Genomic DNA, 118,629 nt, shown 5'->3' with positions numbered 1-118,629 from the left:
ACAGGTTTCCCCTTCCCCCAGCCTCCACCCGGCCCTGGAAGACGCCGGGCAGCGTCAAACACCCATGTGCAACACGGTCCCGGCCGCGTCCTGGTGGCCTTGCGTTTGGACATCCACCCCCCCACACACACCCATACCCAGGACAGGACTCCCGTGTCCCCAGGCTCTTCTCCGAATCCCTCCCTATCCTGGGCACCAGGTCCCGGTCCTCCGGGAGGGGCGCTTGGGCCTCAGTTCCCAGCCTGCCCAAGAGGCGTGGCGCGGGGCACGGGCTCCTCTGCACCTCCGAGCCCCAGCGAGAAGCTGAGTTAGAGCCAAGCCCAGGGCGAAAGGTCGCCGCGGAGAGGGCGCCCCTCCACCTGCGTCCCCCAACTCCCAGATCTTTCTCCCACTCCCCGCCAGGTTCGGTGTCTTATTTCTTTGTCCTCGGGATTGCCCTCATCCCGACCTTCCCCCCCCCCCACTCTCCCTCTCAGCCCTTCACGGGGAATGCATCTGGAAGGAAGGAGCTCCTTCCCGGCCCCCCACCCCCACCCCACCCCGCCACCTTCGACTCCTGGCTGTGACCTCCCAGGCGAGGCAATGTGGAGGGGGCTGGAATTCCGAAGCGAGGCGAGCAGGCCAAAGCCTCAGGGCAAGGAAGGCCTAGGGCCCAGATGGCAGATTGCAGCCCTGGTAAACACGGTATTTTTATGGGCATGCCTGTTGCCCAGTGAAGCATTCCCAAGGCCCTCTGCTCAGCCTGCCAACACCCCCCAAATGGAGGGTCCTGCTCCGAAGGGCCCACATGAAAGCCGCTCTGACATCCTGGCCTGCATCCCCTCCCACGTTGGACCACATTGCCCTGGAAGGAGAGGCTCTGGTGGTCCCACTTGCCTTCTCTGATGGTCTGGATGTGATGTTCCTAGGGGTCTTTAGGAGAATGGATGGCTAGGCACCTGAGTGAGATGGAGAGCTAGGTAGAGACAAAGGAGTTCGGTGGCCCACCACTTGGCTCCCTTAGACCCAGGGTGGAGCTGCTAGCAAGGCTTTTGAAGTGCCACTGCTCCAGCGTCTTTGGGAGACAGCACCAAGAAGCTGAGCCTGCCTGGGTCATGCATGAGGCCAGGGGCAGAGAGGGGTGTTTTCCATGAGACACGGAGCTGAGGTCAGCTTCCTGCCTGCTCTGATCTGCACTCAGATAGGCTTGGGAAAGGCTGACCTCGGACCTCTCCTCCCCAGCTGCTGCCTCCACTCAGCCTGGCATCCCCAGCCCTCACCCAAGCCCCAACTTCTGCAAATCCCTCACCAGGTCTGGGGTTTGATGCTGATCTCTAGGCTGACATTGAAACGGGTAACACCGGCTACTGCATAATGCTGGGCGCTATCTCCATTAATTACAAATGTTAATTATTAGCACATTTAGTAAGCATTACCATGACCCTACATGTTTCGTGTATTACCAGGTTTATTTTACACACTAGCCCAATGGAGTCCATCCAAGGATGGGTCCCATGTTATAGATGAGGACACTGGAACCCCAAAACTCAAGGAATGTGTTCACTGAGCTCCACTGAAAGAGTCTATTTTCTCTCCACTAGTTCAATGCATCTGCACCAACCCCATGATGAAGGTCCTGTTACCATCCAGGACCCAGGGGCCACAGAGGCAGTCATATAGCCAAGGAGGCGCTGTACAGAGCACCCCATCTGCATCCTGCACTCATCTCCTCAGCCCCTCGCTATGAAGTAGCCACTGCTAGTGCCATTTCTCAGATGAGGAACCTGAGGCTCAGAGGTGTCAAGTAACTTATCCAAGATCACCCAGAACGAAAATGGCAGACCTGGGATTGCTTGACTGCAGTGCCCATCTTCCCATTTCCCATTCTGAGGTAGAAGTGCCAATGGGAAGAGAAAAACCCATATATATATATATATATAGGGGGCTTTGGGGGTTCTGTGGTTTGAACTCAGGACCTTGCACTTGCTAGGAAGGTGCTCTGCCACTTGAGCCACGCCTCAGCCCCCCTTTTTTCTGGGACTGGAGTTTGAACTTAGGGCTTCACCCTTGCAAACCAGGCACTCTGCCTCTTGAGCCACACCTCCAGTCCATTTTGCTGTGGTTATTTTGGAGATGGGGTCTCACAAACTATTTGTCTGGACTGGCCTCAAGCCTCGATTCTCCTCATATTAGCCTAGGATTATAGGTGTGAGCCACCAGTGCCCACTAGCCACCCTTTTTCAAGACATGATTTTGCTATATAGTTCAGGCTGGCCTTGAACTCAAGATCCTCCTGCCTCAGTCTCTGTGTGCTGGGATTACAGATATGTACCCCCATATTCAACTCAGTTTGATGAGTTTTTTTGGTTTTTTTGCCGTGCTAGGATTTAAACTCAGGGCTTATGCCTTGAGCCACTCTACCAGCTCTTTTTTGTGATGGGTTTTTTTTTTGAGATAGAGTCTTGTGAACTATCTTCCTGGACTGGCTTTGAACTGCCATCCTTCTGATCTCTGCCTCCTGAGTAGCTAGGATTACAGGCATGAGCCACAATGAGTTTTGACAAATGTTATGTTGCCACAACCAAAATCAAGCTGTAGAATAATTGCATTATTTCCCCGAATTGTCTCATGCACCCTTGCAGCCATTCACTCCCTTCACGCCCTGGCCCCTGATTCCTGTGGTTCTGCTTTCTGTCTTTTGTAGAATTTATTACAAGTAGACTCATACAATGTGTATTCTTTTGTCTAGCTTCATTCATGCAGCATAGTTTTTGAGATTCGTCCATGTTTGTTTGTTTGTGTGGGTAAGTGTGTGTGTCTGTGTGTGTCCCTTTCCATTCCCAAGTAGTATTCCAGTGTTTGAATGTATCACGGTGTGTTTAGCCATTTACCTGTTGATAAATGTATGGGTTGCTTACAGCTTTTGTCATTTATGAATGGAGCTACTTTAAACATCCATGTGCAGGATTTTGTGTAAACACAGATTTTTTTTTTTTCAGTGGTACTGGGGTTTGAACTCATGGCTTCACAGTGCTAGGCAGGCGTTCTACCACTTGAGTTTTCCATTAGCCCTTTTTTGTTTTTTTGTTTTTTGGTGGTACTGGGAGTTGAACTCAGGGCTTTGCACTTGCAAAGCAAGCACTCTTGAACTACTTGAACCACACCTCCAGTTCATTTTGCTCTGGTTATTTTGGAGATGGGGGTCTCTCAAACTATTTGCCCAGACTGGTCTTGAACTACAATCCTTCTGATCTCTGCCTCTCAAGTAGCTAGGATTACAGGTGTGAGCCACAGGTGCCCAGCAAACATGCATTCTTAACAAAGTCTAAATTACAAGCTGGTGGAGTGGCTCAAGTGGTAGAGCACCTGCCTAACAAGTGTGAGGCCCTGAATTCAAACCCCAGTACCTCTAAATAAATAAATAAAATGAACAGACGAGTTCTAGATTAATAGACTATATTAACAGGCTGGACTGTAGCTCAGTGGTAGAGCACTTGCCTGACATCTGCAAGGCCTCGAGTTCGATCCCCAGGACTGAAAAAAAAAAAAAGACAATAGTAAAGGTAATCAATATACCCACGCTGGTGGTTATAACATAGGTTCACAAATTCCTTGATACTCCTCCCTTAAAGTGGTGGTACCCAAGCCGGGTGCCGGTGGCTCATACTTGTTATCCTAGCAACTCAGGAGGCAGAGATCAGGAGGATCGTGTTTTGAAGCCAGCCCAGACAGATAGATCATAAGACCCTATCTAAAAAAAAAATCACAAAAAAGGGCTGATGGAGTGGCTCAAGGAGTAGGCCTTGAGTTCAAACCCCTGTACCACATACACACACACAAACCACCCAGCTAAGCTACCCCAGAATCCTAACCTAGAGAAATTGTGAGATAATAAATAGCTAGTCAGCGGGGCACCGGTGGCTTATGCCTATAATCCTAGCTACTTGGGAAGCTAAGATCAGGAGGATCCTCAGTTTGAGGCCAGCCCAGGCAAAAATGTCCTGAGACTCACCCCTCATCTTCAAAACAACCAGAGCAAAATGGACTGAAGATGTGATTCAAGTGGTGGAGCACCTGCTTTGTAAATGCAAAGCCCTGAGTTCAAACCCCAGTCCCACCAATTAATAAACAAACAGTGTCACTTTAAATCATTGTGTTTTGGAGTGATATACTGCATGGCAGTAGAACATGACTACATCTTCGCTCTTCCTAAACAGTACAGGGTCTTAGATCCCAGGACACACTTGCCACACGAGATAGATGCTATCATTGGCTCCAGTTTTGCAGAGGAGGAAACTGAGGCACAAGAGAAGTACTTGCCTATGAGCCCTGTGGTCAAACTCTGCCCTGATGAACTAGGTTTCACTGTGTTGTAGACTCTGGGATTTCTTCAATTTTACACTTGTTCAGCAAAACATCTCAAAATAATGGTTTTGCTGCAGGAGAAGGTGGTGTGCACCTGTAGTTCCAGCTTTCTGGAGGCTGAAGCAGGAAGATTGCTTGAATCCAGGAGTTCATAGGAAACAAAGTGAGACCTTGTCTCAAAAATGCGCACACACACACACCTTATGCATCTTTATAGATCAGTTTTGTGTGTGGGTGTGAGGAAGGCATTGTGGGTTTCTAATTTGTTGTGCAGCCAGAAATCTAGGACAATCACACAGTGCTGGCCACTACCTCATATACCTTAGAATTCCCATTCCCACCTCAGAGGTGACAGGGTCATCTTTGGTCACTGCCCAAAGTGTGTACCACGTGGTCTCTGTCTTGTCCTCTCCACCTTGGGTTTGCTTTTGTCCTCCTGCTGCTGCCTTCCACTGGAGACCTCTCCACAAAGTTATCTCCGTGTGCTGCACAGTTGGCAGGTTGAACCTCTTCTTTGGAGGTCAAGTGAAGCCTGAAGCCACCCACTATCTTTATAGCCTCTCCAGGGCCAGGACTCCCTCCCTCTGGGGCAGGAGGCAATCTTCTTCTGCCATTTTGTGCCATAACCAACTCAGGTGCCAATGGCTCACTCTCTTACCAGACAAGATCCCAACTTCTGTTTCCTGACCTTTTCATCTCCCAAGACCTGTCTGTTGTCTCTCTCGCTCTCTCGCGTTAGTGTATGTTAATTGTACAAAAGGGTTCCATTGAGATATTTCCGTAAGTGTTTTCATGAGACGGTCACACTATGTTCAGGCCACACTTGAACATGCTCTGCAGCCCAGACTGGCTTGGAACTCTTGATCCTTTGGCTTCACCCTCCCCAATACCAGGATTACAGGTACACGCCACCACACCCAACTTCCCAAGGCTTTTTTTTTTTTTCAGTACTGGAGCTTCAGCTTAGAGCCCGGAGCTTGCTAGGCAGGTGCTCTGTCACTTGAGCCCCATCCGCAGCCCCTAAGACCTTCATGACTTCACTTCCCCGTCTTCCTACAATTGCTCTGACTCGTTAATTTCCAAATGCCACTTGTCTGGACACAGCCTCACTCTGCTCTGCCCTGTTCTCTGACTCCTTCCCTCCCACCACCCCTGTGTTTGGATCAGAGCCCTGCACCCAGTCTTTCAGTTCCCACTGGGCTTTTGTCTCTTGCGCATCCTGCCTTGGCCCCACGGTTTCTCCATGTACGAGAGGAATCCCATGGGAGTGACAAATGCAGTAAGTCAGACGTGGACAAGAGCCAAGATCAGAGGCTTTTAAGCAGCTGGAGGGCCCAAGTTGTCTCATCCACACCCCAACCCACCATCCCTGATCTGCTGTTATGGCGACTCATGGCTACCAACCAACTATTTTCTCCTCTCTGTGGCCATGCAGACTGGCTGCTCTTGGCCAGGCACCAACTCCTGGTACAAACAGTTGAGGCCAAGGTTGGCATAAGCCACTGTGACACGCTGTATGATAGCCTTCCATTATAGACAGAATATTGTGCTCCCTAACCCCTTAGTGTGGCAATATTTGCGAATGGCGTCTCTAAAGAGGTAAGATTAAATGAGATTATAAGGGCAGGGCTTTAATTCCCATAGGATTTGTGTCCTTGTAAGAAACACCAGAGTGCTCACTCCTCACCACTACCATGTGAGGACTCAGTGAAAGGAGGCCGTGTGCAAACCTGGAAGAAAGCCCCCACCAGAAACACCTTACTGGACCTTGATCTGGGATTTCTGACCTCCCGAACTAGGAGAAAATAAGTGTCTGTGTTTTAAGCCACCCTGTCTGTGTAAGTCACCGGCTGCTGCAACAGGAGTTGTGTCTTTTGGTAGGCGACTTGCTCAGCCTGTCTCATCTAGACACTTTGATGTCATCTATTCCCTTTCCTCACTCGACACTCAGTCTACAAAGCCCATTTGACTTCTCTGCCCCCCTCGAAGCTAGAGAAAGACATAGAGTCGTGGGCTCCAAGCAAGCTGTTTCACAAAACCTACAATCCTCTACCGGTCCTACAGTTCCTGCCTTTTCACTCAGTGCATCTTCCAGGCTTTCTTCATCTACTGTGAACTCAGAAGGGAAGGGGAAAGTAAGTATATACGTTTACTTTCTTTTCCTCATTGAAGCCCACTAAAATGACAGTGAATGACCTTAAGAAAAAGAAAAATTTCAGTTGGGCATCCGTGGCTCATGCCTGTAATCCTAGCTACTCAGGAGACAGAGATCAAGAGGGTCAAGGTTGGGGGCCAGCTTGGGGAAATAGTTCTCAAGACCCTATCTGGAAAATACCCAGCCATTGCCATTAGAAAGGCTTGCTTGCAAAGCTGGCCCTTGGCTAGCACGTGATGGTGGAAGAATTGAGCCTGTCTTGTGTGACTCCACTAGGAGTGGACTCGGTGAACCTTGTGCCTGGTTTCCTCCAAACTTCCTCCACTGTGTCTTCTCCCTTTGCTATTTTTCCTTGTGTTCTTTGGCTGTAATAAATCTTAACCATGTGTATAGCTGGTTGCTTTGTTTTGTTTCTTGGTAATACTGGAGTTTGAACTCAGGACTTCAATCTTACTAGGCAGGTGCTCTATCTTGAGCCACACTTCCACCCCTTTTTTTGTTGGTTATTTCAGAGATAGGGTCTTACCTTTTTTGGCCCAGGCCAGCCTACATTGCGATTCTCCTATGCCTTCCCACCATGACTGGGATGACAGCTATTGGTTGAGATGGTGTTTTGCAAACTCTTTGCCTAGGCTGGCCTCAAGCCATGATCCTCCTGATCTCAGCCATTCGAATAGCTAGGATTATAGGCTTGAGCCACCAACACCCAACTTTATTTTTTATTTTTATTTTTTGTCTGAACTGGTGTTTGAGCTGAGGGCCTCATTGCCCACTAGGCAGGTGCTCTACCACTTGAGCCGATTATGTGTATAACTGTTTAAAGAGCAAGTGAAAATGCTACAAATGGAAAATTTGATATCACAGATAAATTGCCTTCATGTGCTTATCAGGAGACTGGACATGACAGAGGAATGAATCAATGAACTTGAAGACAGGTCAGTAGAAATTACCTAAACTAAAACAGAAACGAGTAGGGAGAAACAGCACAGAGCAGAGCATCTGAGATGTGTTCAGCTACACCAGATCGTTGGATGTATGTGCAGAAAGAGCATGTGGCAGAGGAAATTGGTGAAGACATGACCAAAATTTTTCCAAAATTGATGAAAGACATTATCAATCCACCAAAAATTTTAGTGAGATTTAGCCAGATAAATATAAAGAAAACCTCCTTTAGGTACTTTGTCGTCAAACTACTGAAAAACAAAAGTATAGGGAAAATCTTGAAAGCAGGCAGAGAAAAAAACGACATGCAATTACGGGGAACAATGAGATTGACAGTTTATTCCTCACCTGACACAACAGAGGCCAGAAGGTAATGGAACATTTTCAAATGCTAGAAGAAAAAGAAAAATTGTCAACCTGGAATTCTAGACCTACTGAAAATATTGTACAAAAATTGTGGCAGAAAAAATTTCATCCCCATATGAGAATTTTAAGAAATTCATCTCCAAATAGACATGCAATAAAATAAATGCATTAAGTAGACGAGAAATGACACCAAAGTGAATGAAGGAATGAAAAACGTCAGAAGAGACAAATATTTGTTGATTTTTTTACTGCTTCAAGGAAAAATAACAAGGGCTGGCCAGGTGCCTAAAATGGTACAGCACCTACCTAGCAAGCATGAGGCCCCAAGTTCAAACCCAAGTACCACCAAAAAAAATTTAAAAAGTAAAAGTAAGCATAATTTGGACTTACCTCTTTGTATATTGTATACAAAAGTAAAATATATAACAATAAAAACTCAAAAGGTCAGGCTGGAGGTGTGGCTCAAGTGGTAGAGTGCCTTTCTAGCAAGCATGAGGCCCCAAACCCCAGTGCCACCAAAAAAAGAAAAGAGAAAGAACACAAAAGATGTGACTATAGCAATCGGTATATTTCTATAGCACTCTCACATTGTTGAGAAAAGAGACTTTTTTTTTTTCAGCTGTGACTTCAGACAGGATGAAACAAGAGTTTTACCAGCTCTTTTGTGGGTTTTATAGAAATTTCCTTTACCCTTCTGTATTAGCCTCCTGAGGCATAGGCTATTGTTTTGAAGGTAGATTGTGCTCAATTAATAAAATAAATAACTTCTCCAGAAACAGCTAAAATCATTAAAAAAGATAACTAAAAAATCATGGCCGGCAGAGTGGCTCAAGTGGTAGAACGCCTGCCTGGCCTGCACGTGGCAGTGGGTTCAATCTCCAGCACCACTAAACAAGTAAATAAATAACTAAATAAATGTCAATAAAGATGAGGAGGGCACCGGTGGCTCATGTCTGTAATCCTAGCTACTTGGGAAGCTGAGATTGGGAGGACCCCAGTTCGAGGGCAGCCAGGGCAAATACTTCTCAGACTCCATCCCCAGAATAACCAGAGCAAAAATGAACTGGAGATTTGGCTCCAGAGGTAGAGCGCCTGCTCTGCAAGCATGAAGCCGAGTTCAAACTCGAAAGAAAGAGAGAAATAGGTAGTGATGATGGTTGTATAACATTGCGAATGTAATTAAGGGCACTCAACTGTACGTTTTCTTTCTTTGTGGTACTGGGGTTTGAACTCAGGGCCTATACCTCAGACCACTTCGTCAGTCCTTTTCTTGTGATGGCGAGATAGTCTCATGAACTATTTGCCCGGGCTGGCATCGACCTGGGATCCTCCTAATCTCTGCCTCGTGAGTAGCTAGGATTACAGGTGTGAGCCACCTCGCCCAGCTCAGACAGATAAAGATGTAAGACAAGGTTTTAAAGGCACTTGGAAAGGGCTCCCTGAGCAGATAAGTAGAAATTATCTAAACTTTAACACAAAGAGAAACAAGAGTGAGGAGAAACAGAACGAAGCAGAGCATCCGAGATGTGTGCAATTAAACAATATTAATTTGTTCAACCTACGTGCAGAAAGAGGATATGGCAGAGGAAATATTTCAAGAGATATGTGGCCAAAATGTTCCACAATTGCCGAAAGTCATAATCAAGCCACAAGTTCAGGTTGTTTCAAGTGCTTGCTGTGAGGCAGTGGCTGAAGATGGAGCAAGCTCAAGCTCACTGGGCCTCCCTCCTTCACATTGCCTCTGAGCCCTTCTGGTGTCCTCAGCGTGATCACTGCTTTGAGCGGCCTCATGGGACGGTGCGGAGTCAGACTGCTCACAAGGTCTTGACCAGTGAAGCTCTCTGCTAATAGCACAGAAATTACATTGCCTTTTCTGACCCAGCCTAGAAATCAAGCAGCACAAGGAAGTCACAAGCTTACTCGGATGATGGGGGAGGGTTAAGCTCCACCTCTTGATGGGGAGGTGGCAAGGTTCCAGGTGAGCATGTGGCATGGAAGATGTTGGGGCTACCTTTGAAAAACACAATCTGCTGCACACCAGTTAAAAGGCAGAGACTGTCAGGCTTAGACAAATAGCTAGATATTATTTAAAAGAAGCGCACTTTCCGCATAAAGACTCAGACATGATAAACATGAAAGTATGGAAAAAGATATTCCAAGCAAATACTGACCAGATAATATCAGATAGAGTCAAATTCAAGATGGAGTATTACCAGACATAAAGAGGAGCATTTCACAATGAAGAAGGGACAAATAATAAAAAAAGATACGAGCATTTCAAATGTGTAAGTACCTAATGACCCATCTTCCAAATACATGAAACAAAGGGTTTTAGACATAGAAAAATCTCCAAACATCCCTCTCTCAGTAACAGATTAAAACAATGGGCTGAGGGCTCAAGTGGTGGAGCACATGAAAAAACAAACAGGAAAACAATCGATCAAAATATGGATTTGAACAACACTATCAACCAAATTGACCTAATTGATACTTACAGAGCCCTGCATCCAAAAACAGCGGACTACGTATTTTCTTCACGTGCCAATGGAACATCCACCATCAGACAGCATTCCGGGCGACCGAACTAGTCTCCGAAATTACAAAGGATAAGACTTATGTGACACATGACCACAAGGATGTTGAATTAGAACTCAGCAACGAAGGATCTAGGAGTTTCTAAACATTTGGAAATAAAAAAGAACTACAGATTCCACAAACGTTAAAAAGATAGAGACTGGAAGTAGCTCAGGGGTAGTTATAGACTCTTGCCTGGCAAGCTCAAGGCCCTGAGTTCCGTCCCCAGCACTGAAAAAAAAAGAGAGAGAGAGAAATGAGATACTGTCAAAAACTGATGCCAATACATCCAATAACTTAGATGAAATGGACAAATTCTTTGAGAGATACAAAACTATCAAAGCTCGTTCAGAGCCTGGCGCAGGGGCTCACACCTGTAATCCCAGCAGTTGGAAGGCTGAGGCAGGAGGATCACAAATTGGAAGCCAACCTGGGTTGCGCAGCAAGACTCTGTCTCAAACAAACAAATAAAATAAACTATTTAGAAAGAATTAGGTAATCTGAATTGCCCTGCATCTATGAAAGGAATTGAATTTGTAACTAAATAGTCTCATAAAGAAAATTCCAGGCTTTCCTGATGACTCCTAGCAAATATTAGGGAAGCAATAATACCAATTCTACACAAACTCTTCCCAAAAATAGAAAAGGAAGGAACACTTCTGAGCTCATTTGACAAGATCAGCATTCTACTTATTCCAACCCCAAAGACCCCCTCAGAAAGAGAAAACTATAGACCACTATCCCTCGTGACCACATATGCAAAAATGCTAAATAAAATTTTAATAAATCAAATCTAGCAATACATAAACGACAATACATCGTGTTCCTCTTAGGACTGCAAGGTTACTTCAACATTTGACAATCAGTCATGTAGTTAACCATATTAACAGAATAATAACAAAAAGAAAAAACACATGATCATCCAGACGCCAAAAAAATTATCAAAATTCAACTATACTCACTTGTGATTAAAAGCCTTCAGTAAAACTAGAACTAGCAGGAAACCGCTTCAGCTCATTCAAGGGCATCTTTGCAAAAGCCACAGGTGACATGAAATCTAGTGATGGCAGACTGACTGCCTCTGCTTTATGATCTGGCACAAGGAAGGTGTCCACTCTTACCACTCTTGCCACTAGTCCTAGCTAGTGCACAAAGGAAGAAAATGGAGTAGAAGGCATACAGAATAGAAAGGACAAAAGTAACCCAGCACAGCAACAAAAACAAACAAACAAACAAACAAACAAAAAACCCATCTTTACTCAGAGATGACATGACTGTCTGTGGAAAACAAAATCCTTAGGAATCACAAAACACAGCAGAATAAGACATGAACTCGGCGATGCTGCAGGGTAAAGTGAGGACACAATGCAGAAATCCACAGGATGTCTACGGGAACATTCAAGAGCACCACTTACAAGGGCTGCAGGTGTGGCTCCTTTTGCAGCTGGGGGTAAAGCACAAAGCCTGTCATCAGCAGCCAGGGGCTGAGGCTGGAGGAATAAGAGTTCCAGGCCAGCCTGGACTACACAGTGAAACATTGTCTCAAAAAAAAAAAAAAATTAGGGCTGGCAGAGTGGCTCAAGGGTAAAGCACCTGCCTAGCAAGTGTGAGGACCTGAGTTCAGTCCCCAAAGAGTCCAGAAACAGACCTACACACATACGATCTATGTGAGCTCTTCGGCAAAGGTGCCAAGAGGGGCACCTTTCAGCAGGGGAATTCAACAGCGGAATGTCAGTCTTTTGAAGACATGGCATCGGAACAACTGCATTCAAGCTAAACAATGAGCCTTGACTTTATGCCACTGTGAACAAACTTTAACTTGAAATGAATGAGGCCTAAATGTACGAGCTACAGATGTAATGCTTCTAGAAGACATCATAGGCAATATCTTTGTGACATTGGACTAGGCAAAGACATTCAGACAGGACACAAAAAACACAAACCACTGAAGAAAAACAAATTAATAAATTAGATGTCATCAAAACCAAAACATGTACTATTTAAAAGAAAGCAAAAGCTAGGTGCCAGTGTCTCATGCCTGTAATCCTAGCTATTCGGGAGGCTGAGATTAGGAGGATTATGTCTCGAGGCCAGCCTGAGCAAACAGTTCACAAGACCCTGTCTCCAAAATAACCAGAGCAAAATGGACTGGGGGCATGCTCAAGTAGTAGAGAGCCTGCTTTGCAAGTATAAGGCCCTGAGTTCAAACTTCAGTCCCACCAAAGAAAAAAAAAGAAAAAGAAAAAAGAAAGTGAGCCAGGTGCCAGTGGCTCACACCTGTAATCCTAGCTACTCAGGAGGCCGAGATCAGGAGGATGGCAGTTCAAAGCCAGCCCAGGCAGATAGTTCTCAAGATCCTATCTCAAAAAATGCATCACAAAAAAAAAAGGGCTAGAGGAGTGGCTCAAAGTGTAGACCCTGAGTTCAAACCCCAGTACCCCCCCCAAAAAAAGTGAAAGACAGATAATATGCAGAACCTGCAAAGACCCGGAGCAAGTGCAGCTCTCACACAGTGCTAGTGGGCGTGCAAAATGGCGCAATGAGTTTGGGAAACAATTGGGCCTTTTCTTACAAACTTAAGCATGCATTTATCATAATGACCCAGCAATCCCATGCGTTAGGTACTGAGAAAAATTAAAGCGTACACAAAAAGGCTTACTGGAAACAACACACGTGTCCATCAACCGGCAATAAAACGAACGAGCTGGTTCAGCTACAGGCTGAACACTACTTAGCCCTAAAAAGCAACAAACAGCCAGGCACCGGTGCTTCACGCCTGTAATCCTAGCTACGTGGGAGGCTGAGAGCAGGAAGATCGGGGTTCAAAGGAACAAATTCTGACATGTACAATACAGATGAACCTGAAGAAGCTGAACTCAAACTACTACATACTCTGTGGTTCTATTTATATACAATTCTTTTTATTTCTTGCAGTGCTAGGGATCAAACACAGGGCCTTCTGCATGCTAGCAAGTGTTGTACCACTGAGCTACACACCAGCCTTATATAAAATTCTAGAAAAGGCAAAGCTGTAGTGACAGATTAATGCTTGCCAGTCTCCAAAGACGGTGGTGAAGGTGACTGACTGCAAAGGACCATGACAGAGCTTTCTGGAACAATGCAACTGTTCTTATACATTATGATTGTAGTGGTGGTTACACAACTGTAAAAATTTGTCAAATCTCATCAGGCAGCACAATTATTAGTGAACTAGGCAGGCACAGTGGCTCATGTCTGTCATCCCAGTTACTCAGGAGGCAGAGATTGAGAAAATCAAAGTTTGAGGCCAGCCAGACAAAAAAGTTAGGGTGACCCCATCTCAACCAATAGCTGGGTGTGGTGGCATGTGTCTGTGGTCCCAGCTACGAAGGAAGCATAAATAGGAGAATGGAGATCCATGCCAGCTGTGGACACTCTCACAAAAAAAAAAACCAAAAACTAAAGATTGCTAGCCTGTGGCTCACGCCTGCAATCCTAGCTTCTCGGGAAGCAGAGACCAGGACGATCATGGTTCAAAGCCAGACACGGCAAAAAGTTTGTGAGACCCTATCTCAAAAATACCCATCACAAAAAAAGGGCTGGTGGAGTGACTCAAGCAGTAGAGTACCTGCCTAGCAAGCGTGAGGACTTAAGTTCAAATCCCACTGCTGCCCCCCCAAAAAAAAACTAAAGAAAGAAAGGGCTGGGGGCTATGGTCAAATGGTAGAGCACCCGCCTAGTAAGTGCAAGGTCAAGTTCAAACCCCAGTACCACCAAAAAAAAAAAAAAAATCAGTGAACTTTATTTATGCTAATAATACCTCAGTAGAGCTGATCTTATTGTTTTATGTTTTGTGCACACCAGGCAAGTGCTTTACAATGAAGCTGCTTTGAAGTCTCCCAGAGAAGGAGCTGCTGTAGACAGCGATAATGGAGAGAGAAGCGCTCTGATCATGCGCAGTCGGTGGTACAGGAGGCAGGTCAAGCTGGGGTCCTCCGGCTCGGTTCCTCCTCTGGTCCCCTGGGGCCTAGGGTGATCCATGTTACCCCCACCCTCACCACCAGGTGTCTCCTCGCCCCTTATGCTCCTCCCCTTGGGCTGGGGGAGGTCAGGGGTCACACCACACCTTGGCCACCCACGGAGCTCTTTCTGCAAGTCCTATGGGGACCAGAGGGGGCAGGCAGAGGATCTGCGCTGGGAGAAAGGAGGCCGGGTAGATGCCCTGGTCCTGGTTACCAGGGCCCCGAGGGCAGGGGCTTCTGGCAGCCCAGTGCTGTCAGCGCTGTCTGCTGACTCAGGTGGCCCTGGGGGTGAGTACGCCCCAACAGCCCTTCTTCCTGTGGTAACTGCTGCCGAGCTGAGCCCCATCTTCCTGGTCTACTGTCTGGTGGCTGGGGCAGGGGCCTGCCTAGGGCCTCTCACTTCTGATGGGTTCCATGCCACAGATGGTGGGACTCAGCCCAGCTGGGCCTCTCACCTGGCATAGCACCAGGCAGCGCCTGCAGGTGTGCACCCACAGTTTCCGAATCTTCAGGGACCCTTGGCTGTGGAGTCAAACTTTCTGGCACATCCTCTTGCCTAGGTGGGTCTCAGCTCATCCTGGAGGTCTCTGGGCACCTGTCCTGGCTGAGCAGGGGAGCCGAGTCTCAGCCTTGATATAGACATGAGCTCCACCCTACACCTTGCTTCTCGGAGCCCAGAGAGACCCCTTCCCCAAGACTTTGCCCTGGTTTGGCAAAAGGAAATGAGTCCAGGCAGCAGAGCTGACCTCAGGCCTGGTCACCTGACTGAGGGGTCCCAGGCCATCCGTGGGATCCGGCCCTCCATGGCCACATTCAGGAAGAGCAATTGATAAGGAACAAGTTGCCTGCTTATTCCAAGAGTCTGTCTCCCTTCCGGAACTGGTCCAGCTTGGCTCCACGTGGAAGGAGAGGCATTTTTATGGCCCTTTCTGCTCTAGGTCTTTCTTTGCCTATCCTTCAGTCATAAATTCCCATTTCAGGGAAGGGAAAGCTGAGGTCACACAGATGAACAGCAGTGAAGCAGGACTCTTCACTTCTCTGCCAATTGAAAGGTATCCTTGAATGACAAGGAAATTTTTGTCCACTGTGGGCCAGCACATGGGGGTGGGCATGAGGAAAGGCAGAAAGGACAGCTGGGACTGTCCCCCAGTGACTCTCCCTGGAATACTGCTAATCTGGATGACATCAGAAAGTTGGCTTGATGCTCCTAGGTCACTAAAAATCTTTGTGTGGTCCTGGGGCAGGATGCGAAGATGTGCTTGCTCAGAGGAGTTGTGGCTGCAGTGTCTATGCCTGGGATGTCAGCGTTCTGCAACCCACTTCCAAAGGATTGGGAAACGATAAACACACATGTGGGACGTGTGGTCTGGGTATGTGTGGCGTGTGGATGTCTGAGCTGCATGGTACGTGCCCGGGTACCACACACCTGTGCTGCACGCATGCGTGGTGATCTACAGTGGGGGTGATAGGGTGTGCATCTCTGCCTCTGTGGAACGCACCCACCTCCATGTCGCCTTTACCCTGTTGGGGCTGCGAAGGGCTGGGGCACCACCACGCTCTCTGAGCAGGAAAAGGAGGCCTCCGCTGTTGTTCAGGTCCCTTGGCCTGGGCCTAGTCTACGCAAGGGCCGTTTTGGTCTCTAGCCTTGCAGGTCAATGGAGAAGACAGACAAACAGGAAAAAGGGAGCTTGGCCCTGGAGGGTGAGCAGGCTGCAGCCTGGGGCTGGGCTGGACTAGGCTGATGTAGGAAGAAGGGGAGCAGATTGGGCTGCAGCTGGGTGCAGAGGGCAAGAGGGAAGGCCCTGAAGACTGGCGGAAGTGCCTCTCTCAGCCCCTCCACGTGGAAATTTGCACTCCATTGCCTGTCATGTGCACAAATGTGTAGAGTCTGTGTCGAGGAGTCTTATGTGTGTGTGGCTGTCTCACACATGTGTGTGTGTGAGGATGAGAGAGAGAGAGAGAGAGAGAGAGAGAGAGGAAGAGGGAGAGGGGGAGAGAGAGAGAGAGAGGGAGATTCTCAGAGACTGAGAAACAGGTAAGCACAGAGAGGTCAGGCCGGAAGCCCCTCCTCCTAGGTAGCTGCAGGTGGGGGAGGAGGAAGAGGATGGGGACAGAGGTGTTCCTGGCTCCCACAGGCCTCCAGGGAGGAAGTTGGATCTTACAGGGGTACATTAAGCCCTGGCTTGGCCCCTGCCCCCATCCCCACCCTTCCTGTCCCTCATCTCCGGCCAGCAGGCCCTCATTGAGGAGGAGGGGCCTGCATGGGCCTGGGAGGGGCCCTCCCTCTGTGTAGTGGGAACTCTCCAGGCTTTTTACCCCTTCCTTGCCTGGGCTCAAAGAGGAACAGAAGTGAGGCCTGGGAAAGGGGAGTAAGGCTTTGCCAAGAAAAAGCTGTGTGATACTTGGCCAGGTCTAGCCATTTCCAGGCTCAGTTTCCCCAGTCAGGAGATGAGATCCAGGACTAAATGACTGCCCACAGTGCTGCCAGACCAGTTGTTCTGGAAAGGTGGTCCCTGTGGGGTGTGGGCAAGCCAGATGAAGTCGAGGCTGCTGCTGGGCCAGGCTAGTGCAGGGAAATAGTCCCGGGGCCAGATCAGGGAAGCCCGGTGGGGGAGGGGAAGGGAAACAGGAGGCTAGGAACCTACTTCCTGGTGGACGGAGGCAGGCAGGAGGCCAGGGGAGGTGAGTGGGGGGAGCGGGAGGGGAGGAAGTCCCCTCGTGTGCAGGTCACTCCCGGAGGCTGGGTTGGGGCGGGGCGGAGGATGGAGAGCAGAGCTGATCTTAGAGCCACCTTCATGCTGCCACCCAGCTGCCCAGCTGCCCGGGAGACTGGACAGGTAAGGGGTGTAAGGGGGCCCTGGGAACACACTTGGCCCCTTCTGCCCGGTCCCTAGTCTTCCAACAGCGTCCTCTCCAGGCCTCTATCAGGGCTGGGGGAGCCATGTGTCTGTCTCAGACGCCTGTTCCCCAGTCTGGATCTTCTGAGCTGTCTGGGTGGGTCCTGGGTTTTGTATGTTTGCCTGACTATCTCTCTCCATCGCCCCTGCCCAGGACTGGGCACAGGCCGATCCCTAGTCCCGCACACACACACACACTGACAAGCACCTGCCACCGTGGCACCTCTTTAAGGGCTTCTGTGCAGTGGCCCTGGACAACAGGGCTGCCCCTGGAGTGGAAGCTGCGTTCGCTCCTGTCTCCAGGCGCTCAGAACACCGGCATCAGCCCCACCATGTTCCTGGCATCCACCATCTCCGGTAAGGCTCCAGCCAGAGGGCTCCTGCCCACCCCCACCGGGGTGAGCTAGGGGGCTGGGTGGGTTTGATGAAGCCCAGAAGCCCTTTTCTAAAGATGAAACAAGTAGGGAAGTAAGTGCCTCTCCAGGCTGTGGATCAGAGCTGAGGGCGCCCTTCCCTCCAGACATGTGTGCGACTGCCCACAGATGTGGCTTCCTTAGAGGGGTGCTGGGAGCCAGGAAGTGGGCAGAGGGGGAGACAGAAGCCTCAAGGTGCCAAGATGCCCCGTCACTGGCTCAGGTACCCTGCACAGCACCCTCACTAACTTAGCCCTCATTCCCCACCCTTGCCCAGCCGTGCCCGGGCCCCTTTCTCTACCTAGCCATCCTAGCAACAGCAGCCAGGAGGATGCCCGAGACCCACTGCTAGCCCAGGCGGAACTGGCCTTGCTTTCCACAGTCTTTGTGGCCGTGGCCTTGAGCAATGGCCTGGTGCTGGGGGCCCTAGTACGGCGAGGCCGGCGTGGCCGCTGGGCACCCATGCACGTCTTCATTGGCCACTTGTGCCTAGCTGACCTGGCTGTGGCTCTGTTTCAAGTGCTGCCCCAGCTGGCCTGGGATGCCACTGACCGCTTCCGTGGGCCTGATGCCCTGTGTCGGGTCGTCAAGTACTTGCAGATGGTGGGTATGTACGCCTCCTCCTACATGATCGTGGCCATGACGCTAGACCGCCACCGTGCCATCTGTCGGCCCATGCTGGCGCACCGCCATGGAGGTGGGGCTCGCTGGAACCGGCCAGTTCTGGTGGCCTGGGCCTTCTCGCTTCTTCTCAGCCTGCCCCAGCTCTTCATCTTCGCTCAGCGTGATGTGGGAGATGGCAGCGGGGTCTTCGACTGCTGGGCCCACTTTGCAGAGCCCTGGGGACTTCGTGCCTATGTCACCTGGATTGCCCTGATGGTGTTTGTAGCACCTGCCCTGGGTATCGCCGCCTGCCAGGTTCTGATCTTCCGTGAGATTCATGCCAGCCTGGTGCCAGGGCCATCAGAGAGGGCTGGGGGGCGCCGCAGAGGGCACCGAACAGGTAGTCCCAGCGAGGGAGCCCAGGTGTCAGCAGCCATGGCCAAGACCGTGAGGATGACGCTGGTAATTGTGATTGTCTACGTGCTGTGCTGGGCGCCCTTCTTCCTTGTGCAGCTATGGGCAGCGTGGGATCCAGAGGCACCTCTGGAAGGTGGGTGTGGCAGTGGCTAGGGTTGTGGGGTACCCACTATCCCACCCCCCGGCAGCGGGCCCAAAGACATGTGCTCACATGGACTGCCCGCTAGCATCACACCCCTCCCCAGACACCCTGACCCCCAGCCTGGGCTCCTTCTTCTTCACAGGGCCTCCCTTTGTGCTGCTTATGCTGCTAGCCAGCCTCAACAGCTGCACCAACCCCTGGATCTACGCTTTCTTTAGCAGCAGTCTCTCCTCAGAGCTGCGCAGCTTGTTCTGCTGTGCTAGGAGGCGTACCCCACCCAACCTGGGGTCCCAAGATGACTCCTGTGCCACTGCCAGCTCCTCTCTGACCAAGGATACCTCCTCCTGAGCAGTCTGGGTTTCTTCCTTCCAAAGCTTCCCTGTAGTTGCCTATCTGGGGCTGGCCCTGGAGCCACTGGGAGAGGGGGCCCACAGAGAATCGGCCAGAGCTTGGGGCTGGCTGTACTGTGTGGCCCTAAGCAGGGCCCCCTCCAGGCCTCGCTGTCCCTAGGTGTATAAAGTAGACTTCCGGCTCCAGCACTAGGAGGGGCCCCTCTGGTTAGCTCCTTTGTACCAGGCATGGGGAGAGACTGGGCAGAGGGCCTCAGGGTCTGGGGGTGACAGGCAACATGAATGCATGTGCTTCCACCCTGACAAGTACCCCGCAGAGGTCCCAGAGAACCAAAGAGAAAGGACCAGCCTGTGCCAGGGAACCCTCCTGTCTATGTGTGCATCTCTGGTCCCTCGCTCCTCACTCGCTCCATAATAAAAGTTGCTGTTCCACATGATAAAAGCGAGAGCACACAAGGGAGGGGTGAGGATAGGTAAGACACCTAAAAAATTAGCTAGCATTTGTTGCCCTCAACGCAGAGAAACTAAAGCAGATATCTTAAAAGCAACTGAGGCCAATAGGAAAAGGGGACCAGGAACTAGAGAAAAGGTTAGATCAAAAAGAATTAACGTAGAAGGTAACACACACGCACAGGAAATCAATGTGAGTCAATGCCCTGTATAGCTATCCTTATCTCAACCAGCAAAAACCCTTGTTCCTTCCTATTATTGCTTATACTCTCTCTACAACAAAATTAGAAATAAGGGCAAAATAGTTTCTGCTGGGTATTGGGGGGGGGAGAGGGAGGGGGTGGACTGGGTGGTAAGGGAGGGGGTGGGGGCAGGGGGGAGAAATGAACCAAGCCTTGTATGCACATATGAATAATAAAAGAAAAAGGAAAAAATAAATAAATAAATAAATAAAAAGGAGGGGGGAAAAAAAAGTTCCGCATGGTGAGGCGTCTCCCTGGACTAGGGTAATGGTGGGAGCAGAGTGGGGGATGTGACATGGAAGATCTGTAGACATACAAAGACGCCCCCCAACCCACAGACGTATGCGTGGCTTTGGAAACCATGATGTAGGCAACCAAACCTGCACCTTTGGGTACAGGTCCCCCAAGTGCCACAGCCCCCCCAAAGGACAGCTCCATGCCAGGGGACCCCCAGCAGAAGCTATTCCAATCCCCTAACCTGCTGCCTTGGCATCAGACCTCTGGCACTACTGGGGGCTTGCCCTATACCCACCTGCCCAGCCCCCAAGACAGAGTTCTGACTGACATCAATGACAGGTTTTATGAACGGCCACCACTCCGCTCCACCCACAGCAAAGCTGCAGATGGACTGCCCCCAGCCTCCTTCCCTTGCAGCTTTCCGAGGGGTCCTAAGCCAGGGCTGAGGACAAGCAAAGGGCCTAGGGAGAATGGTGGACTTGCTGGTGGCTGCCTGGCACAGTGCCTGTACCAACTATGCCAGAGCATCTCAGTGTGGTTTGAGGGCCAAGTCTGGACCCTGCGGATGGGAGGTCGAGGGGGAAACTGGGGCCCCAGGTCCACGGGAGAAGCCTTTGTTCCTGCCTAGGCGGCTGCGGGTCCCAGAACTGGGCGAGGCAGTAGCTGTTGGCCCAAGGCCCTGGCGGACAGCGGTCTTTCCCAAGAGCTCCTTAAACACAGAGTCCATGTTCTGCGCCACAGCCTGGTGGAGAGGAAAGATGGGGACAGTGTCCAGAGAGAGCTCCTCCCACTCCCCAAACCAAGGCCTTGGCTGCCACCCTGTTGCCAGGCCACGCCCCTCCTCTCCATGGGCTAGTGTGACAGCCCAGCTGGTTGAGCTTCCAGGCCACCTCCCCCACTCCACACCAATTTCCCTCCTGCCACTTTTTGATTTTTTGGCAGTACTGGGATCTGAACTCAGGGCCTCACACTTGTTAGGCAGGCACTCTACCATTTGAGGCATGCCCCCAATCCTTTTTTTTTTTTTTTTTTGCTTTACTTCATCTTTCAGATAGGATCTTGCTTCATGCCCAGGCAGACCTGGACTGAGATCTTCCTATTTGTGCTTCCCCAAGTTACTGTGCCCAATTGAGATGGGGAGTGTGGGGGGAGGTCTCGAACTTTTTGCCTGGGCTGGCCTTGAACTCTAACCCTCTGAATCTCCACCTCCCAAGTAGCTAGGATTACAGGCTTGAGCCACTGAGCCAGGTCACCCTCCTGTCACTTTTGGTATCTTTGTTACAGTCTCCTCTGCTGAGCACAATTCCTTGGTCTGGCCCATCTGGCTCAGCCCCAGGTTCCCCCTCTTCTTCTCACCCCCACGATCTTCTTGGCTGACATCACAACCTCTGTTCATGGCTTCTGGGGCCACTGACATGCCGGGTACTTGCAGGTCAATGTCCTTCCCTTGGAGACTGCCCTACCTTGGCTCCAGCCTCCAGCTGCCAGAACCTAGCGCCTCCTGCATGTGGACTGCCTGGCCCAGGCTTCCTAGGCCTGGGAGCTGAGCCACACCTGGAACACCTGCACACTTTTATACTCTCTCCTACTTGGGTTCCCAGAGCTTCCATGCTTTCCCTGCTCAGTCCATGGGGGTCATAGGGCCCACTGTACAGAGCAGGAGAGGGGAGTCCTCAGGTTGTGTCACTCGCCAGGGCCTTGTCCCAGTCCCCTCTACTTCTGGCAGAAGCCTTCCTGCCTCCCAGCCATCTGTCTCCTTCATCCTCTCTGGTGTGCCAAGCACCTGCCATGTCACCTAGCCTGGCTCTAGAAGCCAGCCTTGAAACCTGCCCTGGAGTCCCTTACCCCACACCAGCCTAGCCTGGGTTCCCACCTGCTCAAGAATGTGTGTGTGATACACGCCTGTAATCCCGGCACTCAGGAGGCTGAGACAGTAGGACTGAGTTTGAGGCCAGCCTGGGCTACATGGTGAGTTCAAGATTAGCCTGGGCTGCCTTGTCTCAAAAAAAAGAAGGAACTGGAGGAGTAGCTCAAATGGTAGAGCACCTGCCTAGCAAGCATAAGGCCCTGAGTTCAAACCCCAGTACCACCAAAAAAAAAAGGGAGCACCCTCTCTTGGGATACCTCCCCCAACTCTGAGGGCTCTACTCTCCTACTTTATTCACCAAAAAAAAAAAAAAAAAACCGCAAACGAGCATATGTGAGGCCCACGCTCTGTCTAGGCTGAGGATCTTCTGTCCCCTTCATCCCTGCCTCTGTGTCCATGTCCTGCTCACCCTCACTTCTTTCCTCTCTCCCTTGTCCTTCCTGCCCCTTGGGCCTCCTGCTCCTCCTGCCCCATGGGCTCTGTCTTGGGCCTGCTTATTTGGTGGAAAGTACCACCAAACTGAAGCCAAGGAGAGCTGAGATGGAACCTCACCTTGGTGGGGGGTGGGGGAGGGGGGAGGGAAGAGCTGGGCTTATAAGGGGAGGCACACACCCTGCAGGAGAGGTCTTCCCCCCAAACCTGCCACATAGCCAGTCCTGGCTCTCACCTTTTCCACCTCCACGTGTTGCTCCGGGGAGGCTGGGACCAAGCACTGCCGTCTGTGTCCAGGGGGACCCATGGCCTCAGGTGGAGTGCCTGGCTCTGGCCTGCAGGGCACAGACAAGGAGCCTGGTAAGGGTCCTGGGAAGTCCCTGAGCTAAGCCGGCAGTGAACGTCCTGGGTGTGGCCAAGGAAAGAGGCTAGCCTCTGTGGTCCCCAAGCTCATCTTGGCTTGTCACAGCCAAGCTGGCCCCATTCTACCACCATGTTTGCTGGCTAGGACAGCATGTGCAGGGCAAGTGCGGCCCTCAGAGGGGTCTTCCCAAGAGCCTGTCTTCTCCTTGCTCAGGGATGGATGAACTCCAAGGCCAGGAAGCCCTCTAGACAGCTCACAGGCTCCACCATGGCCTACAGCCCTGGGCCTGCTGCCTGCTTCTCATCCCTGGACAGGGAAAAGACTGGCCTGTTTCCAGCTCTCTCCTAGCTGGGGCCTAGGGCCCAGCAGCCTCAGCGCCAGTGAAAAGTGGTGAGAAATGCTCATTCCAGGCCCAGCCTAGAGTCATGGAATGTGGCTTGGGGTCGGGAAGGACAGCAACTTGGACCTGAACAAGTCCAGTTTGAGCATCTCGGGGTGACAGCGGCTACTTCCAGAGAGAGCTGGATAAAGAGGTAGGTTTGGAGACTCGGCGCACAGGATGGGCTGAAGGACGGCTGTAAGCCCTGAGGGCCGAGGCCACAGTTCACTCACCCCTCAGGCAGTGCGATGTACTTGTGTGGAATGAGTCCTCGCACGCCGGCATGCTCCCCACGCCACCAGTCACTCGATGCCCGAGCATGCAGCCGCAGCACGTCCCCTCGCTGGAATGTCAGCTCCTGGGCTGTGCGGCCAGTGTAGGCAAAGCAGGCCACAGCCTCCACGACCCCCCCATCCAGATCTGCGGAGAAGAGAGGTCAGACTGGCAATGCAGTGGGCACCCAGAGAGGGTACAAGGTAGAGCCTCTCCAGCACCTCACCATCCTCATGAGCGGTGCTCCCAGCTTCCAGCTCTGGCTCATTCTCCCCTGCAAGGCTCTCCAGCTGCGTGTCCCTGATGTTCAGAGCAGAGTGAGGCAGTGAGGGGGATTCCCCTCCACTGGACCCCCCAGGCAGCACCAAGAGCATACCCCAGACAGCTGGCGGAAGGTGGTGCCATGCACTTCTCATAGACAGGGCCTGGCAGTGCAGCTAGGGATGGGAAAACCCGTATCGGCTGCAGGATGAGCGTCTGCACCAGCTGGTTCACCCGGCCCTGCAAGGCCACGGGGTCCTGCCCAGCAGGCACAGGCAGCAACGTCGGCCCGAAGCACACGGCCAAGTTGTAGGGGTCCATCATGTTCTCGTCACTGTACTGGGCCAGGCTGGGGGGACATGGGGGTCACATGAGGGTCACAGCTATAGCGCTGCTGTCCCCTCCACCCCCCACTGCCAGCTTGTCTCCCAGAAGCACTCACTGGTTGAGGAAGGCAAAAAGGTAGCGCAGGACCACCAGCACCGGTCCAGGCAGTCGGGTCAGCAGCTGGCTCACAGGTTCCACCCGTTCCACCACAGCCTCCAGCTCTGTGGCCAAAGCCATCCCCAAGAGAGCAGAGTGACTTAAGCCAAAGAGTGGCCTTCCCACCCACCCAGCCACAGGTCCTGGCCTCACCTGCAGAAGCCAGCAGTTCATTAAACAGGTCTGGGGGGAAGAGTGGGGGTTCCAGGCTCCGGAAGTAGAGCTTCAGCACGCCAGCCACTGAGTCGAGGTCGTGGGCGGTGCAGCCCTCCACCAGAGGGTCCTCCCCTGCGGGCAGTCAGGTGAGCAACATGGCGGGGTGAGGAGGCCAACTGTGTCTGCAGAGCCCCAACAGCCACCCCCACCTGCCTGTCCCCACCTCTCTCGAAGGCATCTCGGATCTCTGAGATTCGGGGCTGGGCACCTGATATACGGAAGATGCCCTCATGCTGCAGGCCTGCAGAAGACAAGGAGCTGGCAGGCAGTGTCCCCTCCCTCCCAGGACTGGCCACCTGCACCAGGTGCCTGGTGCCAGGTGCCAGGGCAGCAGGAGCTGGGCTGTGCTTACCGTTGAGGTTAATGAAGCGGATACAGCTCTCCACCACCAGGGGCACAGGTTGGCCTGAGCTCTGGGGACAGAGATGGCATTTACTCGGACATAGCAGTCTCCCTTGTCATTCATGGCTTTTCTCTTAAGAGTGTGCTACTGAATTTGTTAGAGTCACCTCTAAGTGTCTGATATTGCTGGTGCTATTTTAGGAAGTGCTGTACATTGAATTTGCAAATTGTGGCTGGAATGTAAAAATGCAATCAAAACCTGGATATCGACCTTGACTCAAGCAACACTGCGAAACTCAAATTTGTTCATCAAATAGTTGGATTCTTTTGAATGTTCTATGTGCATAATCACATAATTGCAAATGACAGTTATTTCTCCTTTTCAGATCTCTCTTGCTTGTCTTATTTCACTATCTAGGACTGCCAGGCCCACACTGGCCGGAAGTGGGGTCTGTGGGAGATTTGTGTGATCCCAGTCACAGGGGAAAATGCCCCTAAAAATGCTGCTGCCCCAGGTTTTCTGTATTCCTTAACAATTCTCTTCCATCAATGGAGGCCACGGGGAAACCCAGGGAGAGCCCAGCAGAGGCCCGGAAAAGGCTCGCCCACGAAGGCACAGTTGACTTCCACCCTTAAGGTCAGGAATAGAGGACACTGGGATCAGGCAGCCACTCTGGCCATAGAGGTGGTCCAGGGCTGGAGAAAGATAAGAAGGGGTAGAGATGGCCTGCAATCAATCGCTGTGTGGGACAAATCAAGTACCTGAATAAACTTCTCCAGGTCTCCTCCAAAGAGTCTCTGGTTGTACTGAGAACTGGGGCGGGGCTGACGACTCTTCTGCAATTTTCTCTGTGTGTACTGCGTCCTGCAGTAAATGAGATGCGGCTCTGAGGGGAGCAGGCATGGAGAAAAGGAAGCCCCACCCCCAGCCCAGCCAAACTGGGCCCTGGACCTTCCAAGTTATTCCAGAATCCATTGGACAAAATGGGATGTTGAGGACACAGGGGACTGGGTGGCAGAGCTGGGCACTGAGGACAGAGAGGATGAGGGACTTCCGAACAAGCCAGCACATCGTGAAGGACTCACCAAGACATCTCCTGCTCCTCCTTGTCACCTGTACAGGAGAAAATGTTGGCCTGCCTTCAGGCGAGGGGGTGGGTCTTCAATGAACCCCAAAGAGGGGAGGTGTGGCTCAAATGCCCGGGGCCAAGGGCAGGAGAAAGGCCGAGACTCTTGTTAGATTAGTTCCTTCATGTCAAACAACCTCTCTGGCAGGGGGAACACGGGCCAGGTCAGAGTCTGGGCCAGGCAGAGGAGGGCAGGTGCAGAGCCTGGCCCTAGGAGAGGAAAGAAGGGGCAGGGCCAGGACTAGGACCCACCTCTTTGTATGGCCTCCTGCAGCATCTCATGCTTAGCCTGCAGCTTGGCAAGGATGCTCCGGCCGCTCAGATATTCCTGGAGCTTCTGGGAAGCCGAGAGAAGAGCCCAAACTTTTAGACCTGGCTGGGCACCTTCTGCCCCCTCCTGCCCTGTGGGGCCCTCCCCCACCCGCCTGGCCACACCGTGATGTAGAAGGTCTCCGTTTCCTGCTGCTGGCCCCGTCTCCGGCCTGCCTGCCGGGTGCCTGGGTCTGAGCTAGTGGACTTGAGGGACTCAGTGGAGGGGCTGGCCTGGAAAGAGTCCAGCATGTCTACATCGTCGGATGTCACCACCTCCAACAGAGCCTGCAGTGTTGCCTTCAGCGTCTTGTTCACCTGAGGAGGGGACAGCACCAGGGCGGTAAGAAGTAGGTGATAATGTAGGGGACAGGAAGTCTAAAGCAGCTAGGAGGGGAGTAGTAGGGCAGCTGAACCTGAGAGAGGGCTCCAGGCCCCTGTCCCCCTCCCCACCAGGCCAAGTCACTCATACCTCCTCTGTCTCAATGGTCTGCCGGTCCAGACGACTCTGGATATTTTGGGCTCTGGGCAAAATCTCATCGCGAAGCTCCATCTCAACCCGGATCTCAGCCACCTGCAGAGGGCAGTACCAGGGGCTAAGGGCTGGGCCTGGCACAGAGATCAGGTGTGACAGTGAGGACGGACCTGAGGGAAATCTCTAGAGCCTGCTGCGTGGTGGCTGACCTTAACACTGCCAGACCTTAACTCTTCAACTGGAGGCTTGAAGTATCTCCCCAAGAGAAATGAATACATCCAGCCACACCAAGACTTGCCCATACATGTACATGGCAGCATTATTCATAAAAGTCCATAGGTGACTGGGCACTGGTGGCTCACGCCTGTAATCCTAGCTTCTTGGGAGGAAGAGACCAGGAGGACCACAGTTTGAAGCCAGCCTGGGCAAACAGTTTGTGAGACTCTATTTCAAAAATACCCAACACAAAAAAAGTGCTAGCAGAGTGGCTCAAGTAGTAGAGTGCCTGCCTAGCAAGTGTGAGGCCCTGAGTTCAAATCCCAGTGCCCTCCTCAAGAAAAGTCCAAAGGTGGAAGTAATCCAGGTGTCCACCGAGTAATGAAAAAGAAGTGGTTCATCCATACTGTGGTATGTTATTCAACCACAAAAGGAGTGAAGTACTGATCCATGCTCCAACAAAGAAAGACCTAGAAAACACTATGCTGAGTGACAGAATGACACAAAAGGCCACGTATCATATGAATTCATATGCCTAAAATAGCCAGACAGGCAACTACAAAGACAGAAAAGCACAGTGGGTGTTGGAGAGGGGAAGGAGGAGTGATTGCTCACAGGTATGCTTTCTATTCAGGTCTGATAAAAATGGTGTGAACGGGGTGAGGGAAATGGTGAGAAATTAAATAGTGCTGATGGTTGCATAGGCTGTGGATATACTAAAACCACTGAATTGCACACTGGTTTGTTTTTTTTTTTGTCTTTTCTTTTTTGGTGCTGAGATCGAACCATATGCTAGCCAAGCGCTCTACCACTGAGCTACACCCCCAACCCTGAATTGCATACTTTTAATGGGTGAATTAGACCAAAGACTGGTCAGAAGGGCTGTGGCCTGAGACAGAAGAGGGAGAGGCCAGATAAACCCCTCCTAGGGAAAGGAGAGGCCAGAAAAGTCAGTTACTCTAATTGGACAGACCGATCAGGCCACTGCCTGGGCACACAGGAAGAGGGGGTGCTGAAAGAAAAAAGCTTTAGGAAGGGAGGAATTTCTCTCTTGTAAACACATTGGGGGTGGGATGCAGCTCTGTTGGTACAGCACATGCTTAGCATGCATGAGGCCCTGGGTTCGATACCCAACACCCCCAAAAAACACATGAAGAAAAATAAATATGTAAACATCCAGAAAACTCTGGCATTGAAGTTAGAGTTGGGTTAAAAGTGAGAGTGAGAGCCGGGTGCCCGGTGGTTCACACTTGTAATCCTAGCTACTCAGGAGGCAGAGTTCAGGACTGCGGGTTCGAAGCCAGCCCAGGCAAATAGTTCGAGAGATCCTATCTCGAAAAACCCTTCACAAAAATAGGGATGGTGGAGTGGCTCAAGGTGAAGGCCCTGAGTTCAAGCCTCAGTATCAAAAAAAAAAAAAAAAGAATTGAGAGTGAAGATAGAGTTTATCTGCATCGAGCTGAGCACTCACCCTGCTCTCTGCTCTCAAGCCCACCATAAAGGGGTGTGCAAGACATAAGTCACAGGAGAAAAAGGAACGGAATTCTGTCACCTGCTACAATGAGGATGACTCTTGAGGAGTGAAATGAGCCAACCGCGAAGGACAAACACGGTATGATTCCGCTTGCATAAGCAGTTTGGAGGATGGGGTGATGGTCGCACGACAATGTGAATGTGTGCACTTGAAAACTGTTCATGTAGTAAATTCTGTCTTGTGTGTATTTGACCATGATTTTTAAAAAGGTCTACCTAAGCCCCAGCAGAAAACTACACATTTACTCTCTGGGAAGGATAAGCCAGGAATTTTGGACTCAGGGAAACTAGTCACAGCTGACAAAGGGGATGGAAGTGCACACTGATGAGAGTACAGCAGCCCTGCCATCTGGGATTGGGCTGGTCCTGTTCACTCTACTCTGCCTTGGTGTTGTCCTGTAGAACACAGGCAATGTCACAGAGCACCCACATCAGGCCATCTGTGGCCATAAGGAGTGAAGAGGGAAACAAGCCCACTTTGTAATCACATCTGAGCACAGATGAAAGCAAGAACTTTATCCAAGCCACTCACCATCCTAGCTAAGGTGAGTGACTGCTGCTTTCTCACAAGGCAGCTTTAGCCTCCCTTCACTGTCAACTTCTAGATAAGATTTATCAAGCCATCCAATCACAGAGTCACCCCTGCTCTCTGACAGCATGCACTACACAGCCAATCCCACTGCTCCAGAGCCCTCCAGTGCCTTAACAAAAGCCCCAGAGCCATAAATCCTTTCTATACCTCTCCCTGAGCCACCTCTCACAGCAAGAAGCAAGATGCCCAAAGGAGCCACTACAGGGTTGTTCCCGGTGGGCTTTGGTTGGGGGTGAGGAACTGCAGTCAGTTCAATGGAAGGCCTCAGAGGGCAAAGGCCAAAAGAACTCCTGCTGGGGGAGCTGGTCAGTCCAAAAGAAGACCCACAGACTCCCAATATTTGGGGGGGTCCCACCAACAAAAAAGCTGAGTCTCTGCCCAGTTACACAGGGAGATACCCGCTGCTGACAAGGTCTGCCCACACACAACACATGGACTTTGGCCCTCAGTGCCTCTTAATAGGAACTGATGGCCAAAAATCGCCAGATGTCTTCAGGAAGCTCTAAAATGGGAGTACAGGCTAGCAGAGTGGTTCAAGTGGTAGAGGGCCTGTCTAGCAAGAAAAGGCCCTGCGTTCAAACCTCAGTACTGCCAAAAGAAAAAAAAGAAGAAAGAGATCAAAGCAAACTTTTTTAAAACCTGCAGGAAAACAGGGCAAATTCAGGGAACAGAGGAAAATGTGGAGAAAACAGAAATGACCAGTTTAGAGAGACTCAAGAAGATACGGGAGTGGGGGCATGGCTCGAGTGCTTACCTAGCATATGCAAGAACCTGGGTTCAATCCCCAGTACCACACAAAAAAGAGGAGATAGCGTATCGATGAAGTAAGAATAAAGAGTTACAACACTTGGGAGTCAGAGAAGGATGGAAAGCTCAAGGTCAGTCTGCACTGCATAGCAAGTTCAAGGCTAGCATGAGCTTCCTAGTGAAGCTAGAACCAAGGGCTGGGGATGTAGCTCGGTGTTAGAGCACTTGCCTAGCATGCAGGGCCTTCCCTGGGTTCCGTCTCCAGCATTGCAAATAAACAAACAAACAAATAAACAAATGGTCATTTTAAACAGGAATTCACAGAACTCCTGAAAATAAAACAATAAAAATAAAAAGGAGCCAGGCGCAGTAGTGTGTGCCTGTAGTCCCAGCACTTGGGCGAGGCAGAAGGACCACTTGAGTGCATGTCCATGAATCTGAGACAAGCCTAGGCAACATAACAAGACCTCCATCTTAATTATTAATTAATTAATATGTTAAAAATATGATAGTAAAATTTGTTTTTAATTCAACAAGGGTTGGAAGAGATTCTTAAAGAAATATCTAAGAGGGCTGGAGGTGTGGCTCAAGTGGTAGAGTGTCTGGCTAGCAAGCATGAAGCCCTGAGTTCAAACCCCAGTACCACCAAACAAACAAAAAAACCTTCAAACTACAAATGAAGTCCCAAAAGAACACTGAACAAATGAAAAGACAGATATTCTATGATTTTGAATAGGAAGACTCACTAGCACAGAGGTTGAGTCAATAAAAAAGACATAGCCAAGTGCTGGTGGCTACTTATGAGGCTGAGATTGGGAGGATCATGGTTTGAAACCAGCCTGGGCAAACAGTTTGTGTAGATTCCCCACCATCTTCAAAATAACCAGAGCAAAATGGGCTGCTTTGCAAGCACAAATCCCTAAATTCAAACCCCAGCACCACCAAAATAAATACATAAAAAATAAATTTAAAAATAGACAAAGATGATTTTTAAAAAAGAAAGTGAAATTTAAAGGCAAAGAAATGGGAAAGAGAAGAGAATGAAATAGACTCAACCTGTGAGGCCCAATGTCCAATAACGGGGGGCTCCCAAAAGAAAGAAAAGGAAATTAAGGGGAGGAAGCTATCAAAGGAATCCTAAAAGCCCCAAAGCTCAGACCACTACTTTCCAGACACACAGGGCCCCCTGGTTGCCCAGCACCAGGAGGAAAAAAGGGTCCCCAAGGTGGAGCATCATGGGATTTTACATAAAGAGGAGAGGGACTATCCTAAAAGCCCATGGGATGAGTACAAAGATGTCAAATTAAAAATTGCCATTGTATGCTTTATTTCCTCCCAAGTTTGTGTCATGAAAAAATTTAAACATACGGTGTATGGACAGCCGCCTACTACCAGGTGACAATTGCGGTGCCGTGGTGTGTTTTGGGGCTGCCCCGAGTTAGCTGCTACAAGCAGAAGCAGGAAACTTCCAAGGGACTGCATTTGCCCTGAGGCTGTGGACTGAGGGGCTGAGAAGTAAGGACCGTCAGCTTCAGGAGTTTTTCCTTCAAACACTGTGAGTCATGCGACAGCCCTGCGTTAGAGGGAAGACCAGAGAGAGCTTGGAGCACCAAGGGCAGTGGGACGCGACTCTCACCTCATCGCCGTCGTGGGGCTGGTAGTCAAAACGCTGCGGGGGACAGAAGGCCATTGCGTGCACCTCCAGCACCTTGGCTTTGTCCCCTGGAGGATCCAGGGCCTCCAGCGCCTCTTCCAGACTGCCCAGGCCCTGCAACTGGGACGCCTGGGTGCGGCTTTCGGCAGCTGTGTAGCTGCGGAGGGCCTGCCCCAGGGCCAAGTGGAAACCTGTGTCACAGCACTGGGGAGAAGCAAACAGACACTCAGTGAGCGCGGAGCTGTGGCCTCCAAGCCCCAGGGCACAGGGCCCCACGCATCCGCTTGGGCAGGACTCACATCCATGAGGTCCAAGACATCACGTACGTAGTAGTTGCTAACGGCGGCGTTGACACTGGCCAGGCTGAGCAGGTACTCATTGCGTGCCTTGGTGCACTTGAGTTTGTGCTCCAAGAACTTGGCCTGACGCTGCTCAAGACAACAAAACACACTAGGGTCACCCACTTGGTGGCATGCCCCCATCTCTGCTCTTCTACATAATCCCTGTCCCTTCTTTCCGTCTGTGAAAAACCCAATGTCCCACAGGCTCCTCGAACTCAGTGTGGACTGAACTCCTGCTGTCTCCCCTCCTCACCTTGCCACACACCAACCCTTGGCGGACCTTCAGTGCTTGGCCCCACAGTTCATAGAGCTCCAACCAATGCCCCGGAGGCCAACTTAACTCCCCAGCTCTTCACTGGCCACTTCTAGACCATTGACAAAGGCTGGTCCTCCCACCAGCTGTCTTTCCCTCTGCACACCTACCCTAATGTGCCTCACTGTCATTCCTCAAGGAAAGAGGGGAGGGACGGAACTCCTAATAAGTAAACGCACACATGCCCACACCCCGTGATGGAGGCGGGGGCTAGGGCAGGGACCTGGAGGATGCACAAGAAACTCTGCTTGGACTCAACAGGTGGACAGTCACCCTCAGTCCCACCCAGCTTGGTGCCTCCATGTGGCATTTTTGCACCTTCCCATTCCCTTTGGGGTCACCTGGAACGCCCCTTCTTCTTGCATGTCACTCAATCACCTCACAGCAAAGTCCCTCAGTCTTGGGATGCCAAAGCATGCTGTGCTTTGCTTGAGGGGCTGTGGGGACCAGCTGGAAGCACAGAGCAAGTGAACTGGGCTGTCCTGGGCCCTGGCTGTCCTTCCCCGTCTCTCGGGTCCATTGAGCTTTCTGTATACAATCCCTGTAACCAGGTGGCCCTGTCCTTCCATTACTGCCCCTAGCTTGAAGAAACGTCCAGAGCTAGCAAGGCTAACCAGGCTACAGTCTTGTCCTTGCAGGAGAGAAGAAACTTGTGGGGGGCCTGTGGCTCCCCACCTTCCCAGCCCTGCCCTCCTCCTGCCACACAGCAGGCCCCAGGAAGATCCAAGGACTGGCAGGGACAGAGCCTTCACAACGGAATGGAGAAATGATCCATAGCCTGCCAGGCCCACCTTCTCCACCAAACGCCCTCCCTTCTTGAGGGAGCTCTTGCGGAGGAGGGGCCCCGACTCGGTGGCGGCAGCGGTGGTGGCGGCAGCAGCGACAGCAGTGGCCGTGATGGTAGGCAGGGCACTCCGGCCTGCCCGCTTCTCCTCCTGCCGCTCAGCTTCCCGGAGCTTGGCCTCAGCATTCACGCTCTCCACGTGGTACGCCTGGTATGTCTTCCTGGCCTGCAGGAAGTCCCAAGGTAAGGCAGCCCCGCTGAGAGCCATGGCCAGCCACCGCACCCCCAGTCCTGCCACCCACCTGGGACTCAGCTCTGAGAGTCGGGCATCCCACATGAGCACCTAATCTAACTGTTCTGTTCCATTTGCCTACAGTTTCCCAAATCCAGGTCCCCAGGGCACCTGATGCTCCTTGAGCCTGGCCTGGGGAAATATGGTGGCTTGGGGCTGATCTCGCCGTCCTCTGGTTGGCATGTCTCCCTGCACCGCTGGGCTGGGCTCGTCCCCATCCCTGCCCTGTCCTTCCTTACCGTCTGGAGCTCTGAGACCACCTCCAGGAGCTCATCCTGCAGCTGCTGCACCAGGTCCTTACTCTGGAGGTGGAAGGGGGAGTGTGACCACAGCATGCCCCAGTGCAGCACCTGCCACCATCCTGGGATGATCCCACCTCACCTCAGCTTGGTACAAGCCCAGGTGGGCGGCACAGGTCTCCTCTGCCCGAAGCCCACCTGGCCTCCTATCCCTCCCAGCCAGAATGGACCCCTGTGGGTTGCCCTTGCTAGATCCTGAGGCCCTCCACACCTTGCATGGCTCCGGACACGAGCCCTACCTTCCTGACGACACGCCCCACATCCTCTGCGATGTGACTCAAGCGCTGTGCCAGGGGCCCCGCCAGCACCTCGCTGAGGGCTGCACTATCCCGGCTCTGCTGCCGTGTCTGCTCCAGCAACACAGCCCAGCAGTGCAAGGGCGACAGAAGGGACGGCTCCTTCCTGAGGGCAGAGGAGCACTCAGGCCAGGGATCCTGGGCCTCAGGCCCTGCCGCAGCATTGCTGCCAGTGTGGTACCTACCGGAAGCTTTGCTGCTCCCGGCTGCTGCCCCCCAGGCGGCCTCCGCGGCTGGCAAAGCGCTCGGCCAGCTTTTCCAGGCCCCGGGAGTACTCCAGCTCCACCTCAGCCCGGCGCCGCATGAACTCAGCCAACTCCTGCAGCAGCTCCCGCCGCAGCTCGCCCTGTAGCTCCAGGCAGCGCAGCTGCTCGCTCAGCTGCCAGCGCATCTCTGCAAGGGGACCAGGGCTCAGGCCAGGCTGGCGAGTGCTGCCTGGGCAGCCAGGCCAGCTAAGCCAGTGTCAGGTGGTGGGAGAGGCAGAGACCCACAGACAGCTTCTTCATGCCTGGCCTAGGCTAAGAGTTGGAGCCAAGAGTTGTGGCCCTGGAGGAAGGAGAGCTGGGCTTAGCTGTCCAGCTGGCCCAGGGAAGGCTCCTGGATAGGGAGCTCTGAGCTGAAGCTAAAGGGAAATGGGCAGGCCCAACTAGTCGGAGAGGAAAGGGAAGGACATAACAGTGAGCGGGGAGAGCCATGCACACCAGGAGAGAAGAGAGTGTGGCAGCTCTGGGAAGGCTGAAACCGCTCACAACAGGGAGGACACAGGGCCACCCCAGGCCCATCTTGCTGTTTTGCCAATCAGGTGCCTTTCACTTCGGCTTCTCATCTGTCCTCAGTTTCTGGAAAGCCTCCAGGGGCTATTCATGCCACTTCCTTCCCCTCAGGCACCCAGGACCCCAAGCACTGCAGCCTGTCCTGCACAGATACACAGAGCTGCTCAGGGCTGAGGCTGCCATGGGCACTCTGCCAAGCCTGCAGTGAATCTGTGGCCTCCGTGGCCAGTGAAGCCTGCCCTCAGGCCCCAGGGGAAAGGCAGTCCCACAGTGAGGGCTGTGACCAGGTGAGCTGACCAGGGCTGGTAAGTGAAGGAACAGAGGGGGTTGACCCACATCTTCCGTGTGCAGTATGAAGTTTCCACTCGTAGGCATCCACTCAAGGGCTTTCCCTCCACCCCAAAGGAGAGCCACACCCAGGGCCCCACAGCCCGGCCTCTTGACACCTTATCGCTAGCTTGATTTGGCAATGCTGCTTCCGTCACAGAGAGCCGGAGCAAAAAGCTGCCTGTCCAGCAAGCTTAAACAACCTGCTGAAAGCACTTTTTGCCCATGAGCTTCCAAGGTGGCACTGGGGGGACCCGAGTAAATAAGACACTCTTGGCTTCTGGCAAGCAGGCCCCAGGGTGGGCCACAAAGTGATTTCTTCAGTCAGCAGAATGTTAATGGCACACCCACTCTGGGGCAGGCACATTCTAGGTGCAGTGTTGGCCCTCCTGAGCCGGAATGGGAGTCGGGGGACAGAAAGCAAGTGGGGAAGACACATACCAGAATGTTCAGGAACAATGAGTGCTAAGAAGATGAACACACAGGGACAGGGAAAAGGCAAGGTAGGGGGAAGCCTGGGAGGAGGGCGAGGCAGATGACCCAGCACCCACGGTCCCCCCAGGCTGAATGCAGAAGTGGGGAGCCATCCTGTGGAGCCATGTGGGCCTGCTTCATTTTCAGAGCCCCTCTGGCTGCCATGTGGAGCCCGGGGGCAGCTGCTGCCCTAGTCCAGCAAAAGACGACAGGGGCTGGGACCAGGGAGCCAGCTTGGAAGGTAGGACCTGACCATGGTGGCTGTTCCAAAGGACCCCATTGTCAACAGTTTGTTATGAGTATATTTCTTTCTTTCCTGCCTGTAACTTCCCAGGGGCTGTGGGGCAAGGAGCCTCCATGGGTTTCTCCTATCCAGGCACCCCTGTCTCCTCCTCTGATTGCCTCTTGCACAATGTCCCCCCCCATTTTCGGCCCCCAGTTTTGGGTGAGATTGGCCTCTTTCTCCCTGAAACAGGCTGCAAGCATTACCTACCCCCCAGCCCTCCACCCCACCCCACTGGACCAACTTGGGGATGAGCCCAAGGGCCACGACCCTACCCAGGTCACTAGAATTACTGAAGAGGGGTCAAGCTGGACAAATGGAAGCCTGGGAGGGGGGTGGTGAGCGTCTTCCCGACAGTGAAGCCAACACAGAGCAGGGCAGAGCCTACGATGCCAAGCAAGAAATGAAAGGAGACTCCTTAACCATCCCGGCCACCTCCTATGGCTGATGTGTGCTCTGTGGGCTGGGCAGAGTGCGTGCTAATGTCACTGATTTTAATCAGGGGTGTCTTCATTGAATCAGCATAACCTTTTTTTTTGAATAATGGAAATTTCGTGTCATTCCAAGCAAGGTCTTAAGACCACCTGGCTGGCTTTTCCTTCCCTTTGGTATCTGTCTTGCCCTCCATGAGGAATAGGTTTTCTGGGAACCTATTACAACTGAACAGTGCTGACTGGACCAGGAGACCACAGCATTGTTTATTCTTTACTGCCAGCAACAAATGTTCCGACATGATGTGGATATGTGCACTGGCTGGCGTCAAGTGGCTGTAAAATGCACTTGAGGTCCACAGAGGGCAGGGTCCTGGTGCCTGGCCCCCAGCCTCTAGGTTGTGCCACGGCAGAGCTTTCCGATCTGAGCTCAGATAACCCTGTCTTGACTTCCCCCTAGCCAGGTCTGCCCTCATCCCATCCGGGTACCTTGCACTTTCCTATCACACTTGAAATTCATTGTGTAATGGGTTGTCTCCCCCACCAGACCTGTGAACCATATGAGGGCAGGGACTGGTTCTCTCTTATACAGCAATGTATTCTCAGAGCCTGAGACAAGAGAGATGTATAAACAAAACATCTGCTGGGTTGGAGTAATGGCTCAAGCAGTAGAGCACCTGACACAAATGCAAAGCCCGGAGTTCAAACCCCAGCATCGCCTCCCTCTCCAAAAAAAGATTCAAAAAAAATCTGCCAAAAGGATAGAATCCCCGTATGTTTGAATTGCAAAGCTAGACCTCAGGCCCACCAGGACTTCCTGCAAGCAAGGCATTCGCTCTCACTTCTGCTGACAAACAAAACAGAAGGAAAGATGGCCTCCAAACTACGCCAGTGCTGACCTTTCAGAATGTACGGTGTCAAGATCGTGACCCTGTTTTTCCAGCATAGTTGAAAGACCTTTGGAGAGGTGGGATGGGAAAGATAGGCCACAAATGTTGGAGACCCAGATGTTCAGCAAAGAACATCTTAAAGACAGTCTTGCTCAAAACTCCAATTTTTCAGTGTGAATTAACTGACGCATATTTGCTGATTGAAGAATTTTCAAAGTCCTGGAGCTTCACAACATTTTGAGGAAGTAGGATGGAAGCACTGTCTCCGTCTGAGAAATGATGAAGGCCAGACTTGCAAAGCTGGGTTGCCCTCTGCAATTACCTCAAGGCTCTGAACATCAGGCAGCCTCTCCCAGATGGGGAGGACACACTTTGGGAATAAACTGCTTGCACTAAGTAACTACATTGGATTGGGACCTGCACCTACAGGTTAGAAAGCACTCCAAGGGTAATTTCATTTGACTGCGTAGGAGCTGTTGTGCTGTGTGACCACAGAAAAGTCACTGTATCTCTCTGAGCTTGTTTCCACAATAGGTAAAATGGAGCAACTGAGAGTGATAAGCGGGTGAGACATCTGGAGGCAACAGGGAACTGATGGCCCTTACAAACTGCTTTCTTTCCTTTGCAAGAGTTACCATACCCTGGATAAAAGAAGTTGTCACCTAAGAATTTGCAAAGCTCATTTGCATGTGATTTGCACATGGGGTGTTTATCAGAACCCAAAGAGGTCTAACTGCAGAAAGCTGCAAAGCCAGCTCCTGTTGCATGTCTCAAGCCAAGAGTCATTCCACACCAGCCAGCTGCCATTACCTGTAAGCCCCCTCAGTGACAAAGGCAGGTGAAGGTGCCAGGGCTCCAGGGACTCACTCCAGTGCTGTTAGGGTGAGGTGGCCACCAATCCAACCAAGCTACTCACCCCCACTCCCTTACCTGAGCCCACCCTCCAACCCATGGTACTCCAGCTAGAACGAACCTTTCCAGTCCACCCTTCCCTCTGGCCACCAGGGTCTTCTCTGCTCCCTGGGTGAGGAGCAGCAGACCCAAGATGGGCAGAGAAGCCAAAGGACGGAGGAAAGAAGGGGGGCTAGCTGGCGGCTGAGCCCTAAGAGGAACCAAGAAGCATGGGGCTCCGGCTTCCTCCTCCACCCCTCTCCCCGGAGGTCGCTGGGGACCAGCAGCGGATGCTTCGGGCTCCCCGCCACGACCTTCCGGGTCTCCGCAGGGAATTGGGCCAGGAGCGCCCGGTACCCTCTCACCTTTGACTTGCGCCTCATACTCGGCCTGCAGCCCCCGCTCCCGCCGCAGCTTCCCGTGCGCCGCCATGGCGGCCGGGTGGCCGCGCCGTCGAGCCCCGATGCTCCCACGCGGCACCGAGTGGCCAGGCGCTGGGACCGGGGGCGCCACGGCCAGTACCCTGCACCGGCTCCGCCCCGCTCCGCCCCACCCCCAGCGCGGTCCCCGGTGGGGCGGGGCAGCCCAGGCCTGGCAAGGCCCCGTAGGGGCTCCCAGGGGAAGGGCGCCCCCTCCCAGCCTCACTACACTCCGGGATGGCTGCCTCCTCCCACTGGGCGCACACCTCGACCACCCTGTGCCCAAAGCCTGGCTGCCAAGCAGCCAGTTCAAGAGTGAGAGCCCCAAGGTGCCTGGCAAGCTGGCACCACCTGCTGCCGTCCTCCACCACCTCTATCTTTGGTCACCACTACCGGATGGCACCTCCCATAGCCACTGGCTCTTAATATCAGTGAACAGTGGCACCATAACTGCTCTAGGCCTAGGACTCCCCCTGGGGTGCCTGCTTATCCCCAGCCTCCCAGGACAACAGATGGAGCCCTCGATTCCTGAGTCAAAGCCCCGAGAGAGGCCTAAGAGCTGGAGTAGAATGTTCTGCAGCTGGCCTATGTCCCCTCCAGGCCCCCTTGGAGGGTAGGGAGCAGGGTTCAGCTATGGTTCCCCTTCTGCTCAACCCCAAAGGGAAGAACAAGCCTCATTTCCCCATAGGTGGTTACCACTTCCTGCTGCCGGAAGACACTCTTCTGCCTCCTTTCCCCTGCAGCTTGCACCTGCCCTGTTCTAGGCCTGGGGGAGGGGGACAGCCCCTTCAGAGCAAGATCTTAGCCAGTCTGGCGGCAAGTCTTGGAGCCTCCCTCATGCATTGATGGCAGAGTTTCCCCCTACCCCTGCTAACTCTAAGCCACAGAGCAAGTTTTTTTTTTTTCTCTTGTAAATTGGGAAAGCAAGAGACAGGTGACAGGTGACAAGCCAGACTAGATAACTGTTGTTTTGGTTTTGGTTTTTTTGGTAGGAGAGAAATCCCTGGGGTATAATAGATGGTGGAAAACAGGCAAAGCAGTTAAGCACTGTGTGCCCAGGGAGATGGGCTTGCAGGCACTAGTACAAGGAGTCCAATCATGTACACACATGGGTGTCAACGTGCACACGTGAACACATACAACCTTGGCCTGCAGATCAGGAGGTCAGTGGAGTGGAGGCTGTGTAGGTACTTCTGGTCTCTCAACTATAATTATTTCTGTTGACCATATGGATAAAACACTCCCCCCACCACCACCACCTTTTACACCCAGTACAAAAGCCTTCCTCTAAGATGCTCCCATGTGCCCACCAGGCCTTGAAGAAGAGATCTGGGACTTAGCCAGACCCTTTCAGGCCCAGGACCTGGACTTCCAGCAGCTGGTCTGAGAAATACCAATACTGGAGTCCTCTAACAAGGCACTTGAGCCTGTACCCGTTCCCACAGTGCGTGCATGCTCAGTCACAGGTGAACCTGCTCCTTGTGTCAGGAGAGACTCACATATCCCACCTCTGGCTCATGCTAAGGGGAACCAGACATCCATGGTCCCCCTTGTTAGCTAAGCCCGTGTGTCCTACCTGCCTCCTACCCTTATCTGAGCACGGTCCCCAGAAGTCCCTCATCCACCTAGCAGAGCTAGGCACAGGATTCCAGCATGCAGGAAATGGCTGCTGAACTATCTGGCTTTCAAATGCTCAGTTCAGTCCTTTTCTGACTCCAGAAATATTCACCTGGTGCCCCACTTCAGCCCCTGCTTTGAACTAACTGAAAGGCAAAAACACAAAACAAACAAAAACCTTGAGTGATTAAACTTGGCTCTTAGGACTCTTGTTTGGCATTTAAGGTGCTAAATGAAATTGTGCCCTATTGCCTGCTCTGTCCTGAGTTCCACTGTTCGCCTTTAAAGACTCTAAAAGCATTAAGGCAAGGACCAGATCTGCAGGACCTTTCTAAACCTGTTGAGGAGTGTACACTTGGTCCTGAGAGATGATTGTCGGGTTGATGTGGTCTGGTCCGCCACGTGGAAGGTGGACCAGAGGGAGATGAGATCAACTGTCAGACATGTTGCCACCGTCCATGTGGGAGAAAAAGAGAAAATAAATTAATGAATCAGGCGGTGGGCGTTTATCTCCTGGGGAACGTTCTGGAGCCCACCCCCAGCACATAGGGAGGAGGCAGAGGAGCCTGCTTCTCTCCCCTCTGCCTTCCAGCCTCAGCACACTGGCATAGAAGCAGCCGCTCCTAGCAGGCGGATGCTGCAGAGGCAGGGGAAGTGCTGGGCCCCTAGAGGCCAGGAGAGCCTGCGGTTTCCCCTCCTCCCCAGCTCCCACCTCCGCCCAGGAAACTTAACCGCCTGGGGGCGGAGAGGGTGGCCGAGCGTCAACAGGCTGCCAGGGTCGCGGAGCACCGAGGGCTTGGGACGGGCCGGCGGGGGAGGAAAAGGCTCTGTACGGAGCCTTAAGAGCCTCCCCAAGCTCCCTCCCACTAGAGCCGGGGCGCGGCCGAGGAAAACGCGCATGACTGCCCGCCCAGTCGCGCAGAGTCCGTCCCGGAGCCGTCGGACCAATCAGAGCCTGGGAACTAAGCTTGCGAACCGGAAGAGGCTGACGCCAGGCGCGGTGGGCGGGACGAAGCTCATCCGCGACCGATAAGAAGGAAAGCCCGCGACTTTAGCCAATCAGAACGCAGTCTCGCTGGCGGGCAAGCGGAGCAGCGATGCGCAGGCGCACCGTTTCTGACTCTCTAGTCCCTGCTTTTCTGTTCGCGCCTGGCGCCAGCTAGAAAACAGCTGCGGGCCCCAGTGGCGATTTATTCAACCTAGTGAAGGAGCAGTGTCTCAAGTGCAGCAGCAGGGGCATTAGTATAGTGACAGCTCAGGGACGCTGAGCTCCTCTAGGAGGCGAGCAGCCCAGAAAGAGCCCGCCCCGGGACTAGGAGCAACCGAGTGATGGCGTTGCTGCTAGAGCTAAGGGCAGGAAGGAAAGGCACAGGAGCAGAAGTTAGGATAAAGCCGGCGCCGGTGGCTCACGCTTGTAGTCCTAGCTACTCAGGAAGCAGAAATCAGGAGGATCTCGGTTCGAAGCCAGCACAGGCAAATAGTTTGCGAGACCCTATCTTGAAAATATAAAAAAGGGCTGGTGGAGTAGCTCAAGTTGTAGGCCCTGAGTTCAAACACCAGTAACGCAAAAAAAAAAAAAAAAAAAAGGGGGCAAAAGCGAGGCCATGAAAACCTGAGGATTCAGAGATGGGGGAGGACTTATTCTTTTTATTTTAGTATTTGTTTTTTATAACATTTTTTTATTAGGACATACTCATTATGGGGAAGGGAAGATTCATAATGACAATTCCGATTAGGCTTATACTGTACATTGGTTAGATCACCTCAATCTCCACTCCTCCTCACCCCCCCCCCCACTTAAAGCAATTCCAGGGCACGCCTGTAATCCTAGCTACTCAGGAGGCAGAGATCAGGAGGATCGAGGTTCAAAGCCAGCCCAGGCAAATGGTTCATGAGACCCTATCTCGAAAAACCCTTCACAAAAATAGGGCTGGTGGAGTGGCTCAAGGAGAAGGCCCTGAGTTCAAGCCCCAGTGGCGCAAAAAAAAAAAAAAAAAAAAAAGCAATTGCAAGAGATTTCTTTGTTCCATTTCATGTAAGTATATGAGGTCCACCAACCATACACCCTCATCTTAATCTTTATTCACTCTCCCTCCCACTAGTACCCCCCCACACACACTATTATTCCGTACATTCTGTATTCTGTACACTGTATTATTAGACAAATGGCCAAAAGCTCAAAAAAAAGAGGGGAGGGGGGCTGGAGGTGATTCAAGTGGTAAAGCACCTGCTCTGCAAGCTCGAAGCCTGAGTTCAAACCCCAGTCACACACACACTCCCATGCACCATAATAGATATGACTATGTATTTGTCAAAACTTATAGAAACTTATGGGCTGGTGGAATGGTTCAAGCGGTAAGAGTGCCTGCCTAGCAAGCATGAGGCCCTGAGTTCAAATCCCAGTGCCACAAAAAAAAAAACCTTACCAAAACTAAATAATGCAAAGGGGGAACCCTAATGCAAGCCATGGACTATGGCTGATAATAATGTGCAGAACTGGCTCATCAACAGTAACAAATAGCTGAAATAGCTGGTGGGGTGGTTCAAGTGGTAGAGCGCCTGCCTTAGCAAGTGTGAGGCCCTGAGTTCAAACACCAGTGTTGCCCGGAAAAAAAAAAAAAAAGCAGTAACAAATACACCTAATATAAAATGTTAATAATGGGGAAGCTGGGCATGATGGTGAATCCCTGTAATCCCAGCACTTGGGGAAGCTGAGGCTAGAGGATCTCAAGTTGTAGGCCAGCGTGGGTGACACAGTGAGACACTGTCTGAAAGAAACAAAAAGAAAAGGAAGGGGGGAACGGGGAAAGGAGGGAGAGGTACCATCTGATCAAGCTATCTGTAACTCTAAAGCTGAACTAAAAATAAACTAGTATTTTCAAATGAAGGCTCAGGTTAGGGAGCAGATTCAACAGCATTATGGTGGCTGAACACACAAGACTTGCTGACCATTGGATAGTAGGGGAGGGAGGAGAGGGAAAATTGACAGGGCTTGAGCAACTGAGTGGCTGTCAGACCATTATCCAGACAGGATGTCTGCAGAAAGGCCCAACGAGCAGTTGGACAAAGGCATTTGGAGTCCAGGAGGTACAAGCTGGAGCTTCGGTAGCTGAAAACAAGTATGATTATGGAAAGGCCTGAAGGTGGGACACAGCAGATAAGGGTAAAGCAGAGGCAACGAAGGAAACCAATGACAGCTAGAAGCCCCCAACAAATCATCTAGTTCAGCCTTGGAAGGTTAACGAGGATGCAGAGGCCCAGCAAGTGAGAGGCACACCCCTTCAAATATGCACACGTACACACACAAATTCCCCACGGCCACGGGATAAGGTTTATTGTGAAAGCTCATGGGGTAAGGCTGGGATGGGACAGGCTCTAGGAGGCCGAGTCAGAGGCCTCTGAGCTGTCCTTGACGTCCGTGCTCTCTGTGGTCTCGCTGACCTCGCTGAGGTCCTTGCTGTCCCCACCACTATCCTCAGCAGCCAGGCCCTTCTCTTCACGACAGGCCTCTCCAGAGCTTGGAAGTGCATTGCCTTTGCTCTCCACCTTGTTCTCAATAGCACCCAGCACCATGTGCCTGCCCTTCTCCTTCAGCTCGAGGTGCCTCCTCAGCTGTCGCCAGGAGCCCAGGGAGAAGTAGATAGAAAGAGACAGGGCCTAAGTTTCCAGACAACAGGGGCAAAGGGGAGCCAGGCCCTATGGTTGGCTGGAGGAAGGGGCATAGTGAGAGGTAGCTGGGCCAGGGGAGGAAATAGGACTGGATGGGGAGACCTGGTTTGTATCCTGGCTCTGCCCCTCTCCAGGCCTGTTTCCTCACCTATAAAATGAGAGTGATTGTGCCCCCCCCCAAAACAGGCTGCTAAGAAGCCCCCAAGACAGAGCAATGCCCTTTGAATATCCTGCTCCCTAATCTTGGCTAGGACCCACTCTTTGGTCCTACCCCTGAGCAGGCAGGCAACAGCTGTCCTCTGTCTGTTCTACTCCCTGTCTAGAAAGTCTCCTCTCTTGCCTCTCATATCCCTCCTATAGGCTTCATTCTCAGAAAACAGAGTCTTGGGCAGATGGCCTCCCCTAAAGCCAGGCAAGGCCCATTTCTCCACTTGCCAATTTAGGAAGATGAAGTGAAGAGGACCATGACTCCCAGCACTATAGCTGCAAGAGCTGGCACCCAAAGAGGGTCTCGCCTCCAGCCTCCTGTCTAAGGGCTACGGAGTAGCCACCTTCCCGAGTTGGGCGTACCCTTCATTGCTGGGACTGCTGCCCCGTCCAGCAATGGACGTACCTCATCGGCCATCTGGGTGAGGTCCCGCTTCATCGCATACGCATCTTCCCCATCTGCATAGTATTTGGGTTCCACTTCACTGATCCTGAAGGTAGGAAGAAGAACCAAACCTGGGGCAAATTCTGTGGTATCCCGGTTTCATATGCTAATTGAGTGGGTGTCATTTTCCCCTGAAGGACCCTTTTGGAGGCCTCAAGCCCATACTGAAGGAACTGTTTCCCAGAAGGCACATTTCTGAATAGCTTTCTCACTGCTCTCTCCAGCAAAGCCTAGCAGTAAGCAGCACCCATTACACTACCCGCCCTCAGGCCTGCTGCTGCTCCATCCCTAGCCTGACTAGCAAGAATCTGTTTCTGTGGTACCTTGTGAGATGAAGCACTGAATTCAGCCTTCTCCTTCCCTTAGCCCCCCCACCCCGACCCCAACATCATTTACTGAGCAAGTCAGTTCCTCTGCCCAGCAATAGCAATGAGAAAGAACCAGGACAGAGGGTGCTGCACCTGGGTGAGGGCAGTCATCCCCAGGCAGCAACTGAGGAGCAGCGTCCACACTGGGAGACGTGTGTGCATACTTGGGTGGCCCTGCCACTGGAAGAAGAGCTGGGCTCAATGACCTAAAAGACCCTGCCAGTCAAAGACATGGGAACTGTTGACTGAGCATTGGAAGCAATTCCCACTAGAGGTATTTTTAAATGTGTTAAAGCTCCGTTCCTGGATCTAGGTGTTAAACCCAGTCTGGAGGCCACTTGTCCTGCCCAACAGTCTCTTCTCTTCACCTCCCTCCTTAAACTGAAACCGAGTGAGTCCCACTGGGCCCTCCGGGGGCAGCCCACCCCAGCTTCATTTTCAAGTAGCTTTTTGCCACCATCTATTGGGCACTGCCAGGTTCTCTCTCCCCACTAGGCACAAGAGACATCATGTCCTGAGCAGACCTGCCCTCACTCCCCAGGATAGCCAGAGCTCTAGGTATCTTTCTGCTCTTGCTGGTGTCCCTCCTTCCCTGCATCCTCCTTTCTTTGCCCTCAACCTGGATGCCTCTAGGCGCCTAGTCACCTAGAGTCATGCTTCTCAGCCTCTGCTCATGCCCCAGGCCCACTTCTCTTGACTTCCAAACTTGCACTAAGAAGCCTGAGCCAGCACCAAGCTATCCATCCCTCACCCAGCAAGACAGGCCAGACCCCACTTGTACAACAGGCAGCGAGCAGATCTCAGCAGGCAGGTGCCTTCTCCACAGCAGCTTAACAATCAACAGCCACCGTGAATGGAGAAGGCCTCCTGGCAATGTCTGGAGTCCACAGCTTCCTCCCCCTCGCTGTGCCCCCATTTCTGCCTGGAAGGTGGCTCAGCCCACCTCAGTCAACCGGATGAGGCAGACTTAGGATCAGCACTGTGAGCCTTAGAAAAATCTAGATGTACTTACTGAAAGTTGAGGGTGTTGGAATAGAGGTGCAGGGCGGCCCGGTTACTGCAGGAGAATAAGGCACTGCTGAGCTGCACCAACCTGGCCATGTCCAGGTCCTGCCCCTCCTCCTGGCCCCTCCCACTAATCCTACTTCCCAGGTCTTCTCCAAAAGGCAGAGTACCCCGGAACCCCTGTCAAGATGGTATCTCCTCCTCCCCCTCCCCCACATGGCCCCTTGGCTCAGCTTGGCTTCCACCTCTTCCTGACATGCAGGGAGACGTATTTGGCATTGAAGTTCTCTATCATGGCTCGAGAGGCCTGGTCCATCAGCTTCTGAGCCAGGCCAAGGCGCCGGTGGGAACGCTTCACAGCCTGGTAGGAAAAGGATGGGTGGGAATGGGACCTTGCATGGCTGCCCCCAATCACCCCCCGACTTCCACCTCTGCCACAGCCTCAGTGAGGTCCACTCACCAGTGAGGTGATGTGACCATGGGGCACGTCATCTGGGTCTTCTTCCCTACAGGAGAAAGGAGAGAGCTAGAAAGGAACCTGGTACAGGCATACCCCGGGCACCCATGCACAGGAGCCGCACAAACTCCTTCAGGCTGGGTCTACAGCACCACAGACCCAGGCTGGGAAAGAGCTGGAAACCTCTCGGATCAGATCAGCCAATCCCTCCCCCCTCAAAACCCCATCCTGCACCCACGGATATGTGCAGTGTCAACACAATATTGCTCTGTGACTTAAGAAAGACAGAGCTGTCAAGCTACATTTCAGGGAGGAACCTTAAACATGTATCACTAAGTGAAGGAAGCCAGTCTGAAAAAGCTACAGACTATGTGATTCCAAGTATATAACATTCTGGAAAAGGCAAAACTTTGGAGATGGTAAAAAGATCAGTGGTTATCCAGTTAGTAGGGAGGGATGGATGTGATAAGGGTAAACACTCTTCAATTGTCCAAACCCAGAGAACTAAAGTAAACAAGGGAATTTGTGTGTGTGTGTGGCAGGACTGGGGTTTGGACTCAGGACCTCATGCTTGCTAGGCAGGCACTCTACCACTTGAGCCACTCCTCCAGCCCTAAACAAGGGAATTCAATTAATAAAATACCAATGTTGGCTCCTCACTTGTAAGAAACTAATGTAACTTGTTCAAAATGTAACATCACACTAATGTTAACATGTATGTAGTACAGGAAATTCCAGAGTAGCAGTTATATGGAAACTGTATCTTCTGTAAACTTCAAACTGTTCTAAAAACAAATCTGTTGATTTTTACAAAAAAATCTACAGCAGCATCCACCAGACATGGGCGGTGGGGTCCACCCCGTCCAAAGTTTGCCTCCCACATCCCCTGTGCTTAGGCTTCTCTCTTCCTCCTTGTTGACTCACATTTTGGCCAGGACATACCCCACAATCTTCCCATTCTCATCCTCAGCAATGTAAGAGAGCTGGTGATAGAAGAAAAGGAAGTCAGAAAACAACCTCACGTCAGAGCAAGCTGGAGGAACTCACTGCAGGCCTCCTGCTGTGTGCCTGACAACCGGAAGCTGCTCAAGTGGTGAATTCTATGACAGCTCGTGACCTCCTGGTCAAGTGGTTCGGTTTCCCCCACACCACATTGTGCCCTGTCCTTGACCTAGAAGAGGGCAGACACAAGGTGGGAATCCTGTCCCTACTCTGCCCCTATTCTACACTCCCTTCAGCCACCTTCTCTGCATTTGCCCCTGCTCCCCATCAACTGAAAACACCTGGGGCCTCGCGGGACCATACGATCCCCCTGGAGTCTTATGGCCTTGCCCATTCCTCTTTAGCCCACTCGGTTTGTATTTTCCTCGGCCCGATGTTTCCCCCCCCCCCCTCCCAAATCCAAAAGCTGCCCACCTGGGGCCAGGAGAGGCCATGGTAAAAATAGTATTTCATCTGATAGTTCTCCGGCAGGCAGAGGAGATTGCAGTGCTGCATGTTCATCAGGTCCTCAGGCTGCAGGGGAGGACAGCGGGACGCGGTCAGTCCAGGGCTGCAAGTGACTAAGTAGGCCTCAGTCGGGGAGAACCCTGCTGCTCCCTGTCTGTCGCCTCGCCTCGCCTCGCCTCCCCGGGGGCTGGGCAGGGCTGGGAGCATCCATCTGACTCTACGCCAGGCCTGTCCCGCAGTCGCTGGGCAACACGCGTCAGCGAGAGAGCTAGGAGGTTCTCGGAGCCCACCCCAGGGAGCCCTGCCATCAGGCAAACGAGAGATCTGCAGTCCCGGCTCCGCGCACCAGGTCGCCTGGGCAGGCTGCTTCAGCTTTACAGGTCCCGCGGCCGCCGGCGCGCAGGGCCACCGGGCCGGGTCCCTCGGGAGCATGCGCACGCGGCCAGCCAGCCCGGCGCCCACGCGGCGCGGACAGCCTCCCGCCCCGGTCCCTCACCCTTGCATTGCGGATGTTCATAACGGCGGCGGGGCTCGCGGGTCCCAGCGGGTCGTGAACGCGCAGTCAAGCTGCCACGGCGCTCCGAAGCAACGCAGGGGTGGCGGGGACCGGGACGGGGACTAGGGACGGGCTCGCGGGGGCGGCGGCGGAAGAGGCGGTGCACTCCGAGCCGGCCACCGGCCGGAAGTGCACGGCCGCCGGGCCCGCCCTCCCGGCAGCACCGCCAATATTCGAGGGTGGTCCTGCGCGCGGGGCGGGCTTGCCCACGAGGCGGGGCTAAAGCGCACACGAGCCAATGAGCGTGCAGTCCAGCGCGCTGCACGGACATGGGGGTGGGGCGAGGCGCTGGCCCGGCGCGCTAGTGCCCGCCCCGGCGCGGTTCGGTGGCCGCCCCTCTCCCGCGGGCCCACAGACGTGCGCACGTTGGCAGATGGAACAGCCTCAGCTTTATTTCGCGTCTCGGGGGGTGGGGACAACAGGCGGGGAGCTGGTGGGGTCAGAGTCTGGAGGGAGGCGGCTCAGCAGGGCGTCCAGCATCTCCTCGCACATGGCTAGGCACCGCGGCACGTGGAAGCAGCCTGCGGGGGAAAGGCGAGCGTGCGGGTTGGGAGACAGCAGTGGGAGCCGAATGCCACGAGCCCTGGCGGTCCCGCTCAGTTCCCCACTCACCTTTGAAAGGACCTCCCTTGATGGTGAGGGCGACCTTCCCCTCTCGATTCAGATAGCCAAACCACTCCCCGTACTCGGGATCACGAAACTGTAAGGAGACAGTAAGAGCTGGCGCTTGCAGGACCGACTCATCCAGATGCCATGCGTGGCCTGAGAAAAGGCGCTGGCTGCACCGCTACAGGAGGTCAAGCGGGAGTTGACCTAACGCTGTGTAACCGACTGGGGAAAGGGTTGCAGTCAGAGGGGTGAAATACTGTGAGATGGAATAAAAAAGAACCCTGCTCTGGAGCCGTAGGCCCTACCCTTACATTCTGTATCTGGATTGTACTGGGGATTACGCAGGTGTGCACCTTGTATAACTCTTTGAAGTGAATAGTTAAAATGGATACATTTAGTTTATGTAAATTGTTCTTATGCAATAGATTTAAAGAAAGAAACAAAAGAACCCTGATGGAGGCTTGATATACCAGGAAACTTTGTAACAAGTGATTCCGCTGGAGTTCTTGGTCTCAGCTTCACAAGCCTGTGGTCCAGCAGATAACTTTGTGCACGTGCCACCTTGAAGATCTGACTCCTGCCATTGCTTGCCTTGGGTTGCAAAGGCATCTCACCCTTCCTCTGCCCCGGTCCTGTCCAGTGCCCTGCTGCTTCGGCTGGCTGGGCTGACGCATTCTGCATTCCTTCCTTCTCTCCTGCCTGCACCACATCCACTACTGGTTCCACGGAGGCTTGTCAGTTCTCCCACACTCTCCAGGATGTACCAGAGGATGCTGGTCTAGGCCCTTCTCTTTCCTCCCCGGTAAGAAAGTTAAGTGTAGCCCATTCTCAGGATCAAACAAACTGTTGCATTAAAGTTCTCTATGAAAATGTCTCTTTAAATTGTGACTGGTATATTCTTCATGGGAGGTAAAACTAGTTTTGTATGCATTCATTCAAACTTTTGAGTAACACTTCCCATGCTCTTACTTTGAACTACTTGATCTGATACAGGAAGATAACGACTGACCCAGCACCAAGGAGGAAGAGGAGGAGTTGGAAGGAAGGAAGGAAAGAGGGACAAAAGGAAGAAAAGAGAAAAAGAAAGAAGAAGGAGGAAGAACGAAGAAGAAGAAGAAAAGAAAAAAAAAAAAAGAAGTAAAACCTTCCCATGTTGTTTTCCTGTCCAGCTTTTCTTTGGTTGTCTGAATTTTTGCTTCCTTTATTTATTTTTTTGGTTTAGTGGTACTGGGGTTTGAACTCAGGGCTTACATGCTTGCTAGGCAGGTGCTCTTACTGCTTGAACCACTCCACCAGCCCTTTGATTATTATGTTGCTCAGTGCATAATGATTTCGCTGTCGGTTGTAACACTTGTAATTTTTTGGTTCGTTTTGGTTTGAGACAGGGTCTCACTCTGTAGCCCAGGCTGATTCACACTCACCATCCTCAGTCTCCAGGGTGCTGCTGGGATTACAAGCATTTGCCACCACACCCAGCTCCTGTAAGTATTTGTCATCGCTATTGTGTTCAAATGTAGGTCTCATTTCAGTTTATACTTAAAGCTGGTGGCCTTTGATCCACATCCTTTGTGAAGATATTCGGTATTAAGACAGAAATGCAGGCCGCATGTTTGAAAGTAGCGGTGAGCACGTGAGATAGCTGAAGCTGCCTTTCTAACTGCACTGTATAGAAACACAGCTGGAATTTTGTTGCCTTCAGTCACAGTGGAAACTTCTAGATTTCAGTTACAAGTGAGTGCAAATGAAGCCCCAAGCCCCTGCTATAGTCCCAGGATTGCCACTAGAGGTAGTGGCAATGGAGACACACCACCAGTCTTCTTTTGTTCTCCTCTTGTGGGCCCCTGGCTTGGTTTCCTTCCTACTTCATGACTGATTCTTACCTCCACTGGCCTCTCCCATCTCCTTTTCTCTTCTGTACTCAAAACCTTAGTTTGTGTCATGCCTCAGGCCAGCCCAGACTTTTCCCTCTGAACTAGAGACTCAGAAATCCAACTGCTGCCCTAATACCCTCACTGCCAAGGCTTACCAGCCTCCTTCTCCCAAACCTATGAGGCTTGGTGGGCTCTAGCAGGTCAGACATGCTCCTGCCATGCCATGTGCCCTGCCCTGGCTGGGTCCAGTCTAGATTCTCTTCCCTCAGACACAAAGCCCTGCTGTGCTCTCCATTGCCTCAGATCCCTGCTCAGTGTCCCCACCCTGCTCACAGATCTTCCTAGCCCCCTCCACAGGAAAGAGCCCTCCCACTCCACTTTTCTGGCTTTATTCTTTTCCCTGGTTCTCATTACCATTTGCTTGCTTGTACTTCATTAAAGGCTGCCCCCCACAGAAATGTGAGCTCCAGGAGCTAGGGCTTCTGGGTTGACTGAACAAAGGGCACTCCTGGAACTCTCAGAGAGCTAAGGGACCACACCTGATGAGGGGGCTAGGAGGGGCTGGGGGAAGAGCCTCCAGGAGCCCAACCAGTACAGCCCCCATGCCTACCCTGCACACCTCTGCAGAGCCCCCTTCCCTGCTGCCTGCCATCTCCTCTACACTCCCCCTGGGCCTTGAGGGGACAAGGAGACAGCACTCACCTGGCGGAAGGTGTACTCAGCCACCTGGTAGAAGAGGTGCAGCAAGGCAGGGTCTCCACTGTCACTGTAACCCATGAGGAAGGCAATCATGGCTTCACTGTGTGGCCACCAGAGCTTCATGTCCCACTCCAGCTGAGAACAGAGCAGAGCAGAGTCAGGTAGATGAGAGCCCTGGGCCCCTGCAGCACCCTCGTCCTTTGGTCCCTCCTCAGTCTCCATCTCACTCAAGCACCGGAGCTTAATCATGAGGCATGGGCGGGGGCGGGGGGAGTCCTGAATAGCTTACTGATCTGGATATACCCCCTGCCCCCTGACAAGCCCCTTAAAAGGACAAGTTAGGGGGATGGGCTCTTCTTTACCCCTTGAAACTCAGTCTTGTCATTCTGTCTTTTAAGTCCCTTGGACACTGCTCCCACCATGGCCAGCACAGCCACCCTCTGCAGATCTCTGGTAGGATTAGGGCACAACCAATCAGAGGACTCATGGAAAGCAATTCTACTCCTGACTGCTGCCAAGTGAGGACCACCAAGAGCCTTTCAAAGACACAGGACTGCAGATGAAGGGGACATCAGCATTTGCACAGGCTCCCTAATGGCCTCTCTGCGACATGGGTTTGAGTGCTGGGCTCTAGGTTCAACTCCAGTCCCAGATTCCTATTCTATAAGGCTGATGACAGGGAAGAAAGCCTTAGAGCAGGGCTAGATTCCAAGGCCCTGGGCACTCCCACCTGGGCAGGGCAGAGATCATCAGCATCTTGGAAGTAGAACAGGCCTCCATGCTCAGGGTCCCATCCAGAGTGAAAAGGCAACAATAGAAACTTGTCAATAATGTGAGCTCGAAGTTTGGGGTCACCTTTCCTTCTGGCATGACAGAGCAGGAACCAGCCAGCTTCCAGTGCATGACCTGGTGAAGGGTCAGGGTAAGGCAGAACCAGATCCTCCCCCAGGCGTAGGGGTGTTCAAGCCCCTGGCACCTCCCTTTCCTCCCTCCCTAATGGTAAGAGCTGCTCTGGACTCCTCTCCCCCACAGGTTGTCCCCCTACACCCTGGCCTTCCATTCTTTCAGCTCTGCCTGGGCCCTGCTCCCCAGCCTTGGGAGGCCTATCTGCTCTCTTTGCCTGCTTCTTAGTGAAGGGTGGTGGGAAAGAGGCAGCTCCTCACAGCTGAAGCCCCAAGTTCAAGGCTGAGGCTCTTTCTCTGGGATGGGTCAAACCCACTCTGCCCCGTCACCTGGGTTCTGGTGTCTTCCCAGGCAACCAGAGAGTTCCTTGCCATCCTCTGACACATTCTCCAGAACAACTTGTCCATCCCTCTGCCAGAGAAGGGGCAGAAGAAGGCAGCTCTATTTCCAGCCCCCAGCCAGTCAACTAGAAAGATCCAGCCTCAAAAATCCTTTCCTCCCTCCCTTCCCAGCTAGCTGCCCACCCACCTGCCCAGAGTAACATTTCTGGAGGGGCTGATTCATTCCCACGGGCCTAGGAGGCTCTAAATCCTTGCCTCAGGCCTGGGCCTCTCAAGGAGGAATGGTAAAAACATTGACTAGAGACAAGGGCAGACTTGGGTGTCCACAGAGGTCTGGGAAGGACAGGTATCAGGTCCCAGATCCTGGGTGCAGGACCTACCTGCTGGAGGCTCTGGCACCTTCCCTTCAGCCCTCGGCCCCACCCAGCCCTGCAGGCTTGTGATCCACCTTCCCAAGGGCCCTGGGCTGCGCCTCACCAGGATGAGCTTCCTGGGTCTTCCTGTCTGCAATGCTGGAGAGCAGGCAGGAGCAGGGAGAGGCAGAGTGGGGTTCATCCTGCCCACCAGCTCCCCAGGCATCCCCTACCTGGACGTGCTGCAGAATCCTCTGGGTGCACCAGTCCCCCAGCTCCTCATATTTGCCAGCCAGCTCCTCATCCGCCTCCCCGAGCTGCTCCACCAGGTTAAGCAGCATCATGGGCACTGCCAGGGGCTCCGCGGCCGGGGTCCCCGAGAGCTGGGGCCGGCCCAGCCCAGATGGGTCCTTCTGTACCCAATGCACGATCTGATCCATCATCTCCACTGCTTCGCGCTGTGGGGAGGGGGGAGACTGAGGTGGAGCTGGTGCCTCCATCCCATCTGCCCTGTCCCCAGGACCCTGCAGGGGAAGGTGGAGTCCTCTCCTGCGCTCCAAGGACACTTTCTGCAAATGCTACTCATGGATTGGCCCTACAGTCCGTTAGGTGCTGGGGGTGCAGACCACTCCCAGGCAGTGAGTGAGGTCAGGGTCTGGCAGCACAAAGGGCCCAGGAAGGAGGGAGAGGAACCCTCTCTGCCCAGGATCCTTGTGGTGATGCGAGAGGGGTGGCCGAGGTGGAGACTTCTGGGGGAGAGGGGAGGAGACAGTCATAGCCACAGGATAACAACACCATGCAGTAATGTGGGGTGGGAGCCCCCGGCCCAGAGATAGACAGGAATGGATGGCTGGGACAGCCATGGCAGGGTCCCAGGGCATGTCTTCAGCGTGCACCCTTAGCAATCTCTGGCAGCTCTCGTCCCGTTACACACCTGGTAATGAACTTCCCCTGTTACCCTCCACAACTCATTCATGGCCATGGTGTAAAAGCACTCGCTGAAGATGGTCCGCTGAACCTTGACAGGTCGGCCATCCTGAGTCAGCACAAAGGCACACTTCTTGCCAGGAGGGGCCACCCGGGCATAACGCAGCAAAAACTCGCCACCTGGTGGTTGGGGAGGGGCTAGCATTGCTAGGACTCGGGAGAAGCCCCTTGCCCCCAGCCTTTGAACCTCCCGGAGCTGCTTCTAGACCCCTCTAGAAAAGAGGCACACAGGCCCTATTGAATAAGAACAGGTGAAGCCCCTGAGAAGAAGCGGGGCGGAGGAGAGCACCTGCTTTTGCTGACTCCAGAATCTCAGATTGGTGGAAGCGCTGGAAATTGCGATACAAGCGACAATACATCCATACCTATTGGGGGACAGAGGGAACATGGCTTAAGGGGGGTGGGGAACAGCAGGAATGGGGGAGTCCTAGGTGTCCCTATTGTGTGAAGAAGAGTAGAGTGTCGAGATGACAGGCCCTGTTGTGGGGTACGGACAAGTTGCCCTGGGGGAGCTGTAAGGCCTACCTGCCTCGCTTGCAGCCAGACGTATTTGAGTTTGTCATACACCTTCCCACTGCGGCCAAGGCATGTAAAGAAGCCCCTGTGGGACGTGCAGGGTTGGTAAGGGCGAAGGAGCCCTCCCTACCGGTGCCCTACCCCTGCTCCCCGCCTGGGGCCAGCACAGCTGAGAGTCGCCTGGGTGAGGTAGGCGCCCGGAACGGGCAAAGACCCTGGCGGGGCAAGTCACCCGTGCTCCTGGTCACGGGAGTGCTTCATCCAGAAAGCCACCACTCCGTCCAGCTCCTGCTCTACACGCTCCTTCCAGACCCGAAGCGTCTCCCGCTCCTTCTCCATGTCCTGGGGGGAGATTCGGGGCTTACAGGCGCAGCCCCCCGCGGGGACCGCCTCATCTCCCCGGGACTTACCTTCCTCCGCGGGCTCAAGTGGGCCCCCAGAGCTACCTGACCCGGTCCCTCCGTGGGACCCCGTGCTCGGAACCCAGCCCTCGGGAATGCGCTCCCACCTCTGCGCGGCCCCTCCGCTGGCCTGCCGCGCTCGGGCACTCGGGCTCTCAACTCCCTCTCCTCCAGGAAACCACGCGGAGTTAGTGGCGGTCCCGTGATTGTCACTCAGCTGACCAAGCCGCGCGCCCCACCCACCCGCTCCTCCCCAGGGTTCCTGAGGGCCCGAGGCGGGGGCCGCGGTGGGGGGCGGGGTTTGGAGCCCCGCCCCCGCTTATTTGCACCAGTGACCCTCAGGCCCGCAGTCTGGTGGTGACCTACGATGGCCTCTGCTGGGCCCCATCGAGCTCAAGATCCTCCTTGTGGGAAATGCTGGGTGAGCTAGCAGGAGAGTTTGGAACCATGGGGGAGGGGAGGGTGGGGAGGGGTCTGACTCTGAGCTGGGCAGCTGAGGCCTGTGGTCCATGCAAGTGTGTGTGGCTGGAGTGCAGCAGGAGAGGGGACAGCTGGAAATGCCTCAAGCCAGAGACTTTTGACTCCACAAGGTGGGCAGGTCCTCTCCGTTGAGTTAGCTCTCTAGCCACTTCGGCAGGCAGTATGGGTAGTCATTGGCCCTGACTTCACCCCAAAGGATGCTGCTGGAAGGCCAGACAGTAACTGCAGGTCAGCATGGATGGACGCTTCTCCAACTCTCTGGGCCTGTGCTCCAGCCACCCAGTCTGGTTGGGTTGCTCAATGACTGTCTGACCCCAAGGCAGACTGGCTGCACTGTTCCCCACTCTCTCTTACTGTGCACCCTCTCTCTCATTGTAGAATTATGTGGAGGTGGAGTCCCAGGAGCCAGAATGTGTGAAGTCCCTGGGTTCCTAGCGTGACCTAGGGGAGCTTGGACATCTGGAAGGATGGATTACAGCCCAGGAGCATAACTAGGCTTTTTTTTGCCTCAGCAGTGCAGCTCTGAGAGATGGCCAACGCAAAGAGGTTCCAGTCCCCGAGCATGGCGCTGTACTGGGACTCCCACTGCTGTGTACTGGCCTTTGGTGTCACAGTGGCTGCCTCCTTCCAGATTATAGCTGCTTGGCTCCTGCCACAGGCTGACCCTCCCAACCCCAAACAGTTCCCCTTTGTGGTGCTTGGGAATAAGCCTGGTCCTCATGGCTGGCAGCTAGGTGTTTACTGCAGCTGCTCTAAGTTCATATCTGCCCTTAGCTGAGCTCATCCCATCTAGGCTTGTGCGTGCCTGTCTTGCTCACAGGCGGGTCATTACTTATCAGCCCATACCCAGTCTCTCCTCTCATGCCCTGATGCCCAGCCAAGAACAAACCTTGGTATGCTCCTGTGGGTGGTGCACCTGTCCCGGGTCCAGTGGACAGGGCCGCAGCCAGTCCAGAGGTGTAGAACTGGCAGAGCTTTCCCCAGCAGCTCAGGAGCAGGGCAAGACAGGGCAATGATGCCTCTCCCTTCCCTCTCCCAGGAAGCTGGGGAGTAGCCTGCTCAGGCTCAAGCCCAGTATTTTGAGACCAATACCAAAGATACAGCCGGAATGGTCTTTGCCTTCCAGAGTGTGACAAGGCGGGTGAGCATGGGGAAGGCAGAGGACGAGTGGCCCCATAGGTGCAGCTACAGGAGTAAGGCAGGAAGAACCCTTGCACCTCCCTCATCCTCATATCTGACAAATTGGCACAGGCCCCTCCCCTTTTGGGGTCAGCCCCACATGGGCCCTTCTCCCCAGCTAGCCCATGCTCTCCTACCCCTGGATATTGCTCCCACAGCTCCCACCTAAGGGACACTTTCCTGCCCCCTCCCCAGGCCCAAGGCAGGCTGGCTAAATTGTTACTCTCCTTGCCAACTGGGCACCCTTGATAAACCCGAGGCCCCAGAGGGTATGGACTGCCTGTGAGGCCACTCTTCTGAATTCCTGATGCCAGAGCTGGGCTCTGTCTGAGGCAGGTCAGAGTTGGTATGGTGGGGAAACTGGTTATGGCTCTTGGTGTCAAGACCGACATGCTAGGTGTGTGTGTGTGGGGGGGGACACGGTGACCCCCACACAACAGTAGACACTGCTACAGTAGTGTGAGCATCAGTTAAGAGCTTTCCAGGGGAGGTTCACTGCACTGGATCTTTGGGATTTTTTTTCCTTTTTTTCTTTGGTGGTACTAAGGTTTGAACTCAGGGCTTCATGCTTGCTAGGCAAGAACTGTTACCACTTGAGCCACTCCTCCAGCCTGAATTGGGCTTTCTTTTAGTCACCAGCACACATCTGTACACACAGCAGCACTGTAGGCCAAGAGATGGAGGCAGTGTGGTACCAGAGTGGGTGAGAGGAAAGGTGGCAGCGGGGTTAGCAGGGAAGAAGTGAGGGATACTGAGGAAATGTCGCCCACATCCCTCTCTAGCACAGACCTGGAAAGGCCTGTAGGGACAGTGCAAGGAGGCATGCTGCTCCCTTTGGCTTGCTGGCATCAAGAGGTGTGCACGCTAAGCCCTGGTCACAGGCCTCAGCTGCTTTGCCTACAGGCTTTCTTGGCTTCCTGCTGTTACCACTACGTATTAATTCAGTCCATCCTATCCCAGCTGTGCTGCCCAACTCAGTTGCTGGACTGCCAGTTTAGTTCAATAGCTCTTTCCCCTTTGGGGGCCAATCTCACGTGTAAGAGAAAGACAGCTCATTCTCACAGTACCCACCGGTGCCCACGTGTGCCAGGCACAGATCTGTCCGGCTGGGGCTGACGCTCTGGGGAACCCGAGTTTGTGGTAGATAGAAAGCGTATGGCATTTGTGACTCGGCCCTTGCCCCTCAACCCACCCAAGGAAGCTGACCGCTGATGACCTGCCAGGCCTTTACCCTGGTGGGTGCTCTGACCTCTAGTAGGGGAGGGAGGGAAGCAAGTGCTTTGAGGCCCCTCAGCCCTTGACCTGTGAGGAAGCTGCCATGGGAGCTGCTGCTAGCTAGCCAGCAGCCTAGCTTATTCCAAAGGCCACAGTGGGGGACCTTGCTCTGGATTCTTCCATATTTTCAAAGGACAACTGGAAAGCAGAATTACTTACCTGTGATCCATGGGAACAAGATCCAGGGATCAAGTGAGTCTTGGGCAGGTCCCAGTTTCACCCCTCCAGACACCATGGAAAACCCAGACACATGTGACACTAGTTTATTTCAAAAAATGTCTTTTAATTGTTCAAAATAGCACAAAACAACATCGCACTATGGTAATATTGAGTCACAGGGGTTACTCTACAATAGATGAAGGGGGGGAGGGGAGGTGGTGCACTGTTCTCAGAACAAGAAATCAAAGGGTGCTTGGGAGAAGGGACTGGGGTAAAACAATGGGACCAGGCGAGTGGGCTTCAAGGTGACTAAACGTGACATTTTCCACAGAGAAATATACTATAATACAACAAACCAGAGGCCCCAGAGGGTGCAAGTTCTTCCCCGCCAGGTCTCCAGGCAGAGATGGGTGGACTGAAAAGGCTGGCGGTTCATTTTAAATCCTTCGGTAAACCTTGTAAACCTTGTTCATTGCCTAAATCTTCGTTGGGGACAAAAATCCAAAGCTGCCCCGAACCTATGTCTGGCCCTTAGGGGGAGGATGGGCCCAGCCAGGAGACAATGTTTCAAAATTCATAGGCCTGTGGCTGGCACTGGTAGCCCCAGCCCCCTGTGGGTGACACCATGTACTCACTCCCCCCGGGGTGCCGCCAAGGTTTAGTTCTCATCGGTTCCCCACCCCCGCCGTGGCTACAGCAGTTCAGAACAGTCAGTCTCTGAAACAGTGATGCTGAGGGAGAGGAGACCCACCCTCAAGCCCAAGCCTCTAGATGTGAAGTGCTCACCCATGGGAAGTGAGGTTTGACAGTTCATTCTTTGTCCCAGAGGCATGGGGACAGGTAAAGGGCAGGGGCTAGTAATAGGAAATTGGGCTAGGCAGCAAATACCAGGTCCCACATGGGAGATTCCCTCTCCTGCCCCAGCTGACCCCAGCTTTCCTCCAGAAAAGATCCCTGCCAAGGATTAGCCAAAGAGGAAAAAGAAAAAAGGTAACACATTCTGTACACAGCTAAACAACAAAAAAGGGACAAAACCCCACACACTAAGGCTAAAATTACAATAAAAATGTTAACTTCATCATTTTCAACTTAAAAAATACAACAAATGCAGCAGTTGGTGATGTGGCCCCCGGCTTTAAGCCAGGCAGGCCGAAGCTGGGCTCACTGGGAGCTACTCTGTGCCCATCGGGAGGATTTCACAGCCACCGTTCAGGCCATCCCCAGGCTCCGTCTTTCCCTTCTTTCTTTCTCTTTATAAAGGGAAGAAGTGGGTGAATAAAGGCCTCTGAGATGTGTAAGCTTCCCGTGGGTTTGCTGGGCGAGACAGGGCTGGCTAAGCCTGAGGGACAGGAGGTGGCTGGAAACATGAGGGTAATAACGAAACAAAATAGTAGAACCAGACAAAACAGGATGGGGCACCCAGGAAAAGTCACTCTGAAAAGGAGGCTCGGGGGGTTGGGGGAGCAACTCATTTTCTCAGCTCCTATGCACCCCCCCGCCAGCCCTTGACTGCCCCTCAGGCCAAGAGTGATGAACCACAAGACATGTACAGGCTTTGAAGTATGGGTGCTATCTCCTTTGAGTCTCAATTTCTCTTCCTCCAAGGTCTCTGAATTCTCCAGTCTCACTCTGTCTAGGAGTGGGTGCTGGGTGGGGAGAAGGAAGGATGGAGCATAACTCTCACTTGCTCACTGCTCTTTCCAATCTGCATTCTGCTTCCTCCCAAAAGCAATGTTAAAATGTGCTTTCTTCAGATTATTGTAAAAGAGAGAGAGAACATGAATAATAGGCCAGTGACGGGTGAAGGGTGAAGTGCAAAGGCCAGGTGGTCAGGGCAGGAGCAGGCCCAGGCGGGTAGTTCCTGAGGCAGAGGGTCTGGAGAAGAATCCAAGTGCCGGTGAGCTTCCTCACTGACCATCTGCCTTAGACTTCTTTGGAGCGGATTTCCTTGGAAGACAGAAGAGGGGTAAAGTTAGCGAGGGGCCTAATGGCACTGCAAGAAGCGTGATGCAGAACTCCTCATGGACCCACCGTAGAGCTAGTGCCTGGTGCTGGTAGTCCCCAGCTTCCTGTGGGGGACACTATCTACTCATCCTCCCCGGGTGACATGGGCTGATGAGAAGCTGAGCCCACTATTCCACCCCAAGCCAATCAGTGCTTGAAAGGCCTTGCTGCTTACATTTCAGGAGAGGACATGGGCCGCTTGCTAGCAGGCTTGGTGCCCGAGCTGTCTTTACTGGTTTCTGAAATGAAGAGAGGATGGTGAGCAGTCCAGCAAAGAGCACAGAACACTTTTGTGCACCCCCACCCCTGCCATGGTCCTGGCCACCTCTGTGCCACCACTTAGGGCCCAAAACAGGACGCCACTCCCCCTAGGCCTCAGCTGGTCTCTCAGCTCACCTCCCAGCTCATCTCCACTTCTTGCTGCCCCATCCCCTCACTGTGGGCTGCCTACTATAGGGTCTGGGAACATGCTGTTCTTCAGTCTGAAAACCTTTGCTTTCCTGTAGTCTTCCCCATCCTTTCTCACCTCAAACACCTCAGGGAAGCTTTCTTGCACCCCCCCCGCCCCGGAGTAAGAAAGATCCCCTTTGTGATATTCCTCCATACCCTACATCTTCACACCCCACTCTGCTCCTGAGTTCTGCTAAGTTTCCTACCCTGCTTGCTGCTTGCCCCCACGGGAAGGACCCGCTCAGAATAATGCAGAGCACGTGAGAACTATCTTGAATGGAGAGAATTCCTGTAAGCAGTCAGTACCTACACTAACCTCTTGCTGTTCCTGGCTCCCCACGCCTCCCCTAGAAGCTGCCCCAAGAGCCCCATGAATACCACTCACCTTGTAACCACCTCACTTGTGTGGCTGGGCCATAGCCCTTTTCATTGCGGGCGGCAATGCGGAAGATGATGGCGGGTTTTGTGGTGTAGTCGATGTGGGCATTGGAGAGGCTGGAGGACTGCACAAGGCAGGAGGGGCTGGGCCCACAGTACACCCGCATGAAGGCCAGCTGGGCTGGGGTGGAGCTCTTGGGCTCACCTCCAGCCTGCGAGCTCTGGATAGCCAGGTACACAGAATACTCGATGATCTTGCCGGAGGTCACAGAGGGCGGCTCCCAGGTGAGGTGAGCACCATCTGGACTCTAGAACCCATGGCAAAAAGTCAAGCCTTGCTTTCCTCAACTACTGTGGCTTCAGCCCACCCCGCCTGTGCCCAGAATAAGGGGGCAAGAAGCTTCTAGAATTGCCTGCTATACTTTCCACAAACCATGTTTCCCTAAATACAATAGGAATGCTCCACATCTGAGTTCAAAGAACTTAAGCAATCTGCTCTCAAACGGAAGAAATAAAAAGAACTGGGACTCAAAACTTCCTCAACCCCCTCTGCCACCCAATGTGCAACTAGTTACTTGGCCTTTTGGTGCCTTAGATTCTGCATCTGAGAAACGAAGTAGCAGCACTCAGACCTCCTTGGGGTGTTTTCAGCATTAGATAGAACATGACCAACAGCCCAGGGCCTTGCACAGTGGCTGCACATTGAACATGAGCTGCCAAGTTACTAAGGTAAACGAGGCTGAGGAATGGAAAGGAACTCTTCAAGTCACTGTGGCAGCTGATGACAGAGTCAGGACCAGAAGCCAGGCTCTTGACATTCATTACCCATCAGGCAGCAGCCTCCGTCCACTGAAGGTGGATTCAGCTGCCTTCCTTGCTCATATGCAGGGCCCCCTTGCCCCCTCTCTCCTGGCCCTGCTCCTGTGAGCCTCCCCAGTGCAGAGTTCTGTGCATGAGGTCTGGTCTGTTCCCTGCAAACAGGGAACCAATAGGAAGAGAAGGCCGTTCCACAGCAAGACTCACTTTGCTGATTTTAATGGCACAGGGGGCCCCTGGGAAACCAGGCAGACACGTCTTAAAGGCTGAGATCTCACTGAAGGGCCCCCGTCCACAGGCATTGATGCCAGCAACACGAAACTTATAGGCTGTGCCAGGCTGCAGCTCCTGCTTCTTCAGCTGGTTATAGTCAGGGACAGTGCCCGAGTCATCCTGAGGAAAGAGTTCAGAACAGAAGAGACAGTGGCATGAAGTCTACTCTCAAGAAGGCAGCTCTCAAGCCAGATGCAGTGGCTCAGGCCTGTCATCTCATCTACTCAGGAGGTGGAAATCGGGAGGATTGTGGTTGGAGGTCAGTCCAAGCAAAAGGTTAGCGAGACCCCATCTCAATCAATAAGCTGAGCATGGTGAGGTGCATCTGTGGTCCTACCTACATGGGAGGCATAGGTAGGGGGACAGTGGTCTGAGGCTGGCTCCAGGCAAAAACACGAGACCCTACCTGAAAAAATAACTAAAGCAGAAAAAGGGCTGGAGGTAGCTCAAGTGGTAGAGCACCTGCCTAACATGCACAAAGCCCTGAGTTCAAACTCCGATACCACCAAACAAAACCCAAAAAGTAAAATAAAAAAAGTCTCCTACAACAAACAACAAGATGGCAGCTCAGAGGACAGCATAGCTGTTTTCTGTCCTGGGAATGCCGCAGAACCATGGAGACTATGGGCAAAGGAGAAGGAAGTCAGTGACGGCCTCCCCTTCACGTGATGAGAGTGACTGAGACTGGGCGTTACGGGTAAAGACCAAAAACTCTTGATTGGACCCAATCCCCCCAAGGGTGCTAGCTCCTGGGGACACTTACATCTGATGGGACAGCATCATCTGGTGGCAGGAAATAGTGTGTCACCATTACATTGGTGCCCTTAATGACTCCCACGTCAAACCACTGGTTCTCCTTTTTCACAGGGGCTTTACTGGGTGGGGGTGGCAACTCTGGCTTCTAGAAAACAGAAACACAAAGATGAGATCAAGCCCTCAGGGACTGGAGACAATATTGATCCGTCCCCCATTGCTCCTGACTCACCACACCCAGGGACTCGATGCCATTGGCCACTTCAGTCAGGGTAGCTGCAGCTTGCAGCTTTGCTGGGCTGGCTACCACAACAGGCTGGGGGGCCACAAATGTGTTGGATGGAGCCAAGCCTGGGAAGAAAATGTCAGTGGGAAAGGCTTCTGTGTAGGATCTGGACCTCCTGGCACCTCTATGCCACCTTCATCAACTGGGTCTCCTCCACCCCACTTCTCACCCACTCAACTCCAGCACCAATTCACCCCTAGCCAATGACCTCCTCTCCCCATTCAACAGGAAGTCCCCAGGGCAGGGCTCAAGGACAAGGCAGGATCTTTCTTACTCTCGGTGGCAGTTGAGGGTAGCAGAGCCACAGTACTGGGGACAGCACCAGCCAGCTCATTGAGGCAGTTGCTCTCAATGGTTGGGTCATTGAGGCTATCAGCTGGGGCCAGAGCCTCAGTGGGGAGGTGGTGTTGCTGCTGGGCCTGGGCCTGGGCCTCTTGCAGCTGCTGTTGCTGCTGCACCAGGGCAGCAAGCTCCTGCTGTGTCAGCACAATGGGAATGGTGGTGGCCTGGCCCTCTTGGCCTTCGGCTGAAAGGTGTCCCAGCTCTGCTTGTGTTACAGCTGCCGCCGCCTCAGATGTATCCATGGGCTCCCCAGTGCCTGCTCCAGGACCAAGAAAAATGCTCCTTAGAACGCCAGCACCCCTGACCCAATGGATATCAGTAGTATCCCTGACAGACATCCAGTCTGTTCCAGAGACCTTGTTACCCTGATGATTTTTATCCCCACTGCTGGTTACAACCTAACCACTGGGCCAACCCCAGTCTGCCTGTCCCACACCAGCCCCATGCCCTCCTTGCAGGAAGTGGGCCTTCTCAGGATGAAACGTCACTTTAGCCCTCTAAGTCAACACTCTTCCCAAGGGGCCTGTCTTTCCCTGGGGCTCCTGGCTGGCACCTACCCATGACAGCCTGCTGTGCAGCCTGGAGCACTGCCTGGATGGCCAGGGCTTGAGCTTCTTCAGTGGCTGCAGCCTGGGCAGCTGCTTCAGCAGCAGCAGTCACTGCCAGCTCTTCAGGGGTAAGCCCTGTTACCATGAGAGTGGTGGTGCCTGCCTGGGCCTCAGCCATCAGCTCTTGGGGAAGTGATAACTGGTCTACTTCGGACTGTGTAGGTGGGGGTGGCTGGACCACTACAGTGGCCACTACCGCTGAGCTGGCAGGCTCCTGGCCTGAAGATGGATCCCCCGTGCTGCTCAGATCCACGGCGGCCTGGAGCTCAGGGGTCTGGGAGGCTGACAGGACCTCGGTTGACTCCCCCATCAGGGGTGTGGAGGCAGACTGCAGGAGTTGCCGTGGTGGCAGCTGCTGGCGAGGCCCTGGTGAGACCTGGAGTTCCTCTGGGGGCTGCAGGATGTCAACAGCAGAGAAGGGCATGTCAGAAGTTTCTGTGTTGGCTATGGTCACTGTTATGGTGGCCGGGATGGGGACTTCGGAAGTCAGAGCCCCTGGGGTAGTCTCAGTCAGTGATGAGATCTTCTAGAAAGGGAGAGAAGCCCCTGTCAGAGGGGAGGAGAGGGAGGCCAGAACCAGGCAGCGGGGCTCATTTTTCCCTGCCATCTTGGCTCCATGCTAAATGGGAATGGTGGGTCACTGAGCAGCATGAGATGTGTGGCAAGAGGAGGAAGAAACCCTTGAGATCCCCTGGGTCAAGTTTAACTCGTTCTCAGAGAGGCTTCCTGGCCCAGACAAAAAAGCACTTTTACAAATTCCAGTGAAATGACAAGCAACGAGAAACAGCTATGATGGGAAACAGCTACAGAGATAAACCACCCCGGAATCTGAGAACTACTGGCCTCATGCCTCCTGCCCATCAGGCACCAAGGCTGCCCTTTTATGGTCTGGAAAAGAAACTAGGATCAGCACTGTGCCTGCTACAAGAGCGACATCTGATGTCCAACTCTGGAATAGCATGAGTGAAGGCACAGTAGACAGAAATAAAGGGACTCTCTGGGTTCTTACCGGCACAGAGGGGCCGGGGACTGGTGTGGACTGTGTTACAGTAGTCACTGCTCGTGGCAGCGTGGAGGACACGGTTGTTGTGATGGCACTGGAGCTGGTGATGTTTACACTCTCACCCTGGGTGCTCTCCACCTCTCCCTGATCGCTGGCAGCTGGTGGGGGATCTGTGGGGTGACAAGGGTGAGACTAGTTGGCCTACACTTGGCTTTAACCACCACAGGCTTCTGTCCTCGAAGGAGGACCAAAGACAGTCTCCTGAAAACCCCCATACAGGACTGATACAGATACAGCATCCCTACCTCACCCACCCCATCCCATTGGTAAACTGAGCGCCACAGTAGAGGTTGGGCTCTTTTCTGCTACCTTCTCTTTCACATCCTCTGAGTCTTGAGATCTTGGGGCTATGAATGTAAGGCTGGCCACCTTCACTCACCTTGGTTTGAGCTCATGTTGGAGGTGACAGTGGTGGCTGTGTGCGTGGTGCCCGTCTCATGGGTCTCACAAGGGGGGTTAGAGCACACCCTCTGTGTTGGGAAAGGAGCCAGCAATGCAGCACTGGCCTGGGAGATGGTGGGCACTGCTGCCGCCTCCAAGCTGGACTCTAGGGTCCTATGGGAGGGGGTGGCATCGGGAAGCAGAGTGCCTACACTGACCGACATGGTGGTGCCAGTGGAAGTGGTCTGGTGTGTCTCACAGGGGTGGCCAGTGGGGGGCTGTTGCCCACTCTCGGGTTGGCCTGCACCCCCATTTGAGGTGGCAGTGGTGGCCGTGTGTGTGGTGCCTGTCTCGTGAGTCTCACAAGGCGGGTTGGAGCACACCCGCTGGGTGCCACCCGCGTTGGAGGTAGTGGCGGTGTTGGTGGTGCCCGTCTCATGGGTCTCACATGGTGGGTTGGAACAGACTTGGGTCACAGTGGCCGAGGGGCACAGCATTGCCTCCAGGGCCGTCACAGTCATGGTGGTGCTGGGTGAGCTGGTCTGGAAGCTCTCATATGTAGGTGTGGGGACTCCCCGTGCTGCACCAGGATCCCCAGCACCCACGACAGACCGGGACATGGATGGGGTGCTGGTTGTGTGAGTATGATGCATCTCCAGCTGGCGCCCAACGGGCATGTCCTTGCCACCAGGGCCGCTTGCCCTGACTTTGCTGCTTGGAGGGACTAGCTGCACAAAAGCAGAACTATGGCCCACAGCCTCCAGCGACACACTGGAACTGAGCAGCGGGCCAGCTGAGCATGGGGTCCCAGTGGCCATCACAGTCATGGTGGTGCTGGTCGTGCTGGTCTGGCGAGTTTGGCACTGGGGCTTAATAGAACCCTGGACTCCCTCTGACATCCCAGGAGCCACAGTGATCCGGACCACAGTGGGGGTGCTTGAGGCACGACGGGTGTCTCGCTGCTGTCGGGTGCCAATGCTGGACACGGCTGTGGTGGCAGTGCTAGTGGTGCCTGTCTCATGGGTCTCGCAGGGTGGGTTTGAGCAGCCATGCTGCCCGGCCATGTTGGAGGTGGCCGTGGTGGCAGTGTTGGTGGTGCCTGTCTCATGGGTCTCGCAGGGTGGATTTGAGCAGACACGAACCACACTACCATTCTGCTGCCCCACAGTGGAGGTCACAAGAGAAGCAGCTGCTTCCTGTCTGTCACAGACAAACTGCACTTGGGTTGGCTGGGGGTGGCCGCCAAGATTAGCCACAACGGTAGTGGTGGCTGTGTTGGTGGTGCCCGTCTCATGGGTCTCGCAAGGTGGGTTGGAGCACACCAATGTCACAGTGCCAGGCTGCACGTCACCCTGGCCTGAGTCAGCAATGGTGACTGTGGCCGTGGGCTGTTCTGTAGTAGGTGAGGCCAGAATGGACACAGGAAGGTCGTGCACAGGCTGGGCCTCCACCCCACTGGGTGCTGTGATCAGAGTCACCTGGGTAGGCTGGGAGACAGGCTGGGGCAGACACAAGACCAGAAGAGTTAGTGCCATGAATGATGTGACTTTTTGTTTGTCCCTCCCATCATCCTACACTGTCATCCATGCCAGCTGGGAACACCAACTCTGCTCCTAACCAGCCAACAGCAAATCCAAGATCCACTTGCCCTAAGATCCCAAGACAGTGACTTGCTCAGAGACCAGGGAAGAGGCGTCACTTTGCCTCAAGGGCAACCGAGACTGGAAAAGAGCTGTGAGTCAAGGCCAGGGTAAGAGAGGAGGCTGGGTTAGAGGCGAGCCCTTTCTCAGGGAATAGAGCCTCTTGAAGACATAATGCCTCACCTCTTCTAGGAATTCAACTTAGAAAAAAATGTATGAAGAAAACCACTAGCTATACAGGAAAATGAATCGCTGCATCCTAAGTACAACCCTAGTGTTTTGTTTAAGAGCTGAACATGGCTCAAGTTAAGATGTCTCACCACAACAGACTGTTAAGACGGACTATGCAGAGTAATCTCATGTGTGGAAAAGCCACAACTGCCCACGGCAGCAGAGCAGTGTGTCCAGAGAATGGAAAAGGGCCCAGCCGCTCTCTGCTTTCATGTGGGGTGGCACATCCTCAAGCCCCACCCTACCTGCATAGTGATGGTCGGGGTGGTAAGCCCGCCAGCAGCTGTCAGTGTGGTCTGTGCAGCTGACACGGTGATGGCGGTGGGGTTGATCACCTGGCTTGAGAGGGTAGCAATGGTGCCCAAGGTGGTGATGGGTGTGGCTAGGGAAGCACTGGTGCTGTGGCCCCCAGCTCCAGCGAGGCTGGTGGAAACAGTGCCTGTCACTGTGCCTAGCGTTGTGACACCTACGGGAAGGGAGGCAGAGGTGGAATGAGGCTTGCTGCTGCCACCTCTTTTCCAGGAGAATCTCTCCCTGAATGGGGCTGAGGGAATGGGGGCTCTTTGGAGTGTAGCCAACAGAGACAGAAGGCTCTAAAGAGAGCACCTGCCATCCTCCCCCAGCTGGACTACAGGGAGGTGGCCACAAGAAGGCTATAGTAGTGGAGCCCAGCCACTGCTGAGGACCTGGCCTAAGGGACTACATACCTGTGGTGCCCTTCACAACCAATGTGGTGACGGCTGGCTTGACAGCAGAGACAGTGACAGGGGTGACCAGGCGAACTCCACCCATGGGCACAGTGCGGAGGATGGTGCCAGGCTGTCCAGGGGCCCCCTTTAGTACCACCTGGAACACCAGAGCAAAGCACCATCAATGTCACTTCCAGGCTGCCCCTCCCAGACCCATCAGGACACACATGACTGCACTAGAGATGGGTGAAAAGGGACCAGGCATGCCTCACCTGGGTCACACCTTGTTGCCCATGGCCAGTGGCAATCTTGGGGACGGCAGTGATGATTTTAGCAGGTGCTCCAGTTCCCGATGTCATAACCTTGGTGGTGATAATGGTGATGGGGGACTTGATGCCAGGACTGCTGGTCACACCTGCATTGTTTGGGGGAAGGAGAAGATGGGCTCTCTGAGAACTTTTCATGTTCAGTTTCCCTTGGGTCACCTTTTCAAGCAGTTACCCGCTGCCACAAGAGTAAAATGAAGCACTACCAACCAGAGCTGTACTCCTGCCAACTCCCTAGAAATCTTAAAAACAAAGGCAAGGAGGCAGAAAAGATGGGAAAACAAAATAAAAAGGAGGAGTGCATTGTAGCTAATCTCTATTTCCCCTCCCTGCTTTCACCTCCTGACAGTTACTCACCAGCAAGGACCTTCAGGAACCTGTACATTGGGAAGACCCCTACCTGTGGCACCCGCCTGCGTGATGATAGCCGACATGGGGATGGTCTTGATGATGGTGGTTGTGCCAGGTTTGGTGGTGCTGGGGGAGACACTACTGATGCCCAGGATGGTGGGCTTGGTCCCCGCCCCACTGGCCTGCGTGGTGGTGATGATGGTGGTGGGCTTGCCATCTGCTGAGGTCACCAGCTTCAGGATTGTCCCTGCTGGCAGGGGCCCTTTGGTCTGAAAGGGAGAAGCTGGTGGATGAATGGGCACCACTGCCAGGAAAGAATGTTTGCTATAGCTACTCTCCAATGGTAGCCTAAATAACTCAAGAGAATACTGTGGAATTCTAGATACTATGGGTGATGTCTCTGAGCCCCATGTGTTCATGGGATCTTCTGTAGGCAGGGACACAAATTGTCCTTGTGACCTAACGCCCATTCTTGCTTGTGGGGCTGAGTCTGGGGACCATTTCCAATAGGGACTGAGAGCTCACCTGGATGATCTGAGTCACAGGGCCTGTAGATGCCTGGCCTGTAACTGCGGAAGTTTGAACTGGTTTGGTCTGTACGACTGACATCACTTTTCCCAGATTGGAAATCTAAAAAGGAAAGGATGGAGCAGGCAGTGATCTAGAAACCAAACAAGGGCATGGCCTGGGCTGGGACTCTCCTGGAGCTGACCCAAGGCAGCGAGTCACCAGGGGGCAGTTGCCATAGCTGGACAGCTGTCACATGCAGCCAGGCAATACCTGTCACTCACCAGAGCACTGCCTCCTGGGACAGAGATGGGGCTCTTCACCAGGGTGATGGTCTTGGTGACCCCGCCCACCACTGTGGTCACCACCTGGGCTTGCTGAGCCACTGTTACAGTTCCCGACTTGTGCACCGTGATGATAGGGCGGGTAGATGTGTTGGCAGCAGAGGAGACAGATGTTCCTACTTGGGCAGCTGCAGTCTTCAGCATGCGTGTGGCTGGGTTGCTCACCTGGAGAACCAAGAGCCAAGTGATAAGCAGGGCAAAGTGGCAGAGACCGAGTTGAGACTCTGGCTCCCGCTCTGCTGATCACTTGTCTCCTCTCACCAGCTGAAGAACAGCTCAGTTTACTGAGCCAGCAAAGGGAGCAGCCTGAACTACCACAGGACTTCCCTAAGGCTGCCACACCTCTAAGGGTAAACTGATTATTCCACAGCCCATGCCAGCATCAATTATGAAAACAATGACCTTGAGGATTAGTCCAAAGCCAGGAAGAAAAGACCATCACAATGATCAGAAGCCCCCAGCCCTAAGGCTGCTTGTTCAAAACCAGACCCAGAAGATAGATGCTCACCATCACAGGAGAAGAGGCCACTTTCACAGTGGCTGGGAGGGTGGTTGTGCCAGGTGTTACGGCCACGGTTTTGACAATGGTGGTGCCTGCTGGGACACTTAGCACCGTGGGCGCTGAGGAAGGAGGGATCTTCTGGGTGGCAGCAGCAGCAGCTGCCAGAGCAGCCATCCCACTCATCTGCGGGCTGCTGCCAATTACCTGTGGTGGGGCACAGGGTGTGTGAGCTGTGAGGGTGCTGCCTGCCTCCTTATTCCACAGCCTCCACAGAACCTGCCGAGAGGCTCAGCAACATCCCTCTTATCCTAGCCCCAAAGACAGAGGACCCCCACTAACAAGCAGGCAGCAAACTAAGAGGCAGAAGCTTGCCAGGTGTTCTAGATCTTTTATAAAGACCATAGTGGAGCACATGCCTACAGTCCCAGTTACTGGAGAGTCTGAGACAGGAGGATATAAAGTTCAAGCCAGCCTGAGCAACTTAGTGATACCTTGTTTTAAGATAAAAGAGCTGGGGGTTCAAAATCCAGCACCACCAAAAAAAAATAAAAAAAGAACATCATTAACGATGTGGATAAACCTAAAACAATATTTACTGGGAGCATAGCTCAAGTGGTAGAGCACCTGAGTTCAAGCATCAATTAAAAAAAAAGACAGAAAAGAAAAGGCAAAACAAATACTTAAAAAAAGAAAGTTGTTTCTGTAGCTTAGTGGTGAGCACTGGTCTACCATGCTCAAGGGGCTAGGGTCTGTCTCCGGGTGGGGGGAGGGTATGAGGGGAGCGACGATGGACTACAACGATGGGGATAGACCACACACAGACACTAGTTAGGGCCTGGAATAATAGCTCAATGCTACAGCAGAAGGTCCTGGGTACCATACCTAGCACCACAAAGCAAAACAACCCCCCCCACCACCACCATAGAACCAGACATGGCTCATTTCTCATAAGCCAGCCAGATTCTCCCCTCAGGCTCTAGACAAGGAAGTTTTGAAATGCCCCAAGGATCACATGGAAGGTTAGGTCTCTTGCCGGCCTTAACTTCTTAATTTTCTAGCTTGCCTAAGGCCTAGGCATTAGTACTTCAGACAAGAAAAGCACATGGTGGATGGTATAGAAGCTAATGGGATTCAAATCTCCTCAGAACTCTGTTCATTCTACTGGGTCACCAGAAAAGTCCTGCCTCCACTCCTCCCAACCCAGCCTGGTGACAGTTCCTCACCGTGCCCTGGGCACTCTGTGTGGGCACAACCATTCGCACACCGGCGGGCAGGGAGGTCACAGTGACGGGGGCTTTCCCAGCCTGGCTGGCAGGTCGCATGGTGACTAACGGGGTTCCTGTTGTAGCTTGGGGACCAGTCACTTTGAGAACAGCAGGGACACCTGATGAGAGAAGGGGGTCAGCCATCAACAAGTCACCTTCCAAACAATGCTGAGTTGGGCTACTTCTGGACCAGCTTGTTCGTTTGTATGGTTTCCCTCTCTGACCTCAGAGCACAATCCCCATGAGCAGGACAGAACTTTCTCATCCCGACACTCCTCAGCAACAAGCCTGAAGCAAACAGCCTTCAGGCTCCTGTCTGTTTAGCAGACCCAAATGAACCAGGGCAGCAGCCCCCTTAGGCAATGAATGTCCCCAGGGGCCAGCCCCTACCTTCAAATGCCTCCAGCCTTCTGGCTTACCTTGAGTTCTGGCTGCAGTGGGCACAGCAATGGAGCTACCCGGCACCGTTGGCAAGACCTGGATGGTGGTGGTGGTCGGGGGTGCGGCGGCAGCCTGGGGCAGGAGCGTGATGCCTACTTGGGTCAGCGGCTGCACAGCAGGTGCGGCTGCTGCAGGGGCAGGGCTCTTGGGAGGGTTGGCAGGCACAGATGGGACTGGATTGGGTGTGGGGGAGGTGGCGGTAGCAGCCGTGGCAGGAATGTCATATTTCTGGAGCTGCAGAAGGTAACTGTCGGCTGTTGCCACTGCCCCCCAGCTCACCTCCAGGGAGTTGGTGTTGGCTCGTACCAGTTGTACTCGGGCCGGGGGCGGTGGCTTTTCTGTAGGAGAACACAGCTTACGGTAAGGAGGAGGAGGGGTCTTCAGCTGTGGGAGTAGCAGTAGCCTGGTGCCTTACCTGTCTCCAGGTACCAGAGGTCCTTGCAGCACACCTGGTTGTTCCAGGCCTTGCGGTAGCCATCGCGCCCACTCCATATGTACAGGCGGGTATTGATGGCGACTGCGCAGTGGCCAGCTCGAGCGCGGGGAATGTTGTCCTCCAGTGTGTCCATCAGGATGGTCTCCCAGGACATGGTATCTAGGGACAGGTGGGTACTTGAGATCAGCAGGGAAGACAGGAAACCAACCCCGACACCCACTTGCCCCTTGTGCTTTCCCTGTCAGAGTTGGGCACTTAAAATCAGAAAGTAGTCAGAGTACTAAATTAAGAACAAACAAAAACTCAACTCTGTAAGGCAAAAAAATCATAAAAAATAAGCCACAAACTGAAAAAAACTATTTGAAAGGCATAAACAAGTATTTACAGAAAAATCTAAAGAAGAACCTTAAGAAAAAGCACATACCCTTGTATAAGAGTAGGTAAGAGTTTCTTATCTACTGCAGGTGGAGTTCAGGGTGAGCCAGGGCCAGGGGATGGCCTGTGGGAAGGCCCTGCCGGACAGCAGGTCGGCAGAGTTATTTTGCAGTGGGAGCCACATTCTCGGAACCTGAGCACCATCAGGAGCATCTACACTGCTACAGTTTCTGTGTGGGGCATTCCACAAAATCTGACGGCAACTCTACCTCTAAATTTCTTTTTTTGTTGTTTTGAGATGGGGTCTTGCTCTGTTGCCCAATGTGGTCTCAAACTCCTGGGCTCAAGCCATCTTCCTGCTTTAGCCTCCTGAGTAGCTGGGACTACAGATGTGCACTGTGCCCGGCTACGTACCTCTAGGTTTTTACCCTTTGAATGCACTTGCACGTGGGTGAAATAGGTGCAAGGATACTCACAGGAGCAGTGTTTGTACAAGTTTCAGCACTACAACAGTGATTCGAAAGAATGCAGCTGCTCACTGTGCAGGAATATGAAATAATCTCTAAGATAAAGTAAATGAGAAGAGCCAGTGTGGCCCTGTGTATAGCAGGCTAAGAACCCAGAGCTACTGCCTCTCTATTGAGAATCCCTGCAGAGGGCACAAGAACTGCTCACATGGTCACCTTTGAGAAGGAGACCAGGGGGAGTAAGATGGGGAGGAAGGCTGCACTGCACCTGCTTTTGCACTTTTGGATGTTGGACTATGTATCTGAAGATCCCAGTCAAACAATCAAAAGAAGGAGCACTGCTTCAGAGTATTAAACCCACTGGATGTTTCTGGTGGATTCTAGAAGGAGCCAAGGTCTAGCTTTGCTTTCTGCACACCCCACAAAGCTCTCAGGACTGAGGAGGGTCAGCCTCTTGAAGGCTGCTCTGAGTCTAAGGAGGCCATACCCAGGTTGAGACAAGCCAATGTGTTGGTACACTTCCACTCCTTCTCGTGTGTGGCCACTTTGACATCATCCATGACGAGAGGCACCCAGCCACCAAACACGTACATTCTGGGAGAGGGGAAGGAAATGCAAGAGAGGATTGTAGAGGAAGTGCCAAGTCACCTCTTCTGTCCAGAAAGTTCTGAAAATGTTCAATCCTCTAGATCTCCCCAGGAGTTCTCCAGGGTGCACAAAGCCTTCTGGCATGGCCCTCTCCTACCTGGTTGCTCACCCCTTACAAACAATGTATTACTTCTACAGCAGGAGACTACTGTTCAGCTCATCTGAGGCTCAGCTTAATTTCCATTGCCCTTATACTCCCTTTTGGACCTTGGCATTCACAAAGACAGCTGCTTGCCTGGAAAACCTGGGATAGTCCATACACTTGATGGGGTGGAGCCTCACAGGCCCAGGAAGAATCTCAGAGGCTGGGTTATGTGCAGCCCCTTCCAACCTGAATCTGCCTTCCCTGGCTCTGGCAAGGGAAGAGAAAGAGGCCTCCTTGGACTTTAGGGACTGTCACAATCAGACTGAGAACCCTTCAGGAGTAGGAGCAGTCCTGGACCAGGGAGAAGAACAGCCACTCACTTGTTTCCTATGGTAGTTGCAGAGTGAAGACTGCGAGGAAGGGGTGCCACCCCACTGAGGCTTGGCTTGTTCCATGTCAGTGTCTCTGTGTGGACACGGAGAAAGAATTTATCCATGCTGGATCAGACACAACATTTCCTGGACTTAGGCAATGCAACAATTGCATCCCTTGTCTCCCTACAGCTTGTAACACTCCCTCCAATCATCATCCTGGCAGCCAGATTCCAGCACTTCCAAAGCCATTTGACCGCCATGGCAAAGGGGTTTCTTACAAAATGTACTGAGTACTTGCTATGAAGTAGCACTGCTCCCAGAAATGGGGTAGGAAGTGCTGAATTCACCCTTCAGCCATTCCATTTCACTCCCTACAGTCCATGGAACACACTCCCTCACCTCAACACTCTATAGACCACATTTTAGGAAACATTGTGGTAAAGTTTCCCTCATGTGAAACGGTTTCTTTTGAGTGCTGACTCTGATCTACAGGGCAACATAACCAAGATCTACTCTCCAAACCACTCCAATGCCACCACCCAGTTACCAGTCCAAGAGGCCCACCAAAGGCCACATGGTCTGTGGATATGCAGTTTTACTGCAATAGTCAGACCAAGATGCGTCATTCCACGTTCAGACCAACCACTGACGAGTCAACAAGGGCTCCCCAAACTGAGAGAATTCCACCTTAGAAAGGCTTCCCTCTTTCTTTCTTCTCCTGTAAGCTAGCAACAGCTTTATTCTTTCTTACAAGAAATGCCACCAGCACAGGGCAAAATAACGGCCCCATGTTGATGACATGCAGCAGACCAGCTTTGCTCCTAAACTTACTGGAGCAACAGGCTTCTTACCAATGTCCAGGGTCCAGAGGTCTCCCAGCCTGCAGCCACTCATCCCTCCATAGATCACCAACTTGGATTTCTTGTTGTCTTTTTCAGTGTAGACCACAGCAGTATGGGACTCCCGTGGTGGGGGCAGGACCCCATAAGTGATGGGGATGTCCCAGGCTACCACTCCGGAGCCTGGCCGTAATTCCAGGATATATAAGTCATTCAGGTACCTAATGAAGAAAGACCAGTTACGGTAAAGCCTTGTTTGCACATGCCAGAAACCTTCCTGGGCGTGACCACAGTGGCCTCCTTGAACATAAAGGGGCAAAGGCTGTGTGAACTCCAAGATCATCTTCTATTCTTGTTATAGAGGAAGGGGCTGCCGGAAGCTTCCAAGGGCGAGTCCAACTGGAGCAACAGGAGGAGGTGTATGAGGCCACAATGGCAGCCTCAAGTTCAGACCCAGCCCAGGCTCCTCCAGCCTGCTGTGTACACAATGCCAGGCATTATACAAGGGCCTCCTTGGAGCAAGAGGGGGACATCAGCTTGGGCCCACCTCCAGACAAAAAGGCCCCTTGGCCACAGGCCTTGGAAAATCCCCATAAGGAAACTTGCAGCCAGCAGAGGCTGAGAAAAGGTCTAAATTGGGTCTGAGGAACAGGGACCAGTCCAAGGCAAAACAAGCTTCTACCTCCTTGCCTGGGCCTCCTCCCACAAGGCCTCCTCAAGGTTTCAAATTTCAGAGCTGGAAAGCTTGTTAGAAGGCATTTAGTGCCACTCTCTCATTGACTAGCTAGCACAGGAGAGGAACATGGCTGCAGTGGGTTAGCTGGCACATTGGACTTTAGTATTCCAGTAAGCCCCGGGCAAGCAGACCCACCCTGGTGGAGTTCTACAGAGAAAAGGACAAAGCTCACCTCGGAATGTTGTTCTTGGGGTCCTCACTGTCGTTAGCCAGACCCCCAAACAGGTAGCATTTGTTGCCCACAAGGGAGAAGCTGTGCCCAAGCCGAGGACACGGAGGGGGCCCATTTTTGGGCGTCTTTGCTTTGAGTCTCTTCCACTCCCACCGGCTTGCCTGCAAAAGCAAGACTTGGTGATTGACTCCTAAGGTGAGAAGACCACCAGTTGGGGGTCTGGGGCAACTTGTGGCACAGAGTTGGCCTGGAGTGAAGGGAGCATATTGCTGGAACAAGTAGGTCCTATGACATTTGGGTCCTGCTTTCTCCTCTGAAGCTGAGCAGACACTTGAGTGGTTCCTTCCATTGCCTGGCTCATTTGTCTCAATCCCCCAAACCACTACCATGAGGAGTATTATGGGGGATCATGTGGGGCCCAAGTAGGTAGCACGAGAACCTAGGCCTGTGGCAAAGGCTGCTCCCAGGGGGCTCTATGCTGTTACCTGGAGCTCGTAGAGGTCGTTGCTGTATTTCCCATATTCCACCATCCCACCAAACACCAGCAGGCGAGTACCATCACACACGAAGCCATAAGCTGCACACCCAGGAGGGATGTCCCCTCTCACAGCTGGGATGAACCACTGGTTGGTTGCTGGAGGGGGGAAAAAAAAAGGGAGAAGTCAAAATACCTAGGAGCTTCTAGAATCCAAGCCCTCCATTATTCCTCAAGCCCTGTCCCCCATACCAGTCTTCAAACATAGCCAAAGAAAGGAGGGGCTAAGCATATTATCCTTTGGGAGCCCTATCACCCTACATATCTGGCCACTCTAGCCAAGTCAGGTGCCAGCGTCCTGGATTTCAGATCAACTGCCAGTCTTCAGACTGCTTTCATCAATGTCATTTCAGCAAGCAGGAAGTCACCAACCAAAATTCATTAGCTTCTAGAGATCTTGCTACTGACTTCCTTTCCCTACTGCTCACAGGATCATCAAAAACTTCTACACTCAAAATGTCCCTCTGGGGCCCCATGCTCCTCCTGCCCTGCAGGAGCCTATGTTTCTCTCCCTGCACCACATGGTCAAGACGGCCAGAGCCCACAGCCGCACCTGTGGGTGGTTGGGGAACCAGCGACTGCTGCAGGCCAATGCCTTTCCCTCCATGCAGGCAGCTGGCAGGCGGGGCTGGGGGAGGTACAGCCAGTCCCAGCTTGCTGGCTGGGGAGAGCTAAGAGACAAGAATCGGCCTATGCTCTGACCTGCCAGGCCTTGCTGCCTCTGCTTTGACTTCCCTGCAGCTCTGTCTCCTAGGTGATGGTCCTCAGGCTCTGTGGCAGCGCCAGTGCCCCTCCCCCCACCACCGCCCCGCCTACACCACTCCAGAACATTCTCAAGCCAGAGGTGGCAACCACAGTAAGAGCTTCTGTGATAGAAGCTTCTAAACAGACCCTCGTACTTCTAGCTGGTGGTGGAGTAGAGAGGACAGCAAGAAAGAGGGTGAATCAAACCCCAAGCACCACCTGGCTCCTCCAGGGCAGCATGAGACACAGCAGCCCAGCCTTCAGCTAAGATGGCACCATTCCCTATCCTATATGGTATCCTGCTCTTCCATCTAGGCTCCTGTGTCCCTCCACCCCCACTGGTGCCAGAGCTTCCCAGAAAGTGAAAGGGGAAAATGTCCTCTCCTCCCGTGCTACATTATTTAAAGGATATGCCCCTCACCCCTAAGGTCAGACAAAAACCTGTGTGCTCAAGTGGGTTTGGTGAGCTCTGAGTTGAGTGGGCTATGGAAAGGAGCTGAAGCTCTAGGGCAGCAGCTGTGTTGTGGCAAGGGCTTGAGAATCAAGACTGGTCCCCTAGGAGCTGAGTGGGAAGCCAGAATATTTCTGTAGAGAGGCACATAGACGCTTCTGTAGACCAGTCTAAGCTGCTCACTGCTCCTCAGCCTGATTTTCCACACAGGGCTGCTGGGATACTGTGCTAGAGTAAGAAATATATACCTGACTTGGGAGACCAAAAGTGTTGTGAAAGTAGCAAAGAAGAATAATGGTTTTCTCCTTATTCAGATGCATCTGAGAAAGGGGACCGAGCCATTACTTTCTGAATAACTCAAGACCTACACTGCCAGTCACAAGGCTCCACAGGCAGCAAGTGGCAACCGTGTCCTGCAGTCTTGTCTGAGTCTAGCTCTCCTCACCTAGCTCCACAGGTGCATTTGGAACAGCTGCTGGGCTCCTCAGTGGTTTAGCTGAGTCACTGAGACTACAGACTGCCTAGCACCCACCCTCTCTGCCATCTTCCTGAAGGAGAAGTGCAGCATTTGTACTGCCTGTGCACATGACCATAGGCACGCATGCACACATGCCCAGATGCCATCTCTCTTGTCTCTTTCTCATTCCTAGTACAAACACAAACCAAGAAAAGCAAGAACTTGCAATGCCAGAGTTTGCAACGCAAATCAACCTTGCACAAATTGGGAGAGATGGCCTCACACAATCCATGGAAGGAGTTTCATCCGTGTTACCAGGATAAAAGCCAAAAGAAGCCTCTGAGGCTCCCTCAGGTCAGCTCTCTCAGTCAATAAAGGAAGACAGTCCAGGAAGGGAAATGACTCACCTGAGGTTCCAGAGTAAATCATAGAGACAAAAACCTGATCACTCAGTGACTGAAAATGATCTGTACGTGCTCACCTAAGGGTTTCACTTATGGGCCAGCTACCATCGCACATAAGGACACCTTTGTGACATAGCCCATAGCCATGGAGCCACCAGTCAAGGTTTAGGACGAAAGCTAAACGACAAACATGATCAGCTCAGTTTTCCTATCATGCTCTGATCACTGACCCAGCTGGCCTGGCTAGAAGTGACCTGAGCCTCCGAATCATCAGCTCCTTCTATTGACCCAAGAGGTGTGGATCTGGTTCTAGAATATTCCAGGCAAGGCAGAGGCCCTCCCCAATCCCCACCAAGAGAGTCTGTTGGGGAGTGCAGTTCCTACTATGGAGATAACTCTGCTTCTCCTCATTTCACCCACGAGTCCCATTCCGCCCCCTGAAAGAACACAAGCAAGTGAGCTTTTCTCTCTTCTGTCTTTTAAACCCAACAGCTGCTCTCAGTCGCCCCTCAATCACCTGTGTGTGTGTGTGGGGGGGTACTGTGTAACTAGTCCCTAGGCCCCTCATTCTGGATATGCCCTGACATGTCACTGCCCTCCAGGCTGTCTGTTATCAGAGGGGAATTCTGGGGAAAGTAGGCCACCCACTTGCTGGATCCCGAGCAAGACAAACACCCTCCATCTTCCCTTTCCTCAGCAAGACTAAAGCCTGACTTCTGTTTCATAAACCCTGCCACCCCTCTTCATAAGTTGCCAACTCCATTTGTACTTGCTACTGTCCTGTTACCACCTAGAAAGTGACTCCCATGAAGCAGGGCAACAAAGTTCAAGGAGTCTGCTTCCTTTTTGTTCAATCTGTCACATCAAAGCATTTCCGGTGTGGCAGGCCCCTTGCTGGGAGGCAGAGGAGCTGCCTCCTATTTCCCATCTGGTAGGAAGGCTGTGAACCCTCCTTCAGTGATGGGAAGCACACCTGGCACAGTGTGGGGGGGGGGAGGAAGACCCTTGGGAGCAGAATAAGGGTGATGGAGGACATGACTGGAAAGAACCTCTCTCAGAAGATGTAATATTTGAACCAGGCCTTGTAGGGTGAACAGGATTTCCTGACAAACCAAACTAGTGGGGCCAATCAGGAAGTGACTGCAAGAGCCTAGTAAAAAGTGAGGAGGGCCTGGAATGGAAGAGAAACAGAAATGACACCAGTTTGACTTAGTGACCAATTACATACAAGAACAGAGGAAAAGGGAGGCGCTTCTAAGGTGGTGGCCTGCAGACTGTTAACTGAAGTAGGGGAGAGTCCCCATGAAGATCTGTGCTCCTACTCAATTGGTACAGTGACCCCAGACCTGCCACTTCTCTAGGGCACCAATTTCCTCAGCTGCAGAAACGAGTAAGTCCCACTAGACTTCTTCCAAAGTTCCTCCCAAAGAATCTGACACTGAAGAATCACTGAAGCAGCCTGGTGAGCACCCCACACACAGCAGCACCTGACCCTGACAGGCTCGGAATTCTTTGGTTCTGGCTAATCTGCTTTGCCTCATGGAAATAAAATTCCCTGAGAACAAGGACAAAAGCCACCTTAAGACCTATCAAAGGCCAATCAAGGATCCCTCAGTCCCTACGGTGACTGCCAACAAAGAGGAAGGCCATGTGCTCACTCTCTCTCACACACTCACATCCGCTTCACATACATAAACTTCACTGATGCCCCTGGTTACCCCCAGATTGCAGAGCTACCAAGACAGCAAAGTATGAACACCCCCTGCAGGCTTGTGGTTTTAGCAAAGAGGAATGCTTCTAGACAGGTCTACTCTTCAAAGGGGCAAGTCTTTTCGAGGACTGATCCTGCAGAAGGAAAGTGCTAGAGAGTAGAAAAATGAGAATATGTTCTGGTCTCTTTGGAAACAAAACCAAGGTAAGCAGGAGAGGCTGTTGTTGGGAAGGATGGGCAGCCAGGGCAGCACCAGAACCTGCTAGAACTCTGGGTCACCAAGTGCTATGCATATCCCCAGCCCTTCAAAATAATGGGCACACATTGGCTGAGAGCAGGGAGCTGGGTCTGCAATTGCTTTCTCAAGAAGTCACCTGAGGAATCGATGGTGACAATTTCTAAACTGCTACCCTGGAAGATCCCAGGGCTTTGCTGTAAGCAACCCTTTAGAAGGTTAGCTTCCCTCTAACACCCAACCTATTCTTGCGGATTGGTAACGAATTAATTCCAAAGTGGTCAATTCATTTTAATAAACTAATGAATATGCAGAGGCCCCAGGGAGCCAAGGCAGCAGCCTGCAGTGGACTTTGGAGCTGACTGTAATTAGGCCCCTGCCCTACTTTCTAAAATTGCATTTCCCTGCCAGGGAGCTTGCTCCAGGCTTTAGAAAAAAAGTCAGTCCAAGGAGTGGAGAAGGTGCTGTTCATGGCAAGGCATCTCTAAAAACCCTATCAACTGAAAAGTTGCACCCCTGCTCTTGGCCTTAGCTTACTAGGCTAATTCCTGCTACCGCAGCTGCCCAGGCTGGAGTGAGCACCAGCGATCCCTTCTCCCCCGCTTCCCCCCTTCCCCCCCCCCCCCCCCCCCCCCCCCCCCCCGTTCTGTGAGGGCCAAGAGAAAAGTCCTGCTCCCTGGAGGCCACAGGTGCTGAGAGACCAGGAAGGCAAAGGGTAACCAGCAACCTGCCAGCCTTTCAAAGTCAACTTGGTGGGGGGAAGTAACCCCAGAGGTGCTCAGGCCTGCTTGCACTCTCCACCCGGAGGGAGGAGCTTTCAGCCAGAGCCCAGTTCCAACCCTCCAGTTCCACAAACCACCCCAAACCTCCCTCTCTCACTGCCTGCTAACAGCTTCCCAGCCCCAGAGCAAGGAAGTGACTGGGGCCAGTAAAAAGAACAACAGCCTTGCTGCTACACCCTTACAGCCCACCATCAAAGCCAAGAGGAGGTTCCTGGGACCGACCATCAGAACCCTGAGAGTCGGACAGTCATGGGCGAAGGGGCAAAAGAGTTGGCAGGTGTTGATGGCCAAGGAGACAGTGCTGCAAGACACAGGCTTCCAGAGGCCCTCCACCGGAACCAGGGCTCTCTCCTGCCACTGCTGCAGTCTTCCAGGCTCTCTCTCCAAGACAGAACTGACACACACCTCCCAGCCTCAAGGAGACTGCTGACCTTTCTTTCAGGGCAAGGAGCGGATCCTGTGGGTCAGCAAGCAGTCAACAGGCAACTCCGGCCCATCCTTGTGCTAGCTGTGCCAAAAGAGCCAAGAGACTACCACAGGGGAGGGATGCGACAAAGCTGTGGTGGAAAGCAGCTGGTTTTCTGCCCTAGAGACCCAGCAAGGCGACCGGGCAAGGGACAACATGTGGTCCCACAAGGGAGTGGGCAGAAGCCAACCGGTGTATCAGCCGTACCTGCAGACAGAGCGAGGCACCTCCCAATTAATAACGGCTTGAGCTTGGGGGGGGGGGCAGAAGGGGTGAAGACCCTCCCCCCCCCCAAATCTCACAGGAGAGGAAGAGGGGAGGCACAGTAGCCAGCTGTGGGGAAACGAAATCATCTCGTGAACTGAAGGCACCAAATTAGGAAAAGAGGCAAAACAACAAAAAACCTGCAGAAGTAGATGCCAAAGAGGGAGGCCGTACAGCCACCCATGCAACGGGCCCTGCAAGACTCCAGCAGCGTAACCTGGGAAGTGGTTACCAAGCTCCAGGTTGGATCAGACTGTTAAGCTCCAGCCGTTAACGGTGCTTCCCTCCTTTTTCCTACAGACAGAACTGCTCTGATCCGTAATCTACAAACTGTCTTTTCTCCCGAATGGGCATGGGCACTAGGGATGAGGAAGAGCGGAGTGATCTAGGGGAGGGAGCATCCGCCTGCGCCAGCCCCAGCCCCAGCAGGGTAATGGTGTACGTCTGAAGTCACCATCGGTGGCGACACCCCCACCCCTCCCCCCTCCCCAGTTGGACTACAGCGCTACTCGCAAGTAAAGAGAAGCAACGTTCAAATACAAGAGTCCGGGGGTGTGAGAACGGGGGAGATGACCAGAGAAAAGCAGAGAAGGCAGGCAGGGCGAAGGGAAGAAGAAAGCCGATGAGCGGCGAGAGAGGGAGGGTGGAAGGAGGGGGAACAAGGGAAGAGAGGAGGGAGGACAGGAAGAGGGAGGAGGGACGGGAGGAGGGGAAGACGGGGAGGGAGGAAAGAGGAGGGAGGAGATGGAGGGAAGGATCTGAGGACCCAGCGGGCTTTGCACTCACCCGTGTTGTACACGTGCAGTTCGTCCACTATCCCTTCGTTGCCGCCGCCGAACACCACGATGAGCTCCTTGATGGCCACGGCGCGGTGGCCGTGGCGGGGTCGGGGCACCGGACCCGACCAGCCCACCACTCGCTTCCAGCGGGGCTGCAGGAGCACCGCGGGCGAGTTGGCGGGCGACACGGCCGAAGCCATAGTTCCGGGAAAGGGTGCGATGGGAAGAAGTCACCAAGCGGGAAGGGAGACCCTCAATTTCTCACACACACCCCCTTTCGTCTAAGGCAGCTCTCACGGAGAAGCGGTTCCTCACACAGCGGTGGACGACTCCATGGAGGCCGCCATCTTAACTACCCTCCTTCCCTCTGGCTCTTCCCCTTCTTCTTGCTCACCCCGTCTCTTCAAGAGCTTCCCGAAACTGTCGAGCACCTAGGCCTGAGAAGTTGAAGGCCACTGAGTCCCGCCGCCCCGACTATTTGCCCGGCTACTCCCGCTTACAAGCTCGGGCGGGAGGCTCTGGGAGCCGCCATCTTGAGCCGCCTCTCTCTCCTCCCTTCCTCAGTCGTAGCCCTCCCCCGCCGGAAATGGCGGAGCCCCGGCCCGGTTCCCACACCCCCAAGTCCCTAGCACTGGTCGGCTTCCGGGGCGGGTGGAAAGGAGCCACAAGCGCCGCGGTCGTCCCAGCCCCGCCGGCGCTCAAACCACAATTGTGGGAGCCGCCATCTTGAGCCCGTCCCGCTTCCCCGCCCAGCGATTAGTACAGCAGCCGCTCCCGAAACAGCCTCGACAGTCCTAAAGAATGGAGGCGCGTCAGAGGCCGGTGAAACCGGCTCGAACTCTCGGGGGCTGCTCGGGAGCCCGCGCCGTACAGTTCGTGAGGTCTCGCACCTCTCCCTTGAGTCCGCCTCTGCTGCTCAGGCTTCGCCTGCCGCCCTGGGAGCCGCCATCTTGAGACTAGCTCCCCCTTCCCCCCTATTCTCTTCCTCCTGGGTCAGTTCTTCCACTGCAAACGAAACGCAAGGCAGCGTCCAATCCTTGCTTCCCTCCTTATGACTCCTTCCCACAGGAGCCGCTCCAAAGAGCCAGAGTTAGGCCCCGGAGTGGCAACTGTACGGCAGAAAAAGCGGTAACGGCAGGGCGCTCATGCCTCCTCCCTGGGAGCCGCCATCTTGTGTGAAGAAGTAACAACTAAACATGGCGGCGGCGGTCGGGCGAGGGGGCGGGGCTTATGACGTCACCGCTCCCCCGCCCGCGCACGGCTACGCCTCTGGCCTCAAACGGCTTAAAGGACCCCTCCACTGCCTTGAGACTGGGAAGCCGGTGCAGATACGCAGTCGGCTGCAGCTGGGCCCGAGTCAGGTGCAGACGCTCCCCGCCCTACGGCCCCCCCGCCCCATGCGCGCCTCCACGCCTCCGCCCTGGGAGCCGCCATCTTGCCACTTCCCCTCGCCCGGCCGTCCGCGGGCGTCAATAGCGACTTTCAGCACAAAACAAAGATGGCGGCGGCGTCTGGGAAAGCCCGGATGAGAATACTAACTCCCTCAGACGCGCTCAGCCCCGCCCCCCCTGGGAACAGTGTCCCGGGTCGATTAAGGAACACATGCCCGAGGAGTGGCCTTTAACTAGCAGTGGGACATGGGCACGTGTTAAGGGTAGCAAAGGAGACACTGCAGTTGTGCCTGCAGTGGGAAGCAGCCGTTTCCCCGCCCCGTACATTGGGAGCCGGGGGCGGGTCAAGAGTGGGCGGTGATACAGCTGAGCGCACGGCGCACAGGGGCGGAGCCGCTGCCAGCTCCCAGGCTCCCAGGCTCCCAGGCTCGGGAGCTCCGCCCCCGGGCGCGGGCGCTGCCGCCGCCGCCGCTGCCGCCGCCGCCGCCGCCGCCGCCGCCGTCGCCCGCGCCCAAGCAAATAGAGCCAGGCCGCGCGCCCACAGGCCTCCGTCCCAGCCCTGCCGGCCGCAGGGCGGGCAGGCGGACCGAGGGCTGCCAGCCGGGAGGGCGAGCCGACGGGCGCGGGAGCGGCCCGCGTCACTCGCGTCATTCGCGTCATTCGCGTCATCCTGCTCCGCCTGCTTCCCAGGGCTCCATACCCCGCCCCATGCGCAGGCGCAGGGCTGCTTTTCGGGTCCGCCCTTTTTCTCGATTTGAATTTGTCCCAACCTAGCGAGAGAGGCAAAAATACCCGGATGGCGATCCCTGGCCTTTTCGCGCCAATACTGTGAGTTCTCACAACAACCTTGAAAGGTGGGTACTGGCATCACCCCCATGATTCAAGTCTTCCAGGAGGCCGCCTGGGCACTGCGATGTCATCACTGCTACATGTAGGCTGTAGCACAGGTGTCCTAAGCATGTGTCCTAGAGCCTGGAATGCGAACAGATGATGACTTCTTCACCTTAGTTCGTCTGTCATTTTTATTTTCACTAACCTCTAGTCGAATTTGGCATTTCCTGAAATTACAAATGTGAGAAACAGCACAGAGCATTAGCTCTGTGACTTTGTCACCAAAGGAAATGGACAGATCATTTCAGGTCCTTTAGCTTATTTTTGTAGCAGTCTAAAAATTAAACCAAATTGCAACATCTAATAACGGGCTGAATAATTACTAATTTGAAGTTACTCTATTCAGCCTAGAGTCAGATCTCTAATTTAGCATGTTAGTAAAGAAGCACATATATTACCTTATCCTTTTTCAAAAATACTGTAATCTTTTTACATATTAAATTTATTTGGCAATTCTCTATGTTTTAGTTTTGCGATTAGAAGCATTTACTTGAGAAAGGCCAAAGAGGCCTGTGGCACAGTCAAAGGATAAGAGCCCCTGCATATATGGCTGTGCCACCAACTGTCCTATGTGGCCTTGGTCATTCACCACCTCTCTAGCTCCAAACCCTCCCCTGAAAAGTAAGGAAGCAGAGGGGCTGTTTTACCAGGGTGTTGCCTGAATTCAGTGTGTATCTTCCCCCCAAATTCAGAACTACTGTAGTTGTTCTACGCTGCTTTGTGCTTACAAGTGGCTCAGGTCTTCCTCACCTGCTGTGGGCATCTCATGTCCCAAAATCTGCAGCAAGACAACAAAGGAGGGTCTTGGGGGCACAAGAAACAGTTGTCATAAATGCTGCGACAAAGAAGCTACCTGGAGGCAGCAGTGGCTGTTGCTTAACTGCATACAGCCACAGGAAGCAGGAGAGTCTAAGGAACATTTGTTTGGTGGAGAAAGCCCCTTAGCTGGGAGATTGTCATATTTAGCTGGACGTGACACACACCTATAATTCCAGCATTGGGGAGGCTGAGGCAGGAGCATCTCAAGTTTGAGGCCAGCCTGGGCTACACAGTGAGACCCTGTCTCAAAAAAAAAAGGATGTCACAATCAATCAGTTTGTAGGACTTTCCCAAAAGACTGCAGACCCAAGGACCAGTGCTGTTGAACCATCTGCCTTTAGAAGCCAGGTGCCAGGGGAAGCTGTGAAGAAGTGCATGTCACTTTCAGCTTGGACTCAGGTGGACTCTGCCCCTCTAGCAGGAAAGAAGAGTTGCTCTCCACACCCTTCCTGGAGTGCCTCCTCTGTCAAGTTGACGGTGTTTGACTCCTGTCCCCTGCTTGCGAGCAGACAGGAAAGTCAGGCTAGTTTGGGCACCATGGGGTCCCAGATGGGGGCAGGGAAGGACCTAGAGACACAAGGTTGTGCTTCAGCTTATGTCCCAGTTGGAGTCAGGAGCCATATGGAGAAGTGTTTGGTGAGAAATGACAGAAGTTGGTGTCAGCAGGGCAGAGGCAGTGAGTAGGCACAGAGGGCACAGGGCTTCTAGAACTAGTCTTGCTGTGGCTGGAAGACACAGTTGGCCCCACGGAGTTTATAGGGCTAAATGTGGTTGGCCAAGAGTCTGGAGCCTAGTCCAGGAGTACTTGAGAAAGATGCTGAGGGCCCATTGTGTGCAGACCATATTAGTGGTAGCTTGGTGGTGAGAAACACAGGGCAGAGTGGCCCTCAGACCTGGAGGCTCCTTAGCTGGGGAGAAGGGAGGGGATGAGTCCAGGGTGCCTCATGCTGAGTAGCAGGGAGATCTAGATTCTGGGTGAGGGCTTCAGTAACTTGGTGGAAATGATGAGTTTGACAGGACAAACTGGATTTGGTGGGCCTTACCACAGACTCCCAAGAAAGCTTAGCCTGAGGCCCAGCAGGCCTGTCCCCCAAAGGATCCAGATAGGCCCACAGGACTTGCCTGACAAGCAAAAGAGCAAATAGGAGTGGGGAAAGTGTAAGGTGTGGCTTTGTGTTTTAATGTAGTTTAGTGAAACTTGAGCAGGTGGAGGGGAGCAAACATTCAGACCCTGCTCTACCATTTTGGGGCCTAAACAGCAGGAGGGAAGGTAGACATTGTGCATCAGAAATACATAGTACTTGGGATAGAGGTGTGGCTCAAATGGTAGAGCTCCAGCCTCGAAAGTGCAAAGCTCTGAGTTCAAACCCCAGTACTGCCAAAAAAACCCAGCACTCACCAGACATGGCAGTGCGTGGCTATAATCCCAGCACTCAGGAGGCTGAGGCAGGAGGATTGAGAATTTGAGACCAGCTGGGCTACATACTGAGATCCTGCCTCAAAATGAAACAACAGAAAATACAAGGAACTAAGGGATCTACATATAAAAACATGCGGCTGGCATTACATCCCAGTAGTAGAGCACTTGCCTATATGCATGATGTGCTGGGTTCCATCCCCAGCACCTCAACAAAAAAAGGAAAAGAAAAGAGAACCAGTTGCATGCACACAGCCACTCTGTGGGGAAGGTACTGTTAGTTTCCACACTTTGTAGGTGAGCAAGCTGAGGCCTAGAATGGTTCTGGCCCAAGGTCACGTGGCTAATAAAGTAGGAAGGCAGACAGTCTAGTATCAGAGTAAGGGGAACTTGAGGGCCTTCCTTCTCTCTTTCTCCCATGTCTGCCTGTCCGCCCTCTTGGCTCTGAGTCATTTTCAGAGTTTTGAACCTTTTCTTACTTCAGTGTTGATACATTTCTCGGTGGTGGTACATGTAATCCATTCAAACTCAGAGGATTGTGACTTCAAGGCTAGCCTGGGCTATATAGCAAGACCCTGTCTCAAAAAAATAATTAAATTAATATATTTCACTACTGTTAAGCTAACTCACATCACAACTGGCACCAAAGCACTTAACAGTGATACTTACCATCTGCCTGGTCCTGTGACTGCAGGATAGTTGGTTAAAGAGAGCTTTGGGGTGAACTGGAAACTTCCAAATGCAGTGACTGTAAAAGAACTATGAGCAGGATTTTTCTAAATGTAGGTGAAAGAAGAGCAGTGTAAGAGCCAAGAAGCCCCTGGGCAACAGAGGCTTCTAGAGGCCGTTAGCAAAAGGTGGGTACTGTGTCACTTTTATTTACTCTTTCTGATGAAAACTGTTGGTGGATTCTGAGGCTGAGAATCAGGAACATGGAGGCTCTTTTTTGGATGTTTTTTTTTTCTAACCACATTCTTTTTGTAACCACAAAGGAAAAAGGCAGACCAGTCCTCCCCTCGTGCCAGCCAATCAGGAGGACTCCTGCTTCCCTCCACCCTGCTGCTGCCACTCTGGGGCAAGGTCACAGCATCTGCGTCGGAAATCACAGGGACTTCTTCCTGCTGGCTCAGCTGGGAGGCCGAGGAGTGCTTTGCAAAGGCTGTTTATCAGAATTTTGGATAAGGGTGAAAACTGCCCCTCTTTTAACGCTCTCTGCCCCAGGCATATTGAGGGTTCTGTGTGAAACCTGAGTCGGGACAGGCCTTCTTCCGTGTGGTAGTGGCCAGCTGCCTGTGTGTGGCCACCATCTACACAGGCATTTTTGAGGGCGTCTCCGTTCAAGTGGGTTATGAACACTATGCCGAAGCCCGGGTAGCTAGCCTGCCCGCTTTCCTCGCCACGCCGTTCAACTCACTCATTAACCTGGCCTACATGCTCCTGGGGACATACCGGCTGCGGAGAAATGCCAGCGTCCCAGGACGCCCCGCAGAGCTGCAGAGGGCTCCATACCTGAAGCATGTCTTTGCCAGCATGGCCCTGGTCTACGGTCCTGTTCAGTGGCTGCAGATCTGGACACAGACACGCTCCACTGCCATGCTTGACCAGTGGCTCACTTTACCCATCTTTGCCTGGCCAGTGCCTGGTGCCTCTCCTTAGACAGGGGCTGGCCACCCTGGTTGTTGCTCTGCATCGAGTGTCTGTCTCTGTCCAGTTTTGGCCTTGCCCTGCTGCACCTACAGGGGTCTGAGGTGGCACTGGGTGCTTATATTGTGGCGGCCATTGGGGAGCCCTGCACATCCACAGGCGGTACGGCAGCACCTCCTCAGCCACATGCCTTGGGTGTGCTCTCCTGCCTGGGCTTTGTGGTTCTCAAACTGTGTGACCACGCGCTCGCACAGTGGCGCCTTTCCAGCGCCTCACAGGCCACTTCTGGTCCAAGGTCTGTGATGTGCTCCAGTTCAACTTTGCATTTCTGTTTCTGACAAATTTAAACACTCACCCAAGACTCCATGCCAAGGAGAAGATGCACTAAGGTATGGGGAGAAGCTGCCTAGCCAGTGAGCCCCAACGCTGCAGTGGGCTATCTGGCTTCCATCGTCGGGTGAATTGTGCTCGCTGCGACTTACTCAGACAAAGCGAGACCTGGGTGCAGGGGACATGGGGCTTTGCAGACTGTTCTTGTAACTTTTCTGTAGTTTAAAATATTTCAAAAATAAAATACCGGGGGAAATGACCCCAAGAATTCCACAATGCTCATGGTTGGAGAGAGCTCATTGTCTGCACTATTTTCAGGGTGTTGGTTACAGGTGCACGCTGGTGACAGCTGGCCAGTGAGCGGGGCTAACACTGAGTGTTCCCAGAGGTGACTGTGTTCACACATGCCCAATAGACTGGTAAGAAATCACTTAACTCCCCGAGACACCTGGATTTATCCACTTTGACTAGCTGTAGGCAGGTCACGTGAAAGCCATGGCACCTCAGATCCTTTGTGGAATAAGACAGGACATACCTAGATGAAGAAATACAAATGTCAAAAGTTGAATTCTCAACAGAAAGTTGCGGGTGGGTCTACCCGCAGGCGTGGCTTAGATGTCTTTAGAGGATAGGGTTATCAGAGGGGTCTGTGTCTGTCACCATTGGAGAAGCCCAGAGTGTGAGATGACAGCTTTTGAACACACGAGCCGAGACCCTCTGGTTTGTGGGTCAGGGTGCTCTCTCCTTTGGGCAACAGTCCAGCTGGGGCTTGAGAGGTGCTGGGGGTGCTGCTTCTGCATTGTCCTCTGCAGACCCCTGGAGACCACTCCCCCCTCCACACATTCTCTTCCTGCCTGTTTCACCATCTTTCACCTGAAAGGCATTTGGTCTGTAAAGGGGGACTTTGTTTTGTTTTGTTTTGTTTTGTTTTTGAGACAAAGTCTCGCTCTGTAGCCCAGCTGCCCTTGAACTCACAATCCTGCCTCAGCCTCCTGAGTCCTGGGATTACAGGCATTCAGCAGCACAAAAGGGGCCTTTTGACGAAAGCTAACGTTGCCCACTCATTTAATTTAGGGTCTCTCCAGTTCTGGATCCCGGGGTCTTATTCCTGTGGCCTCAAATAAAGAATGGGATCTTCTTTAAGCTTTTCTTAGTCATTGGTAGGCAACGATGTGCGTTCTTCTGCATGGCTCCCCACAGACTAAATGGCAAGTGATCAAGTACAGGGGTGAGCCAGAGGAAAAGATGCCTTGTCCCTGCTGAATGGCCTCTGAGGACAGAATGCCCACAAGCCTGCTTACTGGAGTCTCATGGCTACCATGGGGCTGTTCCTATGATTACTGGGATGCTTTTGAAACTGGCTGCCTGGGCTGGCCGTTCCATCCTGACTGGGCACATCTCAAGTGAGTAGTGGGGTGGAGAGCCTCAGCCAAACTCACATATGAAGAACCCTCTGGAAACTCCAGCAAAGGACCCATGAACAGTGCCTCAATCAACCTCAGCATCTCCCTCGGGGGCCTGGTCCACAGGTCAGGACTGGAGCTCACCAGTGGCTGGAGAGCAGGTGTGCATTTGCTTAGGAAACAGCTTTGTTCCATTTGAAGTTCTGGCTCAAAGGCTCCAGATCCCTTAGAAGAGGAAGAAGGTAGCAGGCACCCCCAGGGAGGCTGCCTTACTTCAGAGGCAGAGGGGGCATGCTTCTTTGGGGACTCAGACGCAAGGGTTGGGGTGGGGAATGGGTACGTGGGTCTTTAGGGGGTTGAGCTTCTCATCTAGGATCCAAATGATCTCCTTTTGTTATTTCTCTGTCAGTAACCGATCCCTCACTGACAGAGTGGATCCACTGAGCAATGGGGAACCTTCTGGTTCTCATTCTGCTCCTGTGTCAGGCAGGGTCCCCGCAGGAAACAGGTGGCCTGCTCAGATTCGGGTGGCTCAGGGAGGTTTCATGGAGAACTGCTATGGCGGGGGGATACACACAAGGGAACCACAGGGGCCTTTACTACTCTGGGACCCTGAGGGGCAAACCCCATCCAAAAGGGGAAAGGACAGAGGCCTTAGGAAGCCCGACCCCTTTCCTCTCTCTAGGGTTATATGCAGACTCAATTGCATGAGACATGCTTCTACTGAAGAATTATTCCTTGTTCACCTGAAATTCAGATTTACCTTGCTGTCCTGTATTTTCTTCTTTTTTTTCATCTTTATTGTGCTGCGTGGGGTACATTGTGGCATTTACAAAGGTTCTTACAATGTATCAAATATATCGTACTGTCCTGTAATTTCATTTGCTAACTCCAGCAATCCTACAGTAAGCCAACTCGACCAACAGAATCTGGGTGAGGCTGAGCAGGAGGATCAAGAGGACCCCTGACAGGCTGTGGCCTGGAACCTTCTTCCCCCTTCTCTCTCTCTCTCTCTCATTTTTTGATCAGTGTTTCTCAAAGTGTGGCTGGCTTTTAGCCATGCAGCTTCCTTCCTGCCCAGGCAAATCCCACTTCTGGAGCGGGGGCCTCATAGTGCCTCGGCCCTGGCCTGGGGTTGGTGATGCCAGTGACCCCGGGACACTGGAGTAAAGGGGCTGGTCACTGGGCCTCTGCCTGTTGCTTGTCTGCCTCTGCTCTATGGCCCTCTGGTCCACAGCACCTCCACGGGGGGTCAGCTTTTCTCAGAGCAACTGGCTGCTGCTGGATTCCTTGTGGTTACTGTTCTCAGCCTTGCTGCTCCACGTGCCCACTGTGCAGCTGGGGAGCCAATGGTTGCCACATGGGGCCTCTCCCCGACCTTTGACCTAACGGTTTAGAGGTTCCTAAGCTGGGAGGGATCTCAGAAACCATCTGTGCCAGCCCCTCACTTCACAGAATAAAGAAACTGAAACTGGCTGAAAGTCACAACCTTCAGGGGCAGAAGCCTCTGAGCCCAAAGTTCTCTCCCTGGAAGCACAGAACTTTCTGGTACCGTGGCTGGGGCTTCTCTCTCCAAAGCAATGTCTTCTCAGCTAGGTGTGCTGACACACACCAGCATTTGGGATGCTGAGGCAGAAGCATCATAAGTTTGAGGTCAGCGTATGCTACATAGTGAGACCCTGGCTCAAAAACTAAAAAAACAAAAAAAGCGCTTTCCCGTTTTTGCTTTGACTGTGTTGATGACACAGGCTGATGGGGTTGGGGGAACAGGCAATCCAGAAAAGTAGAGAAGAATGCAAATGTCACCCACAGTCACTTGAGAGGACTGTCAGGATTCTGGTGACCCCACTGTCACACAAGTCTCGCCACACACAATCACATACACACATGCAATCCTATGTGCATTGGAGAACACACCTATGCTTCTTGATCTGGACACACTAAATGTTGTCACCTTCTTTCCTCTCCTTGCCCACCCGGGTGTCAAATTGACAGCTGTGTGCCCCGTTGCCCTTCAATTCATATGGCACATTCAGGAGTCTGTTACCACTGTCTCATGGGACCCTCGTTCCCATGGCAGTCTGTGGTCCTCACCCAATGCTGGAAGCAGTGCACATTGGCTTCTGTGCCTGGAGCAGGCCAGTCTGGGGAGGGAGGGGTGGGTCATGACTCACCAGCAACATCACACACTTTTCCTGTACCCACCCACCCACCTCTGCAAGGGTTGCTGCTCCTTTTCATACTGTGCCAATCTGAAGGGAAAAATAAGGTCTGATTGTAACTAACCAAACCCTCCTCTCTCTCTCCCTCTCCCTCTCTCCCTCTCTAGCTCTCTAGCTCTTGGTCTCTCTCTCATACACATATTCCTGTGCACATGTGCCCACGTGTCTGTTGCAAGTTGGAGTTTGTTTATATTTATTCCTTTTCCATTTGGGCGCTGTTTCTCTTATCAATTTGCTGCAGCCCCCCCCTCTTTTTTTTGGTGGGACTGGGGTTCAAACTTCATGCTTGCAAAGCAGACACTCTACCTCTTAAGCCACACCTCTAGTCCATTTTGCTTTGCTTTTGTTTTTGCTTTTTTTTGGGAGATGGAGTCTTGAGACCTATTTTCCTGGGCTGGCCTTGAACCATGATTCTTCTGATCTCAGCTTTCCAAGTACCTAGGATTACACGTGTTAGCCACCAGCACCTGGCTGCTGGAGCTCTATTTTTTTTTTTTGTGGTACTGGGGTTTGAACTCAGGGCCTCATACTTGCTAGGCAGGCACTGTACAAGTTGAGCCACTCCTCCAGCCAAGGAGCTCCTTTTACGTTATAGATGTTAAGTCTTTGCCTGTCATACAGAGGAAAAATGTGTTCCCTAATCTACTCTGTCATTTGACTTGGTGGGTATTTTTGTTTATTTGAGACAGAGTATCCCTATGTATCCCAGGCTGGCCTCCAATCATTGAGCCTTCTGCATTAGCTTCCTGAGTGCTTGGATTATAGACACGCACCACCACACTCAGCTGTATCTTAAGGTAAAATGGTTGAAGATTTACATGTACTCATATATGTTTTCCTTTTCCTTTTCTTTCTTTTTTTAACTTTTAATTTTTTTTTTTGCAGTATTGGAAATTGAACTCGGGGCCTTGTGCTTGCCAAGCAAGTGCTTTACCAGTTGAGCCATGCCCCCAGTCCTGCCTTTTTCATTGTAGCTTTTGGGCTTCTGGTCTTGCTTAAAATAACTTCTCTGTAGTATATATACACAATATAGAGTATTAGTCAGCCATAAAGAAGAATGAAATTGTGTTATGTGCAGGAAAATGGATGGAACTGGAGATCATCATGGTAAGTTAATTAAGTCAGACTGGAAAATACGAATATCACATGTCCTCTCTTATATGAGGAATCTAGACCTAAAAAAATGAATGACAGGGCTGGGCACAGGTGGCTCATGCCTATAATCCTAACTGGTCAGGAGGCAGAGATCAGGAGGATCATGGTTAAAAGCCAGCCCAGGCAAACAGGTCTGTGAGACCCTATTTTTTTCATTTATTCATTTATTCATACGTGCATACATTGTTTGGGCCATTTCCATTTTGTTGTTGTTGCGGTACTGGGGCTTGAACTCAGGGCCTACACCTTGAGCCACTCTAGCAGCCCTTTTCGTGTTAGGTATGTTCAAGATAGGGTCTCCAGTACCGCAAAAAAAATTGAGTGCCGCTTTCCTCTAGCGGTCATTTTTTACAGGGGAAAGGAAATGCCAGCGCCATGTATAAGGCGTTTCATGGGAGCCTGGGAGAACAAAGGAGGAGTTGTTTCAACCCTTGAAACCATGCGCATCCAACAGGTAAAGCGCTTCCCTCCCCCTTGGGAGGCCCCATGAGTAGAAACACGGGTAAGTACGACCGCGGTAGCGCATGCCCTCGAGTCCCCAAATAGCCAAGCGCGGGGATCACGCATTTCCTTTCAAAGTGGAGGCTCTCGGGCGCAGGTGTCTGCGCTCCTGCATTCTGTGCTGCGTGTCTGCTAAGTGGCCAGGTGGCCAGCAGGCACCGTTGCCCAGTGCGTGGCCAGCTTGTTCCCAGGGCTGGGCCTCTGGGTGTGGAGAGTCACTGGGGCCCTGTAGCTGTGGTGGCAGCCTGGGTCCTTCCAACCTCATGGTTTTCTGGCCCTCTTCCGTTGGCACCTTTCGCTTTGATCTCTGCTCTATTCCTCTTTTCTATTCCCCGCCTGACCTGCAGTGGGGCCTCAGCCAGGGTGTCTGTGCTGCCACCAGCTCGACCAGCTCAGATGTCTTTCCCTGAAACGCAGGACACTTAACAAATTCAGCTGGAGCCCAAGCCTGCCTTCCCTCTCCAGAGGTAGCCACTGGGCCGCATGCTCAGCCCCGTTCCTACTTGTGGTACCTGACCACTGTCCGCCTTGTCGCCTCCTTCTGTACATGCTCCATGCCCAGACCCTTGGGTGAGCAGCTCCAGGGTAGCTTTCCCTGCTCTCCTCATTGGCTGGTGCTTCCAGCCCTTTGCACACGTTCCCTACCTGCCTCTTGGTGCTCATGTGCGAGAGTGCTTCAGTTTGACTAGAAGTTGCAAAAATCTTGCCAAAGTGCTTGCTGAAATGATTGCCCCCTGAGTTGCCATTGCACCACGGCCTCGCCAGCCCTGGTGTGGTCATGGGATTTACCAGCTGCCGATCTGGTGGGGGTGACCTAGAATTTTCCCAGCATAAAACTGAGGTTGACTCAAAAAAGTAAAAATAGACTTACTATGTGATGTGCAATCCCACTCTTGGGTTATGTCCCTCAAAGACTTGGCAGTGGGGACTTAAACAGCCATGGGCACACCAGCATCAATCACGACAGCCAAGAAGTCTGTCAATGGATGAGTGGATACACAAAAAGTGATCAACCCACAGAACGGAATAGAACTCAGCCTCTGAAAGGAAGGGGATTCTGACACATGCTCTAACATGGACGACACTTGAGGACACGATGGCCAATGTAAACGAGGCAGGCACGAAAGGACAAATACTGTCTGCTTCCATTTCTAGGAGGCCCCTAAAATAACCAAATTTATGGAGACAGACAATGGATACCAAGAGCTGGAAGGAGGGGAGTGGGGATGTAGTGTTTAATGGGTACAGACTATCAGTTTGTTGTTGTTTTAGTTTTAGTATTTTTTTTTGGCGGTACTGGGGTTTGAACTCAGGGCCTCATGCTTGCTAGGCAGGCACTTTTACCGCTTGAGCCACTCCATCAACCTTATTTTTGTGAAGAGTTTTTTTTTTTTATTTTTCAAAATAGGGTCTCGAGAACTATTTGAACTATTTCCCCAGGCTGCCTTCGAAACTCGATCCTCCTGATCTCTGCTTCCTGAGTAGCTAGGATTACAGGCGTGAGCCACCAGCACCTGGCAGAGTTTCAGTTTTGCAAGAGGAAAAACTACAAATGGATGGTGATGAATATAATTAATGTCACCAAACTGTACACTTAAAATGGTTTACATGGTAAGTTCCATGCTTTTTTTTCTTTTTTTTTGCAGTGCTAGGGATTGAACCCAGGGCCTCACACTTGCTAGGCATGTACTCTATCACTGAGCCACACATCCAGCCCCATTCGCCACATTTTTTAAAAAAGTTGAGGTTTTTGGGTATGGAGGCACATGACTGTCATCCCAGCACTGGGGAGGCTGAGCTAGGAGGATCAGGAGTTTGAAGCCAGTCTGGATTACACAGCAACACCTTGCCTCATAAAAGCAAAGAAAAGGGCTGGTGGAGTGGCTCAAATGGTAGAGTACCTGCCTTGTAAGTGCGAGTACCTGAGTTCAAGCCCCAGTACTGCCAAAAAGTACTGATTCCTATTCTTCAGCAGCTGGTGAGTCTCATGAGAGTGTGTCACTTGCCTGTCTCACAGGTGTAGGCCAGGGGCGAGGACACAAGACAAAGTGCATACTAAGGTGTGGGAAATACCACCCCGCCGCTGATGCCGATATGGTGTTTTTCTTTTTCTTTCTTCTCTTTTTTTTTTTTTTTTTTTTTTTTTGCGATACTGGGGTTTGAACTCAGGGCCTATACCTTGAGCAACTCCACCAGTACTTTTTTGTGGTTTTTTCGAGATAGGGTCTCAAGAACTATTTGTCCAGGCTGGCTTCGAACCACAATCTTCCTGATCTCTGCCTCCTGAGTAGCTAGGATTACAGACGTGAGCCCCTGGTGCCTGGCTGCACACTGGCATATCTTAACAGTTGTTGAGGGCTAACTGTCGAGGAAAGTAAGTTTAGAGAAGCTGAATGACATTCAGATTCATGGAGGTAGGAAGTGGCCAAAGTGAGGTTTGCCTTGGGACTTTGGACTTCCCTCTGTCACTCTTGTTTGTAACTGTATTCCACAGAGCCCTTGATGTGATGACTTTGGTTCAAATTTCATTTTGAAAACACATTTAAAAGAATATTGTGAGCTGGGCATGGTAGTCCATGCCTGTAATCCCAGCTACTTTGGAGGCAGAGACAGGAGGATCATGAGTTCTAGGCCAGCCTAGGCAAAGTTAGCCAAACCCCATCTCAGACATAAAAATACAGAAACAAAAGGGCTGAGGGTGTGGCTCAAGTGGTAGGGCACATGCATTACATGCATAAGGGCCAGAGTTCAATCCCCACTGCCACACAAAAAGATTATTGTGGTAAAATGCACAGAATATAAAATTTATCATCTGTATTAGTTAGACTTTTCATTGCTGTGACAAAATACCTAGAAAGACAACGTAAGGGAGGAGAGATTTATTTTGGCTCACAGTTTGGGGGTCCATTATGGCAGGGAGGGCATGACAGAGAAAAGCAGCTGACATCATGGAGGAGAAGAGAGAGAGAGAGAGACGGAGGGAGGGAGGGAGGGAGGGGGAGAGAGAGAGAGCTGGCAATGAGCTTCCTTCTTTTTTCCCTTTCATTGCATGTGGGCGCCCAGTCTATGAATGGCGCCACCCACATTCGGGGAAGGTCCCCTTGCCTTCACAGGTACACCCACAGTGTGCTTTACTAATCTCCTAGGGGTTGCTCAGTCCCATCAAGTTGGTAATCAAGATTAACTTGGGCTGGCAGAGTGGCTCAAGCGGTAGAGCGCCTGCCTAGCAAGTGTGAGGCCCTGAGTTCAAACCCCAGTACTGCCAAAAAGTAAAAAAAAAGATTAACCATTACACCATCTTAACCATCTTGAGGGTGCATTTCAGTGGGGGCTGGGGACGCAGCTCAGTGGTACAACAGAGGCTCAGCATGTGTGAGGCCCTGCGTTTCATCCCCAGCACCAAAACAAATAAGCACAAGCATAAAGTTGAGCAGCCATCAACACGATCTGGCTCCAGAACTCTCTATCTTGAACAACTGAAACTGTGTTCACATTAAACATGAACTCGGCTGGGCGGTGGTGGCTCCTGTGAGCCTGTAATCCTGGCTACTCAGGAGGCAGAGATCGGGGGATTGCTGTTGGAAGCCAGCCTGGGCAAATAGTTCCCGAGACCCTATCTGGAAAAACCCTTCACACACACAAAAAAGGGCTGGTGCAGTGGCTCAAGATGCAGGCCCTGACTTTAAACCCCAGTACCGCAAAAACAAAACAACCCCCCCCCATGAACTCCCCAGTTCCCCCTCCCCCAGCCCCTAAACCATCTTTCAGATGGTCACAGGTCAAGTGAGCCTGAGGCACACCCCTTCTGTCCCACACCTCAGCTTCTCCCCTGTCCTTGGTTGGCAAGATGTGCAGAGTGTTCACCGTTTGAACTTCACCTTAGCAACTCAGGAGGGCTTCTTTCTGGATTGTTCCATATGCTGTACAACCCAAACAGGTGCGACGGAGCTGGGCCTGTGACACCCTCAATGAAGAGAGGCAGAGCTGCTGAGCCAGCCCCTCGGCAGGCTTCTGCCAGAAAGATCCAGTAGGGGACAGGTGTACCACCGCAGTGACTTCTGATGGGAACCGTCAGACATTGCAGAGCTTGCCAGATGGAAGGAAAAGCAGCACACCCAGGTGTGTGCTGCAGGCTACCCACCGAGGAGGGCTGGCCCGGCTGTCCTAACACCCGGCAGTGTAGACTCCGGCACAAAGCAAATCGAAATGGCCAAGCCAGCCCTCCAGGGAGAAGCACAGCGCTAGTGGCACAGGGGAGGTTTCCATGCAGACAAGTGCTCCGGGAAGACCTGAAAGTGCCAGCAGCCCGTAACTGAAGTGACTGAAGGTGGCCTGCAGGCAGGGGTGAACTCACCTCCTCACATCCACTCCGCTGGAGTTCAGGCCACCCATTCTGCATGCATTGCAGTGAGTGAGACTGGAAGGAGAAGTGAAAAATGCTGGCTGGGGATGTGCTCAGCGGTGGACACTTGCCTGGCGTCCCCAGGGTGCTGGGATCCACCCCAGCACCGCAGGAGAAAACTCAGCAGTGCGTGCTCCTAAAATACCCATGTGGAAAACGGGGGAGGCAGGGAAGGTGGTCCTCAAGCGACACTTATAGCTACATGTTTACAACTCTTTGCTATGACATGATCCAGTAAAGTGCACACATGTTAGGTAGATAACTTGGATTTGTCACACACGTGCACAGTGGGGGTTGCGGGAAACCAGCCCCTAAAGGAAAGTGCTAGAATGATGTGCTCACAGCAGACTGGCTCTGTTTTGGGTCTGCTGCCTCTGGTTCAGCGTCATGTTTTGCGACAGACCCACGTCAGCATATTTGTTTTGTGACTGAGGAGTGGTCCAGGCAGTGAGGAGGTGCCATTTTCTTTATCCCTTTGCTTGCTTTGTTTCCAGTTCTTGACTTGTTACGCTTGTGTAGCTGTGACCCAAATACCTGAGAGCAACTTCTTCTTCTTCTGGTGGAAGTGGGGTTTGAACTCAGGACTTCATACCTGTAAAGCAGCACTCTGCTGCTTGAGCCACACCTCCAGTCCATTTTGCTCTGGTTATTTTGGAGATGGGGTCTCGTGAACTATTTGCTCGGGCTGGCCTAGAACTGGGATCCTGAGAGAGCAAGTGATGGAGGAAAGATTTATTTTTCTTCAGTCTCAGGGATTTCTGTCCCCTGCTTTGGGCCGTGGTGACAGAACGTCATGGCAGCAGGATCATGGGGCAGAGATGCTCACCTAATGGCAGAAGAAAGCAGAGAGCGAGCAACGGTCTGGGGACCAGTTATAACCTTCACGGCCCTCCCCAGTGACCCACTTCCTCCACCAGGCTCCACCTCCCAAAACAGTGTCCCCATCTGGGGTCCAAGAGTTCTGCACGAGTCTGTGGGGGACATTTCGTATTCAAACCACGGCATGCGTATTAAAGCAGCTGCACGAGCACACACTCGTTCTTTAGTTTATTCGTTTATCTTTTTTTGTGGCACTGGGGTTTGAGCTGAGGGCCTCACACTTGCCAGTACTCACTTGTTAGTACTCACCTAAAAGTAGAGTTCCTTGCTTAGGGTGTTTGAAGTTCAAGTTTATAAGAAGCTGCCAGACAGTCATCGCAGCGGCTGAGCCCCTGACACCCCCAGTGGCCATGCGCACATGAGCGTGCACTTGCTTCCTGTCTGCCCCCTCCCCCGGTTTGGTATGGTTGGTGTTGTGCGCTGGTTCTTGTGTGGGTACAGCTGCTCACACCACACTCCCCTGTACCCTTAGGGCCGGGCACCTCACTCTTGAACCATGGTAGCCAGAAGCCCCAAAGCAAGGTGAAGCCTGAAAGTGCAGCGAAGCCTCGTTGACATTTGAGCGGTGGCCTGCCCCCCCCCGCCCCGCCCCACCCCGTGTCCCCAGCATCCTGTTAGACTGGAAAACGCTTTCCACTGTGGGGTGCAGGGCTATCTTTGTTCTCATAGTGGGGCAGCTGGGAAGTAGGGATACCCCAATAACAGCTGAGCAGAAAAGAAAGTGACAAGAACTGTCTGACAGTCACCCCTGTAGTAGTCTCGGGGCAAGTGAACCCTCGAATGAATTATTTCTGGCCTTTAAGTGCTCTTCCACTTGAGCCCCACCCCAGCCTTTTATGCTTAGTTATTTTTAAGTGTTTTTTGTTTGGGGCTGGCTTGGACCACAATCTTCCTACCTATGGTCTTCTGCATAGCTGAGACCATAGAAGTACACCACGCCTGGCTTTTTTCTTGAGATGGGGTCTTGCTAACTTTTTACCCAGTTTGGCCTTAAACTATGATCCTCCTGATCACTGCCTACCAAGTACTTGGGATTATAGGCATGAACCACCACACTGTGCAACTCCAGTACTTTTTCTGGGGGGAGTAGCACTGATGTTTGAACTCAGAACCTCATACTTGCTAGGCAGGTGCTCTTATCACTTGAGCCTTTCCAACCAGCCCTTTTTTGCGCTAGGTTTTTTCGAGATAGAGTCTTATAAACTATTTGCCATGCTGGCTCTGAGCCACATCCTCCTGATCTCTGCCTCCAGAGTAGCTAGGATTACAGGCATGAGCCGCCAGCACCCAGCTCCCAACTTCAGTGTTTTAACGAAATTAGTTTCCAGATGTGTTTTATGAAGCTGGAATAGTCTCTTTCCTGGAAAAGGTTAGCTCCACAAAGACAGACTCTTTGTGGGTCTTGCTCTCAGTCTAGACCAGTGTCTGGCACACAGTCAGCGCTCCTGGCTGGCTGGGTGACTGATGGATCTGGTGTCCAGATTTGACAACAATAGCACACACAAGAGCCAGACACTGGTGGCTCATATTTGTAACCCTAGCTACTTGGGAGGCAGAGATCGGGAGGATTGTGGTTTGAGGCCAGCCCAGGCAAATCGTTTGTGAGACTCCTCATCTTCAAAATAACCAGAGCAAAATGGACTGGAGGTGTGGCTCAAGTGGTACGGTGCCTGCTTTTGCTTTAAAGAATTATTTTGGCAGTACTGGGGTTTGAATTTAGGGTCTCATGTTGGTTGTCAGGTTCTACCACTTGAGCCACTCCACCAGCAGAGTGCCTGCTTTGTAAGCACAAAGCCCTGAGTTCAAATCCAAGTCCCAATGGGACAAAAAAGTATAGCATACACAAGTATGCACAAAGCCCTGCAAATGCATATCACTGGTGAATACTGATACACATTTCTACAATAAAAACATTAGCCAATATAATCCAAAAAGGGATTAAGAAATGGATATACCATAACCAAATGAAGGTCATTCCTAGAATTCAGATATGGCTCCATAGGAAGCGTATGACGATAAGTCACAATATGACCGTCTGCAAGGAGGAAGATGTACCATCTTCAGATGTCAAAGGAATTTGAAGGCATTCCATTTCTGGGTGGAAGCCCAAGGAGGGACTTGAACAAGATTTCTGTACAGTCTATTCGTAACAGCATTATTATTTTTTGGGTGGCAGAGCCTTACGCTTGCTAGGCAGATGCTCTTACCGCTTGAACCATTCCAGCAGCCATAGCGGCATTAGTCACCCGTTCATCTTCATCAGCTTTCCGTCCTGGTGACAAAATATGTGAGAAAACCAAGTCCAGGGAGGAAAGGTCTGCTCTGGCTCACACTTTCAGAGGTTTCGGTCATGCTTGGCTGGCTCCGGACGGACCTGTGATGAGGCAGAATGTCACAGTGGCAGGAGTGTGGGGACAAGGCTGCTGGTCTCACAGACAGAGGAAGAGGCTGGGAAGAAGATATACTGTTCAAAGGCATGCCCCCCAGCGACCACCTTCCTCCTAGCCCCACCCCATAATTCCACCACTTCCCGATAATACCATCAAATCAGAAATCCATCTGGGCATGGTGGCACATGGGTATCCCAGCACTCAGGGTGGTGAGGCAGGAGGACCACCAGTTTTGAGACCAGCCTGGGCTACATAAACAGAACTTGTCTAAAGAAGAACAATTATAGAAGCATCAGTGGATGAACCCACTATGAGACGAGAGACCTCCCTGTTACCGGAACCAGTGACACTCCAGGGAGGGAGGTCTCCAAAAGGGAGGAGGCCTCCCCTTGGCCCTTGGGCACCGAGTTTGTGATGTTGTCACACACACACACACACACACACACACACACCCCCAAAGAGATGTCCAGGAAGAGAGCAAGATAAATTACTAGTAAACATAAGAAAGACAGAAACCTGTACCCAGCCCAGACATGGGTGTGGGCACATCTGATAACAGGTGCGACCAGTGCTCTAACATCACAGGTGTTTATGGTGAAAACGCAGGTTGGGGATTTGGCTCAAATCTGTCTTTGGAAAGAGTGCTCCTCTTTGTTCTGACAATGAGCCTATTTTGTCATTTTTGCTGGTACCCTGCTTTATCAGCTGGGCCCAGAGACTTCAGAGGACCCTCCCTTTAAATAGGTGTCATCTTTGTAAATACTTTTTGTACCCGGAGAAGTCATTTTCCCTAGACTTCTTTCCCAGGATGAGTGTCTTTCTTTATGATATCTTTGCTGAGTTCTCAGAGAACACTAATTATTTTGGGGCAAGCGGGCAAAGTCAGAGAGAGCTGCTCTTTCCCCCTTTTTTTCTTTTTTCTTTTTCAGTAAATGTTGCAGCTTGTTGAGGGAGTGTAAAGCTTAAAGCAGAGAAAGCAGTACCTGTGTGTTTTTAATCGAGCTGTCCCTTAGTACAATGCTTATTTGTAAATTCCTGGCTGCCGTTTCCCATGCCTCAGTTTCCCTGATCTAGCCTGCTTCATTATGATCTAATCACCTCTCAATAGCACCACCAGCTCAGGACCAAGCCTTCAACACAGGAGACTTTTGGGGGGACACCTCATAGTCAAACCCTAACAGTGTACTCCTGTCTCCCAAAGATTCATGTCCATCTCATAAGGCAGAATGCATTCAGACTGTCTCCAAGAGTCCCCTAAGTCTCAACAGTTCTAGCATTGCTCAAAAGTTCAAGTCCAGCTGGGCATGGTTGTATATGCCTGTAATCCCAGCACTTGGGAGGCTGAGGAAGGCAGTATCTCAAGTTTGAGAGCAGCCTGAGCTACATAGCAAGGGTCTGTCTCAAAGATAAGAAAAACAAAAAAACAGGGCCGGAGGTATGATCCAAGTGGTAGGGCCCATGCTTACCAAGTGTGAGGCCCTGAGTTCAAACTCCAGTACTGTCAAAAAATAAAATAAGAAACAACAAAGACAGAAAAGTTCAAGTCCAAAGTCTCAGTTGCCTTCTGAGACTCAAGGCAAACTCTGAACTGTGAGCCCCTATGAAAATAAAAAGGTTACATGTTTCCAACATACAATGACACAGGTAAATAGTCACAATAACAAATTCCTGCCAGCCATATGTGGATAAACAGCACGTGTCTGTCTATACAGTGCCTTATCACCCAGCCTGGTAAAGTAAGGGAGGTGGGTGCCATGTGCTACAAAGCGGATGGCCCCTGAGGACATCCAGTCACAAAAGGACAAATGCCACATGCTTCCCCTTAGAGTAGCCAAATTCGTAGAACGTAGAGGCCTGAACTGGTGGCTCATGCCTTTTATCCCAGCAGAGATCGGGAGGATCAAAGTTCAAGGCCAGCCCAGGCAAAAAGTTAGTGAGACTTCCATCTCAACAAGTAAGTTGGGTGTGGTGGTCCACATCTGTAATCCCAGCTATGCATTAGGCGTAGGTAGGAGGTTAGCAGTCCGAGGTCAGCCTGGGAAAAAAATGGGAGCTCCTTCCTGAACAATAAGTAAAGTTAAAAAAGGGATGAGGAGTGGTTCAAGTGGTAGAGCACCTGCCTAGGCAGCAAAAGGCCTGGAGTTCAAACCCCGGTACCACCAAACAAATAAAGCAAAAAGTAGTAGAACAGGGGCTGCCGGCGCCTAGGGGAGAGAGACGGAGAGTTACTGTTTAATGGGTACGAATTTGGAAAATGCACTTAGTGATGCTCTCAACGGTACAAGGACGAGGTAAGAATGGTGGGTCATTTACACTGACAGATGACACGGGACATAGTTACCGTGCAGCAATGCGGCGTGTCAAGCGAATTAACTCGCGCACCGCCTCACACTTACCTTTCCAAACGGACCTGCAGGGCGTTATGCTAAGAGAAAGAAGCGAGGCACAAAGGGACCAATGCCACGTGATCTTCTGGAACAGCTGACCCCGCAGAGAAGGGCGGTGGCTAGGCTGGGGTGGCGTCAGCAAGAGAGTAAGTTCAACAGTGCTGTTGCGCAACTGAATAACAATGTGTTAAATAAACACATAAATAAATGGCAGGATGCCAGTTTAACTTTTCTTTCTTTCTTTCTTTCTTTCTTTTTTTGACACAAAGGCTCCCTATGTAGCCCAAGCTGACATTGAACTTTTTTTTTTTTTACTTCTTTTCTTTTTTTCCCTACTGGGGTTTGAACTCAGGCCCTTCACCTTGAGCCACTCCACCAGCCCTGTGGTTTTTCGAGATAGGGTCTGGAGAACCATTTGCCCAGGCTGGCTTTGAACCGACACCCTCCTGACCTCTGCCACCTGAGTAGTTAGGATTACAAGGTGTGAGCCACCGGAGCCGTACTTCCATTCCTGGCCTTGAACTCTCGATCCTCCTGTCCAAGTACGCTGGGATTCAGGCCAGTACCAGGCCTGCTGTCTCTCTCTCTCTCTCTCTCTCTCTCTCTCTCACCCCTTCTCTTTCTCCGTACACCCTAGCCCAAGGCGTCTCTTTCATATGCTATTTCACTTCTTTGGATACAAACCCGAGTGGCTGGATAGCTGGATAACATGGCAGGTCCACTCTTAATTTTTTGAGGCACCTCCACACTCCTCCAGAATAGCTGTTTTGTTTGCATTGCCACCAAGAGTGCACAAAGCTTCCCTTTCTGCCACACCCTCACTACAACCAACAAAACCTTCTTTTTTTAAATAATAGCCATCCTAGCAGATATGAGGTGATATCTCATTGTGAAAATACTTGTTTGTTTGTTTTGGTGGAACTGGGGCTTGAACCCAGGGCTTACACAATTGCAAAGCAGGCGCTTGCAAAGCAGGCTCTCTACCGCTTGAGCCACACCTCTAAGTCCATTTTGCTCTGGTTATTTTGGAGATGGGGTCCTGTGAGCTATTTGCCTGGGCTGGCTCTGAATCTTGATCCTCCCGATCTCAGCTCCAAGTAGCCAGGATTACAGGAGTGAGCCACCAGCGCCTGACTGTATCAATTCTCTTAACGCAGGAATAACATTGGAGTAGATAATGTTCTCATTAATTATTAATGGTCACTGTGTAACAAACAACTTCCAGACTGACTTAACATGATCCCAAGACCAAGAAAAAAACCCCAAACAACCTGAAAGCACTCTCAGTACTCACTTCGCTTGTTGTAGAACTGCAGGTGCAGCGTGGGCAGGCTCAACACGGAAGCTCATCTCTGCCCAGGTGGCAGCGGCGGGGATGTTTGTAGCGGCCTGAGCAGCATCACCAGGGTGGCACATTCACATGGCTGACCGCTGGCGCTGAGGGCAGAGGCCATTGTTTCCTTTCTTGTCACCTTCCTCACAGCATGGTGTCAGCCTCCAAGGGCATGTGTCACTGGAGGCGTGGCTCAAACAGTAGAGTGCCTGCCTAGCAAGTGTGAAGTCCTGAGTTCAAACCCCAGTGCCACCAAGAAAAAGAACAAGGGCATGTGTCCCAGGAGAGGGGAGTTCTCCATGCTTTTTATGACCCAGCCTTGGACGTCACTAATGTTACTCCTGGCAGACCAAACAGAGGCCGCACAGAAGCCTACACATGTTCAAGGAGCCTCCATCTCTCTCTCTCTCTCTCTCTCTCTCTCCCTTCTCTCTCTCTTTCTCTCTCTTGCTAAGGATGGAACCCAGAGCCTCACACGTGCTAGGCAAGTGCTCTACCACTGAGCTACACCCCAGCTCAGGGCTGCACCTCCTTTTAAGATTTTGGGGAGACAGGGCCTAGCTATGTAGCCCAAGCTGGCCTTGAACTCAAGATCCTCCTGCCTCAGCCTCCCAAATGCTGGGATTAAAGGCTTCTGTGAGCACATGCAGCTAGGGCTCCACCTCTTCACGGGGGCAGTGGAAATGTTCTGGAAGAACAAGCAAGATAGGAAACAGCAGTGTTGTCAGCTTTGGAAAGTGCAACCTGCCTGCCGCGTGAGCTGATGGTGTATGGCTCAAGCCACAGGCAGCCCTGCCCTGGCCGGGGGATCACCAGGAGTGTTTTCATTAGTCAACCATAGAATAATATCCCATGAGGACTAGGATGATTTGTGGAGCTGGGGATGGAACCTAGGTCAAGCTACATCCTCAGCCCCACCATTATTGCAAATGAAAGAATGAAATACACTTGACCTTGAATAACACAGGTTTGAACTCCACCATCCATGCCTATGTAGGCAAGCCCTCTCCCACTGAGTCTTAGCCCCGGGTTTTGCAACAATTTGAAAAAAACTCAAAGACAAACTGCAGGGCAGGTGGGGGGGGGCGTTCAAGAGGGAGAGCAGAGCACCTGCCTGGCAAGCGGGAGGCTTTGAGTTCAAATCCCAGTACCACAAAAAAAAATGCCCTGGGACTCCTCTCAGCGTGAGCAGTTCATTTGTCTCGCTCTATCGCGTGCTCACCATGTAAATGTACATACACCACGACACCTGTATATTACACCACCTTTTATGCCATCGCTAAGGCTTCAGACCAACAGCGGGCTGTCAGTAGTTAACAGGGGAGGTAAAAGTTATTCCTGGATTTTTTTTTCCCTTTTTGTGGCCCGGGGATGAACTCAGGGCCTTGCACTTGCTGTACCACTTGAGCCATGCCTCCAGCCCATTTTTCAACTTTTTATTTTGGTGGTACTGGGGTTTGAATTCAGGGCCTCTTGCTTGCTAGGCAGGCACTCTCTAACTTGAGCCATGCCCCAGCCCTATTCATGGATTTTTTTTTTCTTTTTTGAGGCATTAGGGTTTGAACTCAGGGTCTACACCTTAAGTTGCTCCACCAGCCTTTTTCTGTGTTGGGTATTTTTCAGACAGGGACTTGCGAACTATTTGCCCAGGCTGGCTTCAAACCGGGATCCTCCTGATCTCTGCCTCCTGAATAGCTAGGATTATAGGCGTGAGCCACCGGTGCCTGGCCCTATTCGTGGATTTTTAACTGCACAGGGGTTGGTGCCCCTAACTCCCCCACCCCACCTTGTTCAAGGGTCAACTCAATTTCTAAGCAAGGTAATTACACAACTGAAAAGTCCACGACAAACAACCACAAGAGTTCTAGAGCTGGGCTTGGTGGCAAAACCTGTGACCCACCAGGAAGGTGGAGGCAGGAAGATCCAGAGTTCAAGGTCAGCTTGGATTACTTTTCTTTTTTCTTCTTTTTTTTCTTTGTGGTACTGTGGATTGAACTCAGGGCCTCATGCTTGTTAAGCAGCCATTTAAACTGCACCTCCAATCCTCAAGGTCAGCTTAGGCTACATAGCAAGACCCTATCTCAAACCAAACCAAAACAAAAAGAGTTCTAGGGCTGGGGATGCAGTTCAATGGTAGAGAGTGTGCTTACTGTAAGCAAGGAACCGGGTTTGATCCCCAGCACCACAAAATGAATGAATGAATGAATGAATAAAAAATAGCATTGCATTCAGTAGGATGGTCACAAAATTATACTACACCAAAAAAGAGTGGACTTCTGAAACTATTCCAGGAACAGGGGTAAGGGAGGATAAAGGAGAGTGATGGAGGAGTTGAGTTCAACTGTGATATACTGTAAGAACTTTTGTAAATGTCACAATGTACCCCCAGTACAAGAATAGTAACAATAAACAAACAAACAAACAAACAAAATGCCAGGCACTGGTGGTTCTTGCCTGTAATCTTAGCTACTTGGGAGGCAGAGATCAGGGGGATCACGGTTCGAGACCAGCCCAGGCAAATAGTTCAAGTGACCCTATTTCAAAAATACCCAACACAGGGAGGGGAGAAAGAGAGCAGTGGAGGGAGTGAATTCAAGTATGATACATTTGATACATTGTAAGAAGTTTTATAAATGCCACAATGTACTCCCACCCAGCACAACAATAAAAAAAAAAAAAGAAAATACCCAACACAAAAAAGGGCTGGCTGAGTAGCTCAAGTTTTGCCTAGCAAGTGTGAGGCCCCGAGGTCAAACCCCAGAGCCACCAAAAATAAATAAAGAGTGGGTTCCTACGTAAAAACAACTTAGAAAATATACCAGAGGGCCCTGTTCTGTTTGTATTTCCAATGGCAACAACAGCAAGGAGAAAAAGCCAAAGGGATGTCTTTTCTTTTTTTCTTCGTGGGACTGGGGTTTGAACTCAGGGCTTTGTGCTTGCAAAGCAGGTGCTCTACCACCTGCGTCACTCCTCTAGTCAGAGTTGTCATCTTTATAACATCAAGCTTCATTTGGCTACATGGCAAGTCTGTACCTCTCTTGGCAGCTGGGCCCTGACAAAGCAGGCTGTAGGTGGTGGTGTAGTGGGGCCAACTGGCCATGGCCATGGCGGCGGGAGTCCTGCAGATTCACCCAAGCTTCGTTAGGGAGGCGGTGCCTGTGGTCCCAGTCTGCTGAGGTGGCTTGAGTCAGGACATTCCAGCTCTCATTCCGGGATCTGACATCATTTTCTCTTTGGTCTTGGCTGAGTTTCGTATCAGGGTTCACTCCGGTAACCGGGCTTTGTGGTCGCATGGACTCTGGGAGAATATGCACAAAGTGGTTTTATTTGTACCAGCAATGGCCCCTCACGCTGAGCTGTGGCCCAGTCCCCCTCGTCCTCCAGCCTGGTTCCATCATCTTTCAGGCAGCTCGCATTTCCTCAGTCTCTTCATGGTTTCCAAACCCCATGGTGTTCACCTGGTGTGGTAGGCAAAGCACTCCACACCCAGCGGTCCTCTGCCTTGGGCTGCCCTTGCCCCTGGCTCCTCACTGGCCCCTGGGCCGGTGGCCTCCCCCAGTCTCCCTGTAGCTCTTGTCACCAGGCGCAGCTCAGCCAGCTCCATGCCGGGGGCAAGCAGTAACCAGAACATGGCCATCCTCAGTGAGGCAGGAGCAGAAGCCTCTGGCACCTGTTGCACCTCTGAGCAGGTCCCAGAGACAGGTAGCTGCCCCCCCAAGAGTTTATTTTTTATTTTTTATTCTTGCAGTGCTGGGGCTGGAACCTGGGACCTTGTGCATGCTAGGCAAGCGCTCTGCCACTGAGCTACTTCCCCAGCCTAAAACATGACAGCTTTTGACTTCAGGATGAGAGCTACTGATTTTTACCACCTGGCCTTTCAAGGTCACCTTCAAAGTCTTCACCTTGCTATATCTCATAACCCTTCAGTGAAAGACCTGCCGTAAACCGAACCTAAATCTGTATTAAAACTACCACCCTGGGACTGGTGGAGGAGCTCAAGTAGAGGAGCGCCTGCCCAGCAACTGTGAAGCCCTGAGTTCAAACCCCAGTACTGCCAAAAAAGAAAATCTCCATCCTTAGCCAGGTGCAGTGGATCATATCTGTAATCCCAGCCACTGAGGAGGTAGAGGTTAGGAGGATGTTGGTTTGAGACCAAGTCTGAGCAAAAAGTTCTCAAGACCCCATCTGAATGAATAAAAGCTGGGCACGGTGTTGTGCTCCTGTCATCTCAGCTACACAGGAAGGAGGACTGATGTCTAGGCCTTTGAGGGCACCCCTAGCTAGGTGCCGGTGGCCGACGCCTGTAATCCTTGCTACTTGGGAGGCTGAGATTGGGAGGCTCAAGGTTTGAGGCCAGCCTGGGCAAGTGGTTTGCTAGACCCCATCTCCAAAATAACCAGAGCAAATGGACTGGAGGCGTGGCTCAAGCAGTAGAGCACCTGCTTTGCAAGTGTGAAGCCCTAGGTTCAAACCCCAGTAAGACCCTATTTGAAAAATACCTAAAGGGAAAGGGCTGGGGGCATGGCTCAAGTGGTAGAGCACCTGCCTAAAAAAAAAAAAAAATCCACCCTTAGCCTCGCCCTTCCCAGAGGTCTTCCTGACCATAGGCAGCAATGACCTTGGCTTTGCTTCACCAGCCAGGTAACCTTGGCGGTCTTAAGGGCAGCGGGGCCAAAGGTGGACTGTTGTTCGCCTTTTGTTCTCTGCTGTGGATCTTAGTTGTGAAAGCTGAAGCCAACACCGGAAGCGAATGGGCCTTGCTGTCCCCACGGTAAACAGCTCTGGGACCAGGTATACCTTCCTGTTCCGATGTCAGACACTGGGAACTAGCAAAAGCAGATTAGCTTCTGGCGCCAGGAAATCTTTGCTCATGGAACGTAAGACTCTGAGCCAACACAGAGCTTGCTTGGAGTCTAGCTGCGGTCTCCGACAGCCCTAAGCCACCGTGTCACCAAGGCCCGCCTGCCCACAGGTTCCCTCCCACCGTGAAGCCCTGCCCTGCTCTGAGGCTCTGGCCAGCTCCTTGCTCAGTGTCCTCACTGGCAATAGTGTTCTTTCCCGGTTGCAGTGAGTCCAATAGGCTCAGCTTTGCCTCCTCAGCAACACATTTTTCTGGTAATCTTTTTTTTTTTTTTTTTGGTGGCACTGGGATTTGAACTCAGGGCCTCGTGCTTGCTAAGCAGACTGCTCTACCACTTGAGCTACTTCACCAGCCCTTTTTTGTGTTGGGCATTTTCCAGATAGGGTCTCGAAAACTATTTGTCTGGGCTGGCTTTGAACTGCAATCCTCCTGATCTCTGTCTCCTGACTAGCGGGGATTACAGATGTGAGCCACTGGCAGCCAGCCTGGTGGTCATTTTGGGGCGTCTACAGCCCACAGCCGCAATTGGGAAAACAGGAGGGGTGGGGATCATTTTCAGCACCTCTAGTGGCTCCGGTGGCTTCTGATAGGAAGGAATGTAAGCTGTGTTTGGTTCCCAATTTCAGAAGCCAAAGGTACAGGATAGCGTCCACAGCTGGACAGTCACACGCTCATGGGCGGATGAGGTCCTGTAACCCACCCACACCCACACCTCAGCCAGGCAGAGCCTCCTGGGCCGGAACAGGGCTTTTCTGTCACTCTCAGGACTTACTTGGAAGGTGAGAAGGCTTTGTTCCACAAGGTCGTGCCTGGGGCCCTGTGGAGCCTTTACAGCCCAGCACTGTGGTTTGCGATTCCATTTCAGTATGACTTTTGGTCTACGCCGTTTTCCCCTTTTTCCTCGCCCTCGCCCTCCCCCTCGTCCTCCTCCACATGGGGTCTTATTATGTTGCCCCTGACGGCCTGGGTTCAAGTGATCCCCCTGTCTCAGCCTTCAGAGGAACTGGGACTACAGGCATGTGCCACCTTGTCTGGCTCCTACTTGTTGAGATGATGACTTTGGAGCTTTCTATTTTTCACGTGTGTTGGAAGAGAATGTGTGTCCTCTGTTTGTGGGCGCAGACCTCTGGGTAGATCTAGCAGGTTATTGCTTTTTTCATGGCACTGGGCTTGAACTAGGCTGGGCAGGCACTCCACCTCTTGAGTCACGCCCCAGTGAACTGGGACTTTTGTTTCTGCAACCCTATTCCTGCTGCCTGCTTCCTGCGCAGCTGGGATGACAGGCACTCACCAGTCTCCCCAGCTTTTATTGGTTGAGGTGGGATCTTGGAGAACTTTTGTCTGGGCTGCACCCAAACCATGATCTTCCGGATCTTTGCCTGTGGAGTAGCTGGGATTACAGTTGTGAGCTATGGCACTTGGCTTGATATTGTTCTTTTGGAGAAAATATGGATGTCTTTACATTTTTTGGTGCTGGGGACTGAACCCAGGGCCTCAGAAGTACTAAGCACACGCTCTGCCACCAAGCTATACGCCCCGCCTTTTGCAGAAGCTATTTAAACATTAAAACGTAGCCATATGAAAAACAAACAAACAAACAAAAAATGTAAACCTATACTAGAAGAAACACACGAGCGCTTTAAAAATGATGTTCAAGTGCAGAAAGGCTTTTGAAGTCTGTGGTGCGTGTCAGTTTGTGCATGGGAAGTGTCAAGGACACACCACAAGGCGGCAGGGAATATCGCAACACATATGGGGGGACGAAGGTTACATTCCTGAGCACGGAAAGGACGGGGTCCTCCCGGAGCACAGGGCCCCGCGGTGGACGCCTGACAAAGGGCCGGCGTGGCGGGTCGCGGTGAGGTTGTGAAGACAATGAAGGAAAGTCCAGCCTCGCTCAGAACAAAAGATCTGCGAGTAAGCGGGACGGGACGGGACGGGACGGGACGGGACGGGACGGGACGGGACGGGACGGGACGCGCTCTCAACCTATGGGATTTGCCAAATGCCCGACGGTTTGGAGCCACCGCGGCTCCATCCAGCAAAGGGGCCTGGCTGGCCTGCTCCTGGGGATTTCACCCAAAGACAGGCTTCTTGTGGACCGGGAAAAGAGAAGGCAACACGGTGGCTGGCGCAGGAGTCTCTTCAATCTGAGGCTGGCTGCACTGCTGGCTTGCTGACGCCCTTGCTCAATGGTTGCCTTAGAAACGGGCTCAGAGAGGGGGAGTCAGTTGTCTCAGGCAGCCATTAAGGCAGTGACTCAGCGGAAAACCCAACCCTAGAGGGAGGCCTCCGATCACGGTGCGCCAGCTTTCACCCTTACAGAGACAACTGCCAGGGCACAGTTCCCGTGGGACACCTGCAGTCTTGGTGAGGTGTTAAAGATGAAAGGGGCACAAAGAAGCGAACCTCCCCTTCTACTTTCTCACTGGGTGAGCAGAGTGACTTTCCTCCCTGCTTCCTCAGAGATCACGGGTCCCCTTCCCTCTGCCAGGCCGGCCTTAGGCTACTGAATATGCAGCCTCCACTTATGGCTGCCTCATTCTGGACCCTCCTGCTGACAGCGTAAAATAAGCTTCCTTTCACAAGGGCTTGCTCAATGTTGCTACAGCAACTGGTGTCATATAGACCACAAGAATGGCTGTCACAGATTTTTCGAAAACACAAAGCAAACCAAACATGACTAGCTGTGGAGCCAAGTAACTCCTAAATTCAACAAGGAGCAAAGGCAAGGGCCACAGGTTTGACTGGACTTCATTCTGGATTGCTGGGGCACATGTGTCTTGAAGGAGGCTAACCCAAGGGGAAAGTAACATCTGAGACAGGAAGGACAAGGACAAACTCATTTTGTAAAGTGAGCCTTGCTTACTGTTTATCCACCAAAATGGGAGTGGGACACAGGCCGCTGCCACCTTCACCAGAGAAACCACAGTCACTCAGGCTGGGGTGCAGGCACTGGACAAGTGGAGAGAGCTGAATGGGAGGAATACAGAATTTGGGAGAAGCCAAGATGCATTGGTGTTGGGGGCGTGCACGAAGGGATGGGAGGGACCACAGTAGCCACTGAGCCACTGGAGATTTCTGGTTCTGGCTATGATGGAGTAGTGTCTAACAGACTAACTGAAGCCAGCTATCGGAGCTGAAGTTATGGGTGTGTGCATTTGTTAACCTTCTGCGCTGGAGAACAACCAACACAGCACCAATTAAGGTACGTCTTCCCTCCAAGACACGGGCAGAAAAGACAGAAGCAATCTTTGCAGAAATGCTGGCTGGGAAGTTTCCAACACAGAAAAAACGTATCAAGCCAGAGACTGAAGAGGGCTATTAAGTGGTATAAATAGCAAGAAAACCACACTTAGTCACATAGTCATATCACAGTTAAACCACTGAAAATCAAAGACAACCAACTATTAAAAGCAGCCAGAGGGGGGAAAAGACTAACTTTCCAAGAGAAATAAGGGAAGGTGATGGAATGATATCTTGAAATGAGCTGAAAATTCTGTTTTCGGCCAACTATCCTTTTAAAGTGAGGGCAAAATAAGTACACTTTTAGACAATGGTTAAGGTGGTGGTTGTGGTGGGTGCAATGGCAGCCTTCCTGGGCTGTAAGAAATATTACAGGTAGTTTTTCAAGCCAAAGGCAAACAATCGTACCCATGAAAAGATGCTCGACCTCAGTCATTAGGGAAATGTGAATCAAAACCACAGTAAGTAGTTGGGCACAGTGGCATGCACCTGCAGTTTCAGCTATTTGGGAGGCTGAGGCAGGAGGAGCTCAAGTTCAAGGCCAAATTTGAGCACTGAGATTACAGGCATGCACTAACTACCATACCTGGCTGTGAATTATACCTGGTTTTGAGCTACACCTCCAGTCCATTTTGCTCTAGTTAGTTTGGAGATAGGGTCTCTCAAACCATTTGCCCAGGCTGTCTTTTGAACTGCAATCCTTCTGATCTCAGCCTCCCAAGAAGCTAGGGTTCCAGGGCACGAGCCCCTTGCTCCCAGCTGTGAATTAAATCTTAATAAAGCTGTGAAAACTTCCAGTATATTTACCCCAGCCCTCTTAATACACACGAGACACACATCTCCCCACGTTGTGGAGGACTCATAGCACACATATTGCTAGAGTGCCACTCAAAATACACTGTCTCCTGTGCTGCAGGACCTGCCAAGGGTTTTGAGTGCTGTTTGCAGGATTAGTAAAGATGTGAAAACTTGCTGGGTACCCGTGGCTCATGCCTGTAATCCTAGCTACTCAGGAGACTGAGATCAGGAGGATCGTGGTTCGAAGCCAGTCCGGGCAAATAGTTCTGTGATACCCTATCTTGAAAAACCCTTTACAAAAAGGTCTGGTGTAGTGGCTCAAGGTGAAGGCCATGAGTTCAAGCCCCAGCATTGCAAAAAAAAAAAAAAGATGCAAAAACTGCCAAACTGCTTATATTCTTTAACGTTTCCCAACGGGATGATGTTATTGTCTGATTATTTTCTTGACCGTATTTTCTGCCAAGAAATAAAGCAATCTGAGAAAGCAAGGGTGTAGGGAAAGGCAGACCCAAGATGGGAAAAGGATGTGCAGGAAGGCATGGAAAGCACTAAGAAAAGTACACGTGTGGGTAAACAGTAAACACAGACTCCAAAACCACACCAAGGCTGGGCGTGATGGCAAATGCCTGTATACAGATACCACCACCCCTCCCATCCTACTTCTGGGTAGAAACCTCATAGAAACACTATGCATGCCAGGTATGGCAGTACACACCTGTAAGTCCAGCATTTGGGGGACTGAGGGAAGAAGATGACTTCGAGGGCAGCTTAGGTCCCACGGCAGACCCCATCTCAAAAAAACAAAAACAGGGCTGCTGGAGTGGCTCAAGTGCTGGAGCGCTTGTCTAGCAAGCGTGAGGCCCTGAGTTCAAACCCCAGTGCCACCAAAAAAGGAAAAAAAAAAAAAAGACACAAACCAAAAACAACTGGGCGTGGTGGCACATGCTTGTAATCCTACCTACTCAGGAAGCAGAGATCAGGACTGAAGTTCAAGGCCAGTTCTGGCAAAAAGTAATCGAGATCTGTCCAGCACTGGTGGCTCATGCCTGTAATCCTAGTTACTCAGAAGGCAGTGATCAGGAGGATTGTGGTTCAAAGCCAGCCAAGGCAAGTAGTTCTCGAGACCCTATCTTGAAAAAACCCAGCACAAAAAGGACTGGTGGAGTGGCTCAACTAGTAGAGCGCTTGTGCAAGTGTGAGGCCCTGAATTCAAACCCCAGTACTGAGAGGGAAAAAAACCCCTCAGTACTACGCAAACAAAAAACCCCAAACAAACACCAATACTCTTTTGGCGGTTTAAAATACCAAAGCACCAAAGGCAAGAGGTGAGTGTGAGGAGGCTCCTGCGTGGTTCCGGACACTGCAAGAACTAAGGCTGAAGTAAATCAGAGATGTGGGCTCCACCCTAAGGAAACAGAGTAATAATAAAAAGTGACACCAAGGCTGGGTGTGGTGGCACATGCCTGTCTTCTGAGCACTTGGGAGGCAGGGCAGTTTGGGCTAACATAGAGAGACCCTGTCTCAAAAAAAAAAAAAAGCGACACCAAAAAAAAAAGCACAAAGGGAGAAAAGGAAGGGTGATAACAAAGACGGGACAGGAGAACCAACAGGAGGGTGGCCTTATGGACAGCAGCTTCGGGAAGACTGGGTGCTGTTTAACGGACGTGGAGTGTATGTCGGGGATGGCAAAGGAGATGGGCTACAGATCATGGTGATGGTCACACAGTCACATAGCACTCTGAATGGAATGCTGAAAATGATGACTACTGTGTACATTTTGGCACAATAGAAAAAGCGTACACACAACCATATTGGCAAATACAATAAAATGTACACGCGAAGATCGCCAGGCTTGATTAGAGGGAAAAACAAAAACAATACAATATACTTTCAAAGGGTTTTATTTTTAAAAACAGGTTTGTTGAGGCACAACTGACATAGAATAAACTGCACACGTTTTAAATGTACAGTTGGAAAGTTGTATCTGTCAAACCACCACCATGACCAAGAGAATGAACTTATCCATCACACCCAGAAGTTGTGCCCTCATCGTGTCTCCTTCCAATCCATCCCTCCCCACCCACCCCAGGCACCCACTGATCAACTTTCTGTCACTAGAGATAAGGTGGCACTCCCTTAAGCTTTACAGATATGGAATCACTAACACGAAGAACTGTTTATCAAAAGGCAAACTCTAAACCAGGCGCTGGGTGCTCATGCCTGTAATTCTAGCTACTCAGAAGGCAGAGATCAGGAGGATCTCGGTTTGAAGCCAGCCCAGACAAATAGTTGGTGAGACCCTATCTCAAAAAAACCCTTCACGGTCCATCTACTCTAAAAATGACTGAACAATAAATTGCTTCAGGAAATTAAATCCCACAGGTCCTCAGGACAACTGGATTAAGCATCTTTTAAAGAGGGCTATCCTGGAAGAAAAAATCAACTTTAAGGTGACCTTGATGTGCAGTAAAACCAACCAAAACATGTAAAATTATTAAATAATTTATTGACATTAAAAAAAAAAAACCCTTCACAAAAAAGGGCTGGTGAGGTGGCTCAAGTGGTAGAGCACCTGCCTAGCAAGCGTGGGGCCCTGAGTTCAAACCCCAGTGCTGCCAATAAAAGGGGCAAACTCTAGAGTAGTAAAAGATGTTTATGATATATATAGCATCCCAAATATGCAAAGAAGTGCCACATATTAATCAATAAGGAAAGACATTCTAATTAAACAATGAACAAAAGATTTGCTTTTTTGAAGTAAGAGTTAATTTTTTTTCCTGAACAAAAGATTTGAATATGTCTTTTACAGAAAGGCAAGACGCCAATGAACCAATGTTCAACACCTTTAGTCATTAGGGAAATGCAAATTAAAGTCACACTGATTGCTGGGTGTGGCAGTGTATACCTGTAATCCCAGTACTCAGAGGCAGAGGCAGGAGGATCTTGAATTTGAGACCAGCCTGGGCTACATAGCAATTACAGGTGTGCTCCACCACTCCCTCTTCTTAGTCTGTTTCCTGTTGCTAAAAGAGACTATGTGAGACTGGGCAATTTACAAAGAAAAGAAGTCTATTTTAGCTCATGGTTGTAGGGCTTGAGGGCATGGTGCTGGTGTCAGGCAAGGACTTCGTGCTGCTTTACCTCATGGCAAAAAACCAGAAGGGGTCACACAGTGAGAGAAGAAGGAAGAGAGGCAAGGAAGCCAACCTTGCTTTCGTGACAACCCCTCTCAGGATAACTAGTTCTTTCTTACCACTTTATGACCCAAACGCCTTTGAAAAGTCCCACCACCCCTTCCACGCCATTCTACTGTGGCCCAAACTTAACATGAGTTTTGGAGGGGACAAACCACATCCAAATCACAGCAGGGACCTTTCCAAGGTAAGGTAATACCATTCTGGGTAGCTTTAAACATGTCCACAAATTCTTTGGTGCTCCTCACATCAAAAGGTGGTCTGTAAGTCTGGCGGAGTGGCTCAAGTGGTACAGCCTGCTTAGCAAGCCTGAGGTGCGGAGTTCAAATCCCAGTGCCACCAAAATAATAATAATAACAGCAAAGGTAAACTACAATCCTTCTCCCTGAGTTTGGGCTCAGTCTTAGTGACTTGCTAATGATCGGATGTCACCTGATTCCAAGACCAGGCCATCAAAGGTAACTAAGCCTCTATGGGGCTCTCACTTGACATGCTTGTCCTTAGAACCCAGCACCACAGATACAAGGAAGAGGCAGGGTGATGTGTCCCAACCTGACAAGTTCCTTCCTTGGCTGACAGCCAGCATTAACTGCCCGACAGCTCCTGGCCATTGGGTTGCCCCAACAGACAGAGTGGAGCAAATGAGCTCTCCCAACTAAGGCGCATGAGAAAATGAATGTCATCATTTTTAGTCCCTGAATTTTGGGGTGGCATGGAATATACCAAGTAGAACATCTATGGAGTGGCTGTCACATGGCTGCGTACGTATATAAAAACCATTGACCTGTGCGTGTAGTTTGTGTACTTTTCTACCTTTAGGTTGTGTCTTCCTAAGTCTTTCAAAAAAGGCAGCTGGATGGATGGTAGAGGTAGTGGCACACACTGATATAGTGCACTTGGGATGGATAGCAATCTAAAGTTTCATTTTGTAATCTGAGTGCATGGTGCCTGGGAGACGTGAAAAATAGTATGTGCAATAGGTGATTGGAAACAA

General features: G+C 52.1%; 6 protein-coding genes, 1 long non-coding RNA gene and 1 other non-coding gene across 22 annotated transcripts; 2 read left to right on the top strand and 6 right to left on the bottom strand.

Moving 5' to 3' along the window:
* Positions 1-8,424: 8,424 nt before the first annotated feature.
* Positions 8,425-8,544, bottom strand: LOC141420182 (small nucleolar RNA SNORA26). The gene has a single exon (XR_012444852.1). It is a non-coding gene; the product is annotated as a small nucleolar RNA SNORA26 (small nucleolar RNA).
* An 8,160-nt stretch (positions 8,545-16,704) lies between these two features.
* Avpr2 (arginine vasopressin receptor 2) lies at positions 16,705-19,951 on the top strand. 4 transcript variants are annotated; one of them, XM_074062921.1, is made up of 4 exons: positions 16,705-17,219; positions 17,512-17,636; positions 17,970-18,845; positions 18,997-19,951. In XM_074062921.1, exons 2-4 carry the CDS (start codon positions 17,612-17,614, stop codon positions 19,200-19,202), a joined length of 1,107 nt encoding a protein of 368 aa, XP_073919022.1. In that variant the 5' UTR covers positions 16,705-17,219; positions 17,512-17,611; the 3' UTR covers positions 19,203-19,951. The 4 variants fall into 4 exon arrangements, with proteins under 4 accessions (XP_073919022.1, XP_073919023.1, XP_073919024.1 ...); XM_074062922.1 differs by having other exon boundaries at positions 17,434-17,636; XM_074062923.1 differs by lacking the exon at positions 16,705-17,219 and having other exon boundaries at positions 17,230-17,636; positions 18,284-18,845.
* Positions 19,952-20,457: 506 nt separating this feature from the next.
* On the bottom strand, positions 20,458-40,687 carry Arhgap4 (Rho GTPase activating protein 4). Of its 4 annotated transcripts, none has more exons than XM_074062396.1 (21): positions 40,161-40,687; positions 33,914-34,121; positions 33,672-33,834; positions 33,373-33,435; positions 32,849-33,067; positions 31,703-31,831; positions 31,386-31,607; positions 26,659-26,760; positions 26,313-26,504; positions 26,130-26,214; positions 25,837-25,864; positions 25,513-25,615; positions 24,761-24,821; positions 24,572-24,649; positions 24,346-24,480; positions 24,152-24,257; positions 23,825-24,058; positions 23,675-23,748; positions 23,409-23,595; positions 22,668-22,767; positions 20,458-20,875 (listed from the first exon to the last, which is right to left on the bottom strand). In XM_074062396.1, exons 2-21 carry the CDS (start codon positions 34,117-34,119, stop codon positions 20,663-20,665), a joined length of 2,700 nt encoding a protein of 899 aa, XP_073918497.1. In that variant the 5' UTR covers positions 34,120-34,121; positions 40,161-40,687; the 3' UTR covers positions 20,458-20,662. The 4 variants fall into 4 exon arrangements, with proteins under 4 accessions (XP_073918497.1, XP_073918496.1, XP_073918498.1 ...); XM_074062395.1 differs by lacking the exon at positions 40,161-40,687 and adding an exon at positions 38,163-39,452; XM_074062397.1 differs by lacking the exon at positions 40,161-40,687 and adding an exon at positions 36,916-38,156.
* A 2,454-nt stretch (positions 40,688-43,141) lies between these two features.
* On the bottom strand, positions 43,142-48,115 carry Naa10 (N-alpha-acetyltransferase 10, NatA catalytic subunit). Its single transcript, XM_020187357.2, has 8 exons — positions 47,930-48,115; positions 47,401-47,499; positions 46,909-46,967; positions 45,988-46,033; positions 45,773-45,888; positions 45,535-45,579; positions 44,116-44,200; positions 43,142-43,445 (listed from the first exon to the last, which is right to left on the bottom strand). The coding sequence occupies exons 1-8, from the start codon at positions 47,948-47,950 to the stop codon at positions 43,209-43,211; spliced, it is 708 nt and encodes a 235-aa protein (XP_020042946.1). The 5' UTR covers positions 47,951-48,115; the 3' UTR covers positions 43,142-43,208.
* Positions 48,116-48,355: 240 nt separating this feature from the next.
* Positions 48,356-54,904, bottom strand: Renbp (renin binding protein). 3 transcript variants are annotated; one of them, XM_020187342.2, is made up of 11 exons: positions 54,777-54,904; positions 54,501-54,610; positions 54,278-54,353; positions 54,042-54,117; positions 53,700-53,872; positions 52,999-53,223; positions 52,401-52,482; positions 51,899-52,074; positions 51,172-51,303; positions 48,602-48,689; positions 48,356-48,510 (listed from the first exon to the last, which is right to left on the bottom strand). In XM_020187342.2, the coding sequence occupies exons 2-11, from the start codon at positions 54,605-54,607 to the stop codon at positions 48,380-48,382; spliced, it is 1,266 nt and encodes a 421-aa protein (XP_020042931.1). In that variant the 5' UTR covers positions 54,608-54,610; positions 54,777-54,904; the 3' UTR covers positions 48,356-48,379. The 3 variants fall into 3 exon arrangements, with proteins under 3 accessions (XP_020042931.1, XP_073920521.1, XP_020042937.1); XM_074064420.1 differs by having other exon boundaries at positions 54,715-54,842; XM_020187348.2 differs by having other exon boundaries at positions 54,679-54,837.
* Positions 54,905-57,865: 2,961 nt separating this feature from the next.
* Positions 57,866-83,680, bottom strand: Hcfc1 (host cell factor C1). Of its 6 annotated transcripts, XM_020187373.2 has the most exons (27): positions 83,263-83,680; positions 82,380-82,809; positions 76,030-76,178; positions 75,545-75,705; positions 74,649-74,857; positions 73,804-73,888; positions 73,178-73,284; positions 71,828-72,007; positions 71,391-71,750; positions 70,930-71,090; positions 69,713-69,910; positions 69,145-69,369; positions 68,879-68,983; positions 68,403-68,622; positions 67,949-68,091; positions 67,695-67,833; positions 67,233-67,453; positions 65,115-66,615; positions 64,682-64,845; positions 63,622-64,198; positions 62,997-63,323; positions 62,669-62,787; positions 62,447-62,584; positions 61,618-61,803; positions 60,602-60,902; positions 59,942-60,005; positions 57,866-59,709 (listed from the first exon to the last, which is right to left on the bottom strand). In XM_020187373.2, the coding sequence occupies exons 2-27, from the start codon at positions 82,570-82,572 to the stop codon at positions 59,670-59,672; spliced, it is 6,273 nt and encodes a 2,090-aa protein (XP_020042962.1). In that variant the 5' UTR covers positions 82,573-82,809; positions 83,263-83,680; the 3' UTR covers positions 57,866-59,669. The 6 variants fall into 6 exon arrangements, with proteins under 6 accessions (XP_020042962.1, XP_020042967.1, XP_073919832.1 ...); XM_020187378.2 differs by having other exon boundaries at positions 82,380-83,680; XM_074063731.1 differs by having other exon boundaries at positions 62,997-63,320; positions 82,380-83,677.
* On the top strand, positions 83,569-89,319 carry Tmem187 (transmembrane protein 187). Its single transcript, XM_074063568.1, is given in 6 exon segments — positions 83,569-83,830; positions 88,122-88,523; positions 88,526-88,672; positions 88,675-88,720; positions 88,722-88,792; positions 88,795-89,319. Coding segments are annotated over 6 exon segments (1,056 nt in total). The 3' UTR covers positions 88,923-89,319.
* Positions 89,320-97,935: 8,616 nt separating this feature from the next.
* LOC141419556 (uncharacterized) lies at positions 97,936-108,816 on the bottom strand. Of its 2 annotated transcripts, XR_012444198.1 has the most exons (4): positions 108,570-108,816; positions 105,498-105,749; positions 101,634-101,800; positions 97,936-99,373 (listed from the first exon to the last, which is right to left on the bottom strand). It is a non-coding gene; the product is annotated as an uncharacterized lncRNA (long non-coding RNA). The 2 variants fall into 2 exon arrangements; XR_012444197.1 differs by lacking the exon at positions 108,570-108,816 and having other exon boundaries at positions 105,498-106,355.
* Positions 108,817-118,629: the final 9,813 nt, after the last annotated feature.

The sequence above is a fragment of the Castor canadensis genome, chromosome X, assembly GCF_047511655.1.
Source record: "Castor canadensis chromosome X, mCasCan1.hap1v2, whole genome shotgun sequence".
NCBI lineage: Eukaryota > Metazoa > Chordata > Mammalia > Rodentia > Castoridae > Castor > Castor canadensis.
Note: the sequence above shows the minus strand (reverse complement) of the source record. Positions and strands in the feature narration are given on the sequence as shown.

Coding starts and splice junctions, on each gene's coding strand:
- Avpr2 (XM_074062920.1), top strand. CDS start 17,324: ATGTGTCTGTCTCAGACGCCTGTTCCCCAGTCTGGATCTTCTGAGCTG. Junction 17,637..17,969: donor CCTGGCATCCACCATCTCCG/GTAAGGCTCCAG, acceptor ACCCTTGCCCAG/CCGTGCCCGGGCCCCTTTCT. Junction 18,846..18,996: donor TCCAGAGGCACCTCTGGAAG/GTGGGTGTGGCA, acceptor TCTTCTTCACAG/GGCCTCCCTTTGTGCTGCTT.
- Naa10 (XM_020187357.2), bottom strand. CDS start 47,950: ATGAACATCCGCAATGCAAGG. Junction 46,968..47,400: donor ATGGCCTCTCCTGGCCCCAG/GTGGGCAGCTTT, acceptor TTCTATCACCAG/CTCTCTTACATTGCTGAGGA. Junction 43,446..44,115: donor TCACCCAGATGGCCGATGAG/GTACGTCCATTG, acceptor TCCTGGCGACAG/CTGAGGAGGCACCTCGAGCT.
- Arhgap4 (XM_074062395.1), bottom strand. CDS start 38,229: ATGGCGGCGCACGGGAAGCTGCGGCGGGAGCGGGGGCTGCAGGCCGAG. Junction 33,835..33,913: donor CGGGAGCAGCAAAGCTTCCG/GTAGGTACCACA, acceptor CTCTGCCCTCAG/GAAGGAGCCGTCCCTTCTGT. Junction 20,876..22,667: donor AACACGTGGAGGTGGAAAAG/GTGAGAGCCAGG, acceptor CCTCTCCACCAG/GCTGTGGCGCAGAACATGGA.
- Renbp (XM_020187342.2), bottom strand. CDS start 54,607: ATGGAGAAGGAGCGGGAGACGCTTCGGGTCTGGAAGGAGCGTGTAGAG. Junction 54,354..54,500: donor TCCCGTGACCAGGAGCACGG/GTGACTTGCCCC, acceptor CACGTCCCACAG/GGGCTTCTTTACATGCCTTG. Junction 48,511..48,601: donor CAAGGGAGGTCCTTTCAAAG/GTGAGTGGGGAA, acceptor TTTCCCCCGCAG/GCTGCTTCCACGTGCCGCGG.
- Hcfc1 (XM_020187378.2), bottom strand. CDS start 82,572: ATGGCTTCGGCCGTGTCGCCCGCCAACTCGCCCGCGGTGCTCCTGCAG. Junction 71,091..71,390: donor CACTGCAGCCAGAACTCAAG/GTAAGCCAGAAG, acceptor TTCTCTCATCAG/GTGTCCCTGCTGTTCTCAAA. Junction 60,903..61,617: donor GTGCCATTAAAATCAGCAAA/GTGAGTCTTGCT, acceptor CATGGGTTCTAG/AGTCCAGATGGTGCTCACCT.